Here is a 128,183-nt window from a genome sequence, read left to right as displayed (position 1 = left end):
TGTGAAAGAAATAGGAAGGAGATAAAGCTCTGAAAATAAATTAGTATCTTAGAGGCTAAATGCAAAAATCTATACTACAAAACAGAACTACAGAAAGTATTTGGGGCGATACAAAAAAGGCTGCTCCTTTTTTCCAAAGTTGACTCAAGAATAACTTTCAGTGGTCATTAAAGATTACTTTTTATGTATCTATCCGGATTATTAATTCAGATGGGGAAGACAGGAGGGGGGACAACAGAAGTAGTTATTTTTGCTGCCTTGTCTCTCTCTGCAGTACAGTTTGAATCTAATGAATAAATTAATCATAACCCACAGACGATGTTAGTGCTTCAAGTCTCAGAAGCCCTTTGTAGTGGGCCTTTTAGTCAAGGGGAGTCAGCCTGCCCACACATTTTAGACAGTTGTGTTCACCTCTGCTTCTGCTGAACACTCAGTCTTATCCTGCATCATTAATGACCTAGGAAAGGCCAACGACTCTGACCTACACAATCTTGCTCATAGATATGGACTACAAGAAGCATTTGTTAGTCTCTGCCAGGGATTTTGTCACTCTTCAAAGTAATTAGATGAATCACTTCTGGACCAGGCCAAATAGCTGTATCAGGCACAATAAAAGACCCAAAGAGCAACCAGAACAAATAGGACAGTTCACAGACAGTCATGAATAAAAATACTGTAAGTCTGGAAATAGAAGTATGTCTCTGTTTTGCATATGCCCTAGCCTTAGGCTAAACAGTGCACAGACACAGACCTGAATTTCTGGAAAAGGGTCTGATCGAGGCGTGTGCTTGCAATTTTTGAGGATTGCTTTTTATATGGAATGAGGATTGAGGAGAAAAAAATGCAAAATAAAATAAAATAATTTTAAATATCAGACCTGAAAACTTTCCGTTTTCTGGTTTGTTTGGGGCTTTGGGAGGGTTGGTTGGTGGTGGGTTTTGGTTTGGTTTGGGGGTTTTTTGTGTGTGTTTTTTTGTTTGTTGGTTATTGTTCATTGGTTTTTGTTTGGAGTTTGTTGTTTTTTTCTTTGCAGTCTCAAGTACTTGTGACTATTTCCTTTTGGCATCTACCTCAATGTCAGCATGACTATATTTGTCACAGGTTTTAATGCTGCTGCAAGCAGGATTCAAATTAGGATCGGTGTGACCAAAGGACAATAGCTCTGCCAAAAAGACAGACTTTTTTTGATCTAACTAGCAGATGCTCTGCTTGCGTCTCTCACTTTTTTTGCCTCTCTCTTGCCTAAAGAACTGAAACCAGCCTGTCAGCGTGATCATACTCATGGGAGTTACAACTGTTTGCACAGGATCTGAATCTAGCCTAATCCCTACTTAAATAAGTACTTCCAACAGCTACTTGTGGAGGCTCCAATGGTAAATTCCACTCAATGTATCAGAGCTTTAAAAAGCTGAGATTTTTCCAGAAATGGCTACTCTTTCTATAGAAGTTACTTTGCACCCTAATGAATTATTTTAGATAGTAAGATTTTTTTTCCTTCGTATCAATCACTTGCAAGGATAATATTTTGGGGGGAGGAGTCTAGAAGGAAACAGTACTGCAATTCAGACCTTGAATTCCCTTTTATCCCCTTGTTATTTGACAGTAACCAGACATATTAAAGACCTGGCACAAAATATTGGACCAGCTTTACAGGTGTCACTGAGGGGCAGCAGGTCTAAAGGTGTCTCTCCAGTCCAGACTTCAGAAGATCTTAACTAGCTTTAGCTTTTCAAGCAAGCCTGAAGGCTACTGGCTGCCAGTCATCCTGACAAGGTGATGACTAATGGGACAATTAGCTCCCTCCCCAAACATGCTGTCTGTCATGGCAATTTGAAAGGGAATAAGAACACTTTTCCCTAAGGAAACAGGTTGGCAAATGGGTTTGGGTCTGTTCAATCTTTAGCATAGTTTCGTATTAACAAAATGTCAAAAAGTTGTTCCAATGAAGAGCAGGTTTGAGTTCATATTGTCTGCTTTGTAAATGTCTATTTAATTCATGTTCACAGATTGAAAAATTCACTCTCTAGACAACCTGTAATTCCACAGGAGTAAGTCACAAAATATCCACTAACTTCAAAGGGAGAAAGATAGTTTTGTGTTGTCTGGTTCATAAAGTAACAAGTTTTTAAATTTTAAGTGGTAACTAGTTAAGCTGTATGGAATTAGTTTAAAAGTAGCAGCCGTCAGTAATTTACCTTGTTTCTATGTCTTTCACAAGGGTATCTCCAGTTTGTAGACCAAATCACAACACATCTGACAGGTTATTATTAATTATCACCATTATCCAGCTTCTAATCATTAAAGCTAATGCCTACAGAAGTGTCCTGCATCTCTGGTGTACTGAAGATTAGTTTGTGATGCATATTCACTGACGAATATTAAGAACCAAAGTGTCTTCAGTTGGGCAAGTTGAAATTTTTCCTTAGTTAATATTTCTTAATCAATTAGTTTTAACATAGCTGACTGTATTGATGTCAGCAGAATTTGCTGAAAAGAAAGGAGCAAGACAAAGGAGTTACCAGCACTAAACTAGACTTCTCTTTACAGTGACCAGGAAACAATCAGACTTCAATCTAAAAACCCCTGTGAAAAGCTACATGACTAATCTGTATTTTCATTGTGTTACTGGTAGGAGGAAGGAGGATGTAGCACAATAGTCACTTTATTGGAAGAACAATGTAGTCATTCAACAGGGCATTATTCTGAACTAATTTAAATGACAGTAGAGCAGCCCATTCTTGACTTAAGAAAACACAAGTCATTCAAATTCTGTCTCTAATAATGACATTGTTTCACTGATTTATTTGTTGACATAAATTACATATATCTAATATGTTCCCGTTGCAGACCCTGAGGACTCTTTGTTTATGCTAAACGTGGATGTATTCTAGCACATGAATTACTATCCTCCTGCTTGCTTCTTGGGCGCCTCCAGAATAAGTAATACGTTGGCATAACTTTGCCATTTGTCAGCCAGCAGTCTGGTAGCACATTTGCTCGTCAATCTAATTTTAACCTTTTCTCATACAAGCACTTGGTATTTCATGTAAACCAAGCAGACAGTCTGTCATTCAATAGAATACTACCTTCATAGTCTTCTAAACTATGTGCTCTATCATATGTGTTCATTTTTAAGAGGAAAAGTGAAACTAATATATTATTTCTGGTTTCTTAATACCAGAAAGCCATGAATCTCTTTATTATCACAACAGAGAGAAATGAAATATCTAGCAGAGGTTTTGGACAATGGGCCTGGTAATACACTCAGCACTTTCTGAATTGAAAGTTCTGTCCTGAATGGTGAGTAGTCCAGTGTGTGGTTAAAGGCTTCATAGTGCATTTCCAGGTCTGTTCGTATTATTGCTGTAATTTGCAGCTAAGAATACAAAAAATACATGTAACTGATGAATTAAAAAATATTTATAAATAATTACTCTGTGGTTCCAACTATTTTCTTTATAATATACTGACGCTGACTGCAAAAGAGAACATAATTCATTTTGAAATATACGTAAGTATGTGAATGCTCATTTCTTTTGATGATTTGTGTAAATAACATGAAAGGTTTATTAGCATATCTTTTACTTTGTAAGGTTTTTCAGAAGTGGATTTGGCTACGGAAGTAGTATGCTTGAAGGGTAGCTGTTTTGTCAGGGTTACTCTAACTATGCATCACTTTAAAATCTTTTTTTTTTTTTTTAAACACAAGTTAAGGTCATAGTTCATTCATGCAGCCTAAAACCAATTCTGGCTTTTTCAGATATTTTACTGCATTAAGAATATTTTATTTAAAAAAAGTGATCATAAAGTTGTACTGAAATTATTTGTGCTGCCTGCTAAGAATTCTGTCTGATGACAAGTGTCATCATTCACTGCACAGTACATTAGTTAACTGTTTTAATAATTATGAAAATTATACTTTGATCTAAATTTTTCTTAGTAATACTGTGAGACTATTAACACTACAAGACTATTAACACTGCATTACATTTCGCTCCACTCAGACTTATGATTGTTAAAATAAAGCTACATATATTTAATACTAGATTCTGCTCTGAATAGTAGTTTATGACACTGTCCTTGGTCTGGGGCAGATCCCGAGCTGTGCCTGAATTTCTCCCCAGCACAGTACTTAGCTGTCCCTTTGCTAAATAGCAGAAGGAATCTCAGTCACTCCTGTAGCATCACAAAGCCCCTCCGCTGCCCATACTCTCTTGTGTTGCTGTTTGCTTGCAGGCTCCATCACTCTGAGTCCATCCTCATTGTCATACCCCCATTCTAGCAATTTCTGTGCATAGTGTACATGCCAAATTTTGCCTCTGTTGCTGTGGAATTAATTAATCTGTGTTGAGTTTTGATGATCCGAGGGCCGGAGCACTTCTCCTACAAGGAAAGGCTGAGGGAGTTGACGCTCTTCAGCCTGGAGAAGCGAAGGCTGTGGTGAGACCTCATAGCTGCCTTCCAGTACCTGAAGGGGCTACAGGAAAGCTGAGGAGGGGCTTTTTACAAGGGCTTGTAGTGAGAGGACAAGTGGTAATGGATTAAAACTGGAAGAGGGGAGATTTAGGTTAGATATTAGAAGGAAATTCTCTAGTGTGAGGGTGGTGAGACACTGGAACAGGTTGCCCAGGGAAGCTGTGGCTGCCCCATCCCTGAAAGTGCTCAAGACCAGTTCTAGTGGGAGATGTCCCTGCCCATGCAGGGGGCTTGGAACTAGATGATCTTTAAGGTCCCATCCAACTCAAACCATGTTATGATTCTATGATTCCATGATATGTGTTTCTGGGGCATGAGTTGCATCTAATGATATTTGTGCAATGTCTGCCGCAAAGTTCCGTGTCTGACTGAGGCAGTACTGTGGTAGAAGTAATAACATATTAACTGTTTCCACCACCAGTGGAAACAGCATCTTTTATATCTACAGATCAAGTACAGGCAATATTTTCCCATCATGATCTAAAGAGATGTAAGAATTCAGCACTAGTTCAACCCAAAGTCATAGCCACAGATTACATAAATATCTTCAAGAACACAGACCTGAGATTTCTGGCCGTATGTTTCATCTTGAATAAATATACATGAGGAGAATTTGTCCCATAAAATATTTGGGTGCTTCTATTACTTAATGTTGCATAACAGAGTTATACATTAGAGCTTGTTTGACTTCTATATCTAGACTTTTTATGCCAGGGACCTGCACTTTTTGGTCTCAGGGATGTCTCTAGGCTAATTCAGTATGGTCAGTGAGGTGGGCTGTCATAATTGACAGCATTTGATTTCATTGAGATTGTAAAAAATAATTTTACATGTAATTTGTTCATTGCATATTAAATCCTCTAGTTTACCACCACTGTTCTTGCAACTGCAAGCTTTACCTAGTTCAGAGCAGTGTATATTGCCAATAAATGTTTGCTCTGAAGAAAAGCAGTGGACTTCTGGTGATGAAGGATGGCTACTCTTTCTATGACCTTGCTGCCTCAGCTATGAATTCACCTTGGGCCCATGCGTGGCTTCTCAAAACTTTTCTGCATGTCAATTTTTCCCTTTCTCCCTCCGGTCTGAAATGCCTCCACAGCTTGTATTGCTCTCAGAGGAAACTGTCTTCCTTTCACCACTGTCCTTTCACTCCTCAGCACAGCCTGGCCTGAACACAAAGTCATCTCTGGCCCAAGGTGACTTTCTGTCAAAAAGCAGACACATGCGTAGGTAACACTGACATTAAAGATGTAACCTTCAGTGGTCACCACAGTGTACCTCGCTGAGGTCTGCTCTCCAGGCATGGTCCTGCCTGGGCATTGCATTGCAGCACAGCTGGTCCCATCTGAGGAGAGGTACACACCAAGCAGAGCAGGAGTAGGGCAGAATTTTGCAGAGGTGCCCTGCAGCGTCCCACATCACCCACCCTCTGAGGGACCCCACAGCTGCCACAGGAGCTGTGCCACCAGCACGCTGGTGGGAGACACCCATGGGCGCAAGGTGAGCGAGGTTTGCTGAGGGATTTAACATCTCTGAAGGCAGGTTAGACGACATGCAAAGCATTTACTCTGTGGCAGCACACCCTGTGCACTTGCAGCATGGGGTGAGACAGTGTGGGGTCCTGCTGCTGCCCCCACTGCCCAGAAGGTTGTGCCCAGGCAGAGTGGGTGGATGTGATGAGGGAGGGTGGAGCACAAACTGGTTGCTACCTTCCTACCCGGGTCTTGCAGAGGTGGGATGATGACTTTATTTATCACTGTAGGTAGAGAGAAAGTGGCAGTACTGGTAGTGGGGGGACCCTGGTGGGACTGAGGCCTATGGCATCTGTGTTGGGCTCCTTTGTCCCTGTAGCAGGGGGTCTTGGCCATAGGAAAGGGACCAGTAGGCTGTCAACCCTGCTGTGCCACTACAGCTCCCAGCCCTGCTCCAAGTAGTGCCATTTCCCTGCCTCTTCAGGTGTTTCCAATCCTCCACTAAGTGCTTCCCTAACCATAGATTAGGTCCTCATCCAATCCCTGCCTCCTTTCTGTGTGGTTTCTCCTTCCTTACAGTGCTCCTCCAACTCTCCCTCTCCTGTCTAGGGCAGCACTGTCTACAGCAGGGTGTTTCTGCTCTTTATGCCCAGCTTTCCACATAGTACCTTAGAAGAGAGTGTCAGAGCTGTTAGCTGCTCTGATTCATGACCCAGCTGGTGCTGATGCTTCTCTGCTTATACCGAAAGGTAATTCTGCCTCCCTGCCATTTCTGGTTTAGGCTGAAGCTTGTCTGGGATTCATCTGTTGTTTATCCCAAACTAAATGTGTTCTGCTACTCAGCTTGAAGAACCTAATTTCATGTCTGTTATGTTGAACCTGCAGTGTAGTTTACAGGGAAAGAAGTACCTTTACAAAGTGTGTGTGACCTGGTCAGAAAGCCAGCGTGTGAGAGGTGGAAGCACTGCACTGCAGAGAGAGAGAGTGGATTAGGATTATAATGACTTTAAATCTCCTAAAAATCCAAATAGCTTCTGCATCACTTCAAAATAATGGATTAATTATTCCAGTGACATTGTGCTATGTGCCCTGTGCTAAGAGGGCTTTTATTTCTTCCCTCTGGAGTGAGGAAAGAAAGTGGTTGCTTAAATCACTATTGACGTGCAGCACATGAATTCTAGTTTTGATTGTATGAACAGCCTCTCTCATCGTGTCTCGGTGGACTGCCTCATGCTCATTGTACTCTGGGGTTAGACACACTGTCACCATTCCTTTAAATAGCCTGGTTGGTTATGAAGGACTATTAGTGTTCCCTCCAGGAAGAATAGGACTTTTGACTAATGGTATTTTAGGCCAGTTTTCTTTAAGCTTTCTGGAGGAGATAGGGTTTGGAGAGTAGAAAACCTGCAAAAAAAAGCCAATAATCAAGGTGTTAAAGTTTGAAACAAAAACACCCGGTGAGCCTGGAAAATTTGCAGAGAAAGACAAAGCTGGAAGGAGCAGGACAGTGGTGTGCTCTTAAAGCAGGAGGCTTGGATGTAGGGCTGGCAAGGAGCAAGGCAGCTGCCATGTGGAGAAAGAGAAACTCCCTGTGATCCAGCGGAAAGCCGAGCTGTGGCACAAGGACGGCTGCAATGCTGGAGAGTCTGTTCTGCACCCAAAAAACACTCAAGTGTGCTGGGGAATGAGAGGTAAGGCAATGTATTTTTCTGTATATTTTTGGAGCTAAGATTTTTTAAGTGTGGAGCATCTGCAGGCACCTAAAAGTTGTTTTGGTCGGGATGGATGGTTTTAAGCTTGTGGAGGGAGTGGGAATTCCTGGTTCTAAGGATATAGGTCTTTTGGGCTGTGTGACCCTGTTTCTGCAAGTAAATGTGCTGGAGATGCCAAAGGGAGGGCAAGTCCTGCTGGCCTGGCAGGAAGTTTTATTGCATGCAGAGTGAGAGATCAAATACAGCATGGCATTGAGTGACAAAGTTTGGTAGGTGTTTTCTCCTGACTATTAAAAGTAATAAAAGTCAAGACGTTTGGGGGTTTTCCTTACAATTAGCAACCGATCTGGAATTTGGACTCCGCCTCCCACAGCCTGGGAAATTTCAAAGAGCGTGTTGAATCAACGGCAGCGCCCTTTGTGCAAACAGCAGGGCTGTACACAGGAACATTGCCCTACTTAAAAGAAAGGCTAGAGCATGAAATTTAGGCATGTGACTAACTTCTCCAGAGCCATGAGGAAAGCACCACACTTGCCAGTTACCTCTTGTGTGCTTTTCCTCAGCTGTGGCTGGGGCCATCTGATGAGTGTTTCCCTTTCACTCCCAGCGCAGCGCAGTCTGTTTGCTGTCAGCAGCTAATGAAGTCTCTCGCAAGGCGCCATCCCCTGGGGAAAAGCGCAGCTACGGATAGACCTGGTACTTGCGTCTCTGGTTGCAAAGCTCTCAGCGTCTCTTCTGCTGCGCTACCACCTTTCCTGATTGTGTCATTTTTGAGCAACGGTCTTTCACTCTAGAGCTACTGCTCTTCAGGTTGCAAAAAAAGAGTCCTCTTCCTTCTGGCAGAGCTGTAGGGCTCAGTGAGTTCTTCTGTGCTAGACATGGTTTCTGAGGTACCACAGGCTTACCAAAAATGTGCAGAAAGTGAATGAGTAATCATATTGCAGCAAGTACTTTTAGTAATAGTCTGCAGTGAATGTCATCATCAGATACTTCATCGACACACATCCTGCAGTAAGAGGAATAAAACACAGCTTTTTTTTCTCTAAGAACAAAATATTTCCATGCTACTGAAATAGAAAAGGAAACTGTTGATATGATGAGAAGTATTAGAGAACATCACCTGTTTTCCCAGCTGCACTAGTGTGTCTAGCTATGATTAATCTTGTGTTTATAATGAGTCCTGTGTTGGTCTAGACAGAGGTGTGCTAGAAAAGAAAAAAATCAGCAAAAATAAAGACAGATAAAGAAGAATGAATCACAATAACATCTTGTCTAAAATATGCAAGATCCTGTACTTACTATAATTTATAGGGCATACATTACTCATTAGTGCCAGTAAAGTCAAGGACTACTCAATGCAGTCACTTCAGTGACTGAATTGTATGGTTGAGATCTAACCTGAAATGATCTTATAGTTGAACACCTTTGCAAGAAACTAACTGTACCAATAAATGGTCAAAAAGAGAGGAACTGAGTAAAGTAGCATTTAATTTGAACAGCACCTTTCAGGTGGGTAATGGTGAATTGCTCTCTACAGCTACCTGAAAGGAGGCTGTAGTGAGGCAGGTGTTGGCCTCTTCTCCCTACTGACTAGTGATAGGACAAGAGGAAATGGGGTCAAGTTGCACCAGGGGAGATTCAGAATGGGTATCAGGAAAAATTTCTTCACAGAAAGCGTGGTGAGGCATTGGAACAGGCTGCCCAGGGAGGTGATGAAGGCATTGTCCATAGAGGTGTTCAGAAAATGGGTAGACGTGGTGTTTCGGGAGACGGGTTGGGGGTAGTAGTGTGGATGGCTGGGCTTGATGGCCTTGAAGGTCTTTTCCAACCTTGATAGTTCTATGATTCTATTCTCTCTTTGGGACAACTTTGTCTTTGGGGACAACTTTTATTAAAAAGTTGCGGAGGTTTTTTATATATGCAGCTTTTTTTTTTTCTTTTTTACCAGACTTGAAGATCTTAACAGGCTCCTTCCAAACCAAGTTGTCAAAATTTTAGTTCTCAGAAAGCTATGATAAGGTCTTCAGCAAAATAAAAATGTAGATTTTTCTGCATCATGGTCTAAATACCATTTCTACATGAGCAGAGTTAAAGTTGTTGTTTAGTATGAACCTTTGTTCAGGTGCCTCATCCTCCTGCTTATATAAAAACAAAACAAAAAACTCCCTTATTACTCATACTTTTCATATAATTTCTGGATGGCTGAATAAGTCTGAGTGATTCATGACCTATTTAACAAATTTAACATCAGCTTTTAATGTGTTCAGCTTGACACATGGTGTGTCTGATAATATTGATATATCTAATCGACCTAGCAATCTGCATTAGCTTGCTGAAGCATGCCATGAAAGGAAAATGATACAGTAGTCCTGATCTAATTCTGTCAAAGCTTTAATTAAAACATTCACACTATCTATTAAGAGTGCAGGGACTTGGGAAAATTCATAAGATGCCTGTTCAGCCATTAACAACATTTAATTTTGAAAATTTAGGAAGATAGGAATATGCCTTTTAAATCAAACTTCTGTGACCTGGGCAACACCTCAGTGGTAACCAGAATTCTCATCTGGCTTGCTTTCTGGTATTCCATATGTAAGAAAACACAAATTAATACATCAATTTTTCCCTGTAAACTTGCAAAGCTCTTTCTTCCAGTAACAACTGAAGCAGATCTCCAGAGCCTGAACAATGCTGCTCTTCCAGCAGTTTTCATCCTTTTCTCAGGAGCGGAGGGGTGCCAACCCAAGGCCAGGTCTCTCCTTTAGAGTTTGTTTCCTGTCGCTGACACCCAGACAGCCTGAAGGCTGTGACAAGACAATACGTGGCCATCCACAGGCTCGTCAGCTGGGAGGTAGATTCTGATCAAAATGAGGTTTCATTTAAAGCTAGCTGCCCCTGAAATGAGACCGTGACAGACTATCTAGGAGCAGCATTTGTGTGATAAAGCCTCCTGGCTGTGTCTGCAGAGGTGTCTTACTAAGGTCATATAGAGATCTTTCTTCCTCCCTTAGCAGAACCATTTATAGGGTAGGACTGTAAATGCTGCTCTCCCTCCCCAGGGCAGAAAACCTACTTGTAATAGAGATCACTATCATCAACAGAAGATGCCTCTTGCCTCCTTTGGTCCCACAGTCCTGTGCTAGCAGCAATTCCTTTCATCCAGTAGCAATGGGTATTAAACCCACAGCCAGTATATCAAATGGTTGTTTAAAATCAGCTTCGGCAAGCTTTGCTCCTGCTCTGACCTTTTCCTGGCTTCCACACCTCCTGTGCTTGGCTGTCCTCCACCCAGGCTTTCAGGCTCAGATTTGGAAATCCCCTGTTCCTGACACGAGACTGTTATTTTTCTGGCAATATTTGCCTGCTGTTCTTGTAGAATCAAATCATGGCCTCTGATGCATGGGCTGTTATTCAGAGGATTAATAGATGTTATAAACATATAGAAGGTGACAGATTTCTCCCACAAAAGCTGCACTAAAGAATTTCTTCAGCAAGGAAGGCTGCCCCACTTGGAACTTGTGATGCTCTGTCTGAGCCTGGACTGGTTCTGGTTGCAAGAGAGGAGTAATTTCTTCCAAGTAATAATCTTCCTCAAGCATCACTATAACAACAGCAGCAGCACAGTACCAGGATCATAGAGAAAACGCTGTTCAAAAGGCATGTAGATGTGGAGCTGAGGGACATGGTTTAGAGGGAGACTTGGCAGTGCTGGGTTAATGGTTGAACTTGATGATCGTGAGGGTCTTTTCCATCCCAAAAAATTCTGTGACTCTATGATATACTATGAAGCATGTGAACTTAAAAGAATGTAAGCAAAAGTTCAAGTCTTGAAAGAGTTGTTAATATGGAAGTGCAGAAGTATGAGAGAAATCAAACTGTCATTGCTCAACACATAGGCCTAGCAAATAAACTTAGGAGGAGGCTTCTGAAGCAGCAGGGGAAAGAAAAATACTCTTGTGAAAGTGGTAAGGATGAATCAGATGGTAACACATGAGAACATAAACATCAGATGAGGATGAAGGTTAAGAGACCTAATAAAAATTAGTGGGTTTATCAGTAATGTGACTGTGCAGGCACTCTGAGTAGTTGTGTGTCAGCACTGCCTGAATAAATAACTACAATGATTTTGTTTGCTTTTGTATACCTTTAAAACCATATTGATCAGCTTTCACAAAATGAGACAGAAAATTATGACATCACAAGAATATGATAAAGATATACTTTCCATAAGACATTATTAGCATATTCTGTTCACTGCTGGTGCAGTTTATTAGATAATCTTCCTTTAAATTGTTACCATAGTATTGACTTGTAGGTCATGCACTCATCCCCTTTATCTTCAGGTTAACAGGATAAAGGCAGAAGAGAGCATTTATGTTTTTCCTCCATGCAGGGAAGCTCACACACTACAGAGCCAGAGAGGAACTTCCCTAGCTTTGAAGTCCCGACAGACAGCTGAAAAATCAAATTAACAAATTATATGTTGGATTGACTTCTTTTCTGGCACAGATTTCTTCTGTGTTGCAGGAAGCACCTTGCGCACCCAAGTTAGGAGCCAGTTTGCTCTTGACTGTGTATATAGAAAAAGCAGAGTAAGGCACCTCCTGCACATTAGTCCAAGACCCATGTTTGCTGTTACCCAGAGGTTTGTGCAGAGCCACATGCATGGCTTGGCACAGTCCCTGGTTGCAACCACAGCCCCAGTGTTTCAGCTGTTTGAATTCTTTGGTCTCTCCTGTTGCTCTTGGACATTACTGAGCACAGCTATCATTCTCTGATGTAAAACGGCACTCAGATGCCTCTTCCAAACTAAAACTAACTCATTAACAGCTTTAATATATTCTTAGGGGATTTTTAATATATATATATATTTATTATTATTATTTTGTTATCACTGTATGTCAATTAGACACAAAGGTCTCTCCTGATTAGGGTGGGCAGGATCTTGGTCAGTTGAGGGAGTCTCATTCACTAGATCAGCATCTTACTGTAAATCAAAAGCAAGATTAATGTTGGAAGGAATCACATAATGACTGACTGAAGTATAATGAATAACTGACAGCTATGACTCAATGTCTGCATTTCTTCCCTAGCACAACACTGTATTGTAGACTGGCTTTGAATAGTTTTTTCACATAGTTCCAGGTAATTATTAACTCCCAATGACTAAAATATCTCCAGGAGAACTGATGAGACATCTCTTATAGTTACTCAAGTTCAAAAGTAAATTCAAGCTGTAATTTTATCTCTTTCATTCAAAACTGTATTTTAACTGAAGCTATTTTAAAACTGCCCCATAAATGTAAAGTCAGCAGTAATATTACATCACAATTTCAAGACAACATGATTGTATTTGTGTGCAGTTTTATTATTTATTCCATTTATAAAACAGAAGCCATTTTGGCACCTGTAGCAATGCAATCATTTCTGGGATGAAAAATAACTTTGCACCAGCTCACATTGTAGGATAAAAGACTGAAGGAGAAAGCATTGAGAAGAACACAAAACAGGGGAAATCCGTGTATGTTCGTCCTGCACAAAAGCTCCCATGGCAGCGTTTCATTCCTGAGGAGGGTGTGTTAAAGCATGCAAGATAATAAAGAGCAGCAGATGTCTTAAGAATTGATGTTATGAGGAATATTGCAAGGCGTTTAACTGTGAGGACAGGTTTTTTCACATAAACTAGCTGAACTTCATTGGAGAAAACAGGATGTTAATTATCTGGAACCAAGATTGCTATAATTAGTATCAATATAGTATAACGTAGTTATGTCATTTAGCATACTACAAAAGAATACAGGGTAATAGTATCTATTTATATATCAGTATAATTAGTAAAAGGATTGAAAGCTAGGAAATAGAAGAAAAGATTGGGGGATGCTTGTAAGTAACTTCCACACCTGGTTCTGAAAAGCAGAAAATGGTGAATTTATGGAGGAGAAAGAAACATCTGATGGGAGCAAAATGGACAGGAAAAATCAGTACTGATGTGAGTTGGAATGTGATGTGAATGTCCTGCATGTCTGGAACAAAAGGGTTGTGAGCAATGTAAAAAAAAATTACGTATTGTCATAGAAGATGAGCTGAGATATTGGTGTACAAAAATTGTGTGCTAACAGAGGCAGGCTAGAACTGCAGCATCCAGGATGACCCCAAATCTCCCAGTAATGAAGCATGGTGGATGGGTAATCTATGACTGAAGTGTACTTAAACCAACACGTAAACTTTTCTGAAAATTAGGAATAAAAGCAGAGGTGCAGAGGCATCACTTGGTAATGAAGAATTTGCCCACAAAGAGAGGTGGCATGGGCAGAATGGCATTTGTCAGACTGAAGATCTTCTGAAGGACCACTACGGAACTGTCACACATATATCTAACACAGATGGCTACAGCATGAAAGAAAAACTCCAAGCATGGCCTCATTGCAGAAGATTTTAACTGCTCAGAAATAGAGTATAAAGCAAATGTTACTGATAACAGTAGAGTCAGTTATTCCAGGGTGTAATAACTGGCAGATTTTATCACTAAGCAGTCACTGGATTGCCATGATGCTATTCTAGATGATCTTTGTTAGGTAGTGATGACACGGAACAGCTGGTTGTAGAAAATAACCCAGCTAAAGTTATCCCAACTTGATTAAACTGAAAATAAGGGAAAGAATAAATAAGAATAGGCATGTTAATTTCCCAACATTTCTCCTTCTGAAGTGTTGTACCTAAAGAAATTAGTTAGCAATGGCAAGTGGATGAAGGTACCAGATCTGAGTGCTGGAATTTCTTTAGTGTAAATAGTACTTTTAAAATCTGCACTTTGCACTGCAAATAGAGAGTGAATGATGCTAGCACCTTATTGGATGAATAGATCCTCCAAAAATGTTTTAGGAGTGAGCAAAGAGAGTGAATGTCATAGGGGATGAAAACCCCACCATACCAGATAATCAGAACATCTTGGGAACCAAGAAGCAGAGGGGGTCTGATATGTGGCAAGGTTGAGAAATAAATTAAAGATTGGATAGATATTGCCCAAACCAAATAAATTAATTTTCTTCTTTTCTGTGAGGAAGATGGTATAGGTAATGGATAAAAATAGAATCAAGATGGGAAGAATCTGTAGAAATAAAAGCTAAAGTTTACAAACTTGAAAAGTAAATTCAGAGTATAGTAGGTCTATAGTAGAATGACGTCCATTATAAAATGCTGAAAGAATGAGCAAATTAAATTTCAAGTAAAGGAGGAAAGTTTTCTTTAAAGAGCTGCCAAAAGAAAGGAGAAGAGTGGAGGAGAAGGTTACCTCATACAGCTTTATAAATCTGACCTTCATAATACATAAAGGAAGAATAAATAAGGGTGTGGAGATAAAATGGAGAAAATAGGATGAAAGCAATAAATGTTTAATACAAAGTTTGAGGGTTGATGAAATGTATATATGATACTATCTGCTCTGGAAAGAGAATTACTGGGCTACCTAAAGGTTGAGTGAGAATTTCAGGCATCATAGTTTCAGCTAGTCTCTGAAAGTATCAATACTTGACTTGCTTCTAAAACTGGCATGGTCAGATGAGAAAAATATCTGTGTCCTCATTGTGGGGGAACTTGAGAGCTGGAGGTGTGATGTAGAATATAATAGCACAAGTGCCAGATCACACACAAACTGTGGTGGAAATTATTTCTGTCTTAAATTGTGGCTTATCAGCTGAGCAAAAGGAAGACCATAATGTCTTGTTTAGTTGTAGAAGGATGCTGAGGAGGCAAAAATGATCCTGCTCAAATATAACACAGCAGATTTAGGGAGGGATGTGTCAGCATGGACACCATTGTAGGAAGCACTGGTTGAAGCTCTTCTGGAGTACAGTGGACAGCCTGCAACACATAATTAGGAAAGGGAATTGAAAGAAATGCAGATAATTAGTATGGGATAAAACAAAGAATGAGGGATATACAATTGCTGTCTATAAATACATCAAGGGGGGAGGGGAAAGAAGGGCAGGGCAAATACTAGGAAAGGAAATCGGTTATTTAAGTTACCAGACAATGCTGTCATTAAAACAAATGGATATAAATTGAAAGTCCATCCAAGCTGGAGCTGAGGTTTCCAGCCATGAGAAGAGTGGAGTCTCTGAAACAGTCTTCTAGTAAGCGTGACAGGAGCAAACTGCTGTAGGAGAGGGTGTCAGAGTAAAATGGAACTTACTTGCTTGCTAATTGGATAATATAGAATTCACCTAGTTCTTGCATATACCACAAAGGTGAGTAGAACCACTTTCTATTTGCCTCTCTGTCAGAGTTAAACATTCTGAGTAGTATTACAATGGATTTCTCATAAATTTATTAACGCATATGTGCAAGGTGAAAGGACGTATCTTCAGTATCTCCAAGACGCTCTGCTTTGTACTACTGTGGCAAAAGTATTTTTTGAAATTTCAGTTAATTTATTGGTTCAGATAGAAAGCATGACTCTGTGGCCTCCTGTGACACATCAGTGTTCTACAAAATGTTAAGAATTAGTACAAAAAATTAAAATATTTAAAATTGTCGTAATTCTGTGTGTGAAGTGTCCAGTGAAGCACAGCAATGTGGTTGCATATGTATGAGATAAGAAGCACAAGGCATCACTGGCTCAATTATTATTTAGACTGTTTTCATGTTCTATTGTTTTTAATTCCTGGAAAATACTGTTAGGGAAAATCTGCTCTGCCTTATCCTTTTGGTATAACTCAGCCAAAATACTTGGAATTTATTTTATTTTATTTTATTTGAGATTGTTCTATATACATGTTTTAAGTCTGGCATTGTTTTAGTTAGATCTATGATAACAACAGCTCTGATCAGTTTTTAAGAGTAGTAGAAGCACTAATAGTTCTATATAAAGTTGTCTTTTCCAACATTTCTGTTTACATCTGAGCAGACACTGTTGGTTTCAATTTCCTTTTTATTTCCATAAGAAACACACATGTAACAATAAGGCAAGATTTTCAAAATACAGTAATAATTTATGCCGGAAACGATACTTGAAACAATTTCTGACATTTCAGAAATGTATAACTAATCTTACAACAAAGATGCTAGAAGTAACGCTCTGTTTACTGTGACAGATGAGACAGGAATTTGGAAAAAAAAGTGTTAACAAAAAATTATCACTCTGATATAACATAAATTACCAAATTGTTTAATAATGATATGAACATGTTCAAAGGTTATTACATACGTGTCAAGGCAAAATATTGCTAAAAGGTAAAAGAACTGTTACTATCTGAACACCTTTTTTTCCATGTAAATTTTAAAATAATTTCTCTACTCCGGAGTAGCAGAGTAGCCATAAGATGGCAGCACTTCGTACAATAGGCTTTGCAAACCCTAAATCTGGTGTTTTTCCCAGAAAGATCCTGCACCCACTGTTGGGAGTGAGGGGCCTGAATGCTGCTTGTCTGGGAATACAAACCACGCTGACCAAGTTCAGAATAGCTCCTGGAAAGCTGCAGAGGTGTAGCTGGTTTCAGGCAGTGTCTGAAACCAGTTTCCTTGGTTTAGAGCAGCTGTTTGGGTGCTGAGCTAAACAGGTTTATCTGTTTTGGTTATTCTAGATTAACATTATTCAAACTCTGAGTTTCAGCAAAGCACTGGATTTCTCTAGGTCAAGTACATCAAGGTCAACTGTAAGATAAATTTATTTTCTGCGTATAAGACCAGAGTGGAATCATGTTTTACACGCTATTCAATCACAGCTCAGTAGTTTAGAATTTACATTTGGATTAATCAAGCCTGAATACATCATGTTTACATCATGTCAATTCTACCAGATTTTCAAAAGCAAGTCCTCCCTCTGCATTGTCACCTAGCCCAGCCTGCTGCAGGACTGTGCTAAATCTCTGTGTTTCTCCTTGTCTTGCTGCAACCTGCCTGTCTCAGGACTGCCTTTGGCCCATCTGTAATGGTGACAGCACAGTCCAGCTCACACCTAGCATTAATCTGAGCAGATGAAGTGCAGGAGGTCTGAGGTATTCTGGAGTCAGTGCTCAGCACTAGCATGTCCAGCCTTGCACCAGCATTGAGCAGAGGTACTTGCTCTGGTGCCCCGATGCCAGGCTTTTATACTGTAGGGAGAAAAACAAGTACCAAGTAAGTGCAAAAAGCAAACAGAAACTGAGGTCAGGTTTGAGAGGTGGTGTGGAAATCCCTGGCATGTTTTAAGTGTGGTGGCTGGCTGGTAGTCCCACTTGAATGCTACCTGATTTTCCCACCCATTTCACCTGAGTCCTACTACAGTTCTAAGGTTTGATTATTCAGCTTTGAGTGCAAGAGTATTCAGAACTGAAAAACAAACCTTTCAGTGTGCTCACACGTGAAATAAACAGAGGACAAAGGTTTGCTCACACCCTGAGCTGAAACCAGCTGGGTCAGAGCTGTGGGCACGGTAAACATGAGTTGAAAACACCCTGGGTTTCCTGCCTGCTGTTTGTTGCATAGTTGGTGAGCAATTCCTCCTTCTCTTCCTCTCTGTTTGTTCAGAGGTGGGTTGTTGACTTCAGTCTCTGCCTTCATCTCACAGCAGTGTGCTGCTCCAGAAGCAAGAGGAGACCAGAGCATGAATCACGACCTGAGTCACGAATCCCCAACACCCCGCTTTGCTTAGACCTGGAGGGGAAAAATTTATTTCTTCCCTCTGGCTCTTCAGCTCCCACAACCCACTAGAAGGAGCTACAGATACCTCTCATCCTCTGCTAGAGCCTCTCTCCATCATGCATAGCATTGCTTGCAAACAACACATGAGGAGGAGAGCAAGGGATGCCTTTGTCTCTCCACATACCTGCATCTTTGGTGGGCTCTGTGGTTTACCCTGCACAGCAGGGTTTTGGTCCTAGGTGCCCAATGGGGTATGATATTAATAGAACTCAAAACACAGGAGCTGGTCTGGAGCAGCTCAGTCACTTGTACATTCAGATTTTCATTTCACACAAGTCCTGGGTTGTTTATGCACGACCAGAATGCTTGCAGTAGTTTCTTTGGATTGATCCCATTTTCTGTTGAAGTGATACCCATCTCTCACGGTGCTGATTAACAGAGATAGCAAATAGTATCAGCTAGCATTTAAAATATATAAATCCAAATGTGTTTATTTTACACAGGTATTTGATGGGTGATACTGTTGTTTTACGTCTAGAAAAAATTTCAAGTAAAAAAATTCAAAAAATGTAAGATTACTGACTAGTCGCATTAACCATCACTGTAAGTTTTCCTATTCGATATAACTGTTGTTAGGGATTGTTGCTTCATCTTTAAATGTTTTTGACAGCTCTTCCTAAAGTATTGTTAGGACCTTTGCTGCAGTAAAGGTAGAGACAGGACAGTCCTTCCAGTATCATAGCTGTGTATGTTTGTGGTTTCTCTCTGTTTGTAGGTAATTCACACCACCACATGGCTACTCAAATCACCTCTAGTTCCTCAGAGATTAAACCAAGTTTCAAGCGTGGTAACTTTTTTTTTCAGGCTTCCTTGCTTAGCTAATAGACAGGCATCCTCTGAAACATCTGTCATCACTGTTCTTTGGAGCTGGGTCTGTCAGGCTGCTGCTGAGGGCTTTATTTTTGGGTAGGCTTTTTCCAAAGAAAATACCTTGCATTTCTGCTGGCCCAAGAGTCTGGAAGCACTTGACTGTGCAGCTACAAAACATACATCTTCTTTGGGAGAAAAGTATTTTAACCACTCGTACTGTGGGCTTTTGCATATTCTTCAGTTGTTACCTTTCCAGTTAAAAAGTTTGACCAAAACTCTTAGTGTTTGCTTTGACTGCCAGTTAGAGATCATGAGGAGCTTTTTAGATTGGATTTGGAAGACAATCAGGGATAGAATAAAGTCACCAGATGTTTCAAATTCAAAACAACCTGCCTCTGACCTGAGGAGTGTAGCCTTTTGCCTCTTACCCACACACTGAGGAGGTGAGTGACCTCACCTCACTGCCTCCAGTCCCACAAAAATCTCTGATGAAGGGCAAGAGGAGAGAAATGTTTTCTGAAGTGCAGGAGGCACTTAATCCCACCTCTGGAAATATTCTGAGAACTATCTTGGCCTGTGGGACATTCAGACTTTATACTGCTTTGTATTTTTCCAGGCTTCCAGGGTGAGAGTGTCTAAGAGAAGAGCATTAAAAGGGAATTAAAAGCTGGGTTGTGTGTGAGGCTGAGAGATTGCTTACAAGAGTTTCTCCTTCATATGGATTGATCTCCAGCTTCTAATTAAAAGAGATTTCCCTTGCTCAGATGAGCTTGGGACATACTGATCTTTTATGTTGACTGATAAGCTTTCACTGGAGTTTATGTCCCTCCTCTTCCAGGTTTTGTCTAGCACAAAAGGAACTAATTGTTGTGTTCCCTTGGGCTGGTCTCCCTGTACATGTAATTATGCTACACCAGTTCATACCCTATTTGCAAGAGTATAGCGGCTGATGAAAACAATAATAGTTATGATCTGTCTGTACTATAAACTACCTGTTTGTTATATCACATTGAATTGATGCCTTTAATTTGGGTAAATTTAAAAAAAGACTGTCTTGCAAACCTTATAAAAAAGGGGAATCTTGCTGTCAAACCAAGCAATGCCAAGACCCCAGAGGTTTTTACACATCCTCCCCACATCAGCAAGGCTGCTGCAGATTGCAGTTCTGCTCTTCTAGCATCTGTGGCAGTTAAAACCAATAAAGCATTACATTAGTATAGGAATTTTGTGGACAAACTACCTTTAGATATTGCATAAGATATTTGGTGATGTTTCAAAACAGGAATAATCATCAGCTCCCTGCCTACATTTTCTTGCCTTGCCAAAGATCTACTCTTGATATGTGTTGTCTCCCTGCTTGGACCTCTCTTAATCTCCTGTGCCCCAGAGTATTTTATTCGCACTCTGTCCAGCCTTGTGAGTTTCTCATTGTCTGACTTTTTAAAAATCAAATTGACCTTGATTTTTTTCCCCTCTATTTTTCCCATGTGTTTTTGTTGTTGTTTGCCCTGTTACTTTTTTTTCCTTCTCTGGTCTCTCCAGGAAATCTTGGGTGGTCTATTCTTATTAATAATTTTCAGAAACCTTTTCAGATAGTCTTTGGCAGCCATCCCAATCGGAGGCACTACTTCCCACTTAGCCTCCAGTCACGCTGTCCTTGCCAAGACCTATATAAAATATTACCACATGAGCAAACGGGGTACTGATAATATCAGAATGTGTAAGTTTCAAGTAGGTTGTATCATTCCTTCTGTCTACACTTAAAAGTGTGATACCTTTAATCTAAAACCAAGCATCTGCTGATTGCTAGCTGTTCAGCTGGCTGGTCCTTAATCTGGGACAGTGCTGGTGTCTGGTACGTTTTGGTGGCTGACGGACTGCCACCAAGTCCTTTCAGCATATGCTTTGAAGTGTTGTTATATTACCCCAGAACTAGTAAGAGTTACAAAGTAACTTTCTACATTGAAAGGGAAAGGACTGGTTTGTGGAGCTCTGCAAGGACATAGACATAGGATCAATATTAAAGGATGTGTACACAAATGTAAATTTAACCGAAGGAAATAAGATGTGTTGAATGGCACTTACAGGAGGATTATTTTCTTAGTAGGAGCAAAAGTTTTCAGTTGACTCCACTTGTTTTTGACCTTAGGTAGTTACTGACGGTGTCCTCAGAGTTGTCTTAACCAGCTGAGGGAACACAGTCTAATCAATGCTTTTTTTCATCCCACAGGGAATTGCTGTAGCTGAACAGAGCCTTATAAAGGACACTCCAAGGTATATAAAACAGTTGAAGGAGATGTAGAAATGTTGTAAATAGAAATGTTAAGATATGGTTCCACAACAGCCTAAACTGGCATAAATCCAGTCTAATGTATTCCCACCTTTCTTGCCAGCTCTTCCTGTCTTTTCTGCTCCTTGACCTGGGCACTCACTCTGGACTGGGCGGCCACATCGTTCAAGGGACCCACCCAGGTGAGAAGTAGCCACCTCACAGGAGGTGCCTGGATTTTAATTGGATCAGTTGAAATCAGCTCACTGTTTGTTTGGACATGAGTACTGCTAGGAGAGAAGGGGTGGGAACACAAGGGCAGAGCAAAGGTATGCTTGACGTGATCCAACTTGAGCTGCTATGAAACTATCCCTAGACTGTAAATACTAGTAAAATCGGATGTGCCTGGGAATATTTCCAGGCACTAGAATGAGATTGTCTATGCTATTAAACTGTTAAAATGCTCCCTGGCATGAATTTGACCTCTTCCAATTATCACCCTCTGCAAACAATTTCTGGGCACAATTTGGTTGCTATAATGGTCCCAAAAGGCAATTTGCAAGCATCAACTCAGGCCTTTCTGTGCCAGTTGGCCTCAATACCCAGGAATGTTTCCAGGCATGTAGAGTTTAACTAGTCTAGACCCATTCTTATTGTCACATCCTGCCCCAAGATTGCAGCTATCACCAGTCTAAAAAGGGAGGTCTGATCCTGCCAGCTGTATAGGTGAGAGCAACCTAGTCCTTAGGAGCTAACTGTGGTAGGATTTCTGACTGTGGAGAAGAAATAAAATGTTTTCAGGCCAGCAATACAACTGCTGAAATTATAATTTTAAACTGCACTGTATAGTCTGTTGCAAACCCTTATGATAAGAAGGGCTTTGTCCTGAACAGATTATTTTCAAAACAGAAAATAGCAGAACATAAAAGATGCGAAGAGATTAAATCTGCAAATAAGAAATTTTATTTCATTTTAATAAGGTTGTAAGAAATGTGTATTTTGCCTTCATTCCAGGTTGGGGCTAAAAAAGAGATAGCAATAATGTGTTATATTGTTGTATCAGTGTTGTAGAATATTTGGCCGCTTATTACACAGAGTTAAAGCTGAGATTATTTTTTCCCAAGTCAGTTGTAGAGCTGGGAATGCAATGATTTCTCATATGTATTAGAAAAAAATTCACAACTGCAGCATTTCTTTTGCAGCTTGCAATGCTAATAAAATAAATGTATTCTGTATCTTGAATACTGAAGCCAGGTCCTCAGTTGTAAGTGATTGATTTTTGTTTTTTTCACAGTTGCCTTTACAAGTTTCCCTCCACATCAGGAAATCTGAAAAAATGGAATTTTTACATCTCTTGAGGTACACTCACTTGGCAATCATAATGATCTGTCTACCTAATGCACTCCCTCAGGGAACAATTAAAGACATTGTTTTAGAGGAGCCTTCTAAGGGCTGCTGTACCCAGGAAAACCTGTTCTCTTGGCTGCGTTGCTCTAGGATCCAGAGCAGAAAACTTTACCTGAATGAATTTTCCCTTCATGCCTTATAAGGAGTCCAGGAAAACAAGGAAGTGATAACAATGTTCATGTTACTTTATGCACAGCTTGTCCTTTTTACCTGCCCAGGTAGTCCTTGTTTTCACTTTTATTCATGCTCTGTCCCAGTAAGGTTGAAGTTTCCTTGCAATCCTGTGTAGGTGACATCTGAAAACGTACCCGCCAGGAACGTATGATTTTTACAACATTCCACCTTTATGCGGACGATAATTAACAGGCTAATTTTTTTTTGTCATGCAGCCATCACTGAAAACGAATGGGGATTGAATTGCTTTGCCTCTGTTTCCTATTTCTGCAAAGAAACAACTATGTGCAAGGTAAGGCTCAGGGTAAGGCTCAGGGTTAGGGAGCAGCATTTAAAAATGTTTTTGTGTTGTTTCTTGCTTGAAGTTGATACTAAGTAGCTTTCTGTCTTTGGAATTTAATCATTCCTCTCTCCTTTACTTTTTTTTGGCAGACTGCTGTAGGGCTATCCTGCAAATTCATCTAAGATTTATGTGATTATTACATAGCACAATATTTACATAAGGGACGGGAATTTGAGCAATTTTGGTTATACTAATCAGTGTTTGATCTGCTGAGAAGCCTAGTACTATACACGTGATTCTGGATTTAACTAGTACTTGTGTAATAAATTAAAATCATATGAAGTACTTACAGACACCTGGGTGAAGCAATATGAAGCATACAGAGTGACCAAAAAAATCTTTCCTTTCAATATCCCTGGTTAAGTTGGGAATGTCTTACCTGCACCATACCAGAAACACATGTAACACTTTATCATATGCACTGTAGAAATCGAGTAATGTGTACTCAGTGAATGCCAGCCATAAAGCATACAAAAATAAGTATTTTAATTGTCAGCTATTGTGGGGTTCTAATTTTTATTTATTAAAGAGTTAATCTTCTACCAAATACAAATACCTTTATGTAGGAACTTTATCAGTAATTCTAAATCTGCATAAATATGTTAACTTTTAAAATCTTGCATTCTCCAAATGGCAAGAATCTGCATAAATTTAATTACTAAACACATTATTAATAGTCTTTCATTTTCCTGGGTTTAAATTTAGGGACCTGTTCTCAGGAAAGTGTGGTGACTTGTGAAGATTGCTTGCTTTCCGGACCACACTGCGCTTGGTGTTTTCAAGAGGTAGAGTAAATGATACAAAAAAATTTCAAAGACTTGAAGTGTTTGTAGTGGCTCTGAGTGATGAAGTATTGACTTAATTGGGTCAGCCCATGGTTTTGTGATGCATGCGACACTTAGCAAAGCCTTCCTGGGGATCAAAAGTACAATTCAATCTAGGCTTTATGGTCTGTTAGTTGTGGTTCTGTGTATATATATATATATATATATATATATATTTTTTTTTTTTTTTTTTTTAAATAAACCCTTCCTCATCTAAGGAAGAAATAAAAGTGCTATTAGAGGGGCCCGGATCATTTGGCCTCAGGGCTGGCTCACCCACAGCACTGAAGACGAAGCACCACACATCGAGTCAGAGACCAGACTGTATCGTACAGGCTGCATGCCAAGGCAGACCGTGTAAACAGAAGGTGCTCCAGTCAGTTTGCATATACAAAATATTAATCTGGGGTTTCTTTTAAGTGTGCTGATAGTGTCAGTTTTATAATTAGTCTAATATAGGTGTAAGTGTTTTGACTGAATCATTTGGCTAAAAAAAAAAAAAAAAGATTTGTTTTTTATGTATCTGTTGCAGACTTTCTGTGTGAGCCTGGGCAAGTTACTTAACACCTCTGCTTGTAAAACTTTCACCTGTAAGTGTTGCTAAACAATATTTTCCTACGTCACAGTAAATATTCTCAGTCTTAGTTTAATAATGTCAGCAAGATAGTCAGCTGCCACAATTAAAAACTTGCCAGAAGTATTAGAGAAATAATAATAATTTTTTTTCATTATAGTTTCTGATTTACATCTTTGTTGTTAAAAGTATTTCTTGATTTTTTTTTGAATAGCAAAATGATACCTAGGACGGGACTAACATACTGTTTTATGAAGTAGTTGGCAAAGACCAAATAGTACTTAAAAAACATGAAAATTGCTAAAAATAATATGGAAGTTGGCAAAAAATGTTGCTATTGGAAAAAAACACACCCACATTACTGTGTTTGCAGTAGTTTTTATGTTTGTATTAACAACAAAACCAGGATTATTCTTGAAATAAAATTTGATCACAAAACTTTCAATACTGCCATGTATTTTCAGAAAAAAAAAATGAAACACTATTTTTTAAAAATAACATCAACAAAACAAAACACTGCCTGAGGAACTATTGAAAACTTCAGGGAAGTAAACACAATCTATTTTTATTTTGTCCATAGGCTCATTCTTCTGATACATTGTTCTACAGCAAAAAAGAGTGCAAATGACATAGAAGCTTTAGTGTCAGAGTAAACACAAGTGCCTCCTAAGAAATCACTGTTTTCTGTGGGATAAAAACACATGTTGTAATTGTATTTGAAATATGAGTTTTCCTTTTCACATGTTTTGAAAACCCAGCAACTCAAAGTGTGTAAATAAACAAAATGATATGCATCTGCTTTATAATGATATAATGATTTTAACATGTACTGTATTCCAGAAGCACCTGTTGAGAGTTTTACCGGAGCAAAGACATGGGATTTGGTCTGAAGAATAATAAACTACTGCTCCCACCAGTTGTCTTAACATTATGTACCAAAATGTATAAGATTCTAGATAATTTTCAGGTGTGAAGGGTGACACTTTGGTGGAAAGGAGAGTCTCAGTTCTGGCTTTAATAGGTTTAAAGTAAATTTGTTTTGCTTTGACTTGAAAGTTTTTCAGTGACTTAATTCAGAGAATATTTGTGGCTTAATGGCTGAACCCCAGGTCACTTAACCAAACCCAGGAGAAAAGAGGGGTCCCATGATACGGGCCCATGACCATCAGGCAGGAATTTAGTGTTTTGGTGCCAGTTCTGCCGGGTATTGCCCAGGTTTTGGTCAAAAGATCTTGCAGTCCAGGGCAGTTTCCAGTTCAGGAGACAGCTGATTGATTTTAAGAATCTACATTCTAGACATAGCTCTAGGAAATGGTAATAAAGCACAGAAGCCTCTTTGTAAAACTAACCATTAACTTCACTGCTACGTGGGGACAGTACCTACCCTGCAGCAGTGTTGTGGAAAGGAATGTATATCAAGTGCTTTGAAATGAGCAACAAAAATAAACTGCAAGCTGATTCAACTGATATCAATAGGCTTGTGATTTCCTCCGGACAGGAGAAAGTCAAGCAGGATGCTGGGTCAAGCAGGATGCTGGGTCAAGCATAACCAGATAGACATGGGCATTTCAGGAGTCCCACTGACACTGCGGGGAGGGAGGACAGCAGTGGTGCTTGTTGGGCACCAAGCAGACTAACAAGGGCTTGACACCTGCTTCAATGAATGTGTTAAATGAGTATGGAGGAGAAAGAGTAGCTCAGAAAAAAATAGTGCACAGTTGGTACCTCAGTGTCTGTCACAAAATTTGTAGGAGCTTCTGATCTGTGAGACTTCTTCTGTTATTAAATGATATATTTCTGTCAGCAGCTCAAAACTCTCCAGGAAAAAAACTATTAATTTGTGGCATAATCCTGTAACAGAAAAGCCAGAGGCTCATAAGGGCTTTGTGTTATTGTTCCCAGTAGTATGAGAGCCAAATGCAGTGAGTGGCACAATTCCCATTCCCCAACAATAGAGAAGTTTCTCCCAGGATACCAAATCGGTGTCAGTTACATTAATTATACACTGGTGTGACATGATCCATGAAGGGCAAATGTAGATTTCTGTGCCTCCTAGATCTCTGTATGCACTGGTCTGCACTAACATCCACCTTCATTTCTGTTCCCTGCGTTGGATTGACCTTTTGTCAGCCAGGTGCAGGTGGCTGCTCAGTAAATTCATTTGCCGCATCCATTCCCTCTGTTTGCTTTAGAATTACACGGACTTGGCTGGAATTCATGGGAGGTGTGACATCCCAGAAAACCTCCTGTCAAAAGGATGCCAGTTGAATTTGATTGAATTTCCCATTTCAGAAGTAGAAATTCACAGAAACAAGCCCCTAACTGTAGCAACTCAGATCAACAATTCTGATATCACACAGATTTCTCCTCAAAAATTAACTCTAAGGCTGCGACCAGGTAAGTTACTCAGTTCTTAAATATGGATTATTTTTTTTTTGAACAAACAACCTGTTTTGAGTCCAAAACTATCTGTCCGTTCATCAGACAGAAACTAGGCTTGACTGATTTAAAAATACTTTCAGAAGTGCTGGGGACATCTTAAAAAAGGGAGGCTATATTTTTTTTGTTCTTCTATTATTTTGCTATTGAGGTGGCACTGAGAGAGTGGAACACCCCTCCCCACCCCCATACCTCCTGTCCAGCCCTGCTCCTGTGCCTCTCCCCTGCAGGTCTGGCAAACAGGGCATCTCAGAGGCAGCATAAAATCTTGCTTTGAGGATTTACAAGTAACCAGTGACATTTATGGAAACATTCCAAACCTGCTTTGGGTTCCTTGAGATGTGAATTTTTCCTGGAGAAAATTTAGAGTAAAGAAATGTAAGAGACACCCAGTTAGGTTGTGTCATTGTGTTGGAACTGAGAATAAAACCTGTGCACACACTCTGGTTTTCTTTATATTTCTAAAGAACACGGTATGTCTCATAATTATAACCTTTAGTTTTAACTAGTTTCATAGCTAAATTTTCTAAAGGTGCATAGTGTAAATGTGATATTCTAATATCTTTAAATTTCAGCAATCAGTTGTAAATCTAGTAGTTGTTACAGCTTTACCAAAGAAAAGTTTAGAAAAAATTACTAGATCTGCTTGTAGTTTTTCAAGTCTCCTGCTAGAGATTTTATTTGACAGAAATTTTTTTACTTTTTTTTTGTTGTTTAATGATTATTTGAAGTACTACATAACTTTAACCATATATGTAACTTTATGAACAACTTGATGTTGCTCATAACTTCTCTTTAGAAGTGCTGATATGTGCCCCTTTTTCTCGTGACCTTCATAGGGCATGAAGAAACAATACAGATCAAGGTTCGTCAAACTGAAGATTATCCAATCGATCTCTATTACCTTATGGATCTATCAGCTTCCATGGATGATGATCTGAATACAATCAAAGAACTGGGTTCAATTCTTTCCAAAGAAATGTCAAAACTGACTAGCAACTTCAGACTGGGGTTTGGATCTTTTGTTGAAAAACCAGTTTCACCCTTTATCAAAACCACAGCTGAAGAAATAAACAACCCTTGCAGGTAGGTAGGGAAAATAGCTGCCTCTGTTTGTATGCCAACATTAAGTCCTACTATTAATCTCCAGGATAAAATTCAATTTAGCAGCCTCACTGGAACCTCTGCCCTTTTCCAGCTGTGACTGAGTCAGTTTGGGAAACAAACTGGCTTTTTTAGTTCCACACTCTGATCGTAATTCTGTTGAGTCTAATGTTATATGGAGAGAAAAATCTGGGAGTGATTCTGCTTTTTAGCTTTTACTGCTAGTTATATTTGCACTTAAAGGGTGAACAAATAGATATGCAGAACAACTATGTATATTTTTATTTGCTAGTATATACGTATATATAAAAATTTTATGACGTTATTATACCACACAGGTGCAAATTCAAACCCAACACAGGATAGCAGATTCATTGACCCATTGCTGTTTTTTTCCTGGCTGGTTTTCCTCTAAGGTCTAGCAGTATCCCCCAAACCCAAGCTCTCCTAGCCCCTTCCTAACCTGCGTGGAGGAGGAGCTGTGCTCTGCAGCCTGAAGCAGGACCGCAGCACCTTGGTGGTGCTCTCTGAATGTCCTTAACGAGCTACAGCTCCTGATGTGCTTCCGAGTATGAAAAGGCACAGCAGGGAGCACTTCAAGGATTTCATGCTATTAACTGGTTAAATTACCCTGCTCTAGAAAGCATTTCCCAGGCTTTATGTAGACCTGTTTGCATTGCCCACCTCACTAGATGCTCTGTGATTCTCTTAAGTTTTTCATTAGATCTCTTTCAGACACAAATACATGGCAAAAACTAATCCAGTCAGGCCTGCCAAGTAACCAGTGCAGTGATTTTTCTCTCCATATTATCCATAAGCTCTCTCTCACTTATCTCATAGAAGTGTGCCATACGAGTGCTTACCCACCTTTGGATTCAAACATGTTTTGCCACTAACAAACAATGCTGAAAAATTCAATGAAATTGTGAAAGGACAGCGAATCTCTGCTAATATAGACACTCCAGAGGGAGGTTTTGATGCAATTATGCAGGCAGCTGTTTGCAAGGTAATAAAAACTTCTTGGTATAATAATTATTCTGTACATCACCACTTTTAGTATTATATGGTTATGTTTCAAAGAAGCTGATCATAATTTTTCAATTTATTTTTTTAATGCAGTCCAAGACTCTCATTAGATGTGTGTGAAAATACTTTTGGCTGTATCAAGTTAAACATGCATATTGCAATGTTTTAATGTTTCTTTTTGAATGCCAGCAATAACAAAACACTCCAACCAAACCCAAACTATAATTACCGGGTCTGTTTTCTTGATTGTTATTTCTTTAACTATTTTTTTATTAACTATGTTTAGAGTAATAAGCAGATTGATACGAACATGGCCAGTCCATGTTATTAAACACAGGGATAGGGACAGAAAATGCTAGCCAAAGGCAATAGAGTAAACATAATCTCTTAAAAGAGATATTGTCATATTTTTTGATACTCCCTTTGAAATTATTCCCTTAGTTTATTTTGAGATGCTGTTCTTCCAGTCTTTTGCTGCTTTACTATGTTGGGAGTGCAAAAATCCTGCTAAACTAATGTTTTCTAAATTACAGGAAAAAATTGGTTGGAGGAATGACTCTCTACATTTGCTGGTGTTTGTGAGTGATGCTGATTCCCATTTTGGGATGGACAGTAAACTGGCAGGGATAGTTATTCCTAATGATGGGAACTGTCATTTGGACCACAATAATGAGTATGCCATGTCAACAGTTCTGGTAATTTACTATCAATTTTGTACAACTCTCACATTCTGGAAATTTAAAGACTACCATGAGCAACTGAGAAAACTAATGAATGTATTTCTTCATCACAGAAATGTGTAAGAGTTGGAGAATCCAGATATTTGCTGTCATCTCTTTTGTTTGCAATTGCACATTTTAGTAAAAAGAGTACAATGTGCTCTTTTGGAATTATGACAGATTATAGCTAGGAAAAAAAAGAGAGCAAAGATCTTATCCTGCTAACCTGGAAAACACATGGAACAGAACTGATGAGTATTTCTTTCTGCAGGGAAGGCAAAATTTGCATTAATCATGTTTCCTGCAAGGGCGTGAATTCGGGAGGAGCTCAGGAATTTGTAGGACACTGCTCATGTAGGATTTATTATCTTGAGGTTCATTATACTGAATGTATGCACTACAGTGTTCAGTGTAGGACAAATACCCAGTTGCTCTGTCACAGTGTTATTCTTCAGATTTTATATATATATATATATATATATACACATATATATATATATTTATACATACATTTATACAGATATATATATATATATATCACAGATGCTACTGAGCCAAGTGTCCCATTATGGAGGTCAGCACTGTAGTTTTCTCAGAGGAGTTTCCTTAAAAATGAGGCAAGGAAATGATGTATACTGTCACTTATTTTGTATACATTTAGTGCCTAATTATAGTTTATACTATACAGAGAAGACAGTGTTAATTATGATCATTTGAATGTCTGTTTCATGAGCAATAATTAGCAACTGGACACACATGAAAAACAGATTGACGTGGCTCTCCTCTGTTTGTTTGCAGGAGTATCCTACAATTGGACAATTAATTGACAAACTTGTGCAAAACAACATTTTATTAATTTTTGCTGTAACGAATGAGCAAGTTCACATATATGAGGTGAGCAAGCTAAAATGTTCAGTTCTCCAGTATTTGCTTGAAGCTGAATCTTTTTTTAAAGCTCATACAATAATTCTAGTTTTGACAACTGAATTTTGTAGGATATTTTGGTAATAAAAATAGCTAAGAAATCATATCAGAGAAAGTGTTTTTAACTTAGGAAATGCTTCTTCATGTATTGATTTTTATGTTCTTAGTAAACTTTTAAATTGGATTTCAAGTTGAATCACTTTTTTTTTTTTTTTAAATCAAGGATTGTAATACTAAGCACTCCTAAACTATTCAGTGTAATAATTATTATCCTTTTGTATCTTATAAAGCTAGAGGACAGTTGATCCTATTCTTAATTTTGAAAGACAAGAATATATTCTGAAAAATACGTTTGTCTTCATGATCAGCTCTGAGATTATCTTGGATTTTTTTCAGCTGACCTGAGAGCTTTATTAATTTGTCTTGGTTTCTGTGTCTCCTCCTGAAGAGACAAAAAGGAAAATAGTGGTGAGATTAAAAATACAACACATGATTCACAAGAGTCCTCTCCCCTCATGTATTAGTCCTCATTTCCACTGAGGGAAAACTCCTTATTACCGAATTTTTGATGTTAGGATTTGCTCAGTCCTGTTTTATGAAGTGATTTCCTCCCCTGTGAAGTCATATCATGGGAAATGGGAGTCAGGAGAGAAAGGAGAGAAGTGGTTGCAGATACACAAAATCCCTATTTTTAATAAACTGAGTATCACTCATACCTGCAGCTACCCTAGCCATTTGTGCAGGCACCTGATTTCAGACTCCTCAGATCTAAGCCCTCCTGAAGCCCCGTGCTGCTTTTGGCCTGCTGGTGTTCCAGGTGTGAGCTAAGGCAAAGTCACCAATGGCTGCTTAACTGTTTTCCACAGTGAATGTGAGCAAAAGCCCTCTAAGAGAAAATAAAAAGGTCATTGGCAATTCTTATTTCCCTTACTATCCAGCCCTGCTTCTGGGAAGAAATCTTCATGTGCAAACAGAAACTCTAGATAAGAATTCAGTGAGGATAATAATGAGGTTTGCAGCCTATGCTTGGCTGCCTGGCCACATACTACTGCTTGAAGAGGGACAAGGGGAGAGAAACTGCATCCAAATTTATTCAGGTTAGTCAAGAGGGAGTCAATAAGGGGTGGTCCAGCTGACACAAAAAGCTTGGCTTTCCAAAGGAAAAGTATTTGTACAACATGCCTCTTTGAAAACCAAAAGTAAAAGAATGCGAAGAAAGTTGCTCCTCTGGTGTGATAACCACATGGAAATTAGGAAAGGTAGGGGAAAAGATCTTATGTTACAGCAGAGAGCAGACAAACCCTTGAGATACACCCCAGAATGACTGTTTTCTGTTTCTATCCTCTGTGTAACCCCGAGAAGACCTCCCAGAGCTTGTCTGACTGGTTCCAGTTGTAGAGTTGTCTTAGGACCAATACTCCAGGCATTTGACAAAAGTTGCAAGAGTCACATCTTTCATAAACTGATTCTCAACTTATAGTCTTGACAAGGGGGGAATCATACTGGACATTGGAGCACTAACTGCCTGGCTTTTTTAAAGATTGTATGGAATACTGAGCTGAAGTGTGAAATTTTAGATCAGCAATAGTAGAAATCAATCACTTACAAACACAGTGGGATTCCATAGTCATAGCATGGATTAGTTAAGATTTGTATATGAAAAAACTTCTGCTGTATCTCATTACTAGGGGCCCACTTAAAGAAAAGTAAAATCTTTTCCCTGATTTTAATAGGAGCTGCATGAATAGGGGCTGCTCTTGGAGGTAGTTTGGAAGGATCTCTTTGATTTACAGAGCCTTATTTTGTTCAAACAAACTTTTCTCTTATTGACTGAATTATATTTTCCCTACAAAATTGCTGGTTGTTACCCTCAGAGTTGACCAACACTGTTTTTATCAGGGGGTTTCTATTTCAGTATCCCTGTGTCAGTGCTACACCAGTATCAAAGTTATCAAGTGGCACCCTTTGTTCACTGGAAACACTAAACAAAGATTAATAGCTAACAAAAATGCAAGCTATTGTTAACTCAACTGGGGAATGGTTTGTTCTTGTTACTTTCTTTGTTAGGAAAAAAAAAAGTGTTGCTATCTTCTATCTTGTAGAGTATATAGTAATCCCATTCAATATATTCTATCTGCTGCTTTCATCTTTTCAATAGTGCTTTCTGACACTTGGATGGCTACAGTTGTTACAGTCTGCTTTCTGTCCTGTAGGTGATGTGGAAAATCAGTCAAAGCAAGTACAAAACTCATATAAGTCTCACTGGAATTTTTCCACAGTGCAGTACACTCTCAAGGGTATCTGTAGGACCTGCAAATAGGACTATAGTGTCATGTTTTCATCTGTGTGATTCAGATTTGTAATATAAATGTAAATAGCCAGGTATCAATGCTTTAGAATGTAAAAAGAGCAAAGCAAGACAGTGACAGTTATTCTTGTCTTATGACTTCTGCTCAGGTAGCCTGGAAGAGCTGGAAGAGACCCCTAAACTGGCACTTGAGCAGCACCATTAAAACACTGTTGTCTTGGTGTTTTACCTCTGTTTAAAAGCCTCAGTGATGGAGATTCTGCAATCTCCCTCAGAAAACTGTCCCAAACTTAATAAACTTAATTATCCTTTAAGGTGGAAAGCCTCTCCCCAAATATCTCATCTCAAACCTACTTCAACTCAGCATCTAATTATATCAGACACCAAAACTGACCATTGCTGCTTATAATTCAGTTCTTAGGGACAAACACACATTGAAATTACCATGAGGACTTTGAAAGTATTTTTTTAAATAGACTTGATAGATTCCACTAGTCTTAAGTGCAGTATTCAGACTGTCAAATATATTTTATATTTCTAGTCCTATGTAATCCTCAAAAATGTAGCCCAAAATAACTCAGACATTTAATATTCTTGATCCTATTCAACTGAATTTTCAGTTTACCCACTTGCATGTATGTGTATTATTATCTAAGACACAAATATTATGGATTGCACAGAATATGTCTTGTAGCACAGCTGGTTTTAATTTTGATCCTTCCATACAACCAGTTTCTGCAATGCAGTCTAGAAGAGTGGGAAGGTTTAGGTCTGATGCTCTCCCTGGCCACAAGAACTTTAAATGCAGTCATGTAGAAACACTTATAAGGCCACTCAAAATTAAATGCAAGAGATGGAAAAAAGTTCCTTACACTGAGCCCTGAAAATTTGAGATTACTTATAAAAACGATTAATTCTTTTTTCTCCCCAAAAGATCTTTTAAAATATATTTATGTAAGTCTAACTTTTTGCATCATTATTTTCAGCTGAGTCTTACCAAAGCAGCAGAGAATTATTTTATTCTTTAAGAGCTACTCAATAAGCACCTGTAAATATTGAGATAATAATGATATTTTGACAAAATGTGTAAATCCTACTTTGGTATAAAAGTTTCATGAAGTAGTTGCTCCTATTGCTGATACTATTTGTTTTCAAGCAGAATTCTTTAAGAATTTATTCAAACTTGATGAGGTAAAAGACTCCCTCTTTCATCTTGAAATTACTGTTTGTTTGGGTTTTTTTGACAAATTATTTTTTTTATATCTCACAGGAGACTATGGCTTGAAAATTGTTTTTTTCAGAGTGCATTTCACTGCTGAAAATTAAACTAATAATACTCTAGTCTCCATGCTTGTACAGAATTTCAAATGATTTTTAAAAATTTGACATCACACTCTACTTATGATGAAAATTCTTTTGTCATTTACACTCTGAAAAGTTAGATGTAACCCCACTGAACTCAACTATGTAATTGTCACACTTCCCTAGTGGGAATCCAGAGTATCTCTATAAAATGCAATACTCTGCGTGAATCTAGAGTATCTCTATAAAAAGGCAGTTCATCTTTTAATTTATGTTTGCTAAAAGACTAAGTTCCATGCAATTCCTTTGGATAGTTTTATGATAGTAGCACTCCAAAATCATCAGTCTGCCTCACCATGTTAATGGTTAAACAGAAATATGTGCTAAAAGGCAGGGTTTGACCAAAGACACACACTTTAACTGGGTTTGCAATCTCATCCTTGTATCACCATGCAGAAAATTTTGTTCAAAGAGGAAAGATAAAATGAAGTCTTCAGAAGACTATATCCCTGCTGTTTGTTTTGCATGCCACAGATTAAAGGGTGCTATAATTTAAATTCCAGGTTTATCATATTTTCTTATAATTATCTCCTGAAAGGTCCACATGTACAAAATGCAGAGTTTCATTATTCTAAGAATCCTTGAGAGAACACTGATCACAGGAGGAACATAAATGCAGTTAATCCCACTGATTTACAACAGCACTTTAGAAATTTAATGAATGATCAGTATTCCATACATAATATATAAAGTAACCACAAGGCTTTTGGAGATGTAAAGTATAAGAGGGATATCAGGGTACCAAATTAGCCACATTTATTAATAGGTCTCTGGATATATTTTTTAATTAAAATAATAGCATTGATATGGTAAATTGCAAAAGAAAATGAATGGTGAATTGTGTGTTTTTAATGTTGAACATTAATTTTCAAAGGCATGGGTGCAAGCAAGAGAAGTTACAATAGTTAACAATCAGGCAAATTAAATTTTAATTGAGCATATTTAAAATATAGCTGCTAGACATCTAATGCAAAAAGAAAACTTATTACCAAAAGAAGTTTTTAAATTGGCACAATAATAGTAGCATAAGCTCAATGTACAATCAATAACAACCACAGACCACTGGGGTACATGTGGGGTGTTACATTGACCATAAATCAGAAGTATTTTTCAAGGGCCTTTGTTCAAAGTTCTTGAAGCCTTTAGTTTAAACTACTTCTGTGCCCTCAGTAACCAGAATTCCAGGTCCTCAGTTGCTTGTAAAGATAAGAAAGTGGCTTCTTTTATTGCATGTAGGATCCAAGACTCTCTAATAGCACAGCAACAGTAGAGTAGCCAAATTTGCTTTTGGTTATTTTTAGAAAAGAAAAACACAACTGTTGATAGAATATATCTTCATTCTATATTTAAAAAATTATAGCTGAAAAATACTGTACTATCAAACTTCCAAGCACATGAGGGTGACTTAGCAAATATACATCCCATTAATTTTCAGTGAAACCAGCACTTCTCCTTAGGACTTTGTCAATAAGACGTGTGTCATGGCATCTGCAAGGGTTTTTGAAAATATCACTATTATTTATTTTGGTTGTCTCCAGTATATTTCGTTCTTTTTCAGATGGTAGCTCCCTGTCACCTTCCTTGTCACCTAGTCTTTTTTAATGCTTTAATTATTTTTATTTTTATTTTCAGAACTATGCAAAGGTTATTCCTGGAGCTACTGTTGGAAGACTACAGAAGGATTCTGGAAATATTCTCCAATTGATCATTGCTGCATACCAGGTAAGGTGTTTTCTTCATGCATGTCTATATTTTCAAAATTAGATTGCAATTTGGTAAAAACAAGTGTCTTAGATTATTTTTATGCACTGATTACAATAACATCTTTTTTGTGCTTAGTTGCTGACCTTAAGAGGAAAGGTTTTGTTCATTCTGAGGATTGAGTGAGCACAGAAACAAAATTTCTATAAGCTTCTGTCCTTTCTTAGTCCTGCTGAAATGCTAAATTCACATCAGTGTCTCATCTGTCTTGCCTTCTTCATAGTCCTGTATTTCATATCCACCTTCAAGCCTTCTCTAATGGAGGTATCCAGGTCTCCCAGTTCAGTACCTTACAAGGACTCACCTTTCTTCCCATCTGTAGCTGTCGCCAGAGCAGATCTACAATAGCTCTGCAGGAACATTTCTGGGGCAAAGCACTATCCCGTGCTCAGTGCTCTTCTCTGCTTTAGCAATTTGATGCTGCCCCTGTGAGGCTGTTCTGAGGTTTTTAAAGCAAAACATGGGAGATGAAAAGGGTTTGTTTAGGTAATGCCAAAACTTGAATGGGTTTGTTTAGATAATACCAAGAAATACTGTCAAGATGACAGGAACATAAACACAGAACTGCTCTTCAGAGCTTTGTTTGTAAAATGCATCCTGGCTGCCTGGTTCTCTTCTGTCAGGGAAATGTTTTTAGACAGTTTCACACGTCTTTACACAGATTATTTATTTACATTTATGCAGATATACCATAGATTTCTCTCTTCCATCTCTGCCCCTTTTAACTAAAAACCTGCTCTACCAGTTGGCTACAACACCAATTAACTTGGCAAAGATTTTCTGTTTCTTTCCTTATTTTTTTTGCAGCTCATCCTCATATCACCTGAATGCTCCCCTAAATTATTTTGGTCTTGGTGATAAAAAGGCAAACCATGTTCTTATAAATCTTACAATGGCTGAGTTATTAATTTTTAAAATGAAATATGGAACACCAGAAGATTCTCTGTCCTATGGAAAATGAAATGAGCAAAGAACTTCAATGTTGATCTTGGGAGCCTACACATTGTAATAAATACAGGGGGACATCTTTACATAAGCAAAGCTCTTGCTAAACACCCAGTATTTCACTGCTGGAGACCAATCTGTTAGTCACATCTGGCTCCTATCAGGATTTCTTCAGGCTGGCATGCTAACATAAAGACAGAGGTTCCTATGTTTAACAGCTGAAATACCATTTTAGTGTCCAGTAAGTAATGGGAAAACAAAATAAGTGCCTCAGTGCAGTGTCCTGCTGCCTTCGGTGTAACATTGTGTTAAGTGCAGAATGGAAAGGTTCTTCCTCTGACTGCAGTGTCATGGCATCTTCTGCCTTGCTGGATCACTGGGAAGGTGGAGAATGCATCCTTACATCTTCCCCTTAGAGTTACCTGTTGTCTACAGTTATTTTTTGTTTCTGCTCTCCTTCTTGAACTTGCTGATATTTTCAGTCTCTGTTGCCTCCTGTGACAAGCAGAAGCTCAGTTGCATTGTGTCAAGATTTACATTTCTTTTTCCCTTTTTAAACTACTTCCTATGCTTTAAAGCTTCCCTGATTTCACCTTAGTTCTGGTGTTGCAGGGTCTGGTGAATGACAGTTCTGCATTCACCTTATCTTCATGTCTTCCTGATTTCATAACATTATATCACTGAGACGCCTTCCACACCAGCAGCCTTCTCTCAAATTTGGGTAATTCCAGCCTTTCATTCCTCAGCTGCTCTATCCACTTGGTGACTTTGACTTTCTCTTTATCCTTCCTAACTTCATTGAATCCTTCCTGAGATGTGGAGACCAGAGAAACTTGTAGAGCACAAGATGGAGCACACTAAGTTTTATACAGAGGCAAAATAGTATCTCTTGTTCTTTTGTTGTATCTTTTGTTCTCTGTCTTGTTCTCAGCATCATGCAACTATAGAATGCCAGGTAGGAAGGGCCCTCAAGGATCATTTGTTCCAACCTTTCTAGGTACTACAATAGTTGATATGAGACGGCTCAGCACGCTGTCAGGCTGAGTCTTAAAACTGTCCAATGTGGGTGAATCTACCACTTCCCTTGGGAGACTATTCCAATGTTTGTCCTCATGGTGAAAAATTTACCTCTTGTGTCCAGTTGGAATCTCCCCAGGAGCAACTTGTGCCCATTACCCCTTGTCTTTTCCATGTGACTCCTTGTAAATAGGGAGACTCCCTCTTCTTGGTAGCCGCCTTTCAAGTACTGGAACATTGTAATAAGGTCTCCCCAAAGCCTTCTTTTCTCAAGGCTGAACAAACCCAGTTTTCTCAGCCTCTCCTCATATGGCAGGTCCTCCAGTCCTCTGATCATCAAACATCCTTGCTTGTGATGTCCAGGACATTGCTGGCCTTTTAGCTGCTGTGTGCCGAGCACATTGTCTCCCACTGCCGCCAGCAGTGACCTGGTGCAGCTCCTGAGCTGTTTTGGCTAGTTCTGGGTTCAGCCATGCTGTGGGCAGGTTCTGGAGGGGGCTCTGAGCCCAGGGCTGGCTCTCCTCCCATAGTGGAGGAAGGCACTGCAGGAGCAGAGCTTCTGCCTTTGGGCCATAACTTGATGTGTCCTCATTCAGGTATAGCATGTCTAGGCCACACACCAGAGTTGTTCAGAGGTTCTTAAAATCACACATACGTTTCAAGATGTACAAAGTGTACAAGCAGCAACATGTCAGACCCAAAATTTCCCAGAGCCCATTTTATTACACTTAACCTTAGAGGTTAACAATTTTATTGCATTGTGATTGAAAACCTTCCAAGCAGGAAACACTGAAACCACCTTATGTGATAGCAGTGAAGGCATCTGTTTTTGTTTTTTTTTTTTCTGGGAAGGGGGAATCGGAGGTTAAAAATCACATACAAAACAAGATCTAATTCCAATTTTTGTTGCAGCCCTCTCATGACAGTCTCAGCAGTGACATTCAATGCTCAGTGTCTCTGTTTCTTTACTCACAAAAAAGGAATAAATAACTCTTTGCCCTCCGAGAGTAGAGTTAGGCTAAACATTTAACACTTGAAAAGTGCTTTCAGGTCTTTGCTTGTTGTACAAACATGAGGTTTGCTAACACCATTCACCATGTGCTGCCATCTAAATTCCTCAGAGAGGAAGTAAGCAAGTTAAGAAAGTCTGAGCTGTCAAAATACTTGTTACAGAAAGTTCTCATGTTCTTTCCAAGTATGATTCATTTTTTTCTGTAAGCATATTTCTGCTTGCTTTGTTTAACATTGAATTCTGCATAACTTTGTATTGCTGAGCTGTAGGTTAAATTACATTGTGACAGGTATCAGGCAATTTGAGTGGAGTTATTTCAGGATTTAAAAATTTCAGAAAAATTCCTTCTTTTCTTTTTTATTTTTTTTCTTTTTCATTTTTCTTTTTTTCTTTTTCTTTTTTCTCTTTCTTCTTTTTTCTTTTTTTCTTTTTTCTTTTTTCTTTTTTCTTTTTTCTTTTTTCTTTTTTCTTTTTTCTTTTTTATTTTTTCTATTTTCTATTTTCTATTTTCTATTTTCTATTTTCTATTTTCTATTTTCTTTTTTCTTTTTTCTTTTTTCTTTTTTCTTTTTTCTTTTTTATTTTTTATTTTTTCTATTTTCTATTTTCTATTTTCTATTTTCTATTTTCTATTTTCTTTTTTCTTTTTTCTTTTTTCTTTTTTCTTTTTTCTTTTTTCTTTTTTCTTTTTTCTTTTTTCTTTTTTCTTTTTTCTTTTTTCTTTTTTCTTTTTTCTTTTTTCTTTTTTCTTTTTTCTTTTTTCTTTTTTCTTTTTTCTTTTTTCTTTTTTCTTTTTTCTTTTTTCTTTTTTCTTTTTTCTTTTTTCTTTTTTCTTTTTTCTTTTTTCTTTTTTCTTTTCCTTGTTTTTTCTTTTTTTTTCTGTTTTTTTTTTTCCTCTCACATCCAGAGCTACCAAGGCTACCAACCTGATAAGCAGTGCACAGGCTTCTTTGTTCTGGTTTTGTACTCTAAAGAGCTTTGGGTATTATGTGAATGTGTCTTGCACCACATGCTGCTGTCCTTTATTAAAGTGTTTTGGTTTAATGTCAAGGTTCTTTAAATGAAAAGATGTTAAAAAAACCCTCACCAAACACAACTCTAAGACAAATTTCCAGGGATTCCAAGACATGTAAAAAGGACAGTGAGTTGTTAGCTGTTCAGGCTTATACCTATTCTACTTTTAGTTTATTTTACCCCACCAGACCTTTATTCCAGTGAGTCATCCTGCTGCCTTTGCTAGAATTACTCACTGAAGTAAGGTCATCGAGGTCCTCATGCTCTGATTGAAGTGCAGGGGGTATTTTGTAAAGCAATTAAGCTCACAAAGGCACAAAGCCAAGTCAGTGAGACTTCCTCAGCAATTGCTCAGGTACTTTTGAAAAATTTCCAGTTACTGGATCCACAGTCTGATGAAGTAATAGAGAATTTCCCCATGGTCAGCTATAGGCTTTGGATTAAGGCTAAGTTGTGTAAGAGAAGTGGCTGTAAAGCATTTTAAAATGTTACATCTAAAAACCTGCATTTGAGAGAGTTCATGGAGTAAGTTTTTCACTTAAGAAATCCAAGTTTGAACAAATTGATTTAAGGAATTAGTATGTTGATAAATACAACTTGAAATAGCATCGACAGCTCACGAAGCAAGAATTTCCATCTGGAGAAGAAAGGAATGGAGCGAGGCCCGTGGCTGGAGGAGCTCACCATGGGACTTGAGTCTTGCACTGGCCGTGGAAACACCAAGCTCAATCATGAGCACTGAGGAAAAACTGAGCTCAGAGCTTGCCCTGCTGTGAGAGAGATTGTGAGGTTTGATTGTACCAGCAGAGATAAACAAGGAGCAATATTGACACAGGCTGGCTAATCAGGAAAAGCCCAGTGCTAGCAATACAACCAGGGACAAAAATCCATTCCTTGGCAAGACTAGAGCTAAAGAAAAACCTGCATCAGTCAGCAGAGCACTTAGTGATGAAAGATGATTTAATAAAATATTGAATTTATTCTCCTGTAAGGGCAGGAAATAAGCTCTGTGATAGCGGATATTAAGCTGATTCCACAACTGCTTTCCTCTGCAAGCTGGTTCTGTCGGCATTTGCTTTGTTTTGCTAGTTCTCTATTTCTCTTGCAATAGAGAAGTCTGTAAATAAAGTGCTAAACCCACAGATTTACTCCTGTGTAGGTTGGGATTAGTTACAATCCACGTTACACAGATGTTGGGTATTAGCAGCACTTGGCAGTGCTATCGCTCCACTCATCTCCTGCATTTTTGCTTTAAGGAGCTGAGGTCCGAGGTGGAGCTGGAGGTCTTGGGAGAGACAGAAGGGCTCAGTCTCTCTTTCATGGCCATCTGTAACAACGGGACCTTTTTTCCACATCAGAGGAGATGCTCCAATGTGAAAGTGGGAGACACAGTAAGTAAAGAAGGAATTCTGAAAAGACACTAATTCCAGATAATTTAGGACACCAAGGTAGAGAGTTTGCTCTTTGCCAAATAATCTTCCTCCAAACAAGTTACTGAAAAAGCAGGTGGTATCTACAACCCTCTGTCCTTCTGTCCTCTGTATGTGCTTCCAGAGTACTTTGCAGACCGGCAGATCCGTCCAGTCACCGTTTTCTCTTTCAGGTCTCTTTCAATTTGACTGTAAGCCTCTCCTCATGTGATAAAACCAGCAGGCATATTGTGATAAAACCAGTGGGGCTCAGTGACATGCTGGAGATGGAAATTCAACCCCAGTGCAGCTGTAACTGTAAGGCAAAGGCCGAGATGAACAGCCCAAAATGCAACAACGGGAAAGGATCTTTGGAGTGCGGGGTGTGTCTCTGCAGCCCGGGGTTCGTGGGGCCGCACTGCGAATGCGAGGAGAGCTCCCTGGGGACCAGCTCCTGCAAGGGCTCGGCAGAGCAGAGCTCCTGCAGCGGGAGAGGCGACTGCTACTGTGGGCACTGCCTCTGCCACCCCTCCCTGCACGGGAAGGTCTACGGGCCGCGCTGCGAGTGCGATGACTTCTCTTGTGTGAGGCACAGAGGGCTCCAGTGTGGAGGTGAAGTCCTTCGACACCGTTTTTAGGGTCTGCACTTTAGAGCTTCATTGTCTCGCTCTTAGCTGTGAGCTTGGGAATCTTTATATTAATCATATATTCAGTTGTAATCAGTTCTGCATAAAGTGTAATTTACTACTTCTGAATGACCTTTCAACTTAAAACAAGAAACCACTTTTAACCCTGTTTTCAAATTTAAAAATGAGGCATCTTGAACCACTCCATAGCTATTCTAAGTTGCAGTGTTTTTAGTGGAGCCTATCAACCACCACCACACTGGGTCAGGCTTGTAATGGATGTAGGTGATTGTAGCTCCAAGGAAGCTTAGGTAAGTATATTGACATCCACTGGTGTTAACCAGTGTACACTTTGCCTCTGACATCATTATCAAAGCATAACATTCTTATTAATGAATCTGAATTAATCACTTTTAGGATAATTCTGATATTTTAAAATAATTTTAACCCAGTAACATCAATGATTCTTGGTTTATCTTAGTAAGATATAATCAGAAATGGTGAACTTTTATTTATGTGGGTTTTTTTTTCCTGGGCTATACCACTGTAAATTAGAAGTGATTCTGTTGAAACAATGGGAATAGCATTAAACTGGTAGGAACCAGCCCTGAAGAGGTAGGCTGAAATTATGTTACTAAAAATGAAAGAGGATTTACCCGCTAGATTGTGCACTGTCAGGAGATGACATCTGTGTGGAGGGCTCCAGTGAAGAGAAGGGAGCTGCGCTGGCTTACAGCCAAAGAGAAAATTTGATCCTCTGGCTTAAAACTGAAATGCTGGGGGAGGAAGAAAGATGTTTAAGAGTTAGAACAGTTAGAGAGGGGAAAAGATCTGCTATTAAGGAGAATTATTAAAAATTATTTTAAATCCTTCAGATTCTTACTAAGAGACTGATTTGAAGTATAATCAATGTTTTCCCAGGCAATGGTGACTGTGACTGTGGGGAATGTGTGTGCCACAGTGGATGGGCAGGAGAATACTGCAATTGCACAACTGACACCAGCACCTGCATTGCTGAGGATGGGACCCTGTGCAGTGGGAGAGGCAAATGCATCTGTGGGTCGTGTGCTTGCACCCATCCGGGGGCTTCAGGCCAAACGTGTGAAAAATGCCCTCTCTGCAGTGACCCCTGCAGTTCCAGGAGGTAATGTATTGGGTTTACATTTCTGATTGTATCATTCAGGTTTACGTATTTCCTGTCTCAGCAGCGAGCTTACTGCCACTGCTGGAAACTGGATTCACAGACCAGAACCCAGGAGCTTCTTTGCCCTTTGAGAGGTGTAGCTGTAACTTGTACATCAATAATTTATTAGCAATACTCTTGTACAAAAGGACTTTATGCAAAACAGTTTAATCGCCTTCAAGCAGCACAAGTAAAACATCACACTTTCACTGCTGTCCCTGGCTGTACAACTAATCAGAATAGTGGCCTCATATAATCAGAGCAAAACAGATGAACCTCCTTCCAGTCCACAGTACAGAATGAAAACATCCCAATATAGCTGCTACAGCAAAAATGAGGACTCACAGAAAGAACTGGCATTTGTATTACTATTCTCATGCACATTAATTAATAAGGTCACACTGTCTGCTCAAGCTTTACACATGTGTAAATTCATAGCCCAAATTCAGTTAAGCTTGGCTGAATTAAATAGGCCCAACTATGATAAACTAGGTCATAATCTGGGGGTGAAATCAGTGGGTCATGTATAAAATGATTGTTAATGGTGAGATGTCTTCTGTTCACTGAGCACATAAATTTATGTAGCTTTCCTGCTGTGACGCATGGTGTTTGCTACAGTGCATGATAGGAAAAGCAACCAAAAATGTGTGACATAAAGCTGACCACTCTAAGTTCACCCATGCTTATGCTTGCATTATGTGAGCTCTTGCAGGGCTGAAGTCAGTCCAAAACAATCAAGTTTCAGTAGAAATTTAAGCTAGAAGTTGAATTAGGCTTCACAGAATACATGTTATTCATGAACCTGGTTTTGCTTCTTGAGTCAGTGTAAGTAGCATTAATGTTTCATGATGATGTCATGTCTCCCTATTTAGAATTGAGGCTCATTTCTCTTCCATACCAGCTCTCTGACACTGTATTGTCATGCCTGTCATTGCAGTCTACGCTATATCCAAGATGAAAAGTTATTCTATGGCACATGATTTAATCACCATTTATGTTAGTGCTAAATTAGACCTACAAAACCAAGCCAAACACTTTGTTCAAAGCTTTAAGTACAGGGACCATCTGGGTGCAGCTGCTCAAAACACGAAGGATAACGTTGCTGTTTTGCTCTGCCCAATTTTGCAGAGAATAAGAAATATTAAGTTACACATTAGGCATTACATTAGCCTATTTCAACGTGTATATTGTATGCAGTGTTAGATCTTTTCTCACTGTTGCAGTTACTTCTCTTGCTGAAACACAAGACAATGAAAGCCAAAAGAGAACATTTCTGGGTAGGGTAACTGAGAGCACTGAAAGACCTGAAAGGACTGAGATTAATGGCCAGGCAGCTGAGAAAAAGAGTGGTAGTATGAGAAACATGGCAAATATGACAAAACAACCAACACCACTGAATTTGTCTCCATGAGATAGAGGCTATCCCATTACTCATAGCTTGCTTTTACTATTCACCATCTCCAGAGCAAATGGTAAGGTCATCTCCATCCCGTGAAGATAAACTCAGCAGCCTCAGCATATTCCCATGGATATATGTAACTCAATGCAACAGGAGATGGCAAGAGGTTTTTTGGGTGCTTTGTTGCAGTGCTTTGCTTTCCTTTTCTTTAAGCAGTCAGTCCTTCAGGCTGCTTCTCAGGGTCTCAGTCTCTCAATACAAATAGCTGAAGCTATTTGTGAAGAATGCTCAACACACATTTTGCATAAAAATTTCCATATATGAATTCTGTTCACTGATGCATTTTTCATGGGTGAACTCTGGATTTATTAAAATCCTCATTTAATTTCTGGAAAGATTTTCTAAGACTTCCAAAGGAATTTTGTTTTTAAATAATATTTTTCATTCCACTGTTAAAGTTAGAAAAATTCCAATGTATTGCATTAGTATAATCAGTATCTAAACAAATAACTTCTGAGACACCCGTGAGACATTTGTAGAGACATCTGAGCAGTGTTTTAATACATCATTCAATAGACTTTAAAAAAAACCCTTATAGTAGGTGCCTTCTCTCTGAAGTCAATTTCAGATATTGTTCATCAGATAGACATTCCTTTGGCTGGTATTTAGTCTGAGTTTAGTTCAGGATATTTATTACTGAAAATTAATGTTATGCGTGAGTAACCCCATGTCTTTGATAGACCTACATGAATAATATTGCCTGGGGTTCTGTCTGGTAGCTAGCAAGCTGGGAGAGAGAAAAGAGGACAAGTGAGAGTTTATCCACAATACCTTTATTCAGGTGGGGTTTTTTTGTTTGGTTGGGCTGGGTTTTTTTTTGGTGGCAATACGTATCATATTTCTGAGGACTACTGTATCCATAGCACAGACCTTTTGTTTAGCTCCTTTGTAAAATGCAGATGCACACATACTGGCTTTTACATTGTTCCTTAGTGACAGGCAGAGATTGATGAGCTGCTGAATTATTTTCCACAGGAGCTGTGTGGAATGTCACTTGGCTTTGGATGACAACTCACTGGAAGAATGCAGTGAAAAATGCAAATTGGTTGATGTAACTGTCAGCACTGCAGAGGGTTTGTACACTCAGTCTTCCTTTTCTATGTGTACATGATTTGTGATAGTTTCCACTTTCAGTAATTTTATATTTAAAAGTAGCCTTGTTTTTCTGCCATGGAATTACATTAGGGATCATGAGGCAATTGCTGTCTGTCTACAGTTCTTCTGTGGTAAGTAGGAAATGCTGGTATCATTCCCCCAGGTTAATTAACTCATTGGATCACACCTGCTTTCTAAGCAGTTTATGTAAAAGAAAGGGCAGAATTTTAAAAATACAAGTCCTTGCAAATCAGTGGATGATGAAAGCCCCTGAGGTTAAGTCACACCTGTACCACGAATTTCAGTGTGGCTTCTTTTACCATACAAGTGCAAAACCTGACTCCAGTCCTTATGCAAACTCTTGATTATAGTTGGCAGCTAGACACAGCCCTTTAGCTTGTGGCAAAGACATTCTGCTTCTTGTCAGGTTTTATTGAGATGTTCCTACTATTCTGAAGTCTAAGCACATCTTTCAGTTGCTTGTTGTAATTCAAAACTGCCCTCCATCAATGGGAACTTCTGGAATAGGAATTAACCTTGAATAAGATAGTACTCTCAAAAAAAAAACCACCCCAAACAAACAAAACCCACACAACCTTAATTGAAATACTTCATCACATCTTTTTCTTTCCTGTAGAGGAAGGTGCTTGTCTATAGTGTAGTCAGCCTGTATTTCTTCTTATGGCTACTCTTACCCCAATCTTATGGCAAAATGCAATTGTTAGATGAGGCAGGACATAGGTGCACTATAGCCACATCACAAACACAAGCATTAAACCAGAGAAATGTAAAAGTTGGGATGCCAATGCAGAATGTTGTGTGCATTCCTAAGGACTGTGCCTGAAAACCATTGGAAGCCCATTCAGAGCTGCCTACATGCAAAAAATTCCACTGATACACATCTTCCCAACAAAGTTGCAAATATTGCCCTTGCAAGGAAAATTAATTCTAGTTTTGTATTTTTATTAAAATTATTATTATGCTTTCCCTGTCCAGACATCAGTATTTGTTTATAAATCTAAAAATCTCTTTCCAAGCTTCAAAAACATATGAGCACTTTTATTATACCTCTGTGTTAGTAAGGTTTCCAGGTTGCTTATGCTAAATAGCAGATATTTATAGCTAGGAAGACACAAAACAGTCTGTTTTCAAGTATAATGAATACTAATCAAGAGCAGGAACAGTTACTTATATGGCTCTGTTCCCACTGACAGAGGTCACAGAAATATGAGCATGACATCATCATCTCCTGTTCCTGCTTGTTTCCTATTTTTCATGTCCCCTGCTACCCCAACTGGGGCTGTCAGCTAATTCTTTTAAATTTATTTGCAGCAGCTACAGCAACTGCTGGAGTAAAAGCTGGAGAGCTGCTCCCATCCTAATCCCTAAAAAAAAAAAAAAAAAAAAGCTGTTGCAAACTATGATTCATTTTAAAGGCTTGTGTCATAGCTCACAGGGTTGGTTTTGCCATGGAGGCAGCTTCCATTTTTTTCCTGAGGGGGGAAAAAATAATCCTGAAAATAATAAAAATAAATAAAAATCCTCAATTGAAGACTGTACTACCTGAACAAAAAACCTTTTCCAAAGTGGTATAATTGGATCACCACAAATAATTTCAGACAGATTTTTGAGCAACTCCGTAGAGCAGCAGACTGCTTCTTTCTGGTATACGTGTCAGTTTCTTTAATTCTTCAAGGTTTTTTGAAAGCTAGGAATAGCTTTTAAATGGTTAAACGAAGTATTAGCACTTATAGGTTTGCTTTCTCTTTTGCGTTTGTGTGTTGCAACACAATGACAGGAAGGATGGAGCAATCAGACAAGCGCAGGCTTTGCATGTTCCCGTCTCCTGGGAGTGCCCGATCTCGCCCCGAGCCCCTTGCGGCTGCTCCGCGGGGACCCCAGGGGTGATCCAGCGGGGTTCCAGACGCCACAGCAGACCTGGAGGTGCTGGGGATTTCACTTTTACTGGGCTTATCTCCACTGCAGACATCGCTTTGGAATATTTCTTTTAATCCGTGTTTAATATTAAACAGGGCCAATCTCCCCTTTGCCGGACGGGTGTAAGAGGAGCCCTTGTCGCTCCATTCGCTACCCAGGAGGAACTGCAATTCAGGGACAGTTACACTTTCCTTGAAGTTTTTTTCCTACTCCATAGTGCTGGGACTGCACAAATTCCCAGTGCAGCAACAACTTGGATGCCACAGTGTGGCATCCTCTGCATCAGCACTGCTCTGTTGCTCTGACTCAAAGTGAGATGAGACTGTCCAAAAAAAAGCATTTTGTTGAGCAAAAGGCAAACAAGAAAGGGCATAATGACATTTACATTTACAGTATTTTTTTTTTTTTTTTTCAATCTTTCATTTAAGTATGTGTTAGGAAACATGGCTCTGGCTTGCCACTGTTACCCAATTCTTCCACTGTAACGTAATTGATTTCAAAGACCATATAAATTAATGGCATAAGGCTGCAGGCAGAAGTGGGAAAAGTACAATTCACCACAGAACATGGAAAATTTAACAGGTGTAAATTACAGGCAAATTTTTGTACTGGTGAATTGAACATAATCTATGCAATAGTCTGTCTTAGTGATCCATCATCCTGAAAGTAACATCAGAGAAAAAAACAAACAGTAACCATAAGCTGGGTTCTGAATAGCTTGAACTGGCATCTTTGCTTTCATTTCTATGTCCTTGTGCATGATCAGATTTCTTCTCCACTTGGTCTTAAATTATGACATTAAATTAAAAATTGCAGTCTAAGAATAAGCAATATATTTGCAGTTACTGCCTTCTGGATGATATTTGAAATATGCTTGCAAGTTTTTCTCTGCCTTCAGAACAGTTAACAACTACCCTTTCTTTTTCTTTTCTTTTTTTTTTTTTTTTTTTTTTTTTTTTTTTAAAGCAGGGTACTATTCTTTTGATCTGCTTGCTTTAAAAGAGTTGGGAAACAACAAATATTGCAAAACATTTGACAGTGTCACTGGAACTGTGACCCAGCGAGGAGGGCTATAAACTTAGCACACTCAGTCTGCAGTTTGTGGCCTGTCTGACAAAACCAAATCTTATTAAATCAGCAAGTCTTGTCTGCCTGTCACCTTGATAGATAACACATTGCCCTGCCACCAAGGACAAGCAACAGGTTAAATACAGGATTATCACAAATCAAGCGTGTGTTTCCATTCAAATCCAACCAGATGGGATTCTCCTTTTGTAACATGCAGAGAAAAGGACTGTAGGGTAGTCAGCTGTTTATACTTTCATATGTTCTGTTGTGTTTAGTAGTGTTTTATAAATGACTAAATCTTATTATAATAAGCAATATGAAATAAAAAAAAAGTGAGAACTTATTTCTTCATGTACCACAGGGTTTTTTAAAATCCATGTTCCTGTCCAATTCCTACTTTATATTTCACAGGTTCACTTTAATCACTCTTCATATTAAAGTTTGAGGACATAAGACTTTGAGGATAGTTGCTTATGAAATTTAAATAAGAGTTTTGAATGGGTAAGAAATAATGGAGAGTGACATTTATTTTTAAATAAATGTTTGAGAAGGTTACTGGTTTTTCTTACCTCTTCAAATAAAACATTAGAAGTCTTTCTAAAAATATATTGAAAAGCATACCTAGATTGACAAGGCTATTCAAATCATGGGTTATATGGAAACTCAACAGGCATTCAGCCCCAGAGATATTATTGCACACAGTTTAAAGGTCAGGTATTTTCGCTCCGTAAAATACTACATATTGGTTATGCTCCAAATTATGGTATTTCTGCCTCTGGGCCTGTAGTCTCAATTTTCAATCTTCCTATTTGCTTTATATCATCCCTCAGAGCCAGCTTCCTCCTGTCTCCCTCTTTCCTTTGAATGAACTGTTCTCAGCAGAAAAGGTTTCCCAGTTAGGAATCATCTAGGGGAAAAATTAATTAAGTTTTTGTGCAGCTTTACATGAAATTGAGAGACAAATATATGGGGGCAAACTGTCATCTCTGGTCACTTTTTATCTGCTTCCCTTGGAATCACATTACAAAGATCCTAGAATCACAGGTTTCTCTTATTAATCTCTGTTTACTCTTGTGACAGTACACCAATCTTTGAGAGGGATATTGTGGAAGAAATAAATGGCAGCCCTTTTACCAGTGTCCATTGCTGTTTGATACAGATATCTCTATTTCTGACACAATCTAGACACAGTGGGAGTAGCTGTAGACCAAAGAGAACATGCTGATTACTTTGTCCTATAATTGGGGACAACGATATTTCCTAGAGAACATGTGGTTAAGCATCTTGGAAGCACTTCCAATTCATTGAAGTTCACAGAACACCAGATTATTATGGAGCCCTGGATGGTCAGTGCAGGTTGACAGCACCAATTCTTCAGAAATAAAACAAAGCTTGGGTTGGAAGAAAAGTTGTTAACATTTATTAGAAATTCTGAGGGTACTTCTGCTTTCCTCTTTCACTCTTTACCATCGACAGATAAGACAAAGACGATGCCAGCAATCTCTCTTGCTATTACATATTAAATTTCATTTGATCTGATAAATGACTTTTCTCTCCTACCTTTGCAGATTATTCAGAGGATAAATCCATTTCCTGCTCTTTGCAGGGGGAAAATGAATGTATAACCACATTTCTACTGGCTATGGATGAACAGGGAAGGACAGTCATTCATAGCATACAACAGAGAGGTAAGCAGTGAATATTGCTTTTTCTGTGTGAAATATGATTTAAAAACACAGTCAGGATAAGCTATCAAGAAGATGAGCTCTTGAAAGCAGCACTGCACCTCCTTGTGTTTGTAGTTCCCCTCTGCCCAACCAAAAAAGCACCTCCTCAAGCACTTATTTCATGTGGTAGTAAAACAAATACTTGACCTTTCATGAAAGATGAGCAGTATGATTAATCAGTTAATATTTCTAAAGCCCTGTGCAATTTTAAGATGATGATACTAAATGTCATTTACATTGTAAGAAAATACTATAATGCACTTTGAAATTACAAATATTTCATACATTAACAACTATCCAAAAGGCTGTCTGATTAGGTAAACATTATGAATAGCTAAAATATATTTATAATTACATTTAATGTTGCCATATTATTAAGTTTTGAATATTTTGCCTAACTAACAGATATTCAACAACTCTCTTTATATCATTTCACATTGCTACTTTATTTACTCTTGTTTCACTACTAATTTTTTATTTAAGTGTTTAATTATTTGGGACAGGAGAGAATACAGACACCATTTTTCAGCTGCCAAACAGTTAGTTTCCAGGCAGCAAAAATGTTCTTGTTTTCTTTGAGGAAGGGGGACATGCCCAGTGTCTCAGTGCTAAATGTTAGTTACATTGTGGCGAAAGCCATGACATTTGTAACTTTGTTCTGTTGGCACAAATATCATTTATCTGGTTAAACCTTTGTGTAGCCTTTCTCTAGCATATACATGAGAATGAAAGTGATTTCACTGCACAAAAAAGCAGCTTTTACCATAGAACAGTAGTGTGGTTTTATATAGGTTGCTATTACAGCAAAGATGGCTGTAAATAGCTGGTACTTAAAGAAGCACATCCCTTTGTAAACTACACTTCTAAAACTCAAGAATTTAAGGGTAAGATTTTTATCGTATTGAAGAGTTACTATGCATTTAAAGTATATCTGAAAAAATAAATAAAAGAAATCTCTAAGAGAAGGCACAGTTCATTAAACAGTGTGCAGTAGTCCTCCCACCACTTTACAATAACCTGCTCTGCTATCGTTTGCTGTTCTGCTCCTGGGCCTTGAAAATACTGTGCTGTGGTGGCTTCAATGTGTGCAAATGTGAACTGAGGTGAGACCTCTGGAAATGCATCTATGTCTAGATATTGATTTCACTTACAGAACCAAAATCAAGATGGCACCAGTAGCCAGAGCATTAACCCGCTGCTTATACCAGACCCCTGAGAATTAGTTAAATAATGACATCAAGCAAAAAAGACATGTCAAGGACAGTCAAGTAAGCCAAATAAGACTGAAATGAATTTTTCTGTGTCCTTAAACCATAGTTCAGTGAAAATATTGTAAAACTGTAGCATTCACTGACTTCCATGAGCAATACATTTATTATTAAAATAAAATTCTTTGTGTTTTGGTGAAGAAAAAACTTCAGTTTTAATTTTTACTCTCTCTAATACTGAATGACAAAATTTATTGCAGAACATTAAATGCAAAATTCCTTCAAATAGTTCAGTCCAAAGTTTTCAGCAAGTCTGATGGATTTTTTTCCTCATTGTTTTAATGAGTAAAATACAGTTTCCTCTGTTTTCTTCATATCATTGGTTGCTTTATGCTGATACAGATCTCACTGGAATCTTTTCCTCTGCAACACACTGAATATCAGTTAATTGAAGCAGAGCTTCATCTTTAACATTGTAAAGAGCATGATCTTGTGACTGAGCCCTGTTTTTTAGAACTACATTGGTACAGATCTGAAAATAATTTTCTAACTTTCCTCTTCAGAATCTAGATATGTATCCAGACGCTGCTAATCTACATGGTAAAAGGGCAGTGGAAGAAGTTAGCAATTAATTTTTTTTCATTTTAATGCAGTGTTTTCAGACAGTTTCATAAACCTTTTGGCAAGCTAGCAGGAGGAAAAGAACATGAACATGAAGGAAAAGGCCTGCACAACTTGCAGCAAATAAGAAGCCCAACATGCCTCTAGGCTCTTTTTAATTGCCTAAAATTTATTGATTGGATATCCATACTCATAACTGGCTTTGTTTCCACAGATTGCCCACAGCTTCCAAATATCCCAATGATAATGGTGGGTGTCACCCTTGCTATCCTTCTCATTGGCATTGTGTTACTTTGTATATGGAAATTACTGGTGTCCATTCAAGATCGAAAAGAGGTGGCCAAATTTGAAGCAGAAAAATTGAAAGTTAAATGGCAAACGGTATGTTCAATGCATTGATTTTATATGAGGTTCTTTAATTTGTTTGCATGATGCACAACTGACTTTGAAATTGTCTTGGTTTTGTTCTTCTAAATCTATAGATTTTACTGGTAAGTTTTCACTCTATTTAGTATTCCATCAACTTAAAGTACCATTGTTTTTTAGGAAAGAAAAATAGCTGGATTTCCATCTCCTGGTTTAATTTTTTCCATATGTGTAAAAGAGCATGTAGATAATTTTTTTTATTAGGGTTTTTGTTTGTTTTTAATTAGTACCTCACCTTTGATTAATCTTAGCAAATTTGTTCATTATGTACCTAATTATCAGAGGTGTACCCTCCTTCCCAGAAACAGCCCTTTGTAGAAAGGAGAGATTACTGATGACCTCTGTTGTGGTGAGAGCTCACTCACCCAGTGGAGCGATGCCTGTAAGCTTTCCAGAAGTGGAGAAGCTGGAGAAATCCAGACCTTATCTTCTGCCTACAGCTTGCAGAAAACAAATGCAAGCTTATACCATGTTCCCTTTTTTTCTTTCCTTTCTGCCCTTGACTTCTTGCTCTTCTGCAAAAGCTTTAAGAGTTCTGAGGCCCTTTGAAACCAAGTGTGTTGTGTAAGCGTTTCGGGTGGGTGTCAGGAGGACAGGCGATGTGCTGCTGTTCACCCAGCTCCGGTCTTGTAGAAAGCCCTGTGACTGCAACATTTCTGCAAGAATGGGCACTGCTGGTCTTTCAGCTCTTTAGATGGGAATCATCAGTTACTTACAGGCAAGGCCATCTGAGAATGTTTTCTTAATCCTTCGGGAGAGCTACATATGGTAAGAGGGAAGGGACAGATACACTTGACAGAAGTATTTTAATTTTCTTTTCTGTTGCAAGAGGAAGGGATAGGATATGAATGATGAGAGGCTGAGATTAAAAGCCCAGGTGGGACTTGCCCTTCTCCCAACATGTGGTAGTCTCTGTGGCTCAGGGAAGAGGATGGTGATGAGTTGTACCTCCCTGCTGAGACACCATCTGTGCTTTTAGAATAGTCTAACCACAACATTTGATACACAAATTATATTGGGCATATTTGATAAATTATTGTTTGATGGTGTGCCTTTCTTTAAGCTGGGGGCAGATGCAAAGGGAAGCATGTTCCTCATCCTCGAGTGGTTTCTGTTGCCTCACATAGTCCAGTCTGAATTTAGGGGCTTGGAATGTAAGCGAGATACTGAAGGCTGTTCTAAAATGATCAGAGGTACAAATTTCCTTTTGTACGAAGAATAGACCAGAAGTCCTCTCTAGGGAAAAGAAACAGTGGGGGAGGGTGTGGTACTGGTCTGTAAAATTATGACTGGGGAAATTGAGAATGGTATGTTTGTTCGCCAACTTTTCCTACAAAATCATGGTGAGAGCAGGCTCAAAAGAAGTCAGAAGACATCACTACACAACAGTTACTTAGGGAATACGGTTTATTGCCAAATATATTCTATATTTCAAAGACATTCACATGGATTCAGAAATATCTATAGACATCTTGACATTATAGACATTATAAGAGCAGGACATCCCTTCTGACCCAGGAGTTTTTATGAAATATGTCAGCTTTTCCAGGGACAGCTCACATCACCTGCTGTTGGGAACACATTCTGGGCCAGGCAGATGTCTGGTCCAAGTTTCTTGTGAAGTGGAGTACAAACCACCATCTTTTGCACACTGGGAAGCAGAGTGGTGCTAACTGGTGCACGTACAGCCTGCACCATAACGCTGGTCAGGAATCATGGACTGGAATGATCCCTTTTGCTGATGAGGGGCACTCAAGGCAGTGGTGTGCAGCTACATCTGCTTGCAGCTGAAGCGATGGCAAGATGAGTTAAGCATTGCGTGACACCTTCTCTTCTCTTTTGTTTGTTTTTGTGGTGTTTTTTTTTTAGGAAACAAATCCACTGTACAGAGGATCAACAACCACTTTTAAAAACGTAACTTACAAGAACCAAGAAAAGCAAAGAGGGGCCGTGGCTGCAGATTTATTTTAGCACCTCTGACACTACAAACTTCGTTTTACTGGCAGGAAATCTAAAAACACTTGTTTCTTCTCAGCTGATTATGTGATATTTGTTTGCACTTTGCAGTGGTATAAACATTCTGTTAGAATATATCTTGTATTGGGAAAACCATGGATAACATAATAGTGGTAAACATTAGTAGAAATACTACCAAAAAAACCCCCAAACCCTTTAATATTAAAGCCCCCATCTGAAAAAAAATAACATCACAGTATTTTAAATTTAATTTTCTCGTTAATACTGAGAATCAAAAATTACCACATATAAGCTTATATATGTGAAATTATTATATAGCTGTATACTACTTTGTTCATACACACAATCCCAAGTATTTGTGCTGAGGAATGTGTTTGTACTGGTTGATTTGGTGTGCTGGTTAAATTTTAAAAGATAATTTTTTCATGAATGCTACTTAAACTTTTGATGTTAGAGGTTGGTCAAATCACCTGTGTGACATAATAGTTTTTAACCAGAAATAAGTACTGTTATTGCCTATCTTCTGTGTATCTGAGGTACACAAAAACATCTCTTCTAATTCTTCTTGCTTGTCCTGTTTCCCTCTTTCCTTGTCCTTGCTGCTGTTTGATGTTCTCTAAGAACACAGTCTCCCTGGAATTATCTCAGGGAAAGATAAATCAAGCCCTTATTCACTTACAGAGTTATTTTCTGTTCCAAGGATAGATTGCTTTAACTTTTTTTTCCTCTTTCCTTTAGATTCTAGTAGAGAGGATCCAGAGCAGAAAACTGTAAATTAGAAAGCCCAGTAGAGAAACTTAAAACTAGAGGATTACCAGAACTCTATTTCACCATTTACATCCAGTTTAGGCAGTCAAAATAAACCTCGCATAGTGGCCCATTACATGAACTGTTGCAGGAGCCCTTTATGTGCAGGAAAAATCCACACACAAAGACTCCCTATCACACAGGAAGACAGTACTCTTTTGTTGATATATCCAAAATTGTTAGGTTCTTCCAATGCCCTGCAGCCAAAGCATTTATTCACGTGTGAACAAATGTATGCAGCTCTTTTGGGCATTCTTCCTTCCCCTAAACTCAGCAACAAATAGATCTAAGGATTCCACTTCATATTAATTTCCATTACTTTAATGAGGATTTTTAAATCTCAGTTTTAGCTAGTTACTAATGTCTTACCATAAAATCTTAAATTATAATGCTGTTATCATGAATAGTACTAGGGAAAAAAAAAAAAGCCCAAATAAAATCAGCTAACAATAAAAATTACAACATTGGGCTACTTTAAGTTAACAATAGTGTACTTTACTTTTTAATATCACTTTTCCTCTGCCTTTTTTAGTACTATGGAACAGATGGTCAAAATGTACGTATGACTGTGCTTACAAAAGAAGACTTAGAAATCAAAGGTACATCAACACAAATACAAGCAATTTCGTACATTCCCTACAGCAAATCACCCATTTGATCTAAAGAGCTTGATGTCCCTTTTGTATTTAATATTTACAAAGTCTGTGCAACTTCAGTCTCTATATCCTCTATAATTCCTGGACATGAGACTGAGATCTTAGGTAGCTCTGACCCATGCCTGTTTTAGGGCCTGATCCAAAGTCTACTGGAGTCAATGGCTACAAGCGAGGATCTAGTTTCAGTGAAACTTATTAGTTTTCGTTTACAAAGATAGTTTTGTTTAAACAAACTGGTTAACACTGTCTATTAGTGAACTAGAATCTGTAGTATATATTTCTGTGCAAAGAGAAATAAACAGCATCAGAAGCCTTTGGAAAGAAGGTGATGTTATAACCACGTATTAAATACAAAATTATTGCAGTGCAAAATAAATTATGGCTGTTATTAAACTGGAACAGAGTAATTACAGGTTCACATCTGTACTCCTCAGTATTCCTGCATATCTCATGGTGAAAACTGTGCAAAGGCTTGCAACTGCAGCCCTTCCAACCACTAGACTCCCACAGATGTCAGTGCAAGTTACATGTGGGATCAAATCCTCTTTTCCTGGTACACTGATAAGCTGCCCCCCAGATTCTGTCTCAGATCCCACTTGGTCAGGATTGCCTAAGGGATTAGGGAAATCTGGATTTAGACCATATAAGTTACCTGTTACTCTTTTGTTTTTTGTGTAGAAGTCATCAAATGAAATAATTTCTCTGACACAAATGAAAATATTTTTATTACTTTTAAAGTTTATTAAAAACCTTTTAAATTCTGTTTCTGAGAAGGCTGATTCTTCTGCTCAATACTAGGGTTGAAAGCCCTTTTTCTGTAGGTCACCCATTTCAATATTGAAATACATTTCAGTATTCAAATGTTACTAATAAAGTGATGCTCGTATTTCATATCAAACACTTGGTGGTCTACATTCCCTGTTCCTACAGGAGACTTCGTTTCACAAAGGTACTTGCTCTCTTCCCATCACTTGCATCTTCTGATCATCAGCAAAGATTCAATTTGGTATGTAGACAATGTTTCCAGTCCAACTACTTTTCTGAGCAATCTCTCTCCCAATTATCAAAGATGTTCAGAAATCAGGCAGTTTGGCAATTTCCCTGCTGTGGCTGATTGTACCGTCAATGTTCTGTGCACTTGCAGTCATCAGGATGGAATCACTCAAATAATTATGAATTAACCAGAAGAGAGAAAATACAAGATCTTGGTGAGGAAGGTCTCTACTATTGTGGGATATCAAAGAAGTAGGCTCATTCATATGAGCCATCATTTCAACAGCATTACTTTAGATAATGAATTTTTACTGAACCCACAGAACTCAAGAACTTTCAAGATCTTTCTTGGCATTCACCCTACAAATGAGCAGTATTTATCTTTTTTAACTATATTGTTTTTACCGTGTAGCATTTGTACTGAAGCTAATCTTTTTTTTTTTCTTTTCTCCACCAAATTATGAGTGGGTTTGTGTGTGGTGAGTGGGATGAAAAAGTCTTTCTGCTGTTTTCATTAATATTGTTTTGACCTAAGGCTGGACCTTGAAAGTGGCCAAAACATTTTTAAAATAATAATACTTCTATTAACTGAAGAGTTTTACTGAATAGAAGAATAATCATTAGCAAATTTATGGTATTTGTGTATCGTTTACACCCTGTAGAATGGTAATTTCAGTAATGTATGTTAAATGAATAATTTTGAAATTTGATTTTTGAAAGTTGCATGTTAACTGTATTGTATCTGTCCAGACTGCATTCAACTTTGTTTTCTAATATAACTAGTGGGTAATGAGTCTGGGATACAAGACTCGGATGTCAAGTGCAATACTCTCCATGTCTTGTCTGCCTTTGTATAGAAGTTCAAGTTTGTTTTGCAGAGGGCACAAAGGAGTTATTGATCTACTAAATTTACCACACACAGTCTAAAAGTAAAAAAAAAAAAAAAGAGACAATTTTCATCTTAGTCTATTTGAAGGAAACAGGTAAATGCCTCAACTTGTTTTTGTAAAAAAGGAGCCATTTAACCTTCAATAAAGATTGTAAAATTGAAATTTTTTTCATATACTTTAATCGTTCTTTCTTAATTTTCCATTTTGGCATGTCTTTATCATTGTTTTCACATGATTTGATGAATCTTCACAAATTTATGATGCTTTGGCATACCCTAGAGCTTATTTTATAATTCCTCTTCACCCTTTTTTTAAGACTGCACATGAGGATTAACGTCTGGATTTTCTTCTATTTGTGTTCCTTTTACTTTTCAAGGAAATGAGTTAATGGATGAATGCTGTAAGCAACCTATTTCTGGAACTCTGATTGATTACATATGGCATTCTTTTATACAGTGATCCCTCACTTGCACAACTTTTGCTTAAAGCTAAAGATCCATCTATTCTCTAAGTGTAACAGCAGTAATATCTTTTCTGGAACTACATGGCAAAGTGCATATTTTCTCTTTAATTTACTTAATCCTTTTTTTCCTATAATGAAAAGTCATGTATTTTTCTCTTCTCTAATTTCCTGCTCTGGGGAAGTGAATATTCCTCTGCACCCTTGAAAGAACTGTATTTAAAGTCTATTGTAATAGCCAGGGACACAATAGGATCATGTTATCTTGCATTTCACAGTGGGTTATGAGAGCTGAAACTGATACAACTGCATAATACTTATGACATGGAACATAGAATGTATTCTACCCTAAAAAAGTCTATACTTTTGTGTGTTGGTCTTTATTAATGGTTTATTCCTGGAAACAAATCTTTTGTGTTTTCACTGACATACATATCAGATAATATTGGCAGACAGCAACAAAAGCATGCCAATGACAGTCAAGATAAATACAAAGATCTTGGTAAATGAGAACTTGGTTTCTTGAAGCTGACTCAGTCTCTCTCCTCTACCAATCATCATGCAAAAGCAGAGAACCAAAAATTAATCTTCATTGCAGCCTCTTCCTTACTCATGCTATTTGCACTACAGTTTAGATTTATTTTTATCAAATGGGACAGTTTTAAAACAGTTTCAATACATTTCTGTATTCAGATAGATTTAGTTCTCAAGGCATGACACATTTTTTAAAAAACTGTTTTTCCACAGGGCAACTTTTCTCAACAGTGTTTTTTTTCATTACTGTTTCCACATTTAGAATAGGCAGGAGTGTAAATAAAACCAAGGTCTTTATGGATGAAGAAACAGGCAATTCCTATTTAGTGCTCTGCAGTTGGATGTTACCTATGTTTGGAAAAGTGTGTACCACCAACTTTGGGTTGCCAAGTTAATAACTCTAGTTCAAAGGCAAATTGTATCTACTGTTGATCTTCTCAGGTGAGAGGTTAAAACTTTATTTCTAAAACTCAACTGGCTTAAAAATCAGACCTATAATTATAGTATAATTACCACATAGAGACTCTCAGTTGCTTCTATTTTAGGTTATGGTAGATTTGAAAAAGAACAGATTAACAAAAACAAAGAAAAGGAAAAAAAAGGACAATGAAAAAAAAACACCACGCTACCCCAAACCAAACAGAAAAAAACAACACATAAAAACCAAGAAAAAAAATCAGTGATGTAGAAATTTGGTCTGAAAATATATCACACTGGGAAAAGAACAGTTCGGGTAAGTCCTAGAAAGCCTTAAACTCAATGAATTGTTACTTAAACTTTTTACATGCCTTCCCCCACCAGTGTCTGCAGGGAGTAATGGTCCCCTGTGATAACGTGTCATGAGCACAAGGTGACAGTCACAAGAACCAGGGTCAAGCAAGAGAATTTGGCTTTTTACAGATACAGCTTTCTTTACCTCTCATATTTTTGCTGAAGTATGTGCAGTGACTTCTTCAAGCTGTCTGGGACAGCAGCTGCAAGAAACCAGATCAACATCCCGCTCCCACAGACTGCAAGACTTGGATTCCCTTTCTGATCTGAATTGGCAGATACAGAGCTTGATCAGAGAGAGGGGCCTTCACTGAACATAGTATGTACTGTGGGTGATTAGTCAGCATTCCTGAAGAGTTGGTGGCAAGACTGTCCCTTAGTGTTTGTTCATTAGTGGCACTTGGGAAATTAATTCCAAAATACATGTAGGAATTTATTGTGGGCTGGATAATCCACAGGAAAACTGCGCAGACAATGTTCACTTTGAATTGGACTGGTCTTAATCTAGTTATCTTTGTTCAATACTAAGGACCCAGAGTGTCTGAACATGTTTAATTCCCTTTATGTGATTTGCTGTACAGTCAACAATTTAATTAATTTAGATTAAATTTTGATTTCTTCCATGTTGAGATTCTAAGAAGATAAAAGAGGAGAAAGATGAATGGCTGGGAATTTTTCTGCCTTTCTCTATATCAAAGGCCAAGATACCTGGCCTGACTGGTCTAATAGCACTGGTGGCAAGTCATTTGCACAGGTTAGAAAGTCATTAGAGCCCTTCAGTGACTCATAGGTAGAGTATCTACTCTACTGATATTAGGGTATTTAACTTTTTGGCTGCAGATTTGCATCTGATGATAAACTCAGCCTCATGATAGTAAACAGAATTTCCCTCCAGAGAAATGATGCTGTTCTTACAAATTATTCTCGTGTCTAGCTCTTTCACAGGAACAGTCCACCAGCAACTGTTACTCTCCTCCTACCTGAAATGAGCAGTGACTAGAAATAATTGGGTTTTATCAATCTAATTTAATTGCTCACACTTGTTAAAAAATTTTCAATTTGGGCATGGAAGGATGTGTATTGTCTTACCAGCACAGAATATAGAGAGGAGACCAGAAATTTTAACAAGTGGTTCCCTAGTGCCTAGCTGTATGTGGGTGTGCATATAGAATATAAAATATAATTATAGAAGTAATTAATACAGATTCTACCACTGTGAAGCCAATGGGAGCTCTGGCTTCCAGTCTTTCTTAAATCCTAGTTCTTAAATCTTCAAATATGGGACTGGCCTTATATCTGACTTGCCAGAAGACAAAATATTCACTGTAAGAACAACAAAAAGTCTATGCATTTTTATTGAATACAAAGTAAGGTATCTAACGCAGAAAAAAAAAAAATTCCACATGAGAATAAATTGGTTAAAGGAGAGGCAAAGTAAAATTGCTTTCGGTTCCTCTACATGCATATTCTCTAATGAGCACAGTCAGTGTTTTCCATTAGCTGTACAATTTCTGAGTCTAAACGTGTATGCACCATAGGAAAAAAAAAAAAATCATCTCTGCTTAGGAGTGTGAAAGGTGCAAAGGCACAAACACCCTCTCCCAACCTGTGAAGCACCAGGTACACATTGTGCCCTGTAATTTCTGCAGATGTGAATCATTGTTCTGAATGCTTTCCCAAGGGAGATTTAGGCTGGATATTAGGAAGCACTTCCTCATGGAAAGGGTTACTAGACACTGGAATGCCTAGGGAAGTGCTGGAGTCACCACTGGAGGTTTTTAAGGAAAGACTCAGTGTAGCACTTAGTGCCATGGCCTAGCTGATGTGGTGGTGGTAGGTCATAGGTTGGACTTGATGATCTCAGAAGTCTTTTCCAGCCTCAATAATTCTGTGATTGTGTGAAAGCCAAGCCCAGCTACAGGACACACTCCTGCTTCAGACAGCTTTAATCAGCAGGATGCACAGGGAGGTAATGGGACCCAGCAAGATGTGTTTTGGTGGTTAGCTGCAGGCTTGGATTCCTGCTGTGCTGTCTTGCAGCTCCACCGGTGCTGGCTGATGTGGCAGGGTGGGCACGCAGACATGGAGGGACCACACTGACTGAAGGACTCATGCTTGAAAGCATTGGTTTTCCTGGAGCTAATAAAAAGTGTCCTTGATGCTTCACAGTCAGAATCAATGTCCACTCCCATTGTTTATAGTGGAACTTGCTTATTCCCTACTACTCTGATTTATGAAGCTTCCTTTTGATAAAATGAACAGGGGTTGTGCTTCAGGAATTGGCTGACCCAGGGCAGAAGACACACCTGGCCAAACAAATCACGAACGGTTTTGCCTACAAACGTTTACATATGATTAAGGAACCCAGATAAAGCTATCAGACTCAGGCACGTTTAAACCATGAAAAAAAGTTGTGAAAGTTTTATGGGATTTATATTTATTCTAAAATGTCTGCTAAGCAATGAAACAATGGCTTTATTGATTTGTTTGAAAAGTGTAACCTTTGCTGACCCCAGTATGTGTATTTGCTGGTACTGAGTACAGTGAGTCATAGATTTGTTTAGTAAACGTCTACAGTCTATCAATAGCTTTTTCTGGGAACACAGTAACTACTCTTTTGTAACAAATCTTTGCAAAAATTGTTTTATTCTACTATTGATTTATCTGTAATAGTGCTAACAATGGATGGCTGTCGATATATACACTGATGGCAGCTATGTACTTTTTAAACATGCTAAGCCTATGTTAGCAAAGTACTTGTGTCTCAGTTACCTTATAGATGTAGGTGGGCATATACAAAGGCTTGAAGTCATTTTAGGCACATAAATGCTTGAAAGAGAAGCTAACGGGCACAGGCCAGAGGCAGCTCTGGCCCTATTAGCCAGTGCTGGTGGGAAAGTCAGCGCCTGTAGTGTCTGCAGCCAAGTGTAACTGGAGTGGCAGAACTGATAAATTAGAATATTTCTGTGTCTGGGGTAAACACAAAACATGTTAAGTGAAAGGGAAGATTAATACAAACTTGGGAGTTGACCCAAAATACCTGGGAACCATCATTTTGAAGAGCTAAACAGGATTGAGGATGGTGCTTCTGAAGAAGATGGAACTGTTGCTTGCTGGGCATGGCTAGTGTGAACAATTTTTGGTCCTGCTTTTTTCTCCCTAGCTATTCTCTGTTTTGGTATTCCCATTCTTGCTGGTAGGGGGAAAAAAAAAAATTAAAAAGACTTGCCCTCAGACTTCAGATTACAAACAGAAATTACTGCATGAGAAGATGCTGAGCACATGACAGACTGGATCTGTGTGTGCCTTGGAAAAGCAATGGGTTTGTGAGAAAATGGAATTAGTGTGAATTTGATGAGGGCTTGTATTTGCTGACAAGGGACATGAGCTGGGTTCATATCTGTGTATAGGCCTCATACAGAAGGCTGAGTTAATGTGTAAGAAAAGATAGGGGAAGGTACAGAACATCTGTGGTAAGTACCTAAATAGCAAAGGCAGATCAGCTCAGACTGGCGCATGTCTATATTTTTATGAGTGTGTGTGTGTATGGGTCCATATACACAAAAAGAAAGATAACAGATCATTGACAGAGAAGTGAAGAGAAAAATATTTACAAAAAGCAGGTCCCAGACAGCAAATAAATTAAGGAGCCAAAACACTGTAGAAGCTGCTTTAAGGAAGACAAGTAAGGCTTCAAACAAATAAAGATGGAAAGTTACAAGATAGTATAAACTATGTTATCAGGTTTACTTCATAAAATGTTACCAACCATGTTGATTTTACAGGACACTCTGCCAGTAAAGATGTCTTATTACCACCTGAGGTGGAGCTCCATCCCACAGCCCAGAGCAGCCTCATTTTTGCTCACTGGCACCTCTGTTTTTAAATGCAGCATGCATTTTTAAATGCACAAGCACAGAGTGATCTCTTGGTGTGACCTAAAAGCAGGTTCTGGAGCAAGTGAACCCTTTTCTGGCACTCAGTACTCAAAGCAGTGGCCAAATACCCCTGATGAGATGTAGACAGCTCCGAGTGGCCAGATTTTCATAAATGTCTCATTAAGAAGCTTCTCATAATCTGAAAATCTCTGAAAGCTGCAGCTTTCCTGGGAGGTACATTCTAGTTCCTTGAGAATTATAACCCTTCTGTCTTCCAGAGTCAGATTGCTTCTAGAACAGCTCATGCAGCAATGTTTCTTGCTGCTTGGGCTCTGCCAGGCATTGTAATAATCTGTTAAACTGGGAGAAATCCCTCCAGACATCTGCTTCTTTCTCAAGTGTTCAGCTTTACCAGCTTCCCAATTCCTCCTTCTACAAAATGACCAGTGAGAACCTCCCCCAAGCCCAGAGGTTTTTGTTACCATCTTTATATTGTGATTGGACATGGGAGAACAGAAGTTCAGTTATGCTCCAATTCTGTATGTTTATTTTTATACAGCTATGTATACATTAATATATATTTATATACTTCCCTGCTATGCATAACGAACGATGCAGGAACATGCTGATGCAGATTAAAAATCTGCTGTCCCGCAGATTCCAGTAAAACTACTCTGTATTTAGCCCAGCAGTTCTGCTTTCGACTTCACCTCCACCCTTCATAGCTTCCATCAGGCTGGAACTTAAGCCAGGCAGGGCAGCTCCTGCGAATATTTGACTGAAGACAGAAATTAACAAAATGGAAGACGGCAATTATTTTTCCCCATGCCAGGAATGTAAAACGACATGGAGCTGAAAAGCTGACCTAGCTAAAAAACCACATCTCTGAGCGAGGGCGGAAGGGACAGAGCAGCAAACCTGTGAACACGGATTGTGCAACCCTTGGGCCCCCGTTCTGGTGTCTCTGTATTTTGCTGTTCTTTTGAGGGTAAAAAGTGTTTTCAGATGGAAAATTAGATTATTGCAGAGCCTTTTGTCCGCTTGAATGCACAACCCAGCTCTGGGCTCCCCACCCCGGCCCAGCGCTCCCCGGCCCGGCCCGGGCGGCTCCAGCGCAACTTCCGCGACCTCCCCCCGCCCCTCCCGCGGCTGCAGCGAGGGAGCCCGCGGCTCTACCCCCGGGGCCGGACCGGGCCGCCCCTCTTCGCCGCCGGGGTGGGATCGCGGCTCTGCCCTCCCCGGGGCAGGGCTCGGCGGGCCAGTCCCCCGCCGCGGCGCGGAGCGGAGCGGTGCGGGTGTGCGCGGTGCCGCGGCGATGCCGGGCGTGCGGCTCCTGGCGTGCTGCCTGCTGCTGCTCGCTGGCCGCCGCCATGCGCGGGCCGCCGCCGCCCTCAGCCGGGACGAGGTGCCCTCCCTTCGGAGTGAGTGACACCTCCGGGGGCCGCCCGGGGGGCTGGGGGGAGGACGCGGGGCGCGGACGGGGGCCCCGCGCCGAGTCGTGGGGCGCCGCTGGTCGGGCTCGGCGGGGCTGTTGGGCCCGCGGCCGCTGCCCAGCCCCGCTCCCCCCGCGGGGCTCGCAGCGGTGGGGAGCGCCCCGGCTCTCGCCCCGGGGTCTGCTCCGCGCTTCTGGCGGAGCCCTGGCGGCTCGGAGCGCTGCCGGCCGCCGGGACGTGCCATGCGGGGGCGAGTCTCCCGCTGGGGTCAGCCCGATCCCGGGCTGCAGCGGCTGGGCAGGGTCAAGTTCTCGTCCCGTACAGGGGTGAGGGGTTTTGGAGACGTGAGGAACCGAGGGCAGGCACTGACCCCTGCGAGCCCACCCCACTGGCGCTGCCTTGTGTCCTTTTCCTCCTGCCCGTTTCTTATTTCACTGCCCATTGCTTTTGTTGCACCTGAATGGAATATAGATATTTTTTTCCTCATTTCCAGTAAATGCCAGTTATCTTCAAATACTACCACACAAGCAATTCTTCCTGCTTTTTAGAGAGGAAGGAAGTGGGAAGGGAGGAGGAAAGAAATGCAGATACCTTATTCTCCTGGTTTTGTGACAGCCGTTCATTCATTATTAGCTGTGTTAAACCTAAGTAAACAGGAACTTGGAGGTAGTGGTCAGCTATCAGCTATCGTCTGTGGCTTCACATCAGCTTCAGTCTTCACCTCTGGGAGTTTGTTTCTTATCACTTTCTCCTGGTATGGAGGGGCCTGGATATAGGAGAAGTGGGATGTTTCCAAAGGCCTCCCTCCACTCTGTCTGTTCCTAAAGCACAGGCTGTCTCTTTTTCTCCTTGGGTCCTCTGGAGCTTGAAAGTGATTAGATCCCCTTGCAGCTCTTCATCTGCAGAATTTTGGGTACAGAAATCCTCCCCTGACCCCAGAACCTTTGTAACAAAACCCTTCTATGAGAACACCTGTAAAATGGATGGTGTAGCTTCACAAGCTGACAGGTGGGGTGCCCTAGAGGCATTCCCATGGCTTGGCATTGCTCCAGTTGTCTTACTGCCCCACTTGAGGAGAGGGCTGAGCTGGGGCTCATGGAGCTGTAATTGAGCCTGCCAGCTCTCGTGTATCACTTCTGCCTTGAGCTGGCAATTACCTTGCAGCCCTGAGGCCAGTGCAGCTCTCTTGGCAGTTGCATTTTGTAGTTGGAGAGTACAAACCATATTCAGAAGGGGGCTGTGTGGCTCAGGAACTAGGTCTGGTGGTTCTTGGCATAAGTTGCTGCAAAATGACACGGGAAAATGCTGTTAGGGTTATTTGTGTAGTCTATGCAAGACCCTTATCTGTTCTCAGCAGTCATTGCAGCTCCCAAGCCTTACAGATAAAAGCATACAAAGGTTGAGAATCCTTCATCTTTAGGTTGTGGTGTTGCTCCCTCCAACCCCAAGAAACTGCTGTATGGGAGCTGCTGTGTGCTGTCAAGGTGGAGGTAGATTGGGAGTTTGCATCGTAAGTTTATTTGTGTGAATCCCAGTATCACAGTTAATTAGCCTCATTAATCAGTGTTTACTGGTGCTAATAACGTTCCAGCTCTCACTTTCCTGGCAAATTAACAGTGTATTTTCTTGGTCAACCAAGATAAGACCAATGTGGGAAAGCATGAGAGGCAGAAGTCCTTTCTGGCCCTTTAGATAGAGATGTGTGTGTTGCCCGTGGAGGACTGGGTTGGATAAGAATGATGAAACCAGGACTAACTGCACAATCTCACAGAAAACTCAAAAGAAGGGGCCAAGCTGGATACCTGTCACAGGATGTTGTCTGATGGTTTCACAGTGAGCCCAGACACCAGAGAGGAGAGACAGGATGGATTACAGGAATGTTACTCTGCCCTAAAGCATTGAGGACTTAACATGGGACAGCTGCTAGTTGCTTGGGAGCTGCAGTTACTTATAGCAGGCTGATTCTCTCGTGCTGCCAGACAGAAGGACTTGCTCCTGCACCATCACAAGCTATCAGGCCTTGTAACTGTGTGGAAAACAGTCCCTGTTACCAGCAATACAATCTGCAGTGTGTTTCTGGCTGCTCTGTAAGTCAGACTGCTTGATGTGCTCTGTGCTGAATATGTAACCAAAAGCCTTTCCATAATCTATATCCTCTCAGTTGTGCTTGTTGTCTGCACTGTTGGTGAGCTGATAGCCCGTCCCACTGTCCTACTGCTGCTTGAAATCTCTCTTTTCTGGAGCTATAGCTAACCTGTATGTACTAAACCCAGACACAGCATCTGGGTGGACCTCTGCATCTCATGCTTCAGATGTGGACTATGTCAGTTTGAGAGGTGGTGTTTTATTATAGTTACTGCTCCAGGATGTTAGGGGATTGTGAATTAGAGCAGCTAGAAAGCACACGTGGCAGAAATCATCACTATAACATTTGAGGCCAAATGGAAGTGCTGCTCAGGTTTTCAATGCACAGTCTTCTGAGGCATAAAAGAAGTGTCTCACCTATATCTGAGAGGAGCCCCATGGGTTAATTACCATTGGATTTCAGAGTGAATGAAACAGCTGAGCTGTTCTAGGTTTATATTTTGCTGATTTCCAGTTCCTCAACTGCCCTTGTGTTTTTCAGTCTGTATGCTCAGCTGAATATTTGCTCCAAGATGTTAAACAGCTGACTTTTTTTCACATGCTTGTAACGTGATGTCACATAGTTCAGTGAGTTTCTACATGGTCTCAAGAAAGCTGGGATATCAGGCTAGCTCCACAACATCTGCTCTGGGCCAGGGTAGTCATGTATGGTGGAACAGTATGCATCCAATGGGGAGTGCATACTTTAACCCTTGGCCACCAGCTCTCGTGGTATAGATAAATTCTACCCTTTCTGCTTCCTGTTTACAGCACAAAATATTTTCTTTCTGCCTCTTTAGTTGCAGAGAGTGAAGAAAGAATATGGTAGAGAATATGGCAATGTGAGCCTTAAAATTTTTAGCTTTTAATTTAATTGCACTCTCTAGTCATCCCCAGAGAGCTATTTTACAATATGACTACTTGTAACACTTAAACCTGTACTGCATTACTGGGTGTTTCTTGGTGACCAGTGTTTTGTTTTTTTTCTTTGAACATGACTGATGTTTTTGGGCAGCTCAATTTTTTTTTTTTCACTGTCCAACTTGAGAAATATTACCTAGCCTTATTTTTGTAACCTTGCAAGTGGTCCCCGTGTGAAAAATTCAGCTGGCAGTAAATTTAGACAAGTACTCTTCATTTTTTGAAGTGCCAGTACTCTGATAGATGTTTTCAGTTTTCTTCCTAAATAGCTCAAACTAAAATGTTGGTGTTTTGATATGGTTTAAATAATTGCAGTATTCTGCAGACTGAGACTATTTTTTTTACCCACCTACAGATAAAGGGATATTTATTATCCAGAGTGAAGACTCCAATTTCTGCATTAATGTGGACACAGTTGGCCTGGTTCTGGAGGACTGCAGCCAACTCTCAAAGAACATGTTATGGAAGTGGGTATCCAATCGCCGTCTTTTCAACGTCGGCAGAAGTACCTGCCTGGGGCTGAACATCAGTAGACCTGAGCAGCCGTTGAGTATGCTTGAATGTGATTCAACTCAATACTCCTTGTGGTGGAATTGTGATGGAAAAGCATTAGTTGGTGTATCAGAATACAAATTAGCTGTTGAAAACAGCAAACGTATTGTGGCCAAAAAAAAATCTACTGATCAGTGGAAACAGTACCTGTCCTATGATGAAGACCTTTGTGAACACCCATTTCAAGGTAAATATAAAATGTTGTCATAGAAATGTAGATGTGAAAAGTTTTCAAAAGTTCTTTTGAAGCAAGGTCAGGTGCTTATGATCCCTCCCAGCTTCTATTGTGGTTTGGAACTCAGATTTTGGTTTTTTTATATGCAGTGGTTGAGGGGAGCATACCACACCATTGATTTTTTTCCTCATCTGTTATGTGGACCCAAAAGAGCACCAGTATCCTTGCAAAGCAGGTAATCCTCATTTCAAATCCCCTATAAAATAAAAAAGGGGAACTAAGAAATTGCTGTTGCCTGTCCTGCAACTTTCATTATCAGAGGAGCCCAAAGAGAGATAACAAAGGATTTGGAATTTCCATCACTGAAAATCAGTCTGTGATCACAGCGTGCATGAACCAAATGTTTGCAGTGTTCAGCACCTGGGCTCTGAACATGCCAAACTTTGGAGCAGAGATCAGGCTTTTGATTAATCCTGCTGTACAGCTAGAGAAGGCATAGGAATGTATGTCAAGATCTTGGTCTGCAGACCTGAGCAGTTTTCTAGGTATAAGGACTAAGATAAACCCATTGTCTACAAACAGCAACAGAGCAACTGTACCTTGACCCCTTCACCAGCATTCTTGTAGAAGTAAAGGCCTAATGTTTGCACAGTGTGTCTCAGACTGGAGCTGTTGATTCTCACCATTTGAACTGGGTGTTTGGGTTGCAGATCTGGTCTCCGTGTTTTCCTCTGTAGGTCTAGCTGGGAGCTGTGATAACTGGGAAAGCACTACAGCACCCAGCCTCCTCTTCAAAACCTAGTGGAGTTTATACTTGAAGCCAGCCAGAAAATATTTAAACCCACAAAAAGTCTTGCACATTTTCTATTTACACATAGCGAGAAGAAAGTACACCTGGTTTAGCCCTAGTAGTGCAACATCTGGGAGAAGAGGATCAGCCTCAAGCAAGTGCTTCTAGCCTGTTTTCATGACAAAACTTATTAACTGCATTGGCAAAATCTCTTTCACCTCCAATTTCTATTTTCCTCCCTCTACCTTTGCATGTGCAAATGCAAGCCAGCTGGCTACCCCACCAGGCTAGGGGAGCGTCTCTACCTTCAAAGAAAAAATGTGTGTAACTGTGGCGAGAGGTCTATAGCTGATGAATTTGGTTTCTTGCCAGGACTGGTATAATCCCTTGCACCTCCATAACTAGCAACATGGTAGCAGGCAGACGGAAAAGCAATCCTGATTTATTTTTTTTTAACCTGTGTTCTTTGTATCATCTGTTCATATCAGAAGGATTTAAAGGGGATTTACAATGTGTAAACTGCTTTTTTATATGTGCACAGCCTGCCATTAACTCTGGAAACCTCTAGGAACTTGGCAGGATGTACTGATCTTGTAGTTGAAGGACTTTGATCTTTAGGCTATCAACATGGGATCTTTGACAAACAATTCCATTCTAAGTGTGATTCGGGTTCTTTGACCTTTTGTATAAGCTTGGAGGTTAAGGAGACACTAAGGTAAAGCTTTTACAGCTTTCAGTTACACTGGATTATCTTAATATTTTGGCACTCAAAGTACAATAGGAAAATATTTTAATTATTTTATAAGGCGTTAATTGTGACAGCAGCTGTATGTAGCATCAGTTCTTTAGTTAGATTATTATTCCCCATGGTATAAAATCTTATTTATAAAAGTTTATTTAATATTCCTTTATCTTTCACATTTCCATTCCCATAGGATGACAAAGAGAATGGAAAAAACATTAGAAATCCACTTTATAAAGTGCCATTTGCATCTGAGTATACATTACTTCTGCTAACTGTTGTTTTATGTAGTTGTTCTGAAATGTAAATGCAGATTTTATATGATGATTGTTCAGTTATTATTCTGTTCACTGTAGTTATGCTGATTATACTTGTAGTGTTATCAATTATAAATTAAAATGAGAAAACAACTTCAGACATTTTGTTTTTATCATTGCTGCTAAACACAGGAATAGTGAAATATGGGGGTGAACAAATTTCTGTGGTTTTCATTCTTTTAATCTCTGCTTTTTGTTTATTCTAGAAACATACACCTTGCTGGGGAATTCTTTTGGTTTCCCATGCATTTTTCCATTTAAATATAACAACAAGTGGTATTATGAGTGTACCAGAGATGGAAAGGAACTTGACTGGTGTGCCACAACAACTCACTATGAAGAAGATGAAAAATGGGGGTTTTGTCCGAATGCTGGTAAGGTGTTGCTTCTCTTCACTTACCCCTAATCCCCAAGGGAATCTTTGCTCTTCAATAAGAATTCTAGGACACACTCAGTTTTGGATTACTTTCCTTCTTTTGGTGGAGAGTGTCTCTAAAGAAATCAACCAAGTGAGACTTCAGAAATTTTATCACAATTTATCATGTTTGGCCTTTGAAGACCCAAGTCCTCCTCCTAAATATGAAACTATAGGGGGTGAGCAAAAGGATGTTATTCTGTGGAGCCCAGTGGCTTTATCAGGCAGCTAAACCTCTCTTTCCTCTGTCCTGGTGATATGTAGGAGCTTCTCTGAAACAGGCAAAGTAAGGGTTGCTCTTGCAAAGTCATGTTCTGCTTTTAACTGTGTTGCACCTTGCACATTCCTTTTCTTCTGTGCACTACTTAGACACAAATGTCTTGGCCCTAAAAATCAGACAGATTTTGGATGGATAATCTTTCACAAATATTAAGTATTATAAAAAGCATCTTGTTGCTTCATGCATAAATAAGCAAAATGCTTAAGCAGAAGGGGTTTGGAAAAGCCCTCCCTGCTCAAGCTATGTTTCATATCTCTGTTCCAAAACATTTTATAAACAGCTGTAAGTTTGTCTCCATAATAGGGATTTCTGGGCAACCATTGTAAATAAATGGTATTTTCAGCCTTCGTTATACATTGAAATTATAGAAAGTATATTGTCTTGAGTGTAAGATAGAAGAAGATGCAGCTGACTGCTCCTCCACAACTTGGGTGAGGTCATTCATAATTTGAATGTTTCAACATTCAGCTTTAGGAACAAATGATCAGCTAGTATAAATTGAAATGTAGCTTCATTGGCTTAATGACAGATGTGAAAATCACCAGCAGCTGCAGTTCAGCTCCTGAGTATTTTATCAACCCTATGGAATGTGAAGCAACATTTTATTATGTTAGTGCCCTATTTCCATATGTTCTTTAACAAAGGAACACAAAAGGATTTCACAGTCACACTTCCATTGGGATGCTACCGCCACTAATTAATCGAATTGTTCAAGGTGTGATATTTCTGATTGATGTGTAGTCTTGGGCTGTTGGTGATGAGTCTGTTTTTGAGCAGAGAGTGGCTGTGACTTTTTTTGGAAGAAGAACCCTGACACGCACCTTTGCTACCAGTTCAGCGTTGGCTCTGCACTGACCTGGCATGAGGCACGGGCTGCCTGTCAGCTGCAGGGAGGAGACCTGCTCAGCATCACCCATCCTGAGGAGCAGAACTACCTAAGTAACTTGAGCAGTGAGTAGATGTTTCTCTGGGGACCTTATAGGAAGCCTGTAGTTAGATTTCCCCTTCACCCATGAAAAAGGGGTAAGCTTTGGAGCTTAATATTCTGTGTAATGTCTTTCCCACTGCTGCTTATGAGGCTTCGTCACATAACACACCTCAGTGGAGCTGTTTGACAAAGCAAGGGTGAAGGTAAGTTACAGCCTCAATAAACTGAGTGCAGAAGTGGTGGTACATGTTATGTGAGGGTGTCATTGTCTTAATTCTCCCTCCCCACAGAGATCCCCATCCCTTCTTGCTGCTGTGGTTATGGAGTGTGTTTGGTTTCTTTGTAGAATTATAAAATATTTACCTTCTCTGCAGAGTACCCTGGTGTCACTTTCTCCTGTTCAGTTGCCTTTGCAGGCTGGACTTCACCAAATGTGGATTACTAGGACATTTTTTGCAGGCTTGAAGTAAATGGCCTGTGTGGGAAAAATTCCAGCTCTGTTTTCATAAATAGATGGTACTCCTCTGAGAAGCCTTTTGCTTTCCCCATTGCAGCAAGTCTCAGACCCATTTTGCAGGGTCTTCTGATAGGCTGGCTTTTGTAGATGTTTTTGTGTGTGTGGAGGAAGGGCTGCCTCAATTGTCTTGCCCATTGCTGCCCGTCATTGCTGATTTTCAATTGCAGGATATAAGCTAACAGGAAGGTTTTCAAATTATTTTATTAGCTTTTTGATATGCCTCCAGGCTGTAAAGAGACTGAAAGTTGTTTAGGTTATGGAAAGCTGTTGTAGATTTAACTTCTGAGGTCAACAACAGCTTCTACAGGAAAGGTCTGCAGGATGAGTGGCTTTTGAAGGATGCAGACTTTTTCTATGGACAGAAAAAACTGCCTGAACTTTCTAGAGACTGATTTGAAGTTTTGTTTTATTCCTATTGTAGCAAGTCAGGACAGTAGATCTATACCCGTAGATATTTTAAAATCTGATGAAAGTGTGGAGTGTTACTATGCTTATTTTTTATGTTTCAGGGCAGTTAAACACCACAGATATGATGATGTGGATGGGGCTGAATCAACTGGAGGAAGGCGCCGGCTGGCAGTGGTCAGATGGAGAACCGCTGGTGTTTGTGAACTGGAGTCCAAGTACTTGATGTTCCTCTTGGATATGTTATAGCAGTGTAATTATATGCCTTCTGTAACTGCAGCTTAGATAAAAAAATGCTGTTCCTACAGCTGCAATTGAAAACTGAATCAAGTGAACCAGCATGCCTCTTTATTTTTTTTTTTTTAGAAATATTTCTTAATGGCAATGAACTAAAAGCTCTTTCTCAGAATGCAGCATGAGATGCTGTCCATTCAAAGCTGGTTTCATGGAGGAAAGTTTGTTTACATTAACATGCTGTAATTATCAGTAGTACATTAACATGAGCTTTACGACTTGTTTTGCTACATTGTGAGGTGTGTCCATCAGCACATACAGCATAAATACTGGAACTTATTTCAACCTCTCATCTGGTAGCAGCAGCCAAGGAGGAATTGCCACACATGTATACGTGACGGTTAATATTCAGCTGTCCATAGTATTGGTGTAATATTGCTAGAAGTCTGGCTGTGTAGGAACGCTGATACATTCATTCAGTAAGATGCAGAAAGCCTTACAACACCATTTTACAAGTAAGAACTGGATTTCTGTAATTGTGTGCTTCTTAAAAATGTCTTTGCAGATGTCTCTGATTACCATTTTAAAGAAAATAATTGTGCAGTGATTGATTCTAAGTTGAAGTATGGCTGGAAAAGTTATTTGTGTGAATCTGGATTGCCTTTCATATGCAAAAAAAATTTAAATAAGACAGAGCATGAAACATTGGGTAAGTCTCTCTATGTCAATGTATGCTATTTGTGGGTATGGAAGGAGAACAAGAGGAGGCCACCTGAATATGAAGTCTGCAGAACAGTCTTAGCTGGACTAAATGCATAGGTTTGATCGTTTAAGTTGAATACAATTTAATTTAACTGAATCACACACAGAGAATCACAGAATCTCAGGGGTAGAAAGGGACCTCAAAAGATCATCCAGTCCAACTGCCCTGCCAGAGCAGCATCCCCAGGAGTAGGTTACACAGGAACACGTCCAGGCGGGTTTTGAATGTCTCCAGAGAAGGAGACTCCACAACCTCTCTGGGCAGCCACTTCCAGTGCTCTATGACCCTCACAGTGAAAAAGGTTTTCCTCATGTTTATGTGGAACCTCCTATGCTCCAGCTCTTCCAGCCTTTCCTCATAAGGGAGATGTTCGACCTTGGCTGTGCACTGGACTCTTTCAAGCAGTTCCCTGTCCTTGAACTGAGGGTCTCAGAACTGGAGTTACTAGTGACAGTAGTAACACTTTCTTCTGTTTAAATGCAGTCCTGGAAAACGTGCTGAGAGTCTTAAAGCTAACAAATAATTTTAATATACACAGCATTTAGTTGGATCCTTAAATCATCAGAGGCTTACACAATGGTCGTTTTCTCTATATTACAGTAGAGCCACGCTTCTGAGTTTGAAAATAAGTTTTCAGCTTCAAATAGAATTAACCAGTGGCCCACAGAGAAGAAAGTTGTATAAATGCCACTTAAAACTTGTACATTTAGAAAAATGTTTATATAATGAGTATAGGCTATATAGTACATGGACTGTCTCGGACTCCCATTCTGTGGGAAAGTAAAACACAGAATTGAGTTTATTAGAACATTATTTTTTGTTTTGATAAGAACAACTTGCATGGATTCAGCTTCTTCATGACTTAGGAAGTTTTGCTATGTGGTGCAGATAATGAGAAAGGACTTGCAAACTCTTCATACATAATGCATCTGAAAAAGCTTTGCTGTTATTTTTAAATCAGATTCAGATGTAATAAGGGAGATACAATATATTTTAAGCTGAAGAACAGATCTGTTAGTGTGTTTGCACCAGTCCAGCAGTCCAAACAGTTGAGTCATTAAATAAAGTGGTAGAAATTTCAGTTTGTTTGGTAAGTGATGCTCCACGAAGTGTGTATTTTGGCCTCCTTAAGTCTTCTTGTATGACTTCTGTTTTCAACATTTGAAGATTTAAAAAAAGGAAAAAAAAGTTCTGAATGTGTTATGAACATAGTATAACCTTGGCAATTCTATCTAATGTGCACAAACTTTGTATGCTTAATTGAAAGACACATGGAAGTATTACACCACTCGTTGTGACGCTGGCTGGTACCCACACAACCGCAACTGCTACAGGCTCCATCAGGAGGAGAAGAGCTGGAACGATGCTTTTCTCTCATGCCAAAGTGATGGCAGTGGGCTCATTAGTATGTCCTCTATGGCAGATGCAGAGCTGCTTCTTAACTTGCTTGAAAGTGGTGAGTTTTGAGAGTTACTTTAATGTGTGCAGCATTTCTTGAAGAGTTTTGTGATGCTCTTTTGTGCTCTTTTAATATTTTTAGCCACTTAAGCGTTATAGTATGTGGTTCACTCAAATTATGTTTACAAAAAAAGAAGGCATGATGCATGCTCCTTCTGGGAGTCTTAAAAATGCATAGCATCACCTTTTCCAATAATCATACTTCAAATAAATAAATTAATCCACAAAGTAAACATGGTGAGGACACAGTAAGCACATTAGCTTTCGTCCTTTCCTGTTCTCAGCTGGGTCATTGCAAACTGTTGCAAAATATTCAGTGATCCTTCTCATGTGAGAATTGTGCTAAGAAGCAACAACAATTCAGAGTATCTTCTGCTTTCAAGCTGGCCTTGTCCACAATGAAAAGTTGTTGCTGCTGGTCTGTTGGCAGAGTCTCTTTCAATGGCAGTGAGGTTTATCAAAGGTGTTCTGCTAGTCCACATAGTTCTAGGAGGTAGCATAATTATACAAGGAGCTTAATGAACAAAAGCTCTTCAGTGCAGCAATGCCAAGATTTTTGTCATAACAGCAGGAAAGTGAGTATTTTGTGTCTCCAGCTGACATCATTGTGCTGGCACAGCTGCACAGTTTGTCCATGAATTTAAGTTGCCTAGAGCTGGGGCACAGGAACATGTTTTATCAATTCTGTCCCATCCTTGTGGTTGCAGAACAGTGCATTACATTAGATTTACTGGACATCATCTCTCATTATCATCCCTTCTGTCACCCATGCACTTCTCTGTCTTGTCTTTCTCCTAAGAGATTAACCACTGTATCATCTTCCTTACCTCTGTTAATACCCTCCATACTGTTTTTTCCAGAGGTGCTATATTAGATAGAGACAATTGTAATCAGCGTTGAAGTCTGCAGCTTCTGTTTCAGACCTACTTCAGGCTTCTCTTCCAGAGAAGGTCTTCGGTGCCTGAAAGCCTGTCTGATTTTTCTGGCTGTAGTAGCTGGTCAAGTAAGACATTCCATCACACCACAAGGCTTGTTTTTCTTATGTTTGCCAGCCACTGTGGCTAGAACTGTGCTGTCACTGGCACTTACAAGCATCACTCAGAAAAACCTAGAGCTGGATGTACCATGGAAGATTACAAAAAGAAATCTTTCTTTTCCATGTTAAGCTTTCTGCCCTGTGCACTTAAAAAAAGTGCATATGCTCTTGATTTGTATTTTTTGGGATTTCAAAGCATATTATTATGTATGTTTACCTGTTTTTAAAATAATTTAGTCTTCAAGGGCAGTAGAACATTATCTCATCAATAAGGCTTTCTCAAGTTCATGCAGTGCTTTTTTTTTTTTTTTCCTGAAAGAAGGTAATTCTTGAAAATTATTCATGGGATTTTCTCAATAGAGGTTTTGATGTTACAGGAGCAACAGAGATTATTTCTTCAACATGAAAATCTGAACTCACTTATTCCTTTACAGAAAATGTAACTGAAACATGGATTGGGTTATACAGTAATGACACCTCAGTTGTTTTTGAGTGGTCAGATGGCACCCCAGTAAAATTCTCTAACTGGCACAGCAAAGAACCTGACAGCTTTCAAAGAACAGGACAACTCTGTGTTTCGGCACAAGGGCCTGTAAGTTGCCTTTTTTTTTTGAAAAAAAAAAAAGACACTTTTATTCTAGCTTATAATACTTAATTTTCTCAATGTGCATACTTTTTAAAATACATAACTTACACAAGTGGCATTATATTTTTTTTTCTTTTATGAAGTATGTTTTGTCCGTGTGTGAAAACTGTATCAAAAGAGTTTGTTGTCTCTACAGTAACGGGTCCATATTGCAACATTTAACTCACGGGAAAGACCAGACAATTACTTGGAAAAGTAGGTTCCCATTGGAAGCAGAAGATAGGACTTTGGTGAAATTGCAGGGTTTAGATGCACAAAACCATATTTTACTCAGTTTTCAAGGGTAAACAAACAAACAAAAATATGAAAAGGAGAAGGATGTTCAAGATATAATTCTTTAAGTGTTATTTTTGGTACATGTCCAGTATGTATGGATGTCTGAAAATTAAATACTACAAACTTTGTAATATCTTGAGAAAGGACTGTTCAAATATAAAGATTAATCTTACAAAGAAGAATAATAGATAAGGAGAAAGTTGAGTACAGGATTATGAAAGTAAGTGCTCTGGCATGGCCTTAGTGTTAGTTAATTGAAATGCATTACAGCCCAAAGAGTAATTCAGAGAGACAAACTCTTTCATATGGTTGATTTGAAAAGTGCTGCTGACAATGTTGGTAGAAATAAACGGACCATCTAAGGATAAGCAGATTGAGTGAGAAAAATTGCTTGTTTTTACTTTAAAGTTTAAATAGAAGGAGGGAGTGTAATCTAATGTGTGTATAGATGTGCTTGAGAATATGAGTATGTACAGAATATATTTTTTTTTCCCTTTAGGAAGGACGTTGGAAGGTTAAAAAATGTGAAGACAGATATTTCTACATTTGTAAAAAAGCAGGGGAATTTAATCATGACTATCATGATCAGGAATCAGGTTGTACAGAGGTAAGGGATTTTGTTTGTTTTAGAAACTTACTAACAAAACAGAATTACATAGGAAACCTCTAAATAAGCTACAGAACATGTGGATGTAAATAGATAATTTTAGTTTTTCATATTAAAGAAATGAATGTTTTACTAGCAAAAATCTCACTGTTTTCCTTAAAAGTATGTAAACTACATTTTAATGTAAGGTTAAAAGTTTACCTAAAATGCCTTTCATGGCTCATTGTGTTGTCAGCAGCTGTGACCCAGGTTCCTATCTCTTTCTAGATCAAAAGTGAAAACTTTTTTCCACCATCTGTGCAAACAATGGCTGTTACATGATGCCTCACCCCACACATGGTTTTCATACATTGAAACGGAGTGTCAGGGTGAAAACCGATCAATTTCATTGACATGGAGAATGAACTCTTCCACTAGTACATTAGCATTCCTTTTACTTTCAATCACAAATGGGAAGGAGCACAGCTATCTAAATAGGGCATTACAGCAGATTTTCAGACTTCTAGGCTCTGAATTCTGGTAGTAAAATGTAACATGTTAAAGTAGGATTTTTATTTGCCATAAAGTATGATTTTATAATATATAAAGAACAAACTTGTAGACTTTGTGTTGTTCAGATTTTGTTCAGAATTTTGAAGGAATTTTGTGAACTTTTTTATCAAGAAAAATCTCTTGTCTAACTTGCTTTATCTTCTAGCTCATTGTATTCCTTTTAAAATTTCTTGTACTTTTTCTTTTGGGAGACTTTATTGTGGCCTTTCAATACTTAAAGGGGGCCTGTAAGAAAGATGGGGACAAACTTTTTAGCAGGCTCTGTAGCAATGGGACAAGGGGTAATGGTTTTAAACTGAAAGAGGGTAGATTTAGACTAGATGACAGGAAGAAAGTTTTTACAGTCAGCATGGTGAAGCACTGGAACAGGTTGCCCAGAGAGATGATAAATGCCCCATCCCTTAAAACATTTAAGATTGGGTTGGACCCAGCTCTGAGCCACCTGATCTAGTTGAAGATGTCCCTGCCCATGGCAGGGGGTTGGACTAGATGTCCTTTAAGGTCCCTTCCAACACAAACCATTCTGTGATTCTAAGATTCTTGAAAAGTCAAGAAACACAACCAGTTTAGTTCAACTATAAGCAGGTTGAAACTGAACTGTTTGGGGTTGGAGGCAGTTTTTCCCCAGACAGTGGTCAGATCCAGTGTTCTGGAGGCAGAAGTTACTGCTTAGTTGCAGCTTAACATTTTCAGAAGTTTGGGGTGCTGTGTAAGTTTCATTTGGACCAATTTCATCACTCAAGAATTCTGTGTGTTATTAGTGTCAGAAAGGTTTGTCATAGTCCTGACCATGTGAAAAATGTGCAGAGCATGAATTCTTCCAGTTGTAGTCAGGAGCTTGACAGCACTTCAGCTTTTGGTACCTCACAGGGTTGAGACTCAAGAGAATTGAGTCATAGGTAGTTTGGTCTGCTCTAGCTGACCTCCTACTCCAGATAAATTTCTGTGTCTTGATGTTTCATACCTTGTGAAAACATCTGCTGAACCCTTTATAGTCCCTGGGTTTTGATAGATACTTTTTCTGATGTGAAGAAAGTTACATTCATTTAATCAAAACAAGTCAGTACTAAGCTTACTCAAAACAACATTTGATTTCAGACATTTTGTCTTAACAACTCACTTTTAACATTCAATATGTATGTTATTGGCCAGATTTTCCAGGGCTATGTCTTTATTTAATCCAGATTTACTTTTTTTTCCACCCATTTTTCTGTTGCTGACCTACCTAAATGTACAGAATATCTACTGATGTTTCTCACATTTGATCTTTTGCTTCATTAACCTTGTACTGTCATTCGTGTTGGATTGCTGGTAGATTCTCAGGGAGCTTTGGCCTCGGGCACAGTTGTTTGCTTTTCTAAAGCTTTAGAGTCTTACATGTTATTAGTGGGCTTTCATCTCATGTTGATTTTATGACTTGTGCATCAGATTAACTCGCCTTTAACATTTTCTGTGGTTCTGCTGATTGCAGTTTTTGTAATATGTCCATACCAAGTTTCTGCAGAAACCTGAGCTCTTCTTTTCCAGCACTCCTGTCACCCTAAGACATAAAATGTACTAAACACTTGCTTCCCCTAGCAGGTCAACTATTCTTTTTTTCTAGTCAGCAGGCTATTAATGAGAATACATATTTTATTGCAAAGGTCAGATTCTCTGGGCAGTTTTCCCCAATACTGAAATAACAGATTTAAACATTTTCTTTCAACCAGCTTTTGAAACAGGTTGTAGAGCTGTCAGTTGCTTGATAATTGAGTTGGAGGTTTATGTGTGTGGAACTGACTGTGTTTGTATTGGCAAATTTCTCTGGTCCTCTACACTTTAATTAGTACATCAAAAGATAACAGTATAGTGCTGAATTGAGCATTTGTCTTTATGGCTATTGTAACAGGAGGGAATTGTACTTTTGAGGATTGCTATTACAGCTACAAAACATCTTAAAGATCAGAAAGGCAGCTGCTCAGAATCAGGGTCTATTCGGCCTCATGTTCTGTCTCCCACAGCTGGCTGCAAATTATGTTTGGGGCAAAGCAGGACAGGGCAAATACAGATAGAGCTTCCCCCAGTTTTCCCTTGACCCCTCAACTGTTCTGGGATTTCCTTTTAAGCTTTGCGTATCTTAACAGCCCACATAGGGTATAACCCTTGAAGCGGTTGATAATTTCTTCCTGGACTCACACAAACTCTTTGCCTTCATAGTGTTACTTAGATAATGGTTCTGTAAATCTACCCTTTGAATAAAATAATGGCACCTTCTTTCCTTGTGGAGCCTTCCCCCTGCTAGCTTATCTGGTTTTTCTTGTCCCCAAGGTCTTGTACTGAAGTAGTCACCCACTTTGATGGCACTAACCATTTTGTAGACCAGTGTCATATCCTCCCTAAGGCATCACCTCTTTCCAGGCTGAGGAGTCCCAGCCTGCTCAGTTCATGCTTGTGTGGAAGCAGCTTCATATATTTCATCATACTTGTTGCCCTTCTTTTCTATTATCCTTTTCTGAGACTAGGGGTCAGAATTTTTAAAAAATGGCAAAAAGTTAATTTAAAAGCACCATATAACCTTCTCTGTTCTTTCTGTCCTCATAATTCTTTAAGGTTCAATTTGACTTTTTGACTAAGTTGATGTTTCATGGAACTGAACCATCATAACCCCCAAATTTTGTTCATGCATGGTAGGAGTGAGGTAGCTGTCCCTCACTTCATACATCATAAATGATTGTGGGGTGCAGGACTGGTTCCTGTGTGCATCACTTCATATTTATCTGCACAGAATGCCATCTGCCATGATGTTTTAAGTTTGAAATTTCTCAATCTGTGCTTGCCCTTAATACAAGCTTACTGGCCTCCAGTTACTCCACAGTTTTGTGATTTTCTTTAAAGATGAGTGTAAAATAACTACTTCAATCTTTAGGCACAAAGAAAGCTTTAAGAGGGTTACACAGTGCCATTTGCTCCAGATTAAAATTTTGAGACATTAGGATCGCTGTGTTTGCCTCCTTTGAACCGGTGAATTTATCACTCAAGTATCCACTTGAAGGAAACCAGCCATTTGCTGTTTCTTACTGCGTCCCCACAGAGGGTTTCTTAGTCAATATTTAGCCCTCTTCCAGCCTTTACTGCCCTGAGTTTAAGTGCACATTGGAGTGGAAGAGGTGTTACTGTGTCCCCAGGCACTGCAGAGCCCTTGGCACCTGCCAAAGAACTTTTCCTGCAGGGACGTTCTAGCTCATTGGTACAGAGACAGGAGAGAGCCTCAACCTGGATGTTGGCTTTGCAAAAAGAAATGGACTAACAACTGAGTGCTGCATGTGTGTCATGCAGGTGAAACCACAGACTTTGAGACTGTGGTTCATTTTGCTTCAGTGCTTCCTTCCCATACCAAGGGCTGTGTCAAGCTGTCTTCCAAGCACGGAAGCGGGATGATGAAAAAAGGTTTGTTTGATGGTGCTGGCCTGGGTCTGTTGAGCTGCTCCCTGTTGAGCTGCTTGGTGAGCACCTCCCTTGTGGAAGAGCCAAATCAATGTTGGGTGGTTCTCCTGTCTATGTGGGGCTTCACGTTTAGACAGGATGGTTTATTTTTTTATTCTCCTGGTCATTTAAAACACTTATGCAGGATAGCCAGGCGGGAATGTTGCATGAACTCCTAACAGGCAGGACTCACTAGTCCTGCTAGCACCTTTGGAGCTCCAAGAGATCAATAACAAGAAATAAGAGATGAATAATAAGAAATAAGTCAAGCTGATCACTGGCTCAGTGTTCTGACTCATAAACCATGAAAATGTGTTATTTTAATTTTGCTTTATTAAGGTAGGATGAGTATTAATTGGAATTCTTTTTTAATTTATTTATTTATTTTGAAAGTCCCATTTGAGGAGGAGAAAGGAAGCTGAGAAAAGGTAAATAACTGGAGTGCATTGCTACATGAAAGGCCAGCAATTTCTTTAACAAATATTTCTGTTTACAGTTGAAGACAAAGGGCAGTTGTAATTGTTGTAACAACTGAACTGAAGCTGACATGGCAGTGTTTACTCTGCCCTTCAGGTATTAGATACCAGTAATGAGTTACCACAAGTGGAAACCATTAAGTGCTACTACACACTTCATGCAAAGAGGTGGCTGGCTGAGGGGCTTGGTGTACCTCCTTCAAATTCAGTCAGTAAAACAATATTCTGAGTATAAAATTGAAACAAAAGTAATATGGGAAGAGTGCCTTATCTGTTGACCACATTTTTGTCATACCCATCAAAGATGTTTTTGTGTATATGTATGTTAAGCCAGTTTTTGCACCATTTAAAGATTTAAACTTTAAATTTTTTTAAATTTACCCACTTTTCAGTGACCTTGAGGATAGCTAATCTTGAACCACAGTAGAAAGGAAAAGGGCTGTAGGGACATCAGTGATGTTCAGACAGAAAGTACAAAAGGGGATGAAGTTTCTAACAACTACAGAATAATTAATAATCTATAAAATAATGTTCATTTCTTTTAAGGGATGGGAAAGACATGGTGGATATTGTTACAAAATCGACAGTACCCCTCGAAGTTTTGAACATGCTTCCAGTGGTTATTTCTGCCCATCTGCACTTGTATCAGTAACAAACAGGTAGTTAATTCTTATAGACAGTGTCAAGATGACTCTAACAAGAGCTATTCTAATTTTAGATAGTGTTGCATGGTGAAAGATATTACCATTATGAAATAATATTTGCATGAGAGGTGAGTATAATTACTAACATTGGCTAAAATAAAAGTTGCATTTTGCTTTATTTTTTAATTGAAAGTAAATTTTGTAAAAAGCAATTGTTAGGTTTGTAAACACAATGCAATATGCACACGTGAGCATGCAAGAATTGAAACAAAATACTTTCTACAGAGGTACGTAATACCTTTAAGAAACTTTATTTGTATACTTGGAAACTACACTGAAAAATTAAAATATATTTAATTTTTGTAATCAAGACCTAAAACACTTTAATCCAAATCAATTACTGTTTTATAAATGTTTCTATTTATGTATGCATTTTACATGAGTTCTCAGCAAAATGGGGGAGAGGGTAAATGTTTGAAAGCATTTGAGGTCTGTCTTCTCTTACTTTGTTTCTATTTACCTGTATTCCAGCTTCAGTAAAGGCTTTCTCCTCTGCAGATGTCCAGATGCGTAGGTTTTCTCTCATCGCTTGTTGTGATTTACCCTCTATTTTGGATTCCCATTAAAGTTTATGACATACTGATAGATATATTATATACATACTTTACCTTCCATGTATTTACTTTAGAAAAAAACCCAACAAAATGGTAGGAAGGGTATCTACCCTCCCTTTAAGATGTACTGTAACCACCAGCAAACCAGATGAATGATAGTTAGAAATCTGAGGAAAACACAGGCTAATCCTACATAGGGGTTTACATCAGTGGTATTTGGCCTGCCAGGAGGTTTCAGGATGGCACACGCTGCATTCAGTGTTGTCCTGCAGGACAAGAATAATCCTTATGGGGCAGATAAAGGACAAATTCTGTGCAGCTGAGCATTTGCAGCTCAAATGTTACAGGGAGCTGAAGGCATGCTGCTTATCTCTGGGACCCTTGACTCTGGGACTCTTGTCTTCTTTTTCTGCTTATTTCTTTTTCTGCTTATTTCTTTTTATTTGATTTTTGCTGGGTGTAGCCATCATGGTTTATTATGTTAGTTCCCAATTCCAATGTTGGAGTGGCAAAGGAATCCATTTGTGGTTTGTTGTTTTTTTTTTTTTTTTTTTTATTACTGCTGAGATTTGCTGTTCTGGTGTGAAAACTACAAAAACTTTTCATTGTATTGATCCTAGAGTACTCATTAAAAAGCAGGTTGTAGAGGAGGAGAGTTGATATAAAAAGAGAACATGCAGAGGAAATGAAAATCACATAAAAGTTTAGTCATTCTTAGTGTTACAGATGCATTCAGTTTTTTACATGAATGTAATCTTTATATTTAGCCATCCTTTTCACAATGTGTGAAACCAAGAACTTCTATAAGTCTTTGTCAGAATGGAATTTACTTTGCTGCTTATATTTTCAGAGGAAGCTGGTTAAATGTGCTCATAAACAAGAGCATTTTTTTGTATAATGCTATCCCAATTATATCTGAATAAATTACATTTAAATTATAAATTGGTTACTCTATGCACCAATTATTACTTGCAAAAAGGTGTTAATCTCTCATATAACTTTAATGAGGAACTTAAGTGATTGCTCCTGTAGTCAGCTCAGCTAGGGCTTTGAGCCCTTGGGCTCTGATTTCTCTGTGCTGTTTTGTGTGTCTGGTTCTAATAGGATACTCCTGTGCAGTTTTTTCTTTTCTTTTCTTTCTTCAGTAGCTTTTTCAGATCCTGCTACTTTTTTTTCCCCTTCATGCAAGGATTTTCTTATTTTTGTCTGTGCATCATTAATATATTCTAGCTTTACAACTTCTAGTGTAAGCATTAAGGTTATTGAGTCTTAATCTACCATTTTTCCTCTGTGCTGAAGTGCTGAGAAAAAAAAAAAAGAGGCAAAAATTATGGTTTGACCACAGACTTGTGCCTGAAGTTCCCCACAGCATTCTACAAAGAAAATTAAGAACCTCTTATGTTTTTTTTCTCTCACAATTCCAATCACTTAATGAGAGCTATAAATACCAGTTGACCAATTTTATTCTAATAAGCTTTTTGTCTTGATTATTTTATTAAGGTTTGAACAAGCGTTTATCAACAGCATGATCCATAGCATGGTGAAATCTGAGAAAACTTATTTTTGGATAGGTCTTCAAGACCTTAATAACACAGGAGAATACTTTTGGCTAAGTACAGCAGGAAAGAACCGCTCTGTGAGCTACACAAACTGGAACAAGTACCAACCACGTGAGTAACACGCAGATAAAAAGAGAAGTGGCTTAGCAGTGACTGAAGAGTCCCCGTCCTTTCCTCCCTGCCTAGTCGAGAGAGCAGAGAGATAAGCTTACATGTGATGTTGGCTGTGCAACTTCCTACCATGGATGGAGTTAGATAAGTTGGCAGATATGGAGAAGCCAGAGCTTTCTTCCCTGCTTTCCAGCTGGGCGCTGTTATGGTGAGGTCCTTGCTTGTGGCAGGATGCTGGACATCACTCTTCCCTTAGGTGGGGAATTAAGGGGAATTCCCCCTTAAGGGGAATTGACAGCCATAGTCTCCTAGAAGACACAGCCCAACATTTTAGGGCTCTGCTCAGACATAGATAGGTTTTTCCAGCCCCATTTTTCCATCATCTCTCAGGAAGGCAAATAATAATATGGAAACTCATGAGTTGGAGATGAGCTCTTTTACAGCAGCAGTCACTAGGAAAATACTGAGTCAGGAAAAAAAATGTACTTTCTTTTTCCATGAATCGTTTTACATGCATTTCTGTATGGCCTTTTCAAGGAGGTCATCAAGACTTCCTGATACTCCCCTCAAAAGATCCCAGAGTAGTAATTAATTATATTCAGTAACAGTCACAGTTTGTAATTTTCATTTTATATAGAAAAAGAGGGGAGAGTTTGTCTTAGATACATTTCTGGCAATGGAAGTTTTTTCTGCTTCCCCTTTAGTTTACTGATACTTGGTTTGCTTGTTTGATTTTTTTATTTTATAATAATCCAAAAAGGAAAACACTCCAAGAAGATAAAACCGACAGTGTTAAATATATGTTCATCCTTTGAAATGGAAACATCGTAGCAATACCCAAGTATAGAGATAAAAAAAAGACAATCCATTTCAGTAATTGCTTCTGAGTTTTGGCCACTGTACCTTTATTGTTTTACTACTGCAGCTTGCAGAAATAGTATTTTAAATTGCCTTTAATCTGCATTTTGAGGGAAGAATCCTTTGTCATGGTTCATTTTACAAGCTCAAGTCAGCCAAAACAGGCTTGTAAACTTGTTGCTGACTGGAGAATTTGCTGCTTTTTTAAGTTCATTGAGCTTTTATCCAGAATCCGATGCCAAAAAAAGCAGTCACTTACCAAAATTTCACAATGTACAAATGCTTTATTCTGATACTCAACACTTACTCCCATGTCAAGGTCATTCTGGAGGCTGTGTGGCTATGCGAGGGCAGCACCCCGTTGGTTACTGGGAGGTGAAAAGCTGTAAGAACTTCAAAGCGATGTCATTGTGCAAGCTAAAAATCAGTTCTTACGAAGAACCTGAACTTACTTTTCAAAAACATTTGAGTTCTTGCTATTTTGGATGGGAGTCAGAAGCCAATCTGTTCTACTGCTACAAGGTACATGGCAAACTTACTTTGGATTTTTCTGATTCTGCATCAGCTTGTGGATACACTGTTATAAAGCTTTATGTCTTTTATTTAAAAAAACAAAAGTTAATTATTACCATCCTTCACTGTGTTATAAAGCATGTGAAAGTCTGAAGACTTGAATTAGAGCTATCCTTGGAATATACATGGCTTTATTGTAGGAAATACCTGCAGGAAAACCTGCAGATAATATTTGATTTTTTAATGGGTTTCTGAAACAACTGCTATCCAAAATGAACTGCATTTATGGAAGTGTTTATTTTATTGCAGATATTTCACAATGAGAAAGTTCTGATGAGAAGAACATGGGATGAAGCAGAAGCATTATGCCAAGACTTTGGAGCACACCTTGTTAGTTTTAGCCATATCTATGAAGAGACATTTTTAAACAATTTATTACATACAATTTTTGATAGGTAAATATGTATTTTAAGACCAACAAGATTTATCTTAGTCATGCTAAGATGTAAAAATATGTTACTGAAGAAGTCTCTATTTTTGACTAACATGAACTTAGAAATAGTTGAAAAGAAGTGTAGTAGCAACAATGTAATGTGATTATTTTTGAATAATATCTTTGTATTAGATGTTGAGCAACTGTTAATGTCAAGGTAATATTGTTGTGAGTTAACATTCCATGTTGAAATGGGGTTTTGGCAATTTTAAACCTATTTTATATATTTTCATCTTTAAAAGTATAATTTAACATCCTAGTAGGAAAACAAGAGCTTACTTTAAGGATACTAGTACATTAAGAAATCCATTACAGAATAAGATATTGAAATCAAGAAGAAATTAATATGGGTATTTGTACTATTTAAAAGGTAATCTCTGAAATAGCTAAGGAAAAAATGTGTGAGAAATATTATTTTGTTTCCATCATAGAACAGAAGAAAGACAGTTCTGGATTGGATTTAATAAAAGAAACCAGCTTTCTGGAGGGACGTGGCAGTGGTCTGACAAAACACCTGTAACTATCTGTATACTGTATATTTCAGTAACCTTTCCAGCAATACCTGAATAGAAGTTGACAAAAAATAAGCCTTGTGAGCAAACACTGGCCCAGAACACTGTTTATTTCTCATGTCCACATACTTCAAGTAATTTTTACCGTAGGATTAATAGTACATTACTATTAAAATAACAACCTTTGCAAAAGGGTTGTGCAAATGCCAAAGGAATTTGTTAGGACCATAAAGGTTTGCAGATGTGCTCTCCCCTGCAAAGCGCATTGTGCTTAACCCAGGACCAGGGATGTGCAGGGTGAGCACATACATGTGTATCTCTATATACACACCTACACTGGAAAGCCTCAAGAGCTCTGCTTACAAGCTGTATTTGATGACTTTTAGCTTCATGCCTGCATTCAGAGCTAAGTTTTTTCTTAATACCACTTGATTTTGAGTGCCTGAAGACGTTGGTGCCACGTGCCACAGTAGTGGTTAGTACCCAGGATTTAAACATTAAACAACTGAAGAAGGGGCAGTTTTTAAACTGTAATTGGTTTTCACCCTTAAAGAGCAATGGCAGCTCTGTTGTCACTATTTAAGCAATTTCAGAATGCAAGTGCAAAATCCAGTCATGTCACGTGTTGAACTAAAGCTAAGTCTGTTAGGTATGGCCAACCACTGGCAACCATTGCTAATAATGTAAAAAATTGTTAGGTTTCATAGCTATTCAGTTATTTTTATGAAGAAGGAGTCTGAGATAAGATGGGACAGTTGAACAGGACACTGTGAGGACATGATTACAGATTCTAACTAATTTAAGTTGATCCTCTAGTTGTTACTCACGATATTCCTACCGTACTCACGTCTCCAGATCTTGCCTTTTTCTCCACAATGATAATTCTAAATGCTTCATCTTGGACTGTCAATGAAAGATAATGAATGTGCTGTTTTTAGGTTGTATCTTCATTTTTGGAGAGCAAGTATGTTGCTCAAGATGACTCAAGAAACTGTGGTGTGTTCAAAGTAAATAGAACAGTCTTCCCAGCACACTGCAACGAGAGGCGTGAATGGATATGCAAAATACCAAAAGGTGAAATTTTAATTACCATACATTGTTTATTTTATGCATTGCTTGCAATTAAGAAGAGACAACTTAAAAAAATAAATATCTGTAAGCCTGCTTTTTAGCAAATCTGGAGTTCTCCTCATTGGTCTTCTCCGTGAAATCATGGCAAAGCTATTTGTGGCCATTAGGGCTTGTTGGCCAGTTAACAGGTCTGATATGTGCTGTCAGTTTAAAAATGGTTAACAATAATGGAAAATTAGTTAGCAGGACTTAAGCAAAGTTCTTATTCACAAAGTTCACTAAAAATGTAGTTTAGTAAGTGTAGCAATTATTTTATTTTATTCCATGTTTAATTCATTTTTATGGGGTTTTTTGTCCATTAATGAGAATAACAATATTTGTTATGGTTTTAATTAAATCCTCCTCATGTGGAAAAAGCAATTTTAATGGAATATCTCTTTTAATTCTTAATTAACAATGCTTTAATTTATTTATGTTTTTTTTGCAGGTGTTAAACCAAAGAATCCAGATTGGTACATTGGTGGTATGAAAATATTTTCTTTTTTCACATCTTGCAACATTATTATTTGGAAATGGAATTTAAGCTATTGGTAAAAATTAAATAACTAAAATGTTCAAAGTTAAAAATTTGCATTAAGTACCTTGTAGGAACTTGTTGCTACAGATCAAAATCAGCCAGTCTCTTGTTTAGGATCACTTGAAACATCAGATGCTACTTAGGTTAGGTAAAGGAATTTTGCCAGTAAGAAGCACGGGAGTTTGATAACCTCTCCATTACATTTTAACTGCCTTTTTGCAGAGGCTGGGCAACTCTTTGCATGTTACTGGACTATCACAGGGTAGAGTATTAAAAAAAGTAAATTACTCATACTACTTTCCCCCCCTCCCCCCATACCAATTGATACGTTAAATATGGTTCTGCTGTCGGTTGTGGCGTATTTGTCCTCTGACACATAAATCAAGGTAGGCCATGAGGATCACAAAGAATGAGACTTGAAATGGGTTTTTACCCCTGTACAGCACTGACTGTTGTGTTTGTTTTCTAGAACTTCCGTGGTTATATTATCAAGGAGCAGAATATCTTTTCCATGTCAGTCCTACAAACTGGGAAACGTATGAGTTTGTCTGTGGCTGGCTTCGCAGTGGAATGGCAACAATAAATTCTTTTGGTGAACAAGCCTTTATTCAGAATAAAATTAAGAAGGTAACAAAAACTACCCCTTTGAAAAAAATGCACCCTCAGGCAGTAACTGGCTATTTTCTGCTGCATCTTTTGGAATAGCTGGCTACCTTTCGCTCCACGTAGAATCTAAAAGATACTTTACTGTAGAAATAATTGTCTTGATGTCTTCCCTTCCCACATGCCACCTTGAAGCCCCACTTAGGTACAGAAGTCAGTAACATTTCAGAATCTGCAGAATTGTCTCCGCTGAAGAGCGGGTCAGTCAGTCTGCCTCAAAAGAACCAAGAGGAGCAAAAACCAGCTTCCTGTCCCAACTTTGTCAAAGTAATTAGGGGTAAAGAGGAAAGTGTATTTCATATATGGAAACAAACCTTCTCTTTTACACCCTTCATATCCTTCCTGTTTCTTCTTCTTTCCCCACCCCTCCATGACTGAGAGGACCTGTTGTGGTTCCTCAGGTGTTCATACAGTGCTCTCCTGATCCAGCACAGTTCCACAGTAATACTCTGTTCTTATTCAGCAACTTAGAGCTGGTCATCAGGTCACAATATTGAGGGACATTTCAGTGGGCATAATAGCATGAGGTGGCCAGTAAGTCCAGATGTTCAAGATGGTCTTTATAGTCTAAAATGGTTTGAAAGGTTACCCCTAAGAAGAGCTGCCCAAGAAAGAAGAAATAACAATTTATCTGCACCTTAATTAAATCTAGAACTCTAAACCATAAAGGTGGGTGCTTAGGACCTTGCAAAATAGATTACCTTTTCCTCTGTGTATGGTGTCTCCTGAAGTAAATTCCTTTGTAACTGGATATTTATATGGGGGAAAAAAGAGATCTGTCTCTGAATTCCATCCTCTGGATGAAAGCAGAGTTTTTGTAGAACTGCTCTAATGTAACAAGCAAATTTGAAGCTAAGCAATAGCTGGGCTGGAAAGCTCTTGACCCACATGTAGTTTTGCTTGCACTGTGTACAACCTTGTCTGCTTTTAACTTGTAATAGAGAACATGAGTAGAATTGTGTTGCATTAAGATGGGGATTGTAAGATTCCAAGAAAATTTGCATAATTTTTATCTGCTCTTTCAGTAATTTTGTATCAAAATATAATGAACTGGATTTAAACCACCAGTTCACAGCTGTAATAGCTTATAAGGAAAAAGCAAATTAATTGGCTAGGCTGACTTCATCCACGTCTACTAGAGACTGTGATATGATGTAGTTACTGCCTTACCTAAAGCTGAATGTTTCTGACTTTAAAAATATAACTTTAAAATAGGATGCATTTTTTCTAACTTAAGATGGCTTAAAACAACGAATCAGAATACCTCTTGAAAGTCAAATTCACTTACAAGAGATCTTTTAAAAGTTAATTTATCATTAAAGTTTATGGATATTATGGCACTTTGTGAGTATTCTGCAATGAAAAAGCCAAGTCTACTCCCTTGGCATTGGAAATCAGGTTAAATTCCTTGAAGTTTTGTCTCAGAAAGTAACATAAGCAGCTATTTTAAAGCCTGCTGCCTTTGGCTAAGCTTTCCCAGTATGACCTGTTTCCAGTTGCAACCAGTTTCCTGAGGAAGCAGGAGTTAAGGATGTCAATCACTAAAATAATACTCAACAGCCCAAATAGACTTCACATGTGTCATTAGAAAACATGATTAAAATTTCATAGCATTGAATTTGAAATCACATTGGTCATGATTTCTGTAAAAGCTGTAATGTGTAGGCCAAGTGCTATGATTAGAAAACTAAACTTAGAGACCAGGCAATAGCAAACCAGACAGCATTCCTGAGTCTCTTGTCAGAAATGTCTACTTTCTTCATTTGATATTACTATATAGGCTGTAAGATGGTGAAATACTAACTATAACTCCAAGGACAGTGTGGCTGCCACAACACAGGCTGCAATTCTGTTCTTTTGGGAAAAAAATAAATGCTTCCAGTGTCCTGTACATTCAGAACTTTTTTGTGTGTTCTTTGCTCTTTCCCAAAGACCCCAAAACTGTGACTGTTTAGTAGCTAATGCTGGAAGTGAAGCCTGTTCATAGTTTAAGGCAGAATCAAGTCAGCACAGTAATAATAAGTGGCTGTTTGAATTACATTATTTCTGTGACTTTTCCATGGAAGTACAGAACCTTTATGAGAGCAGCAATCAGTCTGAAAAGCATCTCTAAGGATCTCTGTATGGACTATACAAAGTTAGTAAATGTTCATAGAAGACATTTTGGAAACATAAAGAACCACCATTATATTGATACTAAAAGGAAGTATTTGATATTATCTATTTTTAGGGGTTGAGGAAGAACAAGTTCTGGTCTAAGACTGCAGTCCTTTTCAAGCCAGATAACAACTGTAAATTCCTAGAATTCTAAATTCCTAGTTTGCAGAAGATACATAAGCAATCCAGTGGAAACTGGGGACTAGATCATGCTCTACTTGCGTGAATTACCTTACTGAAGTGACATAAATTAGCATGGGTAGGATTTAGCACCTGTTCTTCCTACTGGAACCCAAAGGAGATGCTATTTGTCTGAATATGGTGCCTGACCTTAGGAGTTTGTTAATGCTTTGATAAGAGAGTAACAACAGCTAAACATATGGCAAAACAATTTTTTCTAGCTATCGAATAGTGATGTTCACTGGTGGATTGGATTGTACACAGAAGACCTTGGCGATGAATTTCGGTAAGAAAGAGACCTGTTTTGCAGGCAGCCCTTCAGTCTGATGGAATGAAGTGGTTTGATGACTGAGTGAGATATTCAAGAGACAACTTCAGTTCCCATGTAAATATAATTCAGAATATATTACCCATAATTTATCTCCATGTGACAGTATTTCTTCTGTAAGAGGTATAACAGCTATAACCCAAAGACGAGTGTCATCCTTGTTGTTGGTTGTCTGTTTTTTAACCCTTAGTTAATAAAGGGACAATTTCTACCTTGTCTCTCCTTACACTTTTAATGGAGGCTGTGTTTTTAGGTAAGGATAGGAAAACATGTAACTACAGTCTTAACATTTCTGTGCAGCTGGAGAGATAAATCACCAGTAACATACCGGAACTGGAATGAAGGAAAGGAGAGAAATCCCCAGAAACCAGGGAAAAGATGTGGCTTCATTTCATCAGAAACAGGTTTATTTTATATTTCCTTTTGTTGCAGGAGCTGGGACTTGATTCTGTTGTTGGCCAAAGAGGTTATATTTTTGTAATTGCTTTCAAGAGCGTAGTCCTGTTTTACAAAGTCCTGTTATCTGATTATAATTTTCATAACTGCTTTTATAGTTTAAATAGTAAAATATCATTAATATGCTCAGAACCTCGATTACAGGATTTTAAATCGTATTAATAATTCCAGTGCTGTCTCCAGTGATACTGAATCTTTAGTTTTACTAAGGAATTTGTTCTGTGGCACAGCAAAAATGTTAATGCACTGCTGATTTTCACAGTCAGTTTTATCATAACCAGCTGAGCCACATGGGCGAGCAATATTTTTTCCTACTTTTGTAAGCTGTTTTTCCATAAGCACACAACTTTAAATCCTCAGGTTTCTAGCTTATTTTTGATCTCATAGCCAATCTGCTGAGGGATTTTTGAGTAGCGTGGTTTTGGTGCTAGTCTTTACATCATCACATAGCTCTGTGTTTTGCTACAGTAATAAAAAGTCTACAGTGCTGCTGGTTCCAGTGATTTTTATCATCTTGCAGTCTGTTTCCTGGGGATCTGCAAGTCATATGAGAAAGTAAACATCAGGTTCTACAAAAGAAAGGTTATCAAGCCTTTTATTTGTGAGGAGTGCCAAAAAAAAACAATCCAGTTGCATTCTTGTAATCCCAGCCTTGAGAGCCAAAACTGGAAAAAATATGAAACTTTCTTCTTTTCCCCAGACACAATTTTGGGGTTCTTATTCATGACTTTTAAGTGCTTGAGTTTGGCATTAGTATCTGATAAAAGGCAGAGACACCCACCCTCCCCTCTCAGCTGGCCAGCAGATGGGAGCTGGCCAACAAATGGTTGTGTATAGTGGAAAAAGTATTTTCCTCCTAAGCAGGTTGGTGTTTTGTGTCAGTAACCGAACCTTACAAAAACTTTCAATGTAAGAAAGTCAAACTGTTTCATCTGGAAGTCATAATTTCTATACTTTTCTGGTTTTCAGTTTTGTTTTGTGGTTTTTTTTCATAAATAATAGTTTTAAAATGCATGATGATACTTGCATATGTTTTGTGGCTCAGTGTAGAGGAATTGGTTTAATTTAATAAAATCAAACTGGGAATAAAAGTGGACTATCAAACTTACTGTAAAGTGGTATGTCCCAATGTGTTTGACTTAGAGTGTTGTCTTGCTCAAGCACTATCAAATACCCTTCCTAACAATACCTAAACTAGCTAAGAAGAAAATCTTTTTCATTTCTTAAGCCAATATTGAACTGTGATTTTTCTTTTTACACAGGACTCTGGGGTGATGAAAACTGTACTGTCTCTCTTCCCTGTATTTGTAAACGTAAATTTGCATGGAAAATAGAGAAGGAGATTCCAAAAGACCAGAACCAACAAGGCATATGTCCCAAAGGCTGGTTGCACTTTGGATTAAAAGTAAAACATTTTTTTCTGCTGTTTGTCTATTCAAAATGCTTTCCATATTTATGAAAGTAATTGGAGTTCTTACAGATTATTCAATATTTTCTTCCTCTTTGAAAGCAGGCCCTTAGGTTTATAACTACTGACACAGTGGTACAAATGTTTATGGCTATTACGCAGCTTTGCACACAGAAGTTCTTAGTTCAAGGAAGTGAATACTCATATGCAAAAGCTATCTAGATGTGTTTGGGCATTTCCTGTGAAAAGCCTGCTCCATCCTCGCTTTTCCACTTACTACAATTCCAAGTCTTCTTTGGTCTGAAAACAGACCTCTGACCCCTTGTTGTACTTAAATGGATCCCTAACTCCTGCCATCCTCTGAAAGATGCTGTTCCAAACTGGCTTTGTCAAAGATAATCATAAACCAAAGTCTATTTGCAATTGAAGGTTGGAAGGCAATTATTTAATCAGGCTTCTCTGAACATACGTTCCATAATAGCAACATGCATTGAGGAGGCCAGATTTATCCCAGTACTGCAGTGACTACAGGGATAAATCTAACCCAAATTGTGTTTGCCTTTGAACAACTGATTTGAATCCAATCCTGATTGCAGCTGAAAACTGATACATGTTGGACAGGTCCATTGGAGGACAGAAAATAATGAAATATTTAATATTCAGTAACAGTGTGTGAAATGTTTTAGTGAAAAAACAAGTCTCTTTTCTTTTTTCTCTTTTTCTTTTTTTTTTTTTTTCCCCAAAGTGCTTTTTTATACAAATTCCAAAGGATCCGGAGCATCTGAGAAACTGGTACTCTGCACAAGAATTCTGCAGTAGCTATGGTGGGTCACTTGCTTCCCTTCAAGATGAGATGGAACAAGGTAGAGTAATGAAGATACTGTTAAATAAATACAATTTCTTCTTCATTAGGATGCTGTAGTAAAGTTTCATCTTAGGAAAAAAGATTGCTCCGATCCTACTTGTAGTTTCACTGCTTTACACAAATTAGTGATTCTCTTTCCCAGTTTCCCAAAACGTAAAGATTCAAATGTCCACTGAGCTATACAACAGGTACATTTTGAGTAGTAATTATAATTTCTTTTGTACTTACTACCATGCCTTAGAAATACAAAAAAATAATGGAATATACATTTTAAAAATTTGCTATGTAGAATTTCTATCTCCGGAGTGTGACACCACACTGTTATAAAAGCAATCTCATTTTTATCCTGTAATAATACTTAAAATCTGGTCTATAGTTTAGCACACAAGCACAGTGCTAGACTGGAAGTCTCAGAGAAATAAATGCCAGCACATTCAGAAATGTTTATAATCCCTAGTCATAAAATTATGTGGTTGAATTTCATACATTTGTAAAACCACATATTTAGAGGTGGGAGAACTCTCAGTGGCCACCTTGAGTTGAGAAAACTTATTTTCAGCTAAAACTGAGAAAAGCTTTTTCAGTGGGACACTACCTGAACTAATACTTCACTTGTTCAAGATGCTGTGAACATTTCTGGAAGACTTATTAGTTAATGGACTAGATCCTAAACGAACTGAAGTTAGTAAATTTAACTGAATTCATGTTAGATGACACTGAAATGCTGCTCATGTTCTTACCTTTTAGTAACGACGTACTGTCACTGATTAGTAATTAAATTTTTCAGTTCTTTAGTGTCTTTGAAGAGACTTCATCTATCCCTAACAATTACCAGTTAATTGTATTTTATTCCTTTTTCATTTTCCAGCTTTCATAACAATGAATCTATTTGGTTGGAAAACTAGTGTTTGGATAGGTTTCCAGAGTGATGATTATGAAAAATGGCTCAGTGAAAATCCTCCAATGTATTCCAACTGGTCTCCAGTTGAAGCAGTGGATGTGAGTATTTCCAGGGGGTTTAAGGGCAATGAGTTCTTGTTTTATCCATAAAAAAATTGACTGCCACAAAGACAAGGCCTAACTTGTTACAGCAACTTAGTCTTAATCTTTTTTAACTCTAATTTTTGCAACTTCAGACAACTGTGGGCACAAATTTAAGAGCGTAACTAGAGGTAGCAAAAATGGCACTATCAAGGCAGTTATTTGTGGCTATAGTCGCATTCGCTTGCAATTGCTTTTAAGCACCAGATTTTGAACTATATGGTTCGTGTCACATGCTGGGTCTGAGCAAGGTTCAGGAATAAGTTAATTAATTTCATTTTTAAATATACTGTTTTATACCACATTATTCTGTATTTGGCTTTGCGTTTTAGTTTATTCAGTGAAAGCTTGTGACTTTTTTATTATGAGGTTAGTGCTTCAAATTGTATTTATGGGAGTGTTCATTGTTCTACTTAAATATTTCTGGGAGTCACTTTCATACAATTATTCTTCTAAAGTTAATGAAATAATTATGCATTGTTTTTGCAAAGTGTCTTTTTAAATTAATAGAAGGTTCTGTGTTGATTGCAGAGACAGCGTTACAACAGTAAAAACATTCAAGAACAACTTCCACTATGTACATTGGTATCAAATAACCCTAATTTTTATTTTACGGGAAAATGGTACTTGGAAAACTGTCAGAAAAATTATGGGTTTGTCTGCCAAAAGACTCAGGGTAAGGTTTTGTTTTGCTTTGCTTCTTTTCTCTTTTCTTATGGTCTTGAATTCGTCCTACTCTATTTACATCTAGAAGCAGTTTTAGGTCTCTATAAAACCAGGAACATAAAGGATTTAAAAAATATTTCTACTCTGGTATTTAAACTGACTGGCTCTACACTACTTAATAAGTTAATAGCTGTGATGTAGAAGTAAATTCTAAAGATATATTTTGTTATTGCATTTTCTTCCTAACTTGGAGTTTTCTGTTGCGTATCTTAGATTCAGGAAAAGGAGATGAAATTTCATGTTTTCTTGTCATGGCAAGGAAAGTAATATCATGAAATTACAAAAGACAAAACTGTGGGTAATTTTTATGGAAATGCTGTTTTTTTAAATTTTGTTTTTATGGGGTGGGACTTTGGCAATATTAGATCCTAACAGGGTCCAGAAAATGTCTGTGAGCAGAGTGGACCAAATGGTCGATCAAACAGAGTTTGACTTTTCTTTTCATGCTTCTGTTGCCATAAGGTTCACCTGCCAGAAGCACGGAGCTTTAGTGCGGAAGACACATTGTTTGGTTTCCCTGAACCACATTCCAGCCTTGCCTCTGGATTGGGAGCTGCTGGCATCCTCAGGGTGCTGGAGCAGCTATGGAGCTCTGCCCCTGGAATGCTGCCAGCGCATAGTACCAAAATAGACCAGCAGCAAATTATTAACCCTAGGGCAAAGGGAAGGCTATAATGGGAGCCTGAGGAGTGTCCTCGGGTGCTGGATTACATGGCAGGAGTGGTTTTATGCAGCTCAACGTCATGTATTGCCTCTTGGTTCAACTCTGGGTCTAAGGAACCAACCAGCCCTCACCTGCTGGCTGCCCAGGAGGTGAGGAAGAGGGACTGGAGAAGTAGAATCAACAAACAGAAGCTGTCGGCAGTGCTCACATGTGGGTCTAGCAAACCATAGCTGTATTTGACATCATTTATTATGAACTACAGTTGCAGGGAGTGCTGGAGTAATCCTGCATGCAGTGTATGGAAAAAAGTTATATATATATATATATGTATATATATGCATTTTCCTGCTTTCATTTACCTCCCAAACATTTTTTATTTTAACCCCTTACTGCTTCTTCAGACAGATGGAAAAGTTGTTAAAAGACAGGAGAGGAAGCAGTGGCCTTAGGTTGTCAGGGCTGCAGGATGCAGAGAGGGGCTCAGGACCCTTGTTCTCTTACACTTGGGTGAGTGTCACAGTGGCCTGTGGCCCTGGCTCAAGTCAGGAGGGGGACACACTGTATCCCCAGCTGAGTGCTCCTGGGGATAGTGGACTAGTTCTGTCCCCTCAGTGTGACCACCCACAGCACTGTCTCAAACCACCTGGGAGTTCAGCTTGCTAAATTCAGCAGAATACTTCCCCATCTCTTGGTTGGGTGTTTTTTGTTTGTTTGTTCTTTTCTGGGTTTTGTTTGTTGTGGGTTTTTTTTGTTTCCCCTGGTTGAGTTACTTTTGTGCAGCTTTCCCAGGCTGCATCAGACAAACACCAGACTTGTGCATGGGAATGCAAAGCTGGAAGAACAGAGAAGCAAGGGAAGGAGAAGTGAGACAGCCTCTTGCTGGCAGTAGTGAACTGTTGAATTTCCTCAAATGTCCAAACACATATCTCAGTTCCTGGAAAGATGAGCTGGTCCTTGGCTTTTGCCATCCTGTTTGCATCTTGTCTCCCCTTTTTCAATTTTTTTTTTTTTCTGTAGGAGACTAAAATGAAATAAACCAGCAGGAAATCTGAACTGGGCTCTGATGTCTTAGTGATGCTGGAGTTAGGATTGTGTCAGTATTTTGCTGCATTTCCTGCCATTCACTGAAAGCTGGAACAAAACAGTGCTTCAGTTAGGTCAAGAGCAGAACTTTTTCTTACTTAGAAATTTTTAATTTTAAATGATTTGTGGATGACAAATAAATTAATTTGCTATTTTAAGATACTTGTAAATACTCCTCCTCTCTTAGTCATAAAGGGAACCAAGTCTGAAAACATTCCACCTCATAACAAAGCAACCACTTCATTTTGTAATCACAAAGAAGTTTTACAGCAGAAGTAATTAATCTAAACTGACAAACAGGATTAAAACTGAGGCATTGTTTTTTTTTTAATAGGCTTGTTTAAAGTATACTGTGGGCATCCATACACATGAGCAAAGGCATTTGCCTCCTGTAGAAACATGAGCATGGCAGCATTACAGCTGGGCTGGGGTGGAGATGGTCTTGGTCTCCTGATTTTTCTCCCAGGGGGGACTTTCTCTTTATTTCTTAAATCTAAAAAGTTTTTTTGAACTGTGCTATGTTAGTTTATTATTGAAGACTGATTTAAGTCTCCACTCACAGAGATTTTTCTCTTTAAGTGCCATTACTGTGATCTTCCCTACGTTGGGTCATGGGTAGTGAGGGTGGGCTCAAGGTGCTCCCTAACATGCAGTTCTACCATGAGCCAGTTTGTCACCCCTTGAGTTGTATCAGTACAGTTATTTGTGAGGCCAGTCTTTCTGCTGTAAAGTGATCTTGAAATTATTAAAAATAATGGACCAAAAAAGAGGTAGTCTAAATTACATGCAGGGTACCTGGGATAAGAGCACTCTGCAGCCCACTGATACTGTACACTTGGGATATGCCCAGATCCGATGTGATTTCTTACTGACCTTCAAAGATCCAGTCAGTGGAACTAACTCCATCCAGGTTTACTTTTTTGTTGTTATACATTAAGCTCATTCACTCCTGTGATGAGTTTTCTGCTGTGGTGGAATTTCAGATATTGCCATCATCTGTTTGTGAAGTTCACAATGCCTTTCTGAAACCAAGGAGTGTGCAATTTTTAGATTTGTTTTTTAAAGATAGTTCTGATTTTTAGGAACTGTTCTGCTATATTCAAGCTGTCTTTTTAAAAACCAAGAAATAAATCCTTTCTTTCTGCTTATAACAGATATATCCAGACATATCATCAATGCATCTGAAATACACCCTGTTCCAGATACTTTAGAATACGGAAACAGAACATATAAACTAATACATGGGAATTTTACATGGTCCTCAGCTTTAAAAACCTGCATGGAAAATGGCATGGAGTTGGTCAGCATCACAGACCAGTATCACCAAGCTTTCCTCACTGTCATTGTCAATCGGCTGGGGTACAGCCATTGGATCGGGCTGTTCACTTCAGATGTACGTAGTGGATCTAAGGAGAGCTGGTTGGGTGTAATGACTACAGAAAGCTAAAAGCCATAGAAAACATTGAAAAACACACACAAAATCTATTGTAGTGTCAACATTGAAATGATATTGTTTCATTTTTAGTTTCTCAATGGCCCAAGTAATCATGCTGAAAAGGGCAGGTTAGAGACAAATTTGTGGTCTCCCAAAATCCAAGGGCTGGAGCACCTCTCCTGTGAAGACAGGCTGAGAGAGTTGGGGTTGTTCAGGCTGGAGAAGAGGAGGCTCCAGCGAGACCTCATAGCAGCCTTCCAGTACCTGAAGGGGCAAAAGGAAAGCTGGGGAGGGGCCTTTTACAAGGGCTTATAGTGGGGTAATGGATCAAAACTGGAAGAGGAGAGATTTAGGTTAGACATGAGGAGGAAATTCTTTAGTGTGAAGGTGCTGAGACACTGGAACAGGTTGCCCAGGGCAATTGTGGAAGACCCATCCCTGGAAGTGTTCAAGGCCAGGTTGGATGGGGCTCTGAGCAATCTGATCTAGTGGGAGGTGTCCCTGTCCATGCAGCAGAGGTTGGAACTAGATGATATTTAAGGTGCCTTCCAACGCAAACCATTCTATGAAAAGCAAGTTGGGAGGATTGTTGGTTCTGCCTTTTGTAGATCCTTCTGGCTCTACCCAGTCTTGGGAAAGGTAAAAGATATTCTCTAATACCTGGTGAGGATGCCACCAGAAGAAGATGAGCTTGTATCATGCTAAAGCATATTAGAAAGATAATCTGAAATTTGTTTTGGCAGAACGGGCTTAATTTTGAATGGTCGGATGGGACTCGGTCTTTGTTTACTTTCTGGGAAGATGACGAGTCACAGGCCTTTGGTAGCTGTGTTTACATTGATACTTCAGGGCACTGGAAAAGTGCTAACTGCGAACGACTTCTGGAAGGAGCAGTTTGCCATGTGCCACCTAGTAAGTCAAACCTCAGTTTTTTTATTAAGTCTTTGCAGCTGCAAATGTATGTATTGACAGTGAAGTTTATGAAAGAACATTAGGTGGTTTGAGGTTAAACAATGGTGAAAGTATTATTCAAGATTGAAATAGATTTCTGGCATTTCCTTGCTCTCTCTCCTATTTGTGAAACTCTTTTTTCCCCATAAAATATTTGCCATCACGTCTCATCTGTAGAAGAATGGTAAGAGAACTTCCATGATTGAAGAGAGACAGGAAAACTACTTGCTCTGTCTTTTCAGTGAAGACTATGTTATGAATAATGATTGCTAATAGCCTAGCTTGAAGGGAAATAGTTTCAGTTTGCTGCAATTAACTGTGAGATGAGAAAAGGGAAGCAAAGTGAAAAATGAGAGTCTCCATTCACTGCAGGACTGCAGAGTCTTTGCCAGCATCCAGTTCTCAAAATAGTTGCTGTTTGGTGGCACTGATCACCAGGGGTTCACCTACAGCTTATTATAGCTTTTGGATCTGTTGAGAAGAAAGCTGTTTTGGAATCCTTCAAGGCAACAGTTACTCTCTAGCACAGTTTCTGTAGTGAAGCTGACCAGTTTTCTCATTTGTTATGTAATCATACATAGCCTAAGGTTTACTTCATTTTTAAAAGTTGTGTTTGTGTAGCAACGTTGGGTCACATGTGAGACCATAGGGTTCACAGCTGAATCTGCAGCACTGCCACAAACTAATGCTGGGTATTGCAGAGAGCTTGTAGAGCTGCCCTGAGTCAGGGGCTCCGTGCTGCAGCACAGTGCACAGCAGAGAGGCTGGCTGCTTCTTCCCAGTGGGAGACTTCTCTGTACCGTGGGATTTGGCATGAAGTTACCTTTGCAGCTTAGTGGAGAGAAGCTCTAGAGCCCTTGGAAATCCCCAGCCCTTTGGGAGGTGCTGGGCAAACCAGAGGGTTCTGATGTGCTCATAGTTTGCTCAAAACTCCCTGCTCACATCAGGACTGGTTAGATTGTCCTGATACTGCTGTTGTAATTTGGCAAAGTTTTTTTTAATCAGAAATAAAACTAGCATTAAGGTTCTAATGCAAATATATACAACCACTAGATTTTCACTTTGAAAAGCAGAGGCATAATGCAGTAGTGTGCTTATTAGCATCACTCCAAAACAGCGTGTGGAATGTTACATTAATGTGTATGTTGTTGTGCCAATAAAGCTCTGCTGTTATTTCTATCACAGAGAAAAAGCTCACTTCCTACAAAGGCTTATGTTCAGAAAAAACTGTTCCCTGGATCAAATTCAAAAACAATTGCTACAGCTTTTCCACAGTTCTGCAGGGCACAAATTTTGATACTGCATATGAAGTGTGCAAAAATCAAGGTAAGTAATTATTCTGTAGCTAAAAAATGTCATTGTGATGTCTTAAAAATGTATGACATCTGAAATCATAGCATGTGTTTTCTCTTGTTCAGCATAGCAATAGTGAAGCTCATAAACCAGCCAAGAAATTAAAGGCAACCAACTTAAAAAATGTTCTTTCCCACATGAAAATACTGATTTCTGGAATAATATGTAAAATGCTTTTCAGATTTTAAAATCAAATGAGAACAGTTTTGTATCAGCCTGAGCATTTTTATATTAATGGCAAATTTAAGAGCTTTTAACAAATAACCAGACTATTTAAACTTTTCAATTAAAGCTCATAATACTGTTTTTGAACTGCAGGGTTACATTTGAATGGCATGGGTTTTTCAAAGACTTCTTTAATGTGTTTAATTTGAAAATGTGTTTAATCTTTAGGATCAAATCTCCTAACTATTCAAGATGAAGATGAAAATGCTTTCATTCTGGAAGAATTGCACAGTTTTGGTTATTCTGTGCAAATGGTTTGGTTGAACATTCTGCTTGTTAAAGACAGTAAGTTTTGGGTAGAAGAGAACTGCATGTAGAAATCTGTTTTGGCTTTTGGTTTGGTTTTATTTGAATGCTGGTGTAACCATCTTCCAAAACACTGCTATCTTTTGAGAGATTTTTTCACTGCCTATTAGCTGTTTATGAGGTAGTAAAACCAGCCCAGCTTTTAGTAGCTGTTACTTAGTATTCTGAATACTCAATATGTATTCATGTATGTGAATGCCTTTGTTTTCTCCTAAAAGAAGCACTATAGGCTTCTGTCTCAACTATGTGGGATATTTTTAAATCCTTAAAAGAAAAAAAATAATATAGTGGCCAAACAGACAAAATTCTGGTATTCTTTAATTCAATATTTATTTATGTGAGGCTAAGTCCAACTGAAAGAGAGATAGTTATCAAACCACTGTATTTTTCTAATGATTTACAACTTCTGCCCTTAGATGAGACAATCTCCTGGTCTGATGGCTCTCCCTTGAGTTATTCTAACTGGGGTATCAGGGAGCCTGAATTTGATAATCTCAAAGGGAATTTTTGTATCAGCCTGAGGACCACAGATGGTGTCTGGCAATTATCTCCATGCAAAGAAAAAAAGGGATTTGTATGTAAAATGGAGGCAGGTATGTTCTTCCATAAATTGTATCCTTTTTACCATTGGTTTATGTGTTACTTGTCACTTCCTTATTTGCTCTTAGTTCTCCTTTAATTAATTCTGTCCCTTGGTATTTTAAAAAATACCTGTAAAAAAAATGCAACCAGCTAGGGTAGCTTCCTTTGGAGGAACCTGGGCAGCCATTGTGTTATTACCTAACTGTGGTAGATGTTCTGCTCTATGGATAAGCCATGTACAGAGAATCACAGAATCAAAGAATCACAGAATACAAGGTTGGAAAGGACCTCAAGGATCATCTGGTCCAACCTTTCTTGGCAAAAGCCCAGTTTAGGCAGGATGGCTCAGCACCCTGTCCAATCAAAGCTTGAAAGTGTCCAATGTTGGGGAATCCACCACTTCCCTGGGAAGGTTATTCCAATGGCAGATTGTTCTCATTGTGAAAAATGTTCCTCTTGTGTCCAGTCGGAATCACCCCAGGAGTAACTTGTACCCATTACCCCTTGTCTTTTCCATGTGACTCCTTGTAAAAAGGGAGTCCCCATCTTTGTAGCTACCCTTCAAGTACTGGAACAAGGGGATGAGGTCTCCCCAGAGCCTTCTTTTCTCAAGAATGAATAAACCCAGTTCTCTCAGCCTTTCCTCATAAGCCAGACCCTCAGGCTAACTAACCTCCACAGACCGTGTAGGACAGGCAGATGCGGTCCAGGAAAGCTGCACAGACACCACATCAGTAGGAATGTGGGTCTCTGAAAGAGCTGAAGTGTTTCAAGAGCCCACCCAAAATGCCCGAGTTGCTATTGGACTCAATAGCTAGGTTAATCTACCACTGCAAAGATCTCATGCATTTGCACTTTTAAACGTGGATAAATGTTGCTGCTCATCCTTGCACAAATGTCAATTAATATATTCCACCAAATTTTAGGGATTTAAGGGATTAACAGATTAGGTCATGTTTAAGTTGGAGTGCCATTGACATGAGTAAAGTTACAGAACAACCTGGTCTCCTGTGGTTTTACGTAGACTTTCTGGTATCAATTTTACCATGATTATATATAGTAAATTTTGTTAGCTCTGTGGGTAATTTTATGACTGTTCTGGATTCTATTTCAGATATCAATGCAACAGAACCTTCTGAGGAATGTAAGTTTCCTCTGTACTTTCTTAGTATTTTTTTATAAGGGTTAATAACACATTTTTAAGCCAATGTTTTGTGAGGTAACATTTTTCACTGTTAAACCTGTAATTTAAAATGTGTGCATATAAGGGGTAATAATACATTTTCCAGAAAACATCTGTATGTTTATATTTAGAATTATGTATAACTATATTTGCTTACTAACAATTTCTGTCCTTCTCTTTCAGCGTCGTACCATGGGCTTGCAGCTCTGGCTGTTCTCGTGACATTGGTGATGCTGGCTGCCATTTCAGTTTTTCTGTGGTGCCTGTACAAGCAGAATAACCAACTCTTCAGCCGAATACTGTGGTTCAGAAACACCTATTTGCCACAGATCAATGCTGATGTTCCTCCTTTGGAAGAAAGCATCCTTATTTCCGATTTTGAGAGAAGTGAAAATTAATCATAGAATCATAGAACCATTCAGGTTGGAAAAGACCCTTGGGATCACCAGGTCCAACCAGCATCCCTGTTCTACAAAGTTCTCCCTGAAACCATATCCACCAATTTACCAGAAGTAGCAAGTGATCACATCTCCCATGTGAAACTCCATCTACACTATCTACAACTGTTTTCTTTTTCTTGGGAGTCCCCCAGGATACCCATAGCCAGAGAAACCCTGGCAGCCATTGGTATGTGATCTCTCACCTAGCTTTTTTCAGAAATTGAATCCCATCAACCTCTTTTAAAGACATCTTTGGGCAATATCTGTTTGAAGGAAAAAAACCTGTTATAAATCTTGCTGAAGTTACAGTACTAAATTGCTTTATTGTTTACCTACAGTATTCATGCAAGCAGTATTCATGGGTGCTCTTCTGAGACCCTGCTCTCAAAAGCTGAGGAGGAAACATGGGAGAGCCACATTGCTGTTCCCAGTGGTGTATATTCCTATAACTCCATGTAGCAGACCCTCAGGACACTCTTCACTTTCATTGTTCATACTAAGGTGCTAATGACTGAGAAAAATTTCACTGACCAGTTGTTCTGCAGGCTGATGGTTGTGAAGGACTCGGCTCAGGTCTCTGCACTACCTCAGTTTCAGCAGCCCAGGACAGCAATGCCTGCTCTCCATGGGACTCCCTCCACCCTAACCAGACCTACAGCCACATCTCTGAAAATAGACGGAAAGTTGAGGGGATTTTATTTTTTTTGCAGCATGGAAAAAACAAGTGGTTAGTCATGGGGAGTTACTTCAGAATGGATTTACTGTGCCTTCAGTTGTCTCAAAAAGCTGCTGTGAAGGGCTGCTTCTGTTGTTGGTTTTGTTGGTTTGTTTCAAGATGACTCAACAATGTTGCAAGAGCCCTAAGATATAGGCGAGTTCCTGAGAATTGAGCAAGCAGCTAAGGCCAACTGAAATGTTTTTACATAGTATTTGTGCACATGCACAGGAATGTATGACTGCCTTTTAGTTAGATTTCACATGGCCAATTCTAGAAATACTGCAATAATTGTCTATTCATGTAATAATTATGTACAGGGCTATTTTTAAAAAAATATTCTTACATAAAATAGTTCTGGGCTGGTTTACAGAACTGTTAAAAAATGTTATCAAAGAGGCTGCAGATGATTTTGATCCCAATATCATCTTCAACTTACTGTTTTAGATAACTTCTGTGGGTGTAGTTATCACAAGTTCTTAATCTGAGATTTTTCTATCATGTAAAATATGAACAGCTTTTCTGTGTGCATTTTGTCTAATGGGTTGATCCCATACGTTAGTCTTCAGTAATGTTTTTAAAGTTTGTTCTTAGTCCTATAGATTTATCTATAGGACTGTTTTTATGTGAATTAAACTTCTAGTTTGTGGACTGCAACTTTTGAGTACTATTGCCAGGTCATCTGCTGTTTATATGTATGAAGTGTAATAACTTCTTTACCACAAAAAAAATACACCCCAAAGAAAAAAAAGTTGTGATCATCTCTCCCTTCCCCATGAGAGCTTCACTTGTTTAAACTACAGTTGGATGAACTTAAACCAGTGAATTTCCTTCATCACATTCACTGACAAGTGTAATTGCTGCCTTCTTACAGCAAGCAGAGTGGCTTGCAGGGTGGCTTTTGTTGGTGACAGTACGACAGTAAGCTATGTTGTGTCTGAGGACGTGAATTTGTCAGGCTATGGTGGTGTTACCCAGTTACGCAGACTCTTGTCAGAGTTTGATGTGGTTAATGAGGGTGTATATTTTCTTTTCACAAAACTTGACATAGACGTTTAATCAATTTTCCTTGAGGCATGTTGTAATCATTTAAATACATTTGAAAGACAGTGGTATAATAAATAACCCTAACCTCAAAATAGTGATAGTTGATTAACATCGACTCTGATGTACTTGATCTTGCACTAAGGGAAAAATAGTTCAAGCAGTGTTTTCTTCATACTTTGAAATGGTTTTGAAGGGGACAGACCCATAGATATTTATTTTTAAATCTTTAATCATTTAACTTTTATAATTGCAGGTATTATTCACCCAAGGATGTAATCATTAATTGCTAGCTAGTTCTTGTTCTGGATTTTGTTACCATGGCTTTTGTTTGTTTTCCCTTAATCAGAGGTCTCTTACGCTGTTCCTGATCAGAGTATGTGGTGACTATGTTTTTAATGCTGGCCTTGATGATACTGGCAGCCAGGTTTACTGTATTACTTCAACTGGAAAATTAAAGTGTGAATAACAATGTTCTGTGCCATAATTTTTTTTTAATCTTTTCCCAGCTTTAATTAGCTGCCAGGCTTTAGTTCCTAAGCTTTGCACCAGGTCATCCTGGTAGAAGAGGGACAGCTTGCACCCCGCTCCTTCTGGCTACCTGGCTGGACCCAGACCTGGGCCCTGCAAATGGTCTCCACACGTGTGGTGGCTCCAGTGTTTCCCAGGGTACAGATGAGAATGCCCTGGGAACCTGTGTGCAGGAGATGCTGGGAGGAGAAAGGAGCCACAGCACTGTCCATGAGGATGATGGATGGGAGCATGGTCCTGATGCACAGAAATTCTCCTAGCCTACTCCCCATTCCCTGCAGCTCTGGGAGAACAGTAGTTTCCATGGTAGCACTGAAGTAATTCCCCTGTCCAAGAACTGGGTTCCCCAGAGCCCAAGCAGGCAAATCGATGTTGTGTTTTCTTCTGTCATGCCAGCTTCTTTGAATGTGTTTACTGAAAGGAAAATGTTAGATGTTTTCATATCACTTCTCCAATAGAGACATTCAGGCTAACATATGATAAACTTTGTCTACCAGGTATTTGGATTTAGGAAAAAAAAAACTGTGTGCTTACTTTTGCAGACTGCATTTCTGGAGAAAATTTACCTCCTGGTCCCTTTAGCAGTCCCTGCAACATTTTTGATGAGCAAAAAAAAGCAAAAGAGCAAGGCCTCAGCTTTAAATACTTCTCTTGGTAATCAGTGGAATGTTGATTTTAAACTTCTGTAGGCCAGAACTGATCTTGTACAATCTGATGGAGCTCTCATGTAAATAACTGGTCAGGAGCAAATTAAAATCATAGAATCATAGAATGCCAGGTTGGAAGGGACCTCAAGGATCATCTGGTCCAGCCTTTTTAGGAAATACTGTAGTTTATATGAGATGGCTCAGCACCCTGTCAAGCTGAGATTTAAAACTGTCCAATATGGGTGAATCTACCACTTCCCTTGGGAAGGTTATTCCAATGTTTGATCGTCCTTATGGTGAAAAATGTACCTTTTGTGTCCAATCAGAATCTCCCCAGGAGCAACTTGTGCCCATTACCCCTTGTCTTTTCTATGTGACTCCTTGTAAAAAGGGAGTCCCCATCTTCTTTGTAGCCACCCTTCAAGTACTGGAACAAGGTGATGAGGTCTCCGCTAAGCCTTCTTTTCTCAAGGCTGAATAAACCCAGTTTTCTCAGCCTTTCCTCATATGGCAGGTTCTCTAGTCCTCTGATCGTCTTTGTGGCCCTTCTCTGGACCTCTTCATCCTTTCTGCATCCTTTTTGTAGAGTGGGAACCAAAACTGAACATAATACTCCAGGTATGGTCTGACAAGCGCCGAGTAGAATGGGATGATGAATTCTTTATCTCTGATGGTGATGCCCTGATTGATTCAGCCCAGCATCCTGTTCGCTTTCTTTGCCACTGCAGCACACTAACTCATGTTGATCCTGTTATCCACCAAGACCCCCAGGTCCCTTTCCACAGGGCTGCTCTCCAGCCAGGTGAATCCCAGTCTGAACTGCACTCCTGGGTTATGTGTTACCAGGTGCAAGACTTTACACTTCTTGCCATTGAACTTCATAAGGTTCCTGCTAGCCCACTCCTCCAGTCTCTCCAGGTCATCCTGGAGGGTGGACCTCCCTTCTGGAATGTCAACCTCTCCACTCATCTTTGTGTCATCAGCATGGAACAAACTCCATCAGGGTGCTCTTGATCCCAACATCCAGGTCACTTATGAAGATGTTAAACAGCATTGGGCCCAATAACGATCCCCACTTGTGACCAGCTGCCAGTCTGAGGAGGAAGTATTTACTGTCACCCTCTGGGCACGGTCTGTCAGACAGTTCCCCACCCACCACACAGACCACTTGTCAAGGCCATACAAGTCAGTTTCTCCAGGAGGAGGCTGTGGAGGAATGTATCAAAAGCCTTGGAGAAGTCCAGGTGGATGATGTCCACCACCCGCCCTCCATCAACTGAGCGGGTGACTTTGTCATAGAAGGCCATCAGGTTTGTCAAGCATGATTTGCCCCTGGTAAATCCATGTTGTCTTTTCCCAATCATGTGCTTCAATTGACTTGTGACTGTCCCCAGGAGGATTTGCTCGATGACCTTTCCAGGGACTGAAGTGAGGCTAATGGGCTCACAGGCGTTAACATTGCTGGGTATGAATTGAGGCTGAGCTTGGTGCTCGGAAATGCAGTCAGGCTCGGTTTGGCCAGTAGATGGTAGTAGTACACGCACAGCTGACAGAATGAGCTGTGCCAGAGAAAAAAGTCAGAGGGATCGGCTCCCCATCCTTTAGAAGTTAAATTAAATGAGCAGCAAAACCCCCAAGTCACAAGACTGCGAATATCAGTGTCTGTTCTTAGCCGTGGCCACGACATAACAAAGCTGTGTTAGGATGGCTTTCCAAGTTACAGTGATGATTCTCAACAACTTTGATGGGATGCATTGAAATGCTCAGAATGGGAAAACACAAATCCTTATGTTTTTCTTTTGTTTGGTGAGTGATGGGTTCCTGAGTATTAAATAAATAAGTAAATATATATTTGTGGCCTGTTTTGGTTCCAATGCCTTGGATGGAAAGGTAATTCACTGAAAATGCTCCAGCCATGCCTCTGTAAATGGATTTGTTTTAAAGTTTTATTTCTTGACTGTGTCAATGCAGGCATTTACTTATTAATTCATCTGAAGAAATGAAAATGAGGACATAAAAATTATTAGACATTTTAGAAATCCACTGCATAAGTAATCATTCCACAGCATTGTTAGAAGCAGATTTATTTTCTCTTTCTCTCAATTTATTCTGTAAGGTATGCAGAATTGAAGAGTTGCTGATCCCTTTCTGTACCCACTATCTTTAGGCAGGTTGACCATGATTTGGATTCTGATCTTAGGAACTTAACCATAAAGAAGAGAATGATTTTGTAATAAAGCCTCACTTCAAAGTCTTAGGGTTTATAATCTTCTTCCCTTATGCTGCAGCTATTCTAGACTTTCCTGATTCTCCTGTAATGAAGCAACTGCAGTTGTCTAAGAAAGTGTCCTGGACCCAGCCGGCGCAGTGCTTGTGAGTAACACCCTGGTAGTTTAACCACCAAAGTGATTCTCAGCTGCAATTGTTTCCAAAAGTGCACAGCTGGATAATTGCAAAAACGCTTCTACTACTGTTATTTTTGTTCATCAGCTTGTTGCTGCTCTTAACCCCAGCCTACAGACTAAAGTTCCACTTTGGTTTTCAGAAATAAATGCTCCAAAACATAATTTTAGTGAGAATAACACCTAACTTGTAGATACAAGATAAATCTTGAAATGCATAGTGGGCATAGTTACTCTCCTCAGCATGCTAGCACAGGAAAACAGGGAAAACTTTCTGTGAATCACACACACAAAGGCCTAAATAACAACCTACTTTCCAGGGAGGCGGCCAGCCTGCAGGTAATGGTGGCAGACACTGGGTACTTGGAGACTGTCCACCACAACTGGTTTACTGGTAGAAATAATAGCTGGGTCAATGTCTTGGACCATACATCAGAAACCCAAAATTATCCCTGTATCTTTTCAGATTTTAGAGATTAATGTTTACCTTAAGAAATCAAAAGTTTCCATTTATGCTGTAAAAAAATCAGCTGTATTTTTTTCTTTTTAGTTTTTTAGTGAATACTTAAAATTATCCCATCAAGTACATTCCATTTATTCAGGACATTTGTTCTAAAGCATAGTTTTAGGCCTTTGAACCCAGTCATAACCTGTTTAAATCTGCTTTGCCACTTCTTCCTGCCATAAACTTTGTGTGCCTTGTAGGTGACAAGCCCCTGGAAAGCCCTTGCTGGAAGCCAAAAGCAAGTGTGCATGGAGCTGATAGACTCCACCAGATCAGCAGCTTTGGGCAGCGTGGCTTCACTGATGCTGCATTTGGGACTTCAGCCCAGAGCTTGATGCTTCCAGATTCATTCAGGTATGTAAGCAGAATCCTTGACATTGGATATTGCCAATGAGCTGGAGTGCATGAACTTTTAATATAGAGTAATAGAATATTCTAAGTCATGCAAGGCATTATTGGTTATGGTCCTAGCACAGTTTAAGCATAAATTCTGCTTTTTGTGAACTGGTTTATTTGTGAAGTTTCTCCTGAGGCTTATCTATTATGAATCTGAAATCTGAAAATTTACATGATGCTTACATGACCTAGAGAATGTATTTTCTGGTATTAAATATTCAAAACTATCAGAGGGATTCATTCTGAGAGAGTAAGAAGGTAGTGTTTCTGCTGCTGCATGTCATGTCCTGCTGATCCTGTTGGATGAAAACTGTGTTAAGAGGCAAATTGAATTACTTTAAATATTGTTTCAAAAGCAAATATTGAAGATGGAGTTGTACATAAGAGACACATTGGGGCTATAAAAAATGTAAGGTACCTTTCAGTTAAATGTGGAAATGCATCAGAGCAGCCCTTGGGGGCTTTCCATCTGATTTCCAACAGATTAATACAATGCCTAGAGAAACAGCAGCTACCTTACCCTTTAAAATAATTGTAGCATAAATAGTAGAGTGACTTTTCCCCACACATCATACTCAGGAACACAGCTGGCATTGTGGCTTTATCACTGCAGGCTCCTGGAGTGCCATGCCCCCTGAACATGACACCTCTGGAGCATACCCACCACATGTCTGGAGTCCCAGAACAGTTAAGTGATGACAGAAGGAAGGAAAGCCAATGTGGGCTTCATTGTCCATCCTGTCCTTGACCATCCATTCTCTCGTGACCTTCCAGAATCTCGTTTGGGTAGATTATTTGGTGTTTAACTATTGCTGTTTACATATAAATTTGTTTCATTCTTGCCTGATAAGTGGAATTTGAAAGTCTCAGCTGCTCTTGCAGATTGCTTGCCTGCTTGCTCTGATGTAGCACAAAGCCAACCTTGATGGAGGAAAAGATGAATGAAAGAGCTTATCACTTGTGAAAACAGAAGTATAAAGAGAATGGGGACCAATTATTCTTACTAGTTGAGAAGACTCAAATGAGAAGTAACTGCCTGAAATCACCACAGGAAATATGTGCTAGATAACTGTGAGAATAGCTGGGCCAAACAATAAGCAGCTGACATGGGCTGCAAGGTCACTTTCAATGGCAGTGTGCACTGTTAAATTTAGAAATAAACAAATCAATCCACCACCATTGCTGGGGAATAGATCCACAACACTGCTGGATGTCCCTTTCAGCTCAGTCTGAGTAGGGATGAGTAAGTCTAACCTGAAAACATTGGTGTGTATATGTTTGTGGGACTGCTGATCCCACTGCCTTCTAGCCCAAACAGCTTTCTAGACCCACAACAGCCAGAATTTAGGATCTCTGTGGACACATATTCCATAAAACGGGGATATGGAAAACACCTCTGGTTAAATTTGTCGTCTGCCTCAGCATAGAAAGAGACAGTTCCAAAATGAGTAAAGCTGAATCATCCAATTCTACTGCAGCAGCCAGTGGGACATAGGCACCCAACCTGCCCTAGATACTTAAAATCCACATCCAGGGTAAAGGAGGTGAAGGCTCAGAACCATTACATGAAGAACACAAAAATAAAAGGATACATGCAAAAAGAAACCTTTTTTTTTTTTCATTTATTTTTATTCTCTTTGTTTTGGTTTGGTTTTGTTGTGTTTTTTTTTCCCCCAGAAAAGTCTCAGCCCCAGGTGATGTGATGTTTGATGATCTGTTTACTTGGGTTGTCTCTGTAGTGTACATTTGAGTGGTGCAGTTGGAGCTGGATCCCAGGTGGGGACAGCCTGCTGGGAGAAGCAGCAACCCCCAGTTCTGCACAGGAGGCAATGTCCCCAGCTGCCCTTTCTTTCTCTTTTGTTAACATGTTAGTGGAAACAGCAACTTCCTGCATAGCAGCTGCCTGGTTCAAAGCACTGACATGCTGCTGACTGACTGACAGGGCAGCTTTGGCAGTTTTACACGTATCTGTTCCTAGCTCCATGTGAGTTTGCTGGAGTGTATCTGTGGCCACATCTGGATCAAAAGCTGCTGGATAAACTGTAAAGCCCAGAATGTTCAAAGCAAAGCCAAAAGCTGTGGGGAAGGGTGGAAATGGCTGACCTCAGTTCTGCCAGGATCATAAAATCATTAAAAATTTCCTTTTTGAAACTGGATGCATTATTCACTTTGGATAACAACACCAAAAAGAACAAAATGGCATGGACATTCTGCAGAGTTTCCAGAAATGATATTTAAACAGAGCCTTAAAAAAGCCAAGGGGTTTTCTGTCTACCACTGGAGACAGAGAACATTTATGAGATGCTGAAAAAAGCTGGAGCCCCTGAAAGCCCACACTGGAGCATGTTCCCAAGTGCAAAGACAACCAAATCAGATGCAAGACTTAACTTGAGGTGCAGAGTGCTATGTCAGTGCTAGTGCTTATTATTTTTGTAATTGCATTTTAAAGCAGTGGTTCTTTTGATCCATACTAACTGCTGGTCAAGGAAAGAAAAATAAAGCTTACATAGAAAATAACAAAATTTTATGGCTGGAGGCCAAAACTTCACAAGAGAATACTGAAGCCTAAAATGTTTTGTTTGACGTCTTTGTTTCTGATAGATGTTGACTGAATTCAGGAGGATGACGGCACTTTGAACAAAACCAGCTGGGGAAGTCAGTTTGCTAATTATTAACCCTGTAGGAAGAGACTGAATTGGAAATGTACATACAAAACATTTTGGGAAAATACAAAAAAAAACTAACGTATGTCTATTTGGAAAAGAAATACTTACAATGTGGCTTGTATTTTTATCAGAAAGGGAGGAGACAATTTGTGATATATGTCTTAATTTTTCAAGATAGATAACAATTCAATCTTAGACTCATTTTCTCCCTGTATTACACTTTAACAGTCCTAAGGTCAAAATAAGTCCAACATTAAGAAATTGCTTTAGGGAATGTTACACATTTATTGTTATATAAATCATAGAGGGGAAAAAAAGACTGTCAACCTCTTGACCACTTTGCAGTAATGAAAGGGGGCATTTTCAAAGCTGTAAAGAGGAGAGAAGCATCAAACTGCATACTGTGCCTTAGAAAAATATTATACTAAAGCTACCGTGATAAGCATTCAGATACCTAATGTAAATACAAAAAGGAAAAAAACCCCAAACATAATAGTCTTTGGACAGTAGGCTCTGCTGTGACATATTTACAGCTCATGCTACCTGGATTCTCTAATACTTCCTTTACAGCCTGGCCAGAGAGGTGGCTATATATAACTGTTTTTCCCCTATTTCAGGTGGTTTAGGAGTAGAAAAAAGGAATAGTTAGATATTAGCGGTACACCAAATTCCAACCCTGACTCCTGCTGGTAAAGTGCCAGTTGTATGAGATGCCTTAGATTGTGTTGTTGTGCTGCTTTCATCCTGTGCTTGTGAGAATAACCAAAACGCCAACCAAGCAAACAAATCCAACAGGTGGAATATTCAACATGTGTGGGCATGAATTGCTGTTTCTTGGCTTAGGCAATTACAATACTAATAACAAACAAGTACCCAATTGACATTAGAGCAATGGTCAGTCATTGAGTCACGGATCAACCAGTCTTTATTTCTCCATTTCAGAGAAAATCTAGGCAAAGAGAAAGGAAAATCCATGCATTTTGCTGTTTTGTTGGCTGGTAGCAGGTACAGGCAAAAGGATTTGCCTGATGCTGGCAGCGAGGGGGGTCCAGGCTCTGTTTCCTGGCTTTACTGCCATTACTATATCATCTTGGCCAACTCATCTGTTTTTTACATTGAGTATTCCATATATAAAATAGGGATCTTCTAGGGAGAATGATTGCCACGTACCATGCAAGTTTCAAAAACACCACCTTGTTACTAAGGGTAAATCCCCTTGCAGTAACAGTGTGAAGTATATAATTCCATCACTGTTTCTGGACTACTTCAGAGGCCTGACAGATGATTAGCCAGAAAATTATTGGTAAAATTTAATTTCCAATTTTCATTTTTCCAGCTAAACTTGAAGTAATTTTTGTTCTCAATTCAGACCAATAGCAGTAATAGGAGGGAACTGAAATGACAGTGTAATTAAATGGGTAAATTTGAGTCTATTTTCAGTTATGTATTGGGTTAAAAATGTGAGATTATCATCCCAAACCCGTTTCATTACAGCATTGTTATGGTGTTATATTATAGCATTAACAATACTTTAAAAATCCGTAGTATTGTTTATAAAAAGAAACTAAATGAAAGCAACTTCTGTTTAAAGTGATGTCTACCAGTGTGTTTGTGTGGTAGCTTTCTTTTTATGTCCAATGCTTATGTTTAAACATGCTTTGTTAGATGAATGAAATATACTCTGGCACTGTCTCCACCAACTTTTGCTTTTAAAGTCAAGACTCTTGGCTTTCCTTTTGCTTCTTCCCACTTTGCCATGCCTGTCATGTCATATTTGACCAGGCCTGTGGCTATAAAAGTGTGTGGGAGTAAAGGTTAAAGATAAATACCAGGTTTAACAAATATGGTTATTGTTGCCATAAAGATTCAGTTCTTAAGTAGTGGTTGGATCATTCTATTTTAAGGTAGGATAACAATTGCATTCCACATCCATGCCTGAGTTGAAGTTAAAATCAATATACTTTTAGCACTTTAGGTTGTCAAGTCAAGGGCTAGATTCCTAAGGGGAACATAGACTAACTGTTGGACTTTATACCAATAAGTAAGTGTTCAGCAGGTCACACTGAGAATGTGAGTGAGACTGTGCTCCAGTAAGTAGCAGTACTTGTTTGTGGGAAGAGGGAATAGGAAGACCTAAATTCCACTGTGTGTTCTAGTAAATATTTCAGTGTTTTGAATAAAGTGGATCAGCTCCAAAAGACATAAAGAACTTCATTTAGCCTGGCAGTTACTGAATTAATCTGGATAAATGTGGGTTCAGATTCCTCTTAGCAAAAGGGATTGCATTGGAGTGTTTCATAGCAAAGATGCCCAGACTGTCCATGTATTTTTAAAAAAGGAGATAACAATATCTTCTCTTTCTCTGTGAACTTTCCTAGTCGACCAGTCCATTAACAAAGTTTAGAGAAATATAAGGAGCCGAGTAGCTCTGCACTGTCAGGACTCCTGCAAGTGTATATAAATATAAAATGATTGGGAGTCATCAGTATTAATTTATGAAGAGAAAATCATGCCTGACCAACCCGATAGCTTTTTGTGATTAAATTACTATCTTGGTGGATGAGGAGAAAGCAGAGGATGTTAATAATCTAAACTTTAGCAAGGCTTTTATAACTGGCTGTCATAGCATCCTCATTAACAAACTGCTGGCTAAATAATTGGACAGTGAGGTGGATTGAAAATTAGCTGAAATGTCAGGCTCAGAAGATTATAATCAGTGGCACAAAGTCCAGCTGTAAGCTGTCACTGATGGTGTACGTCTGGGCTCAATATTGTGGCCTATACTGTTTAACATTCTCATTTAAGCACCCTCAGCAAGTTCGCAGACAGCTGAAAACTAGGAAGAGTGAAACACCAGAGTGATGCTACCATTCAGAGGCATCTCAACAGGTTGGAGAAATCAGCCAGGAGGAATCACACAGAGTTCAACAAACTGAAATGCCAACTCCTGCACCTGGTGAGTAATGTAGAGTCTGGGGACTAACCAGCTGTGAAGTAACTTTACAGAAAAGGACCTGAAAGTCCTGGTGAACACCGGCTTGAACATGAGCCAGTGGTGTGCCCTTGTGGCAAAGGTGGCCTACAGGACTCTGAACTGCATTAGGAGGAGCTTTGCCAGCAAGCCAAGATGGGTGATCATTTCTCTACTCAGCACTGCTGAGACACATCTGGAGTCCTGGATCAACCTAGTTCTGGACTTCACAGTACAGGAAAGATAAGGATTTACTGGAGCAAATCCAGAAAAAAGTCACAAAGATGATTAAGGGAGTGCAGCATTTGTCATATGAGGAGTGGCTGAGAGACCTGGGACTGTTCAGCCTGGATGAGAGAAGACTCAGGGAGATCTTATCAATGTATATAAATAGCTAAAGCTGGGGAGAAGAAAGAAGATGGAACCAGACTCCTCTCACTGGCATTCAGTAAAGGGACAAGAGGCAATAGGCACAAACGGACATACAGGACATTCTTTTTAAACAAGAAAAAGGTTTTTTTACTCTGGTGGTGTTCAAACACTGGAGCACATTGCCCAGAGAGGCTGTGGAGTCTCCATCTGTGGAGACATTCAAAATGCAACTGGCCACAGCCTTGGGCAGCTTGCTGTAGCTGACCATGTTCTAAGCAGAGGTTGTATTACCTGTCTCAAGAGATCCTGTGATTTTTTGCTTAGCTACTCAGATTCATTTCAACAACATGTGAGTAATTCTTCCAGGTTTACTGATTGTAAAGAAAAGTCTGATGTTTCCAAAGCTTGTGCATTCCAGTGGGACTTAAATAGGCCAGAGGTTCCTACTGGGGCACTTAAATACTCCAGCCCCAGGTCATTTTGCATGGCCAAACTGTTGCAGCACTATGAAATACACACAAACCTTAAGAAACATATGGACTTCAGAGTGAAATGTTGCTGTTTAATAGAACATATGTAACAATTGATGTTTTATTACTATAAGTGTATTATCGCCAAAAAAGAAATGTAGATGTACTCCTTAAAGAAACAGGGCTATTTAAGTAAGCATAAATTAAATAGATCACTAACTAGAACTCTATATGCAGTTTCATTTTCTTCACTACTATAATGCTATAATGTGGGGTTTTTTTAGAACTTTGTGATTTATTTAGGTACATTGAGAATGAAGATGTCTGCAAATAAAAAACTGTTTAATTATTTTAGTGATTGTATACTATTTATTATATTTTTCCTATTTTTATTTTTTAAAATTAAAAAATGTACCTAGAGTTATTCATGCAGTGTTGTAAAGTAAGTCTTCTGTAAGATATGAAGAATAGGCTTACTCCTTGGCAGCCTCAGCAGAGGAAAGAGAGTAGGCACAAAATCAAAGCCAGGAGCAGGTTCAGCTGGGACACAGCTGATGATCTCTACAATGGGAGTAATACACATCCTGAAGGCTTTATAGCTTAAAATCTGTCCTGATGTTTTGTTCAGAAGCTTATTAATGGTTAGTGCATGTGCAGAGCACTGCAGAGCTGAGTCATAAGGGATCAATGCTGTGCTTTACAATCATCTTCCACCTTCTCCCTCGTATACTGTGTCAAGCACATGAAACCAGCTCACCAGCAATACTTGGACAGCAATGAATAGCTGACAGCAGTACTTTCATAATCTCTCCCTAATTATTTACCCATGCTGTCAAGCACAGAGAGAAGTTCTGTAATCTCATTTTTATGCACTGTCCACCCACAAACTTTATCTGAAGTTGTATGAGTGTTGAGTCACAGACAGGTAGTTCTTGTTCAAGTCCCAGCTTCATATAAGCTGCGGGTAATAACAAAAGATATTTCAGTTTTGCTCACAGAAATAATAAGGCTAAGGTACAAACAGAGACAACAAAGCCCACTCAAATCAGTAGAAAAATACAAAGAGCAAGTTCCAGTTCAGAGTGCCTGCTGATTTATTCACCCAGTAGAAGCTTTCATCTAGATCAAGTAATCACTGATGGATCATATCAGCCAGATCACTCTTGTCCACATGCTTGCTGACCTTGTCAAAAGACTCCCCAGTGGCCTAGAAGGTAAATAGTATGTGTAGAGAAGATGTGTTGGTACTGCCCAAGAAGATCATACTTATCCAGGTGCATACTAATTGCATCCTTCATTGCAGTTTCTACTGCTTTACCTGGCAGTGATGTTATGTTTGCCAGCTTTCTGTATCATCCATCCTATCCCCTTATTTTCCCCTTGGATTCTTTTTTAGTGATTGGTGTCACATTGAGACCCTCCAGTCTCCAGGCACAGAGAAAGCTTGAAGGGAAAGGTAGGTAGGTCCATTAGAGGATTTGCTATTTCTTATCTGCACCTCCTTTAGAAACCTCGAGTGCCTATCAGACAGTCCTGGGGATCTGTTACACTGCATATTTTGGATTACAGCCTTTCCAATCAATGGGGATAATCTGCTTATTCTAGTGAACATTTGTGCTGGTTTTGGCTAGGAGAGAGTTAATTTTTTCTATATTAGCTTGTATGGGCTATGGTTTGTATTTGTGCTGGAAACAGTGTTGATAATACAGGGATCTTTTTGTTATTGCTGAGCAGGACTTACACAGAGTCAAGTGCTGCTCCTCGCTGCTCCTCACCCTACCTCACCAGTGAGTAGTGGGGGGGGCGCACAAGAAACTGGGGGGACACAGCCAGGACAGCTGACCCCATATGACCAAAGGGACTTTCCATACCGTATGATGTTGCGCTCAGCATATAAAGCTGGAGGAAGAAGAGGGAAGTGGGGGATGTTCAGAGTGATGGTCTTTGTCTTTCCAAGTAACAGCTCTGCATGATGGAGCCCAGCTTTCCTGGAGGTGGCTGAACACCTGCCTGCCCATTGGAAGTAGCAAATGAATTCCTTGGTTTGCTTTGCTTGTGTTTACAGCTTTTGCTTTACCTATTAAACTGTCTATATCTCAATGGCTTTTCTGACTTTCAGCCTTCTGATTCTCTCCCCCATCCCACTAGGGGGGAGTGAGCGAGGGGCTGTGTGGGGCTTGGTTGCCAGCTGGGGTTAAACCATGACAACATGTAAGTATATAATTTAGCTTATCTGCAAATGTTTTTCACCTCTTTTTTACTTTGCAGTTTTCACTTGATCCACCAGACTCTAGTGAGATTCTTGGTCTTGATGTGTCTAGAGAAAGAATTAATATTAGCTTGGATTCCTTTTTCTAGCTGCTGCTCACACTTTTAAATTGCTTTTTCACTGTGTTTTCCTGTAACATGCCAGTTTAGGATCCTTTCTGTATTTTTCATTTGGACATGTCTTCAACTTGTTTTTTCTAATAATCTATCCTGCAGTGATATTATCTGTGTCCACATCCTTTTACCGGTTCCCCAGACTTTAGTAGATGGCATTCACTGGCTTGATGTGCATCCTTCAGAAAGTTCAGCTCCATCGGTAAGAATATACTGTTCCTAGCTGCTCTTTCTTGCTTCCTCTTCATAGTTTCTCATTTCTATGTCTCTATCCTTTTTGAAACTGGATGCAAAGTCTGTGAATACCTGGCCTTTGTCAAGCCTGTGAGAATTTTGAATATAAACACAGAACAGCAATAATGAGCTGAAGGTGTAGGACAAGATTTTGCACAGTAGTGAGGACCAAATGATGGGCTGCATCTCTTTTGTGGCTTCCTGTCCCACTGCTCTGTGGAACAGTATTGATAGAGTCTGACATAGCCTGTGTTACATTCCAATGCTGTAGTGTCCAGACAACAAGTAGAGTTTTAGTTGTATTTCCCATCCTCTTTGCCCATCTGATTTCTCTCAGCATACCCTCTCTCTGTCCTTCAGGTCATACAGATAATCTGCAGACAGTTCTACATATCCTTAAAGCTGGTGTTTTGGACCATGTAGATTCTGTGTCATCTGCTGGGTCCCCATTTTTAAAATTTGATTTATTATAAAAATAATACATTTCACTACCCCATCACCAGTAGAGGTGAATCTTATATTTTCTGTATATATTGTGTTCTGGTACTGTGATGCCCTACATGTGTCTAGCATGTTGTCTTCACGAAAGACTAGGCATTTCCTTTACCTCAATTTATCAATTGGATTTTTAGCATTTGTGTAAAAGTATGTGTTGTTGCAGTGTTTATTTCTTTCTTTCTTTCTCTCCCTTAAAAGGCACTCCATTTGCTTTCCATTCCTTACTTCTGCTTTCTGGCCTCTCTTGTGCTCAAAAGACCACAGTTTCTAAGCCTTTGCCAATGGCATACTAAATGGAGTCCACCTTTTCCACACAGGCACTTTTTATATCAGAAGCATTTCCAAGTATATATCAATCTGAAATTTTCCTCTTTATACCATCCTCTCTGCTGCACATTGAAAATTTGCCCCTTTCTTTTCACATGTAAGGCAGTGGGGGCATTTTGGAGAGTGCCATAGGAGTGGGTATCTTCATTTTCCCTTCAACAAGCTGAGTTTTGCCTCTGGAACAGCATGTGAGACTCAAACCCATGGACTCTTCCTCAGCACTTTTAGGGAATTGTTCTGCTTTGCATGTTTGAAGAAAAAAAAAATATAAAAAAGGCAACAATAAAAAAAAAAATAATTTAACTTTAAAAACCCTTCCACTTGAATTAATTTTTATTTGCTTAGAAACATTTCCCAAATTATAACTGATGTTCTTTTAAACCATTCCTCCAAACTACATTTTTTGCAACAAATATAATGTGGTACAAAATACCATCTGAGTTGCCAGCTCCCACAATCATAATGTGAGTAGTAATCCTACACTGGTACAGTGACAACAGAAAACAGCTTCTGAGGCAATTGAGCATATTAACATTGCCAGTACAGCTACTACACTAAGGCAAAATTTCCATTAAAATTGCACAGCTCAGGTGTCAGAGACCCTTTTTAAAGTGGCACAGAGGAGTATCATTCGCCACTTAGTTTATGGTTGTAAGCAGGTTTTCTTAATGTTACATTGCTGCTTGTATTATTTTGTTGATGTTTGAGGAGCATGTAGAGATCCCAGCAGGAGTCAAAGCCAAACCAACACACAGAGAAAGACATTCCCTGCTATCAACAAACAAAGACAGGGAGTGTATGTGTCCAGGCTGCTTTCTTTGTCTTATTTCTCAAACCTGTTTCTACTGTTTCATTTGGCCTTGTCTAATCTGAGTTAGAATACACAGCAGGACAAAGCTGGAGGCAGCACTACAGAAGTTGGCATTGTCACCTTTGAGTAAAAAAGGAGGTTGGTGCTAAAATAAAGATTTGTAACTCCTTTTATTACTTCTGGAAGTTACCTACCATGTTTCTGTGTAGTGTGAGAAAGAGACAGCCTCTAAAGTCCTATAATAATATCTAGCAGGTTTATTATGAATGGTGACACTTTGAGAGAGGCAACTGTAAGGATTCCTAACAAAAATAATAATTAAAAAAAAACCAACAAACCCTTCAAAAGTAATGAAAAACTCAAACCCTTGGAACTTGTGCCAAAGACTTGTATAGAAATTGTTAAAAGAGATATAAGAAATACGTAACATTTCAGTGGAGAGTGTGTTATTTCACCTTAGGTTTACTGTGCAATACAACAGTTTCATAATGTACTGAAATGTTAGGTTGTTGCCATAGGAAATCTAAAGCAACAACAGAGAAAACCCATTTTTCTTTGTGTTCCCTTTTTGCTAAGAGTGAAATATTCTTTCATGTCTAAAAATAATTGTCTTCAACATCCAGGTAAGAAAGCAAGCCAGCAAATAAAGTGCCCATGAATAAAAGACCATCCAGGTGGAATTAATACAAAAACAAGTCAAAAGTTACTGCTTAAAGGTCTCTGGGTACGATCTTGGCATCCAAACCAGTTGCTGGATGCTTGTCACCTCTCCTTTGAATTTTAGGTTTGTTTTTTTCATGGCCATGTATGGGATTAACTCAATAAAGCCAAACTTGTGTATGTGTCAAAAAAGAATAGTTTTACTTTTAGCCATGCTTATGGTAAAAGTTGCAATGGTCTGGTTTCCTTTTCCATTAAGGCAGCTTTAAACATGTCCAGAGCTGATATTTTAAGTGGTTAGCAGGCATTTTACTCAAACCAGAGCCACATTCTAATACTAAATTTAGTAGCAGAGTCAAGGTAAGACTGAAATCTTTGATGGCTGCTTTGTGGGCACTGTGACTTTCTTGGAGAAAGTCCTCTGCCTCAGGAAATTACGTGACTGCTGCAACACTCCTGAGCCCTCATTTGTTTGTTTTGTTGGTTTTTTTGGTTGGTTGTGTTTTGTTTCTGCAATGGCCTGGGTATTGCAAGCAAAGATGTTGCAAGCTGGAAAAAGTAATAAACAATTAGTATTCCCTGTTAAGACGTCAGTTTCAAAGACACTGATGGGGGAAGCAGGGAGGAGCAGAAATTGCCATCTCCAGAGCCCCTTCTCACTCTTGGGAGATGCTGGAGGTAGCAAATCCTTTTCCAGCATTCCCTTTGTACTCACTGGCATGTGGTTGCACTCACCCCAGCAAGAAAAACTGGATTACAATGTGTTGTTTATAAAAGAGGGAGGAAGGTTGCTCATGCGAAGTGTCTATTTCATGTGGTGAGCAGACGGGAGATGGGGTGGAGATTTATGGATAGACAGGTGTTGACACTTTCTGCAGGTAATGCTATTGTTATAAGCATGTGGGCATAAAAGCAAAGAAATTATCTGTTGATGAGGAAGAAAGACTTCTGCTAGAAGTTGGCACCTCAAAAGGCTTTTTTTGAGTGGAAAGGCAAAGTTATCTGCTTGGAAGCAAGAGAAAAGGCTGCTGTGCATTACTGTCAGCTCTGTGGTTGGGTCCCTCCTCTCTCTGAGATTCTGTATTTGTTGATCTCTGTAGGCATGGTTGAAGTTTGCTTTGCTATTAGTGCTGCTTTGCAATGAACAGTAGGTATTCATGGGGACGTGATAACTCTTGTGATTTGCAATCACAAATTTGCAGGAATTGTTCACTGATTATGCTGTGAGTAATGCTGCTGTGCAGCTCACATTAAGTGCAGAAGCATCATTGATAAAGCTAGGGAAAATCCTTTAAGATGTAGACTTTGGCATTGTTAGAATTTTGATAAGCTTTGGTACAAACCCACTTATTCAATTAACAGAAAACTATTAGAGTTCCATAGGTTACCATATGACAGACACTGATTTTGTTTTTCTCCTGCACTTTTCTTTCCAAAATACCGGTCGGTTTGTTTTTATTTGCAGAGTGAATGCTCCCTTCACAGCCATCTACCTCAGTGAAATTTTTTTAATCCTCCTTTTTTAAAAATCTGGCATGATTAAAACATGAATGACAAGAGGAAACCAGGAGTCTTCCACAGGAGAGATGGCTTAGATCAAAGGATTAGCAAATTCAGCAGAGTAAAAGTTGTTTGAGATATTGCCTTTGAAATCTGGCTCCATTAGGAAAAGATGTGTGGGGACTTCTCACCTTTTTGAGGATGAGTAAGATGCTGTACCATGGAGGGGAGAGGAATGTGGTGACTTTTCAAGTCCTACTCTCCAACCTCATGTAGCAGTGTTATGCACTAACTAATACTAGAAACAGATACCTGTTGTATAAATGTTGATGTGCTCCATCTCTAGGGAAACAGAATGACATTGACTCTACTCAGGTGAGGACTTGGCAGTCTGGAAGTTACTGGTGGCAGCTGTTAGTCTTGTGATAGTCATGGGGGCTGGCTTTTCTGGGTGGGTTGTGTGGATATCTGGTTGAGCTCATGTGATACAAAATTACCAAAGGATATTCTCCAGCACTCATTTCCTTCCAATTCCTTTGGCATTGGTGTCTGCATCAGTGTGTCATACAGAGATCAGTGTTGTCACAGTAGGTTTTGCCCTGCACAGGCAGACATGACAGTCCTTTGCCTTAGCAGGGGACTGCATGGCCTCAGATTTCACAAAATTTGATTAGCCACAGAGAAACTGTGCAAGCCCACTGAAGGGTTAACACATTAGCTTTCAATTGATCGTTTCCACAGACCAAAAAACCCAACTTATTTTTTTATTATTATTTTTTTTCATCTTAGTAGAAGACACACGAAAAAGAAAGAACAAACCCAACAATAAGTATTTGCATTTAGGCTTTTTTTGTAACTGCTCTTGAGAGAAAAAAAAACAACAAACACTGTAGTACTACTTTTTATATGTGATTTTCAATAACTTTTCATTTTTTAAATGTCTGTCATCAAAACACTGACTTCTTGTTTCACGTGTAAAGGTCTTTAACAAAATAGTTGTATAGGTGTGATGTATGTACTGTCTGCTGCTCGGCTGGGGGCAGAGGAAAATTATGTATTTTGGTGGACTCAGCAGGGCTGTACATTGTGTATTTCCTCTTACAGAGGTCAGAGTTGAAGTGTAAGACATGCACATGCATACAGAACTGAAACTAAGGGGCATCACTGCAAACAGCAATCTTTTCTGTCCTTGGGCAGTTCTTAATTTTTGAGTCAGAAACAGGGGCTGATCCTGTGTTATTCAACATGATATTTTATAAACAGACACACAAAAAAGGACCTCAAATTGGAAGTGCACGTTGGAGAGCGTATGTTATATGCATTAAGATACCTTGAGAGAACCTCCCCTGTATTAATGTACCGATTTGCTGATACATGTTTGGTAAATAGGATGCCGTTAATTTCAGAATTTCTGCTGTATGTTCAGTATGCACTGCACATTATTAGTTTAAAAGTTAAATTCTACTACTGTCCATACCCAAACTGGGACAGTCCGTTATTACACGGAAAATAGCACACACAGAAAGGTTAATGAAGAGGCAGGGCTCACACCTCCTAGTTCTTATTATGATGTTTTATTTAAAGAGACACACCATCCCACTACCTATTTAATTTTAGTTTCAATAGCTTGCTTTTGTATCGTCAGTGGGGAATTTCTGCCTCCCACTCTCTGTGTGGAGGCTTTAAAGCTTTGTTCTTCCACAAAATGAACAATTTCTGGTAGGACAGCTTTGATTTTGCTGCAGCTATGGACCCCTCTCTGCCTGAACCTGATTTCTGATTTTTCAAACAGCTCCTGCCTTGGCAGCCAGGTCTTGCTCTGTGGTTTCCAGCAGGAGAGAACATTTGCTCACTTACAGATGCCTGGTTTTGTTCACTGTCTTTCCATTCAATTCCCAGCCCGGCACACCCTCAACTCCTGCATTCCCCGGGTGTCCAGATTTCTACACAACGGGCATATTTGAAATGCATAAAACAGACTCCAAGTTGCACTCCCCATCTTTATGAAAATCCAGTATTTCTTTTCCTGAATGACTACTCTGCCAAGTCTAATCAAAACAGATTTTCCTAGCCAAAAAAATTTGGTTCTTGTGACTTTGCAAGTGCTTTCTTGCACAGTTGGGGTTTGAGCGATGCAGCCTTTCCAGGTCAGTGCCGACTAACCCAACATGCAGCTATAAACAAACATGATTTTGTTTCACAAACTTTCTGTCAGTTTCCCTTTTTCTTTCCCTCATTCAGGCCAACTGGTTTTCCATGTCTTTGTGTTTTTATTTTTGGTTCCTATAACTTTCTGTAGCCAGCACCATAATTTTCTCAGCAACAGTTACTTCAGCTGCTCCCAATCTCATCCTCTCCTCCCCCTTCCCTGGCAGACATGGATCAGACAATTGCAACTGTAGCTGCTAGCTATCAGAAAACTCGTTGAAAGTATGGGAAAGTTGCCCATCCCACTACTGTTCCCTCTACCAGCTTTGCAAAGGTCCTAGAGGCAAATACAGGAGGGATTTGACACCTGGCCATGGGGGGGTCACTGATGCTCTCTGTGGTGGTGAGGGCTGTGGAATCCAGCCAGGTGCCTGCAGCCAGCAGCCCCCTAACACAAGTGCTACTGCAGTACAGGGGGACCCTGGGGGTTACACCAGGTCCCCTTGGTCACCTCACTGGCAGGGCAGCCACTCCTGGCCCCTGCCTTGTGGGGCTGACCATCTGCCCCACACCCCTGGGCCAGAGGTGCCCTGCCCCAGGGATGGAGTTGTGACCTTCTGTGGCCAGAGGTGGTGAGGGTCACAGGGTAATGTTTAGAAATGTGTTATTTGAGACATTTTAAGGTATTTTACTTCAGTG

At 39.1% G+C, this 128,183-nt stretch overlaps 2 protein-coding genes across 5 annotated transcripts; both read left to right on the top strand.

The window, feature by feature from the left end:
• Positions 1-21,574: 21,574 nt before the first annotated feature.
• ITGB6 (integrin subunit beta 6) lies at positions 21,575-57,536 on the top strand. Its single transcript, XM_051623989.1, has 17 exons — positions 21,575-21,622; positions 22,714-22,778; positions 23,216-23,292; positions 24,049-24,128; positions 26,934-27,138; positions 28,020-28,266; positions 29,125-29,290; positions 29,844-30,005; positions 30,828-30,923; positions 36,256-36,345; positions 41,629-41,763; positions 41,976-42,393; positions 43,329-43,551; positions 46,025-46,122; positions 50,719-50,838; positions 52,921-53,087; positions 55,002-57,536. Exons 3-17 carry the CDS (start codon positions 23,232-23,234, stop codon positions 55,101-55,103), a joined length of 2,370 nt encoding a protein of 789 aa, XP_051479949.1. The 5' UTR covers positions 21,575-21,622; positions 22,714-22,778; positions 23,216-23,231; the 3' UTR covers positions 55,104-57,536.
• A 7,790-nt stretch (positions 57,537-65,326) lies between these two features.
• Positions 65,327-120,492, top strand: PLA2R1 (phospholipase A2 receptor 1). Of its 4 annotated transcripts, XR_007889891.1 has the most exons (34): positions 65,327-65,519; positions 68,932-69,315; positions 71,359-71,526; positions 72,625-72,798; positions 73,802-73,915; positions 74,497-74,640; positions 75,962-76,150; positions 77,623-77,780; positions 78,610-78,717; positions 83,754-83,866; positions 85,966-86,135; positions 87,313-87,515; positions 87,816-87,961; positions 88,431-88,515; positions 89,450-89,585; positions 90,070-90,105; positions 90,629-90,786; positions 93,381-93,445; positions 93,788-93,891; positions 95,206-95,348; positions 96,097-96,214; positions 97,085-97,215; positions 97,789-97,933; positions 100,885-101,123; positions 101,909-102,077; positions 103,302-103,442; positions 103,863-103,979; positions 104,417-104,593; positions 105,697-105,726; positions 105,949-106,392; positions 111,431-111,515; positions 112,250-112,403; positions 117,917-118,067; positions 120,321-120,492. XR_007889891.1 is itself a non-coding variant. In XM_051623374.1 (30 exons), the coding sequence occupies exons 1-30, from the start codon at positions 65,414-65,416 to the stop codon at positions 106,161-106,163; spliced, it is 4,386 nt and encodes a 1,461-aa protein (XP_051479334.1). In that variant the 5' UTR covers positions 65,327-65,413; the 3' UTR covers positions 106,164-108,436. The 4 variants fall into 4 exon arrangements, 2 of the variants coding, with proteins under 2 accessions (XP_051479334.1, XP_051479335.1); XR_007889890.1 differs by lacking the exon at positions 120,321-120,492 and having other exon boundaries at positions 117,917-119,246; XM_051623374.1 differs by lacking the exons at positions 111,431-111,515; positions 112,250-112,403; positions 117,917-118,067; positions 120,321-120,492 and having other exon boundaries at positions 105,949-108,436.
• The last annotated feature ends 7,691 nt before the right edge of the window (positions 120,493-128,183 follow it).

The sequence above is a fragment of the Apus apus genome, chromosome 6 (assembly GCF_020740795.1).
Source record: "Apus apus isolate bApuApu2 chromosome 6, bApuApu2.pri.cur, whole genome shotgun sequence".
NCBI lineage: Eukaryota > Metazoa > Chordata > Aves > Apodiformes > Apodidae > Apus > Apus apus.
This window is presented reverse-complemented; position numbering and strand designations above follow the sequence as displayed.

Coding starts and splice junctions, on each gene's coding strand:
- ITGB6 (XM_051623989.1), top strand. CDS start 23,232: ATGGGGATTGAATTGCTTTGCCTCTGTTTCCTATTTCTGCAAAGAAAC. Junction 27,139..28,019: donor AACTCTAAGGCTGCGACCAG/GTAAGTTACTCA, acceptor TGACCTTCATAG/GGCATGAAGAAACAATACAG. Junction 28,267..29,124: donor GAAATAAACAACCCTTGCAG/GTAGGTAGGGAA, acceptor CTTATCTCATAG/AAGTGTGCCATACGAGTGCT.
- PLA2R1 (XM_051623374.1), top strand. CDS start 65,414: ATGCCGGGCGTGCGGCTCCTGGCGTGCTGCCTGCTGCTGCTCGCTGGC. Junction 78,718..83,753: donor AGGAATCAGGTTGTACAGAG/GTAAGGGATTTT, acceptor ATTTCTTTTAAG/GGATGGGAAAGACATGGTGG. Junction 93,892..95,205: donor CTTCATTTCATCAGAAACAG/GTTTATTTTATA, acceptor CTTTTTACACAG/GACTCTGGGGTGATGAAAAC.